General features: G+C 41.7%; 1 long non-coding RNA gene and 1 pseudogene across 4 annotated transcripts; one reads left to right on the top strand and one right to left on the bottom strand.

Moving 5' to 3' along the window:
* Nucleotides 1–32,663: 32,663 nt before the first annotated feature.
* Nucleotides 32,664–101,669, bottom strand: LOC137544557 (uncharacterized). 4 transcript variants are annotated; one of them, XR_011025913.1, is made up of 4 exons: nucleotides 101,604–101,669; nucleotides 87,884–88,119; nucleotides 47,843–48,071; nucleotides 32,664–32,931 (listed from the first exon to the last, which is right to left on the bottom strand). It is a non-coding gene; the product is annotated as an uncharacterized lncRNA (long non-coding RNA). The 4 variants fall into 4 exon arrangements; XR_011025911.1 differs by having other exon boundaries at nucleotides 101,567–101,661; XR_011025910.1 differs by lacking the exon at nucleotides 101,604–101,669 and adding an exon at nucleotides 90,013–90,180.
* A 32,979-nt stretch (nucleotides 101,670–134,648) lies between these two features.
* Nucleotides 134,649–134,761, top strand: LOC137554809 (U2 spliceosomal RNA; annotated as a pseudogene).
* The last annotated feature ends 9,418 nt before the right edge of the window (nucleotides 134,762–144,179 follow it).

The raw sequence follows: 144,179 nt of genomic DNA, 5'->3' as shown, positions 1-144,179 counted from the left end.
AACAATGCCATGGAAAGTTGATAAGGCAGTCACACATTACCTGACATCACTGAGTGAGGAAGAGCAATCTCGCCATGTTGCGCGGTAGTCCAACATGGCCGTCACTACACAAACAGCTGGTTGCGGTGCGTTACACAGTGAGTTTGGTGTGTCAGTGTGAAGCAGTACACTAATTACACTACCTGATTGATCTATACACATGCAAGATGTTTTAAAGCACACTAGGCCTGCAATTTAGCATTCAATGGGATTTTTGCCCATAAAACGCTGCTTTGCGTCAAATCCAGATTTTTCCCTTGGACTTTTGGCATGTATCCCACTCCTCTACCTGGGCGTCAAGGTGTTGGACCCCTTGAAACATCTTTCCCATCACTTTTCTGGTCAGCATAAGTGTTTCTAGTTTTCCAAGTTGGCCTCCCCATTGAAGTCTATCGCGGTTCGCAAAAGTTCGCGCGAACCGAACCTTCCGTGGAAGTTTGTGAACTGGGTTCGCGAACCAAAAAACGGAGGTTCAGCCCATCTCTAATGCAGGGTAGTCAGAACTGCCTGGTTACAGCTTAGCTGTAACCAGGCATAGCTGGTTACAGCTTAGCTGTAACCAATAGGACATGGCACAGGTGAGTTCATGACAGCGTAGTTGTCAAGCCTGTTCATGCATAGTTCAGTTGCCATAAACAACTTATTTAACCTTCTGGGGACTGTCAGCCTAACCCCCTTTAAAGGGAACCTAAAGTGAGTAAAATTATTTAAAATAAACACATGATGTACCTCCTAATTAATATTACATACTTACCTTACTGTCAGTTCCTCTCAGAAGCTCACTATTTTCTTCTTACAGTGATCCATTCCAATTCTGACAATATTTTGTCAGAACTGAAAAATACCAGTTGCTGTCAGTTATATATCAGCTGTTGTCAGTTCAGGGGCGCCTGAGGGCACAGGCACTACAAGCAGTCGCCTGAGGTGGCATGGCCCTCATAAGGCGCCACCTGCGGCTACAATAACATTAGATTTACCCTTCTCTTTGCCAGGAACAGAGCTGACAGCCGCGTTTTCAGGCTCCTGTTTCCTCGCTGCGGGCCAGCTCCACCCCCCAGCTAATAGAAAAGGAGCAAGCATGCTCTGACCCGCCTCCAGCCCTTCCTAAGCAGCCAAAGTACATACATACAATGCACTGCTAGTGGCTGTGTAGCTCCTCCCCCCACCAGACGTTCGAGTCATCACACCAGCATGTGACACAGAGACACTGTATGTGGCCACAAGTCAGTGTAACGATCAGTGTCAGCAAGAACTGATTTTCTGATTATTGGTGATCTGAAGTATCACCAATAATACAGATGTTATACCTGATTATGTGGTGATCTGCAGAATCACCAATAATGCAAGTATTAGCAAGACACAGGACACCCAGGTGTAAGATTAGTGTTTGGTGCAACAGTAAATATAGATAGAGATACCCACTATCCCAGAGGAGCTGGTAAAAGGAGGTATCTCTAAAGAACACTGTAATCAGTACTCCAGCAGGCTGGAGACACAGAAGAGTTAGTGATAGGTTCACCCGAGGAGCAGGTGATGCACAGGAAGACAATGTATACTGATCACTCGTGGAGCGAGTGATTCAGACTTTACTGCAGCAGGTGATCACCTGAGGGGCAGGAGATCCAGACAGTACCGCGTAGCTAGTCACCTGAGGAGCAGGTGATTAAGACTGTATTGCAGCTATCTACTTGAGGAGCAGGTAATTCAGACTGTACTGCAGCTATCAACCTGAGGATCAGGTGATTCAGACTATACTGCAGCTATCAACCTGAGGAGCAGGTGATTCAGACTATACTGCAGCTATGAACCTGAGGAGCAGGTGATTCAGACTATACTGCAGCTATCAACCTGAGGAGCAGGTGATTACTGTACTGAGAATTCCTCACCAGAACTAAGCTCACTGGTGAGGGCAGAAGAGTCAGGCAAGCAGGTTCGGCAACACACGGACAGATACAGTACAAAGGCAGAAGACTGAATCAGAGTGAGGTATAAGCTAAGTCGGCAACTAGATCAGATAGGTAAAGGTACAGAATCAAAAGACGGAAGAGTAGTCAAGGCTAGCAGAGGGTCATAACAAATAATACAATTCAATTAGTACTTTAAGCTATCAACAGAATCTGGCTAAGTGTGGATCCCCATCTCCTGCTGGTTCTAGCACACTTTCGGATCTGACTAAGGGTCTGAGTGCTAACACGTAGCATATGCAACAGCAGACGAGGAACAACTGACAGGCATGTCCTATATATACTGGGAGCGCTCCTTCGCACCATCCCAGTCACTAAGCCAATCAGGATCAGTGTTGGAGTCAGCTGACCGGCTGATCAGTTGACTCCCCTTCTGCTTGCATAAAGGTCCTGTCTGTGCACGCGCGCGCGTAGACCTCAGTCTATGTGCGACTGAGGGACCAGGCAAAGTTCCATCATGTAACAGCGTGGCGGAGGCTGCTGGCTGAGATGCAGGGATAGCCGCTATGTCGCTCAGCGCTGCGGCGGCCTCCCCAGCATTCACCATAGTCCCAGGCACAACTCCATCATGTACCTGTGTGGCGGAAGCTGCCGGCTGAGACACAGAGATAGCCGCCATGCCGCTCCCTGTTGTGGCGGCATCTCCGCTATGTTTTACAGTCAGCCTGCCTTGCCACCAGACTCCTTTAACTTCCCTCTGCCATCCCCACAATTCACACTTCACAGTACAGTCAGATGGGGGAGCCGAGCGGATTCTTGTCTGACCAGCCTGCATCATAAGCCCCGCCTCCGGACATCTTTTGCTCCGCCCCTCTCCCTTTACCACAATTTACTGCACATCGGGCAGCTGGGGAAGAGAGGATCCATGCTGGGCAACTACTTCAAACTAAACTCCACTCCCTGCACTTCATGGAGAAGAGAGCAGTTCAAAAGTGAGTCAGTCACTAGTACCTCTCCATCCCCTCTGCATCAACAGTGTATGTGTGTTTTAAAGGGTGGTCATATATTACTTTGGTTTCCTCTTGTTTGACTGGGGTACTGCTCATCCGTCCTGCATAAAGCGGTAGCCCCCTCATTCCCCACTTTACAGTTGTATGAATACACAGACCTGATGAGCAGCAAAGAGGAATGTATGACCACCTAAGACTATGCGACAAGGACAACCTAAAACTCTGTAAGTGCCCTAGGGGCCCCTGGTGTTCAGCGGCATTCTAGCTCATGTAAATCCTCACTGTAAGTTGAGGAAAAATAGACGACTCACACTAACAACAACAACAACTTCCACACAAGCTGTTTATATCAGAAATATATAAACAAAAGGAGTGGTCATAAATTACTTTCGTTTCCTCCTGCTCCATGGGTGTCCACACAGAGAAGAACAAGCTAGTCTTGACTCCCCTTGCTTTCACTCAGTTTGACCGGGGTACTGCTCATCTGTCCTCCGTAACGCGGTATCCCCCTCATTCCCCACTTTACAGTTGTACGAATGCACAGACGGGACAAGCAGCGAAGAGGACCACATGACCACCTAAGAGTGGAAGACAAAGACAACAGGAACTCTTCTACTTGGCTTAGAGGCCTCAGAGTTCAGCAACAGGTTTTCTTTGTTTTCTCTCTAACAGGCTGGTTCATTTTAATGATCCCCATTGTAAGTTGAGGAAGAATGGGCTGCCTACACTAAGCAAATAATAGTAGTTCCAGCCAAACAAATAAACTGTATCAGAAATGTGTTACTAGAAGGAGAGATGGAGCATAAATGTCAGTCGGAAGCTAGCTATAATTTTTTATCCAACCAACAAAAAACAATCTACTACAATTAACTAACCTAACCATGCAACCAACAAATATAACCTACTATAATAAACTAAGGTAGCCATCCAAAGAAAAAAATATATATACTATAATTAACCAACTGCACTTTTTGTTACCATAGCCGCCTTGCAAGACACCTTGCACACCTAACACAGTCCAGGAGCCCCCAGAGGTCTAACATCATCTACTTCAAGAGACTCCAGAGCATCCTATTTATGCTTTTCTGACTATTGTGATGTCATCAGGGACTATTGTGATGTCATTAGGGGCACAACCAATCATCTTGCCACACTGGCTACTGTGACACTCTGGCATGTGGCTGATGCATGGCTGTACATTTGATGAGAAAGGCATGGTAAATAAACAACAGAGTGTAATGGGGAGAAGTAATAGAAATTAAAACATGACAGAAGCATAATTAGGTAATTAGAATGATGATGTGGCAATATTTTAGTGGCCACTTTTGGGGTTTTTTCCATATTCAGCACATGTTCACAGATTATGGGGGTGGAGCAATATGCTGAATGCAATATAGGAAATGTGTTGGAAGGAATTTATCAGCAAACAGACAGGCAAGGTGCACTGTTTAAAAGGAATTGTATGAGCAAATCGATTTCTCATTCCAAAAAGGTGTGAGTTTCTAAGCAGTTTGTACTCAGAAGAGTATTGTCATTATAACAACAAGGAACACCAAGAGCCCCAATAGTGTAATATGTACTGGTAAAGGGTTACTAGATAGAGTAAATATTAATACTCACAAACCAGGGTTACCATTAGGCAACCACTGTAAAGGCAGGTGGGGAGATTTTCCTGACCCCACTCAGGAATAAGAAGTCACTCTCTGTAGATGAGAAAAAGGGGGCTCAACCCTCCACCCAGGGTGGACTCAATATTATGCAGGAGAACAGAGGAGCCAAGAGATTAAAAAGAAGCTAAATGAGCTTAAAAACCAAATTGTTGGTAGATAGAGGAGGTAGTGGTGGACTTACCTCCTCCAAGTAGACACACAATGACTGTAGTAAAGACAGTCAATATATTTTATTTATGAACTCCAAATATGCAACGCGTTTCACAGGTTTGATCCCGCTTTATCAGGCAATAACAATGGAGCAATAGCTGTAAATAGAGATAATTGGCTCATAATCCATGTGTAGTCATACCGTCAATAATTATATAAAAAATCAAATATATATAAAAACTTATAACTATAAATAAATATCAAACATTAGAGGTGAAATAGGTATTAAAAAGTGGGGGTGATTGGGATAAAGATAGTGGAAAAGGTAATTGTGAGCAGTGATGAGCAAAACTGGTAATATTCTTTTTGCATATATTCTTGCAAAAATAATGTTTCATTCAATTATTGAGTAAACATTTCTGGGATAAAAAATCCCGTTACCTTGCGCAATTTTCGCGTACATTGCAAATTTTCACAAAAAAAATACTGATCTTTCGGGCTTTAGTGTGACATAAGGCGAACACAGTGATTCCAGCACTGGAGACTTGGGCGCAGCCGGCTCCACCATATGCCGTAATAGGAGTTACGGGCAGCTATAGCAGCGCACAGGGAGTAACTTTGGTGCCGTCAGAAGACGGAGCTGAAGTTACTTTTAAAACACAATCAGGGGCAAATCCAGGATTTCCAAGGGGGGGGTTCCTGAAAGTGGTGTGTGGGCGTGGCCAAAATATGGTGTGGGTGGAGCCAAATACTAGCAGTTTCTAGGCTAAATTGCACCCAGGGTGAGGGCGTAAAATGCGCCCCCAACGTGGAGACAGGTATAGGTGCCCGCAGTATAGGTAGCCAGCTATAGGTCCCCCCCAGTATAGGTAGCCCATATAGTTGCCCCCAGTATAGGTTAGATAGGTATATGCCCCCCAGTATAGATTAGATAGGTATATGTCCCCCAGTATAGGTTAGATAGGTATATGCCCCCCCAGTATAGGTTAGATAGGTATATGCCCCCCAGTATAGGTTTGATAGGGATATGCCCCCCAGTATAGGTTAGATAGGGCTATGCCCCCCAGTATAGGTTAGATAGGTATATGCCCCCCAGTATAGATTAGATAGGTATATGCCCCCCAGTATAGGTTAGATAGGTATATGCCCCCCAGTATAGATTAGATAGGTATATGCCCCCCAGTATAGGTTAGATAGGTATATGCCCCCCAGGATAGATTAGATAGGTATATGCCCCCCAGTATAAGATAGGTGAAGGAAGGTGCCCGCCCCCTGTGTGGGGAGAAGATTGCCTGGGGGAGAAGACAGAATAAAATGATGGAGGCGCCAGCCGCGCTAATAAGGGATGCGGGAACCGGCTTTATTCCTCGCTCCCTCCCTCCCTCTGAATGCCCCCACCTGCGGTGAATGTGTGCCGGCTCCCCCATGAGTGTGTGCGCAGCGGAGCGGTAGGTCCTCTTACCGCAGATCAGGCGCACCAGCAACTGGAGTCTCATGCTTCCTGTGACGTCATGGTAAACAGGAAGCATGAGACTCCAGTTGCTGGTGCGCCTGATCTGCGGTAAGAGGACCTACCGCTCCGCTGCGCACACACTCATGGGGGAGCCGGGCACACATTCACTGCAGGTGAGGGGCATTCAGAGGGAGGGAGGGAGGAATAAAGCTCCCGCATCCCTTATTAGCGCGGCTGGCGCCTCCATCATTTTCTTCTGTCTTCTCTCCCCAGCCGGCCGGGCCATGCGGCAGCCCCACTTCCGGTCCCGGTGCAGGGGGTTGTTCTAGACACTCAGAACAACCCCCTCCGTGCGCCACTGACAATAATTCGACTTCCAGCAATTGCTGGAAGCCGAATTATTTCATTCCCCACCATCCATGGCAGCCTGGGAGGGGAATAGTATTTAATACGGCCAGGAACTTGTGCAACAGCAGGATCAGCCATATACAGGCTGTATCCTGCGCCCAAGTCTCCTGCGCCGATATCTCTCGTACGTGACATAAGGTTGTTCTTTGCCAGCCAGGTAACCACACTATACTGTTAAGAAACTAGCTGAGGTGTGTGCTGATCCCTGCTGCCTCCTGTGTGTACAGTATAAGCTGTTACTCTGTCCCTTTACTGATAGTAAACTAGTTGAAGTGTGTGCTGATCTGTGTACAGTATTAGTTGTTACTCTGTGCCTGGACAGTTAATAAACTAGCAGAGGTGTGGGCTGATCTCTGCTACCCCTGTATGTACAGTATAAGCTGCTACTCAAACTATACTAATAGTAAACTTGCTGCAACATGTGCTGATCTCTGCTACCTTCAATATGTACAGAATTATTTTTTACTCTGTGCCTGTACTGATATTAAACTAGCTGCAGCATGTGTCGTTCATTTCTACCCTCTGTATGTAAACAACAAACACAGAACATTTATATTGCCCTTTTCTCCTGGCAGACTCAAAGCGCCAGAGCTGCAGCCACTAGGATGTGCTCTATAGGCAGCAGCAGTGCTGGTTTACTGAACAGGCAGAGCTGAGATTCAAACTCTGGTCTCCTGTGTCAGAGGCAGAGCCCTTAACCAGTACACTATTTAGCCACTCTGTACCTTATATGTACATTATATGCAGTCACTCTCTGCTTTTTTCTGATAGTAAACCAGCAGCATTGTGTGATGATCCAGTACTACCTCCAGTATGTACAGAATTCGCTGTAAAACCTGGTACACACATCAAATATGTATTCACCAATGTAACCACTTTCATGCAGTATAGGAGCTCCTCTGTTCATAGTATACAAAGTCTGTTGGCCCTCATACTACAAGAAGGTGAAAAAATTGGTCAGGGATTGGTCAAAATCGTATGTGTGCATTCTTACTCTATGTCAATACTGATAGGAAACTATCAGTATTACCACATACCACTTTTTTTTTGGGGGGGGGGGGGGGGGCACCACAGGTTTTCTTGCCTGGAGTGACAAAAGGGCTAGAGGCACCCCTGTGCAGGGTCAGACTGGGACACTGGGGGCCCATCAAAGACATTTTAACCTGGGGCCCACACATCCCATGATTGCGGGGAAAAAAGGGCGTGACCATGCACCGGAAGCTGGTCACGATGTATTATGGACAGGGCCAAATGTATATGATCTTAGCAGCGTTGTAATTCAGAGACACTACTGCCCAGCAAAACTTTGCATAGAGTCCCCTCCCTCAATATAAAGTAATGTCCTTCTTTGCAGAGGTTGCGACCGCAGAGGTTGCGACCGCAGGGCCCTCCCTCAATTACAGTATTACCTCTCTATTGGTCCTGTGCTCATAATAATCACTTCTATAGATACTTTGAACAGTGGTAATTATTAACAAGCTATTTCCCATCCCCTTCTTGCACCTCTGACACTGTAGTTGCCATTGACAGGTTTTGGTGCGTCATATCAATTGTTATGTATAGAGTGCTTGGGGGGGCCCCATTGTAAAATTTGCATCGAGGCTTACAGCTCCTTAGCTACGCCACTGCTCTCAGCATGAGGGATTACAGCACTGAGAAGATCATTTTTGTGCTGCAGGCAGAAATTGGAGCTCTGTCAGACAAGGAGGGGGGCCCACCAGAGACCTGGAGGCAGGGCCCACCGAGGAAAAAAACTGTACTACTGTGGCCCAGTCCGACAGTTACAACTGAAAGTGCAAGGTAATGTCCATGTCCATGTTTCCCTGCCCAAGTGATTGATATTGCAGTTTAACAGAGTGCTGACTAGGAAGCGGTTATGGGGTTATGGCTATTTTCAAAATGGAGGACAGGGAATGTGTGCTGATCTCTGCTACCCCAGTATGTACAGTATAAGCTGTTACTCTGTGCCTTCACTGATATCAAACTATCTGTAGCATGTGCTGATTTCTGCTACCTCACAGTGTACAGTATAAGGGGTTACTCTGTGCCTATACTGATAGTAATCTAGCTGCAGTGTGTGCTGATCTCTGCTACCCCCTGTATGTACAGTATTAGGGGTTACTATGTGCCTGTACTGATAGTAAACTAGCTGCAATGTGTGCTGATCTCTGCTATATACAATATAAGCTGTTACTCTGTGCTTATATTGATAGTAAACGATTTGCACTGTGTGCTTACCTCTACTACCTGCTTTGTGTACCTTAAAGGACCACTGCTTTGTGTACCTTAAAGGACCACTGCCATGAAAATCTTAACATTTAAAATATATGTAAACACATACAAATAAGAAGTATGTTTTTTCCAGAGTAAAATGAGCCATAAATTACTTTTCTCCTATGTTTCTGTCACTTACAGTAGGTAGTAGAAATCTGACATTACCAACAGGTTTTTGGGTTAGTCCATCTCTCCATAGGGGATTCTCAGCATAGGGGATTCTCAGCATGGTCTTTATACTTTATAAAAACATCCTCTGACAAAGATTTAAGATTTAAGATGCTGGCCAACTGGCCATACACTATTTTTGGCAGTTGGACAGAGCAACTGCCATTCACTAAGTGCTTTTGAAAATAAAGAAAACCGTGAGAACCCCTATGAGTAGATGGGCTAGTCCAAAACCTGTCGGTAATGTCAGATTTCTACTACTTACTGTAAATGACAGCAACATAGGAGAAAGGTAATTTATGGCTCATTTTACTCTGGAAGAAACATCTTATCTGTATATGTTTACATGCATTTTAAATGTTAAGATTCTGCCGACAGTGGTCCTTTAAAAGCTGTAACTCTATTCCTGTACTGATACTAAACTAGGGAGAGGGCAGAGGCTACCTACTACCTGAAGATACAGTGCTATGCTGGAACAGGTAAATATAAATACACTTCTGTGGTTACTCTGCCCCATAAAGAGGAGGAGCAGACCCCTGGGTCCCTACAGTTATGGGGCTTATGGGGACTATTGTTAAGCCGGGGATATGGGGGGGCGATGTCACCACAAGTTACAGCACTGGGTGACACCAATGCCAGTGACGCCTCTGCTGCTGGCATCCCTTTATGGTTCCAGCACTGCTCACTAGGCTGCAACTGTGATGTGCAGCTGTGATGTAGCCCTGCTCCCAAGTTCCCAACCCCTAACACACCCACACTTCTTGGAGCCACCAAAAGCAAGGAGTCTGGTAAATTAAAACTGTATTATTCAGGATTTAACGAGGAGTGGTGGCAGAGAAACGTAAAGAGAGAAAGAGTGCAGTCTAGTGTGTGTGATTCTGATGTGTGTGTACCATGCTAATACGTGAACCAAAGGGAACATGTGTGGGTTCATTTCTATGGGAGGGGAGAATGTTGTCTAATTACTTTTAGGGACACTTTGTCAAACTAACTGTGTTATAGTAGGAAACTCGGGCCCACGTCCTGTATTACCACATACTAATTTATTTATTTTTTTTGGGGGGGGGGGGGGGCACCACAGGTTTTCTTGCCTGGAGTGACAAAAGGGCTAGAGGCACTCCTGTGTCAGTTACAACTGAATGTGCAAGGTAATGTCCACGTTTCCCTATGGCTCAAGTGAGTGATATTACAGTTTAACAGTGTGCTGACCAGAAAGCGGTTATGGGGTTATGGCCATTTTCAAAATGGAGGACAGGGAATTCCATTAATCACAGTGGACAAACAGGACACATGAGAGGAGAAAAAGACTGGTGAGTAGACTACACTGGAGGTAAGTATGATGTGTTTATGTTTATTTTGACTTTTCATTTTCAGTTCAGGTTCTCTTTAAGGACTAAAGCTTTTTACTTGTGGAGGGTCACGTTTAGATAGCCAGGCAGTGGTATCCCCAGTATAGATAGCTAGGCATGGGTGTCCCCAGTATAGATAGATGTCCCCCATATAGCCAGCAGCCCTTACTCACCTCCCAAGCTCCAGAAATGAGCAGCTCTACCCCCTCCACTCTGTCCAGTATCCCTGATTGCACTGCCGCTAAGTTCTGGGTCCAGGCTTGATGACGTCACTAAAGCCAGAGCGTGCAGGGATGCCGGGCAGAGCGGAAGGGGGGGTGACGATCACTGGGAGGACGTCAGGAAGGTGAGTCGCGGTCCTCTTCTTCCCATCATACCGCCGTTGCTTACGGTGATCACAACGATTGGCTATCAATCGTAGTGATCACGTGATGAGGAGCCAATCGCCAAGGCTCCTGTTCAGTGAAGGGAGATGTTAGCTGTCATAAGACAGCTTAATCACCCCTCTCAGGTGTGCGTGATCGCATTGGGAGCAGTCAAAGTAGGTGGTGTAAATCCTATGCCGCATCAGGCCTAGGCTGCCACAAGTGGTCCCCAGAAGGTTAAAACAACATGCCTGATGTAGGATATATCTGTGGCATAAACACAGATGTGTGTTTTAGTAATCACTTACATATTCTTACTATAGAAGACATATACTGCAACCTAATTTTGTTTATTACATTATATAATAAATTATTCCTATATTATTACTTCTACTTTACTTTGATTGTAAAAGAGCTGTAGTTTGTGGGGGGGGTTTTGTGTAGTGAGTTGCATCTCGAAGGATGTCCATTCCATTGCCGAAGCTTTCTGGCAGAGTTGCAGTTGTTGCTAACAAAGCACTACTTCTAGTAGCTTCAAACTGGCACTGCAAGTGTTGTTTGAACAGCACGATCATTCCCAATCAGCCATAGAAATGAGAGCCAGACAGGCAATGTATCAAAATTAGGTCTCCCACTTGGCAGCGTGCTGTGTAAATGACTAAGCCTTCAGGCTTTTCTAATTTTGCTGATCAGCACACCTTAGAGTAAATTATTTTGTATACTATAGAAAGTATTAAAAACCTGCATATGATACTAAAACAGCTGGAGTGTTTTTGTTTGTTTTTATTTCACATTATTTACAAATGGTAATGAAAAGGAAAAAAAACTGCAATTAAAATCTAATTGAACATACCTTAAATGAGGATAACGTGTTGCCATTCTGCATTTATTTTCTTATAAGTTGTATTTTTCTATTTGGCTAGTTACTTTGTGAAAAGTTCAGTAATCATTGCCATCATTGTTCTCACAAATTGGGCATTTTTAACTCTATAAAAAGCCTGAATTTAAAAGAGTTGGTCATTTTCGATTCGAACAGAGGCACCAGGTGAGAGTAAAATGGTATGGCGGTATGATTATTTCTGGATTACAGGGTCTTTTTAAAATGTTTCAGACCCTAAAATCAGACCCTGCTCTCACCTCTCACTCACCTCCCTGGGCTCCAGCGCTGCAATATTACCTCCATCCTCTGGGTGATGCTGTAACTCTGTAGTGAGATCACTGACGGTGATCTCACCAGACGGATTCAGAGTCTCGGAGGACAGGAAGGAGAACGGCTACCGACAACTGGATCCTCTGGGAGGTGAGTAAAAACGCCCGCTGTGAGCTATACTCTGTATTGAGCTACTGGTGACTAGCTCGGTCGTAGCTCGGAATTACTGCCAGGGAGGTTACAAACAGTTTAACATGAGAGGCAGTGCGGGGGTAGCTGAAGAGTTCAAGTATCTCAGTAGGGTCTGACTATCACTAAAACCCCTGATGATATACTCACCAAAACATAAAACCCCTCCTGGACACTATTAAGGCTAAATTTAAGACATGGTTCAAACTTCCATTATCTGTGGCAGGTCGAATTAGTCTTATTAAAATGATTTATTACCCAAAATACTGTATATCATAGAACACATTGTAGTGACTATTCCTAAGAAGTTCTTTAAAGAGATTAATTCATTGATGTCCCCTTTTGTTTGGGGTAATACTATGCCAAAACTTAAATTGAGCACCTTATAATGACCCAAATTACCTGGCGGGACAGCTCAGGTATATTGCATCATAGTTTGCTGAAAAATTAATCCCTAGATCAGACAGGCATATTGAATAGTCCTTAAATGGGTGTCCCTTTTTAGGGTTTTCGGATGCTAAGTCCTTTCCCTTCCCTGGTAAATTGCCTGTACTCAGATTGTGTTATAATATGTGGTTACAGACAAAAACTACCTCTAAATTTGCAGATGTCATGATTGAGGCAGGGAACACACTTGACTATTTTCGTGCGCGTTTTCTGCACAGAAAAACTGAGAACTCATGTTAATCAATGTGCTAGTGCACACTTACTGTGTTGTTCGCACGCAGAAAAAAAATGACATTCTGCATGATGACTCTGCACATTTTGGCAGTTTCCTCTATCATTTACATCAGCTGCTGTGAAAAAACGCGCACGTTTTCCTGCATGGAAACACACTTGGGGCTTGATTCACAAAGCGGTGCTAACTGTTAGCACGCCTGTGAAAAACCCCTTAGCACGTCTAAACAAGCTTTTCGCGCATAAAACTTTACGCGCGCAAAACTTTATGCGCGTAAAACTTTACGCGCGTACTGCACAGAGCACAGGGCGCACCGCGCGAAGTGCCCATTAAAGCCTATGGGACTTAGCGCGCGTAAAACTTTGCGCGCGTAAAACTTTGCGCGCGTAAAACTTTACGCGCGCAAAGTTAGCGCACGATCTGATTGAGAAATCCGCTGCTAACCTACTTAGCACCCTGGTTAGCGCGTCTAAAGACTTTAGACGTGCTAAGTAGGTTAGCACTGCTTTGTGAATCAAGCCCTTGGTGTGCAGAAAAAGTATGCAGAAAAACGCGCGCGGAAAACTGAACGTCAAGTGTGTTCCCTGCCTCAAACTCTGATGTGGCACAATCCGGCTCTACCTGAGCTGGCATCATCCCAGGACTCTCAATGGTGGGCTACTCTGGGGGTAAATAACATTACAGGATGTTGTAGTTAACAACATCCTTATTACATTTAAGGTTATTTGTTTACAGTTCAATGCTCCAATAACAGGGTTCTATAGATTCATATGGTTAAGGCATGCTCTTCAGGCACAATTTGGTAGAGATAGCTGGTGCATGTCTAAATATACCCTGATTGGGGTACTTAGGACCCAAAGGCACCCAGGTAAATCTCCACATTGTATGCATTCCTATTAGATTACAAAAATAGCACTACTACACCTTACGGGATTGTTAAATGGGCCGTACATATACCAAGCTTAACTGAGGAAGAGTGGTATGAGGTTTGAGAACTCCCCCATCAAGTATCTGTGGTTTTAGTGACCATTCTATATAAATATTCCTGTTGCATTAGGTGTCTCTCTCTCTCTCCTACACCCACTATAAGCACCAACTTATAGCACTACACATGTATATATGATATGAAAAAGGTATCACAATGTTATTGACATAATCAAATAATCACTATCAGTAAAGACTAAAAACACTTAAAATGATCCTTTCCACCAAGACCGCAATGAGTTTATATCATATACTGAATTGAGTCATTCATAGATAATAAGCATATTGTAACAATCGGTGTCAGCAAGAACAGATTTTCTGATTATTGGTGATCTGCAGTATCACCAATAATACAGATGTTATACCTGATTATGTAGTGATCTGCAGAATCACCAATAATGCAAGTATAGCGAGACACAGGATAAGAGATGTAAGAACAGGTGTTTGGTGCAACAGTAATGCAAGGAATACTGATCACCCGAGAAGCGGGTGATTCAGACTGCACTGCAGCTGATGATCACCTGAGGAGCAGGTGATTAACACTATACTGCAGCTCCTAATAACAAGTGGAGCAGAGTGCACTGTAGCAACTGGTCACCTGAGGAGCAGGTGACTCAGACAATACGGCAGCTACTGGTCACCTGAGGAGCGGGTGACAAAAGGTGTAGTGTAGCTACTGCTCACCTGAGGAGCAGGTGATTACAGACTGAACTGCAGTACTGGTCACCTAAGGAGCAGGTGGTTCAGACCGTACTGCAGTTACTGGTCACCTGAGAAGCAGGTGATTCAGACCGTACTGCAGTTGTTAGTCACCTGAGGAGCAGGTGACTATCTGCACAGGAAATCCCTCACCAGAGACTAGGCACTCTAGTGAGTGTGGAAGAGTTAGACAGGCAGGTTCGGTAACACACGGACAGATAAGGTACAAAGACAGAAGGCTAAATCAGAGTAGTAAACAGACTGAGTCGGCAACAAGATCAGATAGGCAAAAGCACAGAATCAGTAAGCAGAAGAGTAGTCAAGGCTAGCAGAAGGTCATAACAAATAACACAATTCAATTAGTACTTTAGCTATCAACAGAACTGACTAAGTGTGGATCCCCAGCTCCTGCTGGTTCTAGGCACACTTTGGGATCTGAACTAAGGTCTGAGTGCTAACACGTAGCATATGCAACAGCAGACAAGGAACAACTGACAGGCATGTCCTACATATACTGGGAGCGCTCCTTAGCGCCACCCCAGTCACTCAGCCAATCAGGATCAGTGTTGGAGTCAGCTGACCGGCTGATCAGCTGACTCCCCTTCTGCTTGCATTAAGGTCCTGTCTGGGCGCGCGCGCGTAGACCTCAGTCTATGTGCGACTGAAGGGCCAGGCAAAGTTCCAACACGTAACAGCGTGGCGGAGGCCGCCGGCTGAGACACGGGGACAGCCGCCATGCCACTCAGCGCTGCGGCGGCCTCTCCCACATTCACCATAGTCCCAGGCAAAACTCCATCATGTACCCGCATGGCGGAAACCGCCGGCTGAGACGCGGAGATAGCCGCCATGCCGCTCCCTGTTGCGGCGGCATCTCCGCTATGCTTTACACATATCAAGGATTGGTATAGCAAAAATATTGCAATCACCTGAGGTGCTCATCTAGAGCTACCATCAGGTGAAGTACCCCGGATCTGTAGTATTGTACCAAAAAAGTGAAGCATATAGGGTGATGAGGGTCCTAGGAGACCAAAAACAATAAGATGAAAATCTGTGCATACAATAAAGTGCATAATATATGCACTTTATTGTATGCACAGATTCAATGGGCAGCATATTGTGAAACCTTTCTATCATATTTTACTAATAGGCAGAATGTTGTTGTTGTTTGAAATGTTATTTGTTCATCACAAATATCACTGATATGATATAGTTCCATGTACCCATGTTAGTATCACTGATATGATAGATTTCCATGTTCCCATGTTACAAGTTTTGAAGAATATGACTGTGGATTGTTTGTACAATTTATTGTTTATTTATCCTTGCTGTAACCTGACATTAAAAAAGTCTGTCATGTATTCAGTGATCTTATATTCAATAAAACGAGTTAGAAAAATGGGAGGTATTGGTGGACTTAATTCTCAATTTTTGGACTATAAGATGCTCCTGACCATAAGACCCACCTAGGTTTAGAGGACAAAAGCCAGGGGGAAAAAAAGATATGCTAAACCTGGTACATCCATGGTGAAAGGGCATCTTGTGGATTATGTACCCTTTGTACTTTATGCCCCCTCATACCTCATTTGTCTCCCTGTGTCCTCCTCTGTCCCCCTTGTGTCCTCCTGTGTCCCCCATGTGTCCGCCTCTGTCCTCCTTGTGTCCTCCTCTATGCCCCTTTGTGTACCCCTGTGTCCTCCGTTTGTCCCCCTGTGTCCTCCTTTGCATGGGCACAGTAGAAGGAGTCCCCGATATTGTGGCGGTTTGGAGGTTTGTATTGGCAGGTATTCACAAGTCAGGAACTCCCTGCATTTGGACTATAAGACACAGTGACTTTTTTCACACTTTTGGGGGACAAAAGTGAGTCTTATAGTCCAAAAAATACAGTATATCTTGATGGAATAATGGATGTCATTGATGTCTAAGGATGATAATGATAAATTAGGATGATTTGTAGATGGATTATACAGGTAATGCCATTTGAGTGCAATGTGCATTTCCGTGGGCTGGAGTAGTGTCTGAATCATACACCCAAAACAAGCATGTAGCTAATCGGGTTAGATTTCACTCAGAGCACCTGATCTGTATTGCTTTTTCAAGGTCTATAGGATCAGCAGGACAGGCAGGAAATTTGTATACAGTATATATATATATATATATATATATATATATATATATATATATATATATATATATATATATATATATTTATCCTATTACACAGCTAATAAACCTTTCTCTGCTGCATCAACCTATGGAATCATCATTTCCACATTTCATTTGAGCCTATCTCTTATCTTTACATTTCTTCATATTTTTTTTTATAATAGTGCCATTAATAGTAGGTTTTTTTAGAGACATTTTATACAAACAAAACTGCAGTGCTTAAGGGGTCTGATTAATAGTCTGCAAGGATGTCAGTGATTGTAAAGACAGAACTGCATTTCCATAAAACATCAAGAACATTCCTTTTTATGACCATTACAATCTGCTACCAGGTTTATAAACACCAGGTGTTTATGACGTCTCTGTTGTTTTCAAGGACAGATATTCTTGTCTGAAGTGGCAGCTCTTTTGTTTTTTGCATTCTGCTATTATACATGTTGTTTTCTTGCATAAATTAAAAAGATTCTCTCTTCAAAATCCATTCTGTATATAAATTACCCAGGGAGGCTCTAAGGATTGTCAAGTGCAGGGCCTTCCTTGGCAACCAGTGCTTCTCAAGAGTAATGACACATTGAGTACTCAAGGCCATTTTCCAGCTTTCCTGCACCATATGGAATATCTGAAGCTGCATTCTTGACTATTTTATAGGGGATGTATACTGATTGTTTCCCTTTTTTGTGGTTTATTACTAAAATTGTTTTCAAGTGTTTTTCTCAGTAAAATATTACCACAAATAAACATTTAAGATATGTGACCATATGTGCAGAAATGCACTGGATGGTTCTGTGGTCTTTGCCTGGACTAGTGTCTATTGAATGGCAGACCTCTGTCTTGGTCTAAAACGCATGTGTTAAAGGGAACCAGAGATGAACGTTTTACACAAAATAAACATATTAGTTGATAGCTTGTAAAAAATAAATGCTATACCTGATAATTTCGCCACTCTGGTGTGCCTTTTTGAGTGTTTTTGAGTGTTTTTTATCCATTATTGCTCCAGGAAAAATCCAATATGGCCACCGGTTCATTCCCATTCTGCTTCCAAGTTATGAGCTGTTCTGGATGTGCTGTCTAGGCTCCATGAGACTATAGACAAGCAGGGCTGCAGCTGTAGCCTTTCATCTGTGTGCTTTCATTATTCTGGTATGCTGTGCAGCTGCCTGTAGGAAGTGTCATAGGAATGAAACTGCATAGATAATAATGATGACTGCACAGTCAGTGCACACAGATCACACAGCCACACTTGACTGTTGTTTCAGAGCTTCTTTCTCAGCAGGAGCAGCTCCTCCCAGTCATCAGAGCTCTGAGTATGAAAAGCAGGAAAGCTGAGCCAGGAGGGGGCGGGCTTGGGCTTGAAAAGACTTCACAGAAGACTGACTCAGCTATAATGATTCCAGGTCAAAAATAGACTGAATGCTCAGTCAGGGATTCTTATCAGAGCTGATAACAGGCAGATTTAGCAGAGAAGAATGAAACTAAAAGCAGGGTAAGTGTTTACTGTCATGTTCCCACTGATAAATGTAATAAAATACATGAGGGTGCTTCGTCTCTGGTTCTCTTTAAGCATGGCTGGTCATTGGCTCAGGACAGCATTTATATTGCAGTATTTGAAAAGGTAGGCAGTTAAAAGCTGACAGAACCGACAAGTTTTGGGCCAGTTTATCTCCTCATGGAGGATTCTCAGGATTTTCTTTGTTTTCAACAGTATTTCCTGAACAGAAGTCTAACTGAAAAAAATAGTGTGCAAGTGAGTGAGAAGGCTGGCTGGTATCTTACTATTTTGGCAGTTAAACTGCTGTTCAGGAAATGCTGTTGAAAACAAAGAAAACCCTGAGAATCCCCCCTGAGGAGATGGACTGGTTGGTTCTGTCAGATTTTAAATAGAAACCCCCGACCAAGAATTGAACTGTATCCCAATCAGTAGCTGATACCCCCTTTTACATGAGAAATCTATTCCTTTTCACAGACAGCCCATCAGGAGGCGCTGTATGGCTGATATTGTGGTGAAACCCCTCCCACAAAGAAATTCTGAGTACGTACTCTTGGCAGTTTCCTGTCTGTGAACCCTGTTGCATTGTGGGAAATAGCTGTTTACAGCTGTTTCCAACTGCCAAACAAGCAAGCAGCAGCTACATCACTTGCCAGCAGTAAAAATGTCACCTTGTGATACATGTCAGAATAAAAATCAGGGATTTAAAATATTTTACAATGGGCAAACATTGACTAAATGATTTATACATAATTATTGTAAAAATGAAGCACTTTTTATTACATTATTTTCACTGGAGTTCCTTTTTAACTGCCTACTTTTATCGTGATAGTGGTCCTTTAATGATACTTTTTTAGCTACTTTTCAATACATATTTAATGCATTTACCGTAGTTATCTAAGAAGATTATAGGACTGCAGTTAAAGGAACGCTGAGGTGAAAATAAACTGACGAGATAAACTTGTGTATGTACAGTGCCAAGCATACAAATAACTAGGCTGTGTCCTTTTTTTTTCTTTCTCTTCCTGAACAAGTTAACATTCAGGTAAGCAAGGGACAGTGTGTAGATTCAATGCCTTGGTTTTCCATGGTCTCAAGCTGATCCCTGCTCGCCGTGGCCGCAGACGTCACTATCGTGTGACAGCCGAGCTTCCTCCTTTGGGTAATGAGCCAGTTTCACCAAGTGATCACTGTGAGCCAATCACAATGATCATGGATGGCAAAATGAAAAAAAAAACATGATATTATTAGCAATAAGGCATTGTCGCTAATCATATCAGGGCTACACAGCTCCTCTTCTTTCAGCATGGCTGCACAGTAGCCGCTAGAGCATGTCCATGCATGCCCAGTTAGCCGGAGCCGTGGGCCCAGTGCTTCTGCACATGTGTGCACTTGCTTGCATGTCTAGTGTGTGCTCATGCTGCAAGACAGGAAGGAGCACAGCCCCGATCTGAAGGGGAGCTGCGCTTAATGATGGGGGACATCAGACCACTGAGGGAAGCCACAATAGGATACTGAGGCTTCTCTATCTTCAGGTAAGTATCTTATATTGATCCCGAGCTTCGGCTCGCGATCACTTTAAAGGGGCCAGAGCCTGCCGTCCCTAATTGGTTAAACATAAAAAAAACTGGGATATCTCAAAAAGTCATTTTTAGCAGCAGGAGAATAGATACAATTATTTATGTCATCAGTTAATTTTCACCTCTGTATTCTTGTAAGGATGTTTTCTAAGCAATGTATTTCTTGGAAAAAAAATCTTCCCTGTTGATGGACATTTTATTATGTATCTAGTATTACACACTTGGGCTCCATGCTATATCTGCAAACATTGATTCAACATTTCTCCAACATATTTGGGTATATTAGCTTATAATCATTGTATACATTATGTATTCCAGACATATTAAAAAGTTAAGCATTTTTTATTTTCTTTTGTTTTTTTTTCTTTTGTTTTTAACTTTGTTGTTAAAGAGACTCTGAAGCGAGAATAAATCTTGCTTCAGAGCTCATAGTTAGCCCCTGCTAAAACGCCGCTATCCCATGGCTAAACGGGGGTCCTTTCACCCCCAAACTCAACCCCGCAAAACTCGGTCGTCAACTTGGTCGTAAATTTTCTGTTCCTGGAGGCAGGGCTAATGGCTGCAGCCCTGCCTCTCAGCAAGTCTATCAGCGGCGCATCGCCGCCTCTCCCCCGCCCCTCTCAGTGAAGGAAGACTGAGAGGGGCGGGGGAGAGGCGGAGGTACGTGCTGACCGACGCGCGTTGGGCAGGGCTGCGGCGGTTAGCCCTGCCCCAATGCGGAAGCGCTCCCCGGCTGTACGGAGGGGATTGGGGGTGAAGGGAACCCCATTAAGCCGCGGGATAGCAGCGTTTTAGCAGGGGCACACATGCCACTGCTATCTATGAGGTCTGAAGCGAGATTTATTCTCGCTTCAGACTCTCTTTAAACATTATTTACCTTTCATTTGATTAATTTTATTTTTTAGCAGTCAGTATTGTTAACTTTTAGTTGGAAGATGTACAGCATATTGGTCAAGTGGAGGTTTATTTACAGGAACTTACACAGCACATGTCTAATGTCTTTCTATCTATGCACCATTCTGACATCATTTTTGCTTTTGGTATACTGTGTTTAGGGAGCAAAGTGTCCTTTTTGTTCAAAGTTTTATTTTTATATTCATGGTTCAAATTTTAACATAAATAAAAAATGTGAGAAGTTTCACTGTAAATGTCAATGTAGATTTGTTTTTATACTTTTAATATATATATATATATATATATATATATATATATATATATATATATATATATATATTTTTTTAATGAACTTGAACTTTTTGTGTTCTTCTTCTTGTAGTTCTCTTTCTGTAGAATTTGGGGGCTGTATCATTGCCCTTTGTATTGCTTATTTGCTTAATTTGCTTAAAATATTGCTTATTTGCTTAATTATTTAGAATATCCCTTTTCTTTATTTATTTTTTCCACTTTTTTCTGCAATATTTTGGAATTGGCTGTAGAGTAATTTGTAGTTTATTTATATTAATATTGATATTTTTAAAAATTCTTTTTGATAATTATAAGCTTATTTTGGATAAAAAGGACAACATCTAAAAACTTAATTTCAGACTCATTGGTTGTGACTCGAAATGATAATCTCCATTTGTTTGAAAATCATATTGTCTCCGCCCTTCTGAATAAAAATTAGGCCATCCATATGTAGCATCTGTAAAAAAAATGGTATTTTTATAAAGGGTTGTTTCAACCCAGCAGGAAGTTCTCCAGGTATCCCAAAGAGAGAATCATGTAACTTGGTGCAGAACTAGAACCCATGGTTATGCCTCTATTCCTGATGAAAACATTGCAATCGTGAAAAAAATAACTATGGGCTAAAACAAATTCAAAAGATAGTAAACACTGTGCATGTATGTGTAGACAGTGTACATACATCTACTGCACTTAGAAGGCTTCTTTCTCCCCTTTGTTTCTATCTTATGCTGGGAATACACGGTACAGTTTTGAGCCATTTAGATGGCTCGATTGATCATTTCCGACATGTCCAATCTCACGCCCAATCGATTCCGCACTCGATTTTGCATAGGGAACAATGGGAAAAGATAAGAAAAATTAATGGAAGATAAGAGAATCGGTCGCGAAATAGAGCAGGGAATCGATCAGGCAAGATACTCGAGCCTCAAAAACGTACCGTGTATTCCCAGCATTATGCCTAGTACACACCATACAAATTTCTGTTAGATTTTTCTGTTCGATTTTCTGTAAGATTTTCTGTAATTAAATTATTTGCTGCAAAGTACTGGTAGAGAATGGTCATTATCTCTGGTGCATTGTCTTCTGGTTATCTCCTGCTGAGTAGAACAATGCCTAATTGCTAGGCAGATAGATGGTTAGATAGATAATTTCCAACAAACATGTTGGAAATTATCTATCTGGCAGCTAAAAATGTAACAGTAAATCTAACACTGTGAAGACACTTTTTTTTATTATCAATCGAGCCGCTAATGGCTCGATTAATAGTATTCGACGTGTCTGATACCCTGCCGGATAGATTCTGCGCTCAACACCGGCGGGCAGGACAAAAGAATAAACAAAGCGGAAGATAAGGAAGCGCCCGCGGGGACGAGCGGGAATCGATCCAGCCACGCGGGGGCAAGCGGGGATGCGCCGTAATCGAGCCAGCGGCTCGATACACGGTACAGAAGTGTACCGTGTATTCACAGCATTACAGAAAATTGTATTGTGTGTACTAGGCATTAGGTTCCTTGAAAGCAGTACAGGGCTTTGAATTTTTCTGGATCACCAGCCATAAGTAGCCATCCATATGATTTATAGGAACATATTTTTAAAGTAAAGAATCTGAATGCTTTGTTTTTGTGTTGTGTTATGATACCACATCAGCACAGCTATACATCTATGTCTATGTGCTGCAAAAGCCTACTGATAGTGGAAACAATCTCCAGAGCCCAGTTATAGAAATTCGGAAGAACAATGACAAGCAGATGAGACGGGATTTTAAATCATAGCAGTTCAACAGTATCATGTTACTTTAAGGAGATAAAGACATTCATCCTGGAGATTTAATGGCAGCAGTTCTATGTATCAAGAAATTACATAACAGGAAACATCACAATATTTAACCTTAACCTAAGTCTCTGATGCACAGCAGATAATAATATTGTTTGTGATGGTGGTTTGCTTTATGCATTATAAACCAGAATAATGATTTATTATAGACATATATGCTATTTATAACAAAAGATTCCTTTTCTTAGAAGTAGAATATATAGTCACAAGCATTACATAGATTACTGTTGCTTTTCAGTATATAGCATTATGAATGTGGCTGATTTCTGCATAGAATAACTTCATACTGCTTCCTTCCTCCTCCTTCTCATTCATTTAGTCAACTCCGACTTTTCGTGACCATATGTACTTGTTCACACTAGATTTGTCTGTCAATCACAGCTCATTTCATCTGTTGAATAGGCATGTTCATAGCTTCACAAATGCTGTCTATCCACCTTAGCCTCTGCCTTTCTCTTCTTCTTTTGCCCTTAATTTTTTTTCAAACATCAGGGATTTCTCCAAAGAATCTGGTCTTCTCATTATGGGCCATATCATATTGCTGAACTCGCCAGCGCTAAGCACTGGCGAGTTCTTAATTTAGGCGATGGGGGGCATTGCCTAATCCTATTCAATTTAAGACCCCCCCCCCCCCCAGGTGGAAAAGAACTCGCTTGGGCAATATAATTGACCAGCGAGTTCTTTACACGGTATCCAATTACCCTTTTCATGCCATCGGGAAGCGATGCAGCGTTAGCCTGAGCGTTAGCTTAGACCTGCAAAGATCAGGTCAAAACTAGCTAACGCACATCGTTGCCGCAGCATCTGAAAGGAGACCCCCAGAGCTCCTCGTCAGGTCGCTGCACATAGTCGCCCCCACATAGCTCTGCTGGTCACTCCTGTAAAGATACTTAACGCTGCTAATCACTAGTGTTGGGCGAACAGTGTTCGCCACTGTTCGGGTTCTGCAGAACATCACCCTGTTCGGGTGATGTTCGAGTTCGGCCGAACACCTGATGGTGTTCGGCCAAACTGTTCGGCCATATGACGTTCGGCTAGCGCTGTGATTGGCCGAACGGGTCACGTGGTTCGGACCCGAACGCGCTCTGATTGGCCGAACGGGTCACGTGGTTCGGGTAAATAAATACCCAATCCACGTCATTTCTCCGCCATTTGTCTGTGGGTTTAGCTTTGGGTAGGCAGGCAGGGTAGTTCTCTCTTCAGCCAGGCTAACCAGGGTCCCCCCAGTCATTGTGTCGCTGCTGGGAACAGTAGTACACCGCTCACCCACACTATATAGCATTGTGCTTACTGCCACTCTGTGTCTCTGCTGGGAACAGTAGTACACCGCTCACCCTGTATAGCATTGTGCTCTGTGTCGCTGCTGGGAATAGTAGTACACTGCTCACCCACCACTGTATAGCATTGTGTTTACTGCCACTCTGTGTCTCTGCTGGGAACAGTAGTACACCGCTCACCCACCACTGTATAGCATTGTGCTCTGTGTCGCTGCTGGGAACAGTAGTACACCACTCACCCACCCACCACTGTATAGCATTGTGCTCTGTGTCGCTGCTGGGAATAGTAGTACACCGCTCACCCACCACTGTATAGCATTGTGCTCTGTGTCGCTGCTGGGAACAGTAGTACACCGCTCACCCACCACTGTATAGCATTGTGCTCTGTGTCGCTGCTGGGAACAGTAGTACACCGCTCCCCCACACTATATAGCATTGTGTTTACTGCCACTCTGTGTCTCTGCTGGGAACAGTAGTACACCGCTCACCCGCCACTGTATAGCATTGGTTGTTGTGTCTCAAAGCGTGGCCTTCTCCTCCTGCGCCGCCCTCCTCCTGTTCCATCACGTGTGCTGCTGCTGGGTTAGCATTACCGGTCCCTTTTCCTGGAACCTCTCATCTGTATTTCATTTATGACTGCATGCCGACAAAAAGCAAATTGCTATCCGCACGCTTCTTGTCCGCATGCAAGGCCTGGGTTGTTGTGTCTCAAAGCGTGGCCTTCTCCTCCTGCGCCGCTCTCCTCCTGTTCCATCACGTGTGCTGCTGCTGGGTTAGCGTTACCGGTCCCTTTTCCTGGAACCTCTCATCTGTATTACATTTATGACTGCATGCCGACAAAAAGCAAATTGCTATCCGCACGCTTCTTGTCTGCATGCAAGGCCTGGGTTGTTGTGTCTCAAAGCGTGGCCTTCTCCTCCTGCGTCGCCCTCCCCCTGTTCCATCACGTGTGCTGCTGCTGGGTTAGCGTTACCGGTCCCTTTTCCTGGAACCTCTCATCTGTATTACATTTATGACTGCATGCCGACAAAAAGCATGTTACCTGTGCAAAGAAAACAGACATTTCCCGCATTTAAAAGACAGTTTTCCCTTTAACTTTAAAATCGATTTTCTCAAAAACTATAAGCTCTTTTTGCAAAAGTTTTTTTCCTCTTGTACCCACTCCCAAGGTGCACATACCCTGTAAATTTGGGGTATGTAGAATGTATGGAGGCTTTAAAAAACACGAAAGTTTGGGTCCCCATTGACTTCCATTATGCTCGGAGTTCGGCTCGAACACCCGAACATCGCGGCCATGTTCGGCCTGTTCGGCCCGAACCCGAACATCTAGATGTTCGCCCAACACTACTAATCACCTGACGCCTCTCGCTGCAAAATCTGTCGCATAATTACAGTGTATATATCACTGTAATTTCTGTGCGCATAGGAGCCCGGGCAAAGCATCTTTGAATCTGAAACTGTGGCTCCCCATTGGTCCGCTGTCTGAGCCAATAAAATGGCTCAGACAGCGCACCAATAGGGAGCCCCGGCTGCAGATTCAAAGATGCTTTGCCTGGGCTCCTATGCCCACAGAAATTACAGTGATAGATACACTGTAATTATGCAACGGATTTTGCAGCGGGAAGCGTCGGGTGATTAGCGTCGGTATGTATCTTTACAGGAGTGACCAGCAGAGCTATGTGGGGGGCTTCTAACATGTGAGGCGACCCGACGGGGAGCTCTGGGGGTCTCCTTTCAGATGCTGCGGCGACGAAGTGCGTTAGCTAGTTTTGAACTGATCTTTGCAGGTCTAAGCTAACGCTCAGGCTAACGCTGCATCGCTTCCCGGAGGCATGAAAAGGGTAATTGGATACCGTGTAAAGAACTCGCTGGGCAATTATATTGCCCAAGCGAGTTCTTTTCCGCCTGGGGGGGGTCTTAAATTGAATAGGATTAGGCAATGCCCCCATCGCCTAAATTAAGAACTCGCCAGTGCTTAGCGCTGGCGAGTTCAGCAATATGATATGGCCCATAATGAGAAGACCAGATTCTTTGGAGAAATCCCTGATGTTTGAAAAAATTTGAGGGCAAAAGAAGAAGAGAAAGGCAGAGGCTAAGGTGGATAGACAGCATTTGTGAAGCTATGACCATGCCTATTCAACAGATGAAATGAACTGTGATTGACAGACAAATCTAGTGTGAACAAGTACATATGGTCACGAAAAGTCGGAGTTGACTAAATTAATGAGAAGGAGGAGGAAGGAAGCAGTATGAAGTTATTCTATGCAGAAATCAGCCACATTCATAATGCTATATACTGAAAAGCAACAGTAATCTATGTAATGCTTGTGACTATGTATACTACTAGGAGGAGAGAGGAAAAATCCCTGGAAGACAAGACAAGGGAGGAGGGAGGAGGGTGGAGGCCACCAATAGGTCCTATGGCTTAAGTGACACCTCCTGCTGGAAAAAAAAATGACCAGGGGAACAGCCAGTAGGTTCCATGGGCTACCATTTAGCATAAACAAGGTTTCATTTTCGATGACTTTAATTTTTCTGCCGGAATGCGGAATTCCATGAAAATTCCGTGGAAATGTCACAGCAACAGTATTTAGCGCTGGCGGAATCCGCCACTTAGCTCTTCACGATCATCCCTACCCGACAGGGAGCTCAGACGTCTCCTTATTAAAAGAGACCCCCAGATGCTGTGGCGGAAGATGGCGGCGATGTTCAGCGTGAGAGTGTGCATGTGTGGGGAGTGAGGCCGTGGTGCTGAAGGACAGCGCCACAGCATAAACCTCGCTCCCCACCACCCGGTAAAAGGGAGCGTCGCTCAGTCTTTCTTCTGAGTAATGCTCCCTAACGATTGGTAGCAAGGTGATAAGTAGCTCGTATCTGCAAGCTACTTATCACCTGGAATAAGATATGGCCCTATGTGTCCAAAGAATGTAAGTTTTAATAGTAGAATCAACCCTTCTAGTGAACACTCTGGCCCTGAGTATTGGCTGGTTAGATCCTCTGTCAGTCCAGGAGACTCTCAGTAGTTTTCTCCACACCCACGATTCAAAAGCATTAATTTTTTTACACATGACCTTATTTATAGTCCAAAATTTCCACTCATGTGTTACTACTCGGAAGACTATAGCTTTAGCTATCCTGATCTTTGTTTGTAAAATGACATTTATATCATTTAGTATCTTGTCCAAATATGCCTTTCTCTCAAGAAACAAGCTTCTCTTTATCTCAAGGCTACAGTCACCATTTGCAGATATCTTCAATCCCAGGAAGATAAAATCTGTTACAGCTTTAACTTCACCTATTTATAGATTGGATTAGATGACACGGCTTTTGTTTTCTGGATGTTAAGTAGTAGACCAGCTTTGGCACTTTCTTGTTTGACATTCATGATAATGCTCTTCAATTCTTCCTCAGTTTTAGTCATCAGTATAGCATCATCGCATATCTCAGATTGTTAATATTCCTGCCAGCATTTCCATGCCCATTTCCACGAGAATCTGCCACAGTCTATCATGATCGACACAGGTAAAAGCTTTTGAATAGTCAATAATGAAAACATAGAATTTCCTTGATTCCTCTTACACATCTGGTAGTTCTTGTTCCATATGTTGATGCAGTCTGGCTTGTAGAATCGTGAGCATTACCTTGCTACAATGCAAGATACGTGTAATTGTTTGATAACTTGAGCACTCTTTTTTATTTACTTTTTTGGAATTGTAATGCAATCCCAGCACTCCAACAGCATCCTTCTGCAAGCTTTTCAGATGTTCCTCTGAAATTCCATCACTTCCTGGAGCCATGTGATTAGCAAGAACTTCTAATGCCCATTGACTTCACTCATCAAGATGCTTGGTATTTGTTCAGTGTGCATATTCCAAAAATAAGTACTGACTATGTCCTTCTTTTATAGCTGCTCGCCACCTTTTCGTGACATCTTCTGCTTCTATCAGATCCCTTCCATTTTTGTCTTCCACCATTCCCATTTTTGTATTCTTATCTCTGTAAGCTATTCTTTGGAACTCTGCATTCAGCTGGACAAATGTTTTTTTGACTCCAATAGCTTTTGTTTTTTTCCTTTCCTCTGCAATTTTTAAAGCCATAGTTGACAACAATTTTGCCATCTTAATCTTTCTTTGTTTTGGGATCTTCTTTGTTGCAACCTCTTGGACATTATCATGTACTTCTGTCCATAGTTTCTCAGGCATTCTGTCTACCATATCTAATCATTTGAACCTATTCTTCACCTCCACTGTGAAGTCATTTGAATTATTGTTCAGATCATCTATGTTGTTGGTCTACAGGTTTTACTACTGTCTTTAGTTTAATTCTATACTTTTCAAATAAAAGTTAATGATCTGCGGCACAGTTGGATCCCGGACTTGTTTTAGCTGTTTGTATAGAGCTCTTCCATCTTCTCCTGCAAAGTATTTGGTCAATTTGGTTTTGATAATGACCATCTGATGATGTCCATGTGTAAAGTATTCTCTTGTGCTGTTGAAATAAGGTGTGTGGTAAACACTTGTCCCATAATTCCCGGCGTGACCTTTAAACTAAGATCAGCTGAATTGGAATGACAAATAGGGATGGAGTTCAAACATGAACATGAGCTATCATGCACAATCGCCAGTAAAGATGGCCCGAACCTCTGATTTTCGGTTTGCGAAACGGGTTCGTGAACTTCCGCAAAAGTTTGGTTCGCACGAACTTTCGCGAACCGCAATAGACTTCAATGGGGAGGCGAATTTTGAAAACTAGAAAAAATTATGCTGGCCACAAAAGTGATGGAAAAGGTGTTTCAAGGGATCTAACACCTGGAGAGGGGCATGGCGGAGTGGGATAGATGCCTAAAGTCCCGGGGAAAAATCTAGATTGGACGCAAAGCAGTGTTTTAAGGGCAGAAATCACTTTGAATGCTAAATTGCAGGCCTAATATGCTTTTTAAACATCTTGCATATGTATACATCAATCAGGGAGTGTAATTAGAGTACTGCTTCACACTGACACACCAAACTCAGTGTGTAACGCACCGCAAACAGCTGTGTGTGTAGTGACGGCCGTGCTGGACTGGTGCGCACCATGGCCTGAGTGCAGGCTGTGGCGGTTTTCAAGCCCATATGGTCGCTGGGCTGTGGTAGCTCAATGATAGAACAACAGTGACTGTCCAGCTGATCAAATTTGGTCTGTCCACAATGAAGCAACGACCTTATTAACTTGGGTGTGCCCCCTCCCCCCCCAGACACTCCTATAGTGGTCATTGCTTCATTGTGATACGCAAGCCCCTTCACCGCGGCAAGGTAATGATCACAAAGGGGAATTGGCACATGTATGTGCCTTTTATTTTGTTGTTGCAGCTGCAGCCAGAAAAATTAGGCAGGCATGTACACACACCAGAAAAATTAATATAGCGGCCGCTGCTAGCACCTGCCTTAAAATTTCAGGAATCCACCTGGAGTCCTGGACCCTGTTGGTGCTGGCGGAGAAGGCAGTCAAGCGGCCTGCAGGCAGAGGTCCTGTGTGGGGAGCGACTTAGTCTTGGGGAAGGCATTCACACAGGTGCAGTTAACAGGTATGCATGGAGTGGTGTATCACACTGCGTGTACTCACGTAGGTAGGTGGGTGCACTGAACACAACAGGTAGGTATATGCAGTGATGAGGTGGGTGCACTGAACACAACAGGTAGGTATATGCAGTGATGATGTGGGTGCACTGAACACAACAGGTAGGTATATGCAGTGATATAGGTATTACAATGTGCACCTGTCACACACAGACAGGTACCAGACAGGCACAGTGAAACTGCGTGCGCTCACGTAGGTAGGTGGGTGCACAGTGAACAACAGGTAGGTAGGTACATGCAGTGATGGGTATTACAATGTGCACCTGTCACACACAGACAGGTACCGGACAGGCACAGTAACACTGCGTGCACTCACGTTGGTAGGTGGGTGCACAGTAAACAACAGGTAGGTAGGTACATGCAGTGATGGGTATTGCAATGTGCACCTGTCACACACAGACAGGTAGCGGACAGGCACAGTGACACTGCGTGCGCTCATGTAGTTAGGTGGGTGCACAGTGAACAACAGGTAGGTTTATGCAGTGATGGGTATTACAATGTGCACCTGTCACACACACACAGGTAGCGGACAGGCACGGTGACACTGCGTGCGCTCATGTAGGTAGGTGGGTGCACTGACTGAAGTGAACAACAGGTAGGTATATGCAGTGATGGGTATTACAATGTGCACCTGTCACACACAGACAGGTACTGGACAGGCACAGTGACACTGCGTGCACTCACGTAGGTATGTGGGTGCACAGTGAACAACAGGTAGGTAGGTACATGCAGTGATGGGAATTGCAATGTGCACCTGTCACACACAGACAGGTTCCGGACAGGAACAGTGACACTGCATGCACTCACGTAGGTAGGTGGGTGCACAGTGTACAACAGGTAGGTATATGCAGTGATGGGTATTGCAATGTGCACCTGTCACACACAGACAGGTACCGGACAGGCACAGTAATCTGTGTGCACTCACGTCAGTAGGTGGGTGCACTGTGAACAACAGGTAAGTAGGTATATGCAGTGATGGGTATTACAATGTGCACCTGTTACACACAGACAGGTACTGGACAGGCACAGTGACACTGCGTGCGCTCACGTAGGTAGTTGGGTGCACAGTGAACAACGGGTAGGTAGGTATATGCAGTGATGGGTATTACAATGTGCACCTGTCACACACACACACAGGTAGCGGACAGGCAAAGTGACACTGCGTGCGCCCATGTAGGTAGGTGGGTGCACTAACTGAAGTGAACAACAGGCAGGTATATGCAATGATGAGTATTACAATGTGCACCTGTCACACACAGACAGGTACCGGACAGGCACAGTGACACTGTGTGCGCTCACGTAGGTAGGTGGGTGCACAGTGAACAACAGGTAGGTATATGCAGTGATGGGTATTGCAATGTGCACCTGTCACACATACACACAGGTAGCGGACAGGCACAGTGACACTGCGTGCGCTCACGTACGTAGGTGGGTGCACTGACTGAAGTGAACAACAGGTAGGTATATGCAGAGATGGGTATTGCAATGTGCACCTGTCACACACACACAGGTAGCGAACAGGCACAGTGACACTGCGTGCACTCACGTCGGTAGGTGGGTGCACTGTGAACAACAGATGGGTAGGTATATGCAGTGATGGGTATTACAATGTGCACCTGTCGCACACACAGGTAGTCACTGAATGTGCTGGGCCTGGCTGGGCCTCATGATGTGCTATGTGCTGGGCCTCATGATGCACTATGGGGGCAAACCGAACTTCCGGAAAAGTTTGCTGTTCTCTGCAATCACGATCCCCGGAAGTTTGCCGGGAACCGTTCGCCGGCGAACCGTTCGGGCTATCTCTACTCCCTAGCAGTAAACTGTTGAGTTAGAGAACTTTTCAAAAAAGTTTACTGTTCATCTGGTGAACTGCCCATGGATGCCTTTCTGCAGGATTAGAAAGGAAACTCGAGGTGGATCCTAATTAAAAAAAAAAGTCATCCAGACTGGGGACCCCAGCCACGCTCCTCTTCATGCACAAGTGCAAACAAGCTTCTCTGGCTTACTGCAGAGGTGCAGCCATTCTTACACAGGCACAGTACAGCCTCATTTGTACAGGACAGAGCGTGCGGCCAAGATATTCAACAAGCTCTTGTCGGAAACATTTCAGGGATCCAGGCATGGCAACTGTACGGGAAAGGAGGACATATCGAACCTCTGAAAGATCCAGAGGTTTCTCTCTTCCTAGGTAAGTATATAACTTTTTGTTAGGATCCATCTCAGGTACACTTTAATGCTGTTAGTGAAAGAGGTACCTGCAGGCCAGTTTAAAAATTCTGATGGAAATATACTTGGTTATTCTGATCCAGTTCATTCTCTCTTCTTACAGTAACTGGAGCATCTTTACTTCGGTGAAGGATTGTACATCACAATCCCATATCTTAGTGCTGCTACCCAAATGCTAAATGAGTGGAGAGCCAAAATTGCAAGCTTGCTTTCCTGTGTATTCAAAGGTATGTGTGAAGCAGTGGTATAACTAAGGAGCTATGGGCCCCAGTGTAAGTTTTACATTGCCCCCCCCCCCAGCTCTCTATACGTAACAATTGATACAGCGCACAAAACCTGACAGTGTCAGAAGTGCGAGGAGGGAATGCTGTTTTTTTAATGGTTACCATTATTAAAATCATCTATAGAAGTGAATATTACCAGCACAGGACCAATAAGGAGCTAATACTGTGGTTGAGGAAGGACCCCTCGGGGGCCCCTCTGGCCCAAGGGCCCAGGTGCATTGGCAGCCTCTGCATCCCCTATTGCTATGCCACTGGTGTGAAGTGTTGCTCTCTGAATCTTTTAAAGTTAACCAGTAAATGGTATGATCTTAATTGTAAACGTTCTCCCTTATCTTGTTCTCTACTAAAACAACATTGAAAAACTTTAATTCCTCTTTGAAATAATAAATTACATGAAAAAAAAAGCATACAGCCACCCAAGGTTTATGCAGACGATGCAAATCATCTTCTGCTGTGGTATTTTTCTTTCTTTAATACGCCTTCATGCCTAGAGTAATAAGCAGTGGAAGGCCAATGTCTAGGAGAGAGGTTAATTGATGACTTTTTGACAAACAGAAATAAACAAGAAAAACACTGCAGTGCAGAGGGAATCCAGATGATAATTTCATCTTGATGTGATTAGACACCACAACATCTTATACTGTGCTTTATGAAGATTTTTCTGAAGGGTTCAGTGATCTTGATATGAAACCAGACATTAGCATTTTCTTCATCTTTTTCTCTGTTTGATTTCAAGTTTAAAAGGGTGACTTGAGCTCAGCAGGTGCGCATTTTTGGCTTAGGGTACAAAGCTGTCAAAATAAAAAGAGCATATTTGTTTAAAAACTAATATGTGACTAGAAATTCAGTTCATTAACTATGTCAGTGTTCAGGAGAACTGCTGAAGTCAAAATCATGACAAGCAGACACCTGTTATGTTCAGTTCTGGTTTCTTTAAGCACTGCGTGGCTCTGAAGGAAGAGAATAAGCTAAAATGGTGAATAGCTAGGAAGGTAAAACTCAAGCTAAAGGTGGCCATACACTCGTTAGATTAGCAGCAGATAGATCATCAGATAGATTTTCTGATCTATCTTATGTGTTTAGGAACATTTTTTACTAGGAACAAATTTCCAATAGAATTCAGTATGAAATCTATTGAAAATCATTGATCGGCCAAAAATCGGCTGAGTGTATGGGCCCCTTAAGAGTTCGGTGGCTGTGCAAAGACAAAATAAAATAGTCGTTGTTGGCCATACATGCAGATAGTGGGTTATGGTTGGGTGATTGTGTAAGCAGATAAAATGATAATATTTGGGTGTTTTTTCAGACAGAGAGATGGGGATGCATATAGCTACACTCCAGTAGGCAGTGTGCAGTGTCATAAGTCTTCCAAGCCCGGTGCGGAATTTGAACCTGCCACCAACCCCTACCCTCCCCCCCGCCCCCTCCACCTGTGCTCTCCGCATCTCCTCAATCAAACACACCACTCGTATAAGACTACTTTTTAACCCTTGAAAATCTTCTGAAAAGTTGGGGGTCGTCTTATACGCCGGGTGTCATTGATGCCGGGTGATACCGCCTCTCAGATCTCCCTGCTGAGAGAGTGCAATCTATTCTTTCATACCACTCTGATAAACAGGTAGACAAGGAGAGCTGACCAGTCTACTTAAGGAGAGTTGACCAATGCAACAAGTCAATTGACTGTATACTGTTATATACTAGGTAACACATACAGTGCAGCACCAGTATCTGTTCATACACAGCACCCGTACATGATTTTTTAAATGTTTATTTAAATTTGGTGTGCGTTGGAAGAGGGGTAGTCTTATACGGCGAGTATATCCCAAACTCTATATTTTAACTGGAAAAGTTGGGGGATCGTCTTATACACCCAGTCGTCTTATACGCCGGAATATACGGTAAGCTTAATACAAAAAAATCACAAAATTAGTATCACAAATCTGTAAGGTCAATTTACCAATAATGAAATATCCAGGTGCTCCAGATACAATAGCAACGTATTGATGTACCCCCAGGTAAAAGAAAAAAAAAAGTAGCCTTGTGACACAAAATAAAAATTGAAGTAGCCCTGTGACCCCAGATAAAAAAAAATAAAAGCCATGTGCTCCCACTTAAAATAATTAAGTAGCCAGGTGCCCCCAGAAAATAAAGTAGAACAGTGTCTCCAGATAGATAAATAAAGGAGTCATGCGCTATCCAGATATAGGTAGCTATGTGAGTACCCCAGATAGTAGTATTGGATAGATATGTGTGGATTCAAGATTAAGTAGCCATGTGTGTTCCTCACCCATCCACAGATAGTAGTAATAGTTCACAAGCATACGGTGCATCTTCAAAAGATTAGGAGCACATATCCTAACATCCTCTCATGGGACCGATAGCTCACCATACACTCAAGAGCATGATACAGTGATGCACTGTATGCTTACATGCTTGCATGTTTTAGGGTCAGAATTAGGACACATACAAACTCTGCCGGCCTCTGCATGGCATATGTGACAATAGTCATGCTATTTGTTAGTTTAGGTCATAAATGAAATGAAGGCATAACTTACAGTTGCCAGTACTCCCCCCCCCCCCCCCCCACACACACACACACACACACACACACACAAAGTTCAGTAAACCGTTGCATGCAATCTTTCCAAAAAACAATTGCATGCAACAACATTTTGTACTGGGTGCTTTCACCAGTATTGAGGTTCCAGTACAGAACGTTATTGCATGCAATCTGTTTTGAAACCGAATACAAATATGCAACCTGGTTGTTTTTGTCACTTCTTGAGTACAGCTTGCTGTGTGAGTGTTTTTAGTGCAGAGGTTCAATGATTGGTTGTATGTAAAGTGACCACTTCTATCAGCACCAACATTCCACTTGAAAATCTAGGTCCCAGCTTGTATGTTTTAGCATACACTGTGGCCTGGCTGCAATCTGCAGCTCCCTTGTTCCTATGCAAGTACAGACCATGCATTTGATGGTTTAAGTAGTGAAGTTTGTCGTTCCCTAGAAATTTGAGACTGATGTAGGTGCATGCATATATTCCCTATAATGGTAAAACCTGACAGTTACATAGTTACATAGTTATTTTGGTTGAAAAAAGACATACGTCCATCGAGTTCAACCAGTACAAAGTACAACTCGAGCCTGCTCCCTCACATATCCCTGTTGATCCAGAGGAAGGTGAAAATACCCCTACAAGGCATGGTCCAATTAGCCCCAAAAGGGAAAAATTCCTTCCCGACTCCAAATGGCAATCAGATAAAATCCCTGGATCAACATCATTAGGCATTACCTAGTAATTGTAGCCATGGATGTCTTTCAATGCAAGGAAAGCATCTAAGCCCCCTTTAAATGCAGGTATAGAGTTTGCCATAACGACTTCCTGTGGCAATGCATTCCACATCTTAATCACTCTAAAGGTGCCCATACACTCGTCAGATTGGCAGCAGATAGATCAGAAATGCATCTGATGATCTATCTGATGTGTTTTTAGAACATTTTTTACCAGGATAGAATTCCAATAGATTTCAGTTTGAAATCTATTGAAATTCGATCTGATGGCATTTTTTTGCCATCAGATTTCCATTAAGGCCAATGCAAACTGATAAGCAATCTCATCAGATCGACCTACATTTTCCACCCTGCCAGTTCGATGGTAATCCATCGAAATCGATCGAAATCGGCCATCGATCGGTCGATTGGCCAACCGATTTGCAATCGATCTATCGATCGATCGATCGTGATCGATCGGTCGGCCAGAAAATCGGCTGAGTGTATGGGCCCCTTTACTGTAAAGAACCCTTTCCTAAATAAATGGCTAAAACGTTTTTCCTCCATGCGCAGATCATGTCCTCTAGTCCTTTGAGAAGGCCTAGGGACAAAAAGCTCATCCGCCAATCTATTATATTGCCCTCTGATGTATTTATACATGTTAATTAGATCTCCTGTAAGGCGTCTTTTCTCTAGACTAAATAAACCCAGTTTATCTAACCTTTCTTGGTAAGCGAGACCTTCCATCCCACGTATCAATTTTGTTTCTCGTCTCTGCACCCGCTCTAAAACTGCAATATCTTTTTTGTAATGTGGTGCCCAGAACTGAATTCCATATTCCAGATGTGGCCTTACTAGAGAGTTAAACAGGGGCAATATTATGCTAGCATCTTGAGTTTTTATTTCCCTTTTAATGCATCCCAAAATTTTGTTAGCTTTAGCTGTAGCGGCTTGGCATTGAGTACGATTATTTAACTTGTTGTCGATGAGTACTCCTAAGTCCTTCTCCAAGTTTGATGTCCCCAACTGTATCCCATTAATTTTGTATGGTGCTAGACCATTGGTACGACCAAAATGCATGACTTTACATTTTTCAACATTGAATTTCATCTGCCATTTATGTGCCCATATAGCCATCCTATCCAGATCCTGTTGCAATATGACACTATCTTCTTGAGAGTTGATGATTCTGCACAATTTTGTATCATCTGCAGTGCCTCAGCATTATTTCCAGACAGTGCCTCAGCATTAATCCCAGATTCAAGAGCTTGAATTGTTTGCTTGCTTGCCGACTAACTGATATAGGTAGAGTAGGGGCCATTTCTATGGAGGGAACCTCAATGCTGGTGAAAGGGTCCAGTACAGAATGTTGTTGCAGGAAATCGATTTTGGATGCTAATATCTGCCATTTTTGCAACTAGATACTATGTTGCAGCCTAGTTGCTGTCATTGGTACTAGAGTACCAGTTTTTGTGAGTGTTTGAAGTGCAGAGGATTAATTATTGTTTGCACCTTGGTATTTGATTGATCCAATTGTCTTGCTTCACAAATTAGTGATAAATCTGTGTGAGGGTAAGCCATGGCAGATTACCATGGAAAAAAATATATTAAAATAGCTAGGTGCTCCTTTTACATATAAGAATTTGAAATTGTGCTGTCCAAAAAAACAAAACTGTATGATCTAAGCAGTGTACATTAACCTATCACCTCCTCCAAACTGACTGATCCTTTTCTGGTTTCTGTTATGTCTGAGGATTTATCACATGCACATGATGAGACATTTATAGAGAGACATTTGGCCATGAGATATCCCTCAGAGTTGAAGCCAGTAGTGCATTGCTCTGGCATTACTATATCTAAATGAACAAAGCTAGTACAGATAGTCCCCTGTTAACAAACGAGATAGGGACTGTAGGTTCATTCTTAACCTGAATCTGTTCTTAAGTCGGAACACTGTGCCATCTCTGTCCCCTGTACCTCCTCTGTGCCCCCCTGTGCCTCCAGTGCCCCCCTCTGTGTCACTTCTGCCCCCTGTACCTGCTTATACGAGTTTAAAAGCCCTTTTTTCTTTGACATTTTTTAAAATCGATTTTCTCAAAAGCTACAAGTCCAATTTGAATTTTTTTTATACTTGTTCCTATGGAAACACAGAATCCATGCCGTTCATATCGTCTGGTCGTTCGTAAGTCGGGCGTTCGTAAGTCGGGGACTACCTGTATAGTGTAAGGCACAATCAGGCAGGATGTTTATATAGCAAATTGAGGACCTGGATATAAGGACAACTACTTTTAGAAATAATTGAGCTATTTGATTTCAGCCAGTCCACATGGAAAGCAATCCTATTCCTATGACCAGAGATGATTTCAGTTAGCTTCCATTAATTGTGTGTTTGTGGTTAATCAAATTGCACAGCAGGCATCATTTTGTATGACAGTATCCCTTAGCATCAAGCTTGCCATTTCAAGGCCTGTCAGCAGAGAGCTGGTTGCTTGAGGACCAGATACAATTTAGAGGGTGTATTCACTTGCTGAGCAGTCTTGTCTTTTTTAGTTAGTATACACACTAGATGCACTTCACTTATTTGAAATCTATGTTTTATTACTGTAAGTAAAGTAAGTAAAAAATGGCCATTTAAGTGAAGAACCTCTTTATCTTAAACCTATCAAAATGCTCGACAATAGAAACTGAACATAAGATGGATGCAATAAAGCAATAAAAACAATTCCAGTTTTAAAAAAGTGAATGCTGAAATAATAAGCTATTCCACCTTTTGGCTTCTGCGGTGAAACTGAAATTAAATTGAGTTTCTGAACCTTACATCACATTAAGATACCAACAGGGGAGCTTGAGAGATGGAAAGGGTGAGACAACTTCCACTTTTACAGGAAAGGTTGAAATCTGCTTGCTGCTACAGCTGGACTTTTTCTACAGCCAGCAATGGTTTTGAAAAGAAGTTATAATTTTAGGAGGCTCTGATCTGTGAACTAAAATTGCCCTAGAGAACGTGGCGTGGAGCAACGTGGCGTGGAGCAGTCGGCAATAGTTTAAAGCACACCTGAAGTAAAATAGATATGAAGACTGACATACTTATTTCCTTTTAAACAATGCAAATTGCCTGGCTGTCCTGCTCATCATCTGCCTCCAATACCTTTAGCCACAGACCCTGAACAAGCATGTCAACCAGGTGTTTCTGGCTGAAATCTGACTGGATTAGCTACATGCTTGTTTCAGGTATGTGATTCAAACATTACTACAACCAAAGACATCAGCAGAAAGCCAGGCAAAAGGTATTGTTTGAAAAGAAATAAATATGGCAGCCATCATAAACCTCTCAGTTCAGGTGGGCTTTAACCACCCTGGCGTTCTGATTAAATCGCCAGGGTGGCTGCGGGAGGGTTTTTTTTAAATAAAAAAAAAACTATTTCATGCAGCCAACTGAAAGTTGGCTGCATGAAAGCCCACTAGAGGGCGCTCCGGAGGCGATCTTCCGATCGCCTCCGGCGCCCAGAATAAACAAGGAAGGCCGCAATGAGCGGCCTTCCTTGTTTTGCTTATATCGTCGCCATAGCGACGAGCGGAGTGACGTCATCGACGTCAGCCGACGTCCTGACGTCAGCCGCCTCCGATCCAGCCCTTAGCGCTGGCCGGAACTTTTTGTTCCGGCTACGCTGGGCTCAGGCGGCTGGGGGGACCCTCTTTCGCCGCTGCTCGCGGCGAATCGCCGCAGAGCGGCGGCGATCAGGCAGCACACGCGGCTGGCAAAGTGCCGGCTGCGTGTGCTGCTTTTTATTTCATTAAAATCGGCCCAGCAGGGCCTGAGCGGCAGCCGCTGGCGGTGTTGGACGAGCTGAGCTCGTCCAGACCGCTCAGCTGGTTAAAGGGGAACTTCAGCCTAAACAAACATACTGTCATTAATTTACATTAGTTATATTAATTAAATAGATAGGTAATATAATCTCTTACCCACCCTGTTTTAAAAGAACAGTCAAATGTGTGTGAGTTCATCTTTTTAGTTGAAAGGAGGTGACAGGGAGCATGAGACACAGTTCCAACTGTCCTGTGTCCTGATCACCCACACCGACCCAGCTGCACGTGTTAGGCTTCAAATCTCAAATTAAAAAGAAAAAGAAAAACAAATGTATGCAAAAACAGCAGAATGAGAACAACAACGTCAGAAATCCCATCATGCTTTGCACAGCATTAGGGAAAAAATGCTCAGGCAGATTTATTTTTAGGGTGGAGCTTAGCTTTTCTGCAGCTAAAAATGAGACTTGGGTAATAAAAACAAAGTTCTGATGCTGTGAAACTGTTAAAGAAACACCAAGCCTTGTCAGTGCTGCTGAGTAGATTTTTAGTCTGGAGGTTCACCTTAAAGTGGATCCGAGATGAAAAACTAACTATTACAAGTAACTTGTCTATATATCTTATGTACAGTTTAGATGGTTTAAACAGCAAATCTGTCTGCATACTGCTTTAATAGAATATGATTATTTTTTCCTGTGGTACAATGACAGCAGCCATGTTGTTTGTAAACATAACACAGAGGCAGGCTTATCTTTAGTTTATAGGGAATTAGGGTATTAAAACAAAAACAAAAAAAGTATTTGGCTTGAGGAATGCCCTATAAACTATAGGAAAGGAACACAATTATGCAATGAGTAAAAGTTCATCTTGGATCCACTTTAAGCTTGCATTGCCAAGTAAAACCTTGTAAGGTTTCTGAAGATTTTCCAGGAAGCAGATGTTTATCTTATACCATAGATAACTACTATTTATGTAAACTAAAAAAAAAACTCCCACAAAAGTACTCAATGGGGGAAAAGAGGCACCCACAAGTATGAATTAATTAAAATGTATTAAATAAGAAATTAAGAGGTGGCTTACCTCAAGGATGACACTTGGAGTAATAGTATCAGAAAGAGCTTGTTTGCGTAATGACTTTAGTCATTGGTGACACATTTTTGGCCTGTAACCCACTACCTCAGGCAAGAAATTTGTGCACACTTGAGGTGATCAATCTTAGCCCCCAGCACTGTTACCTTCAGTGGCCATCACACACAATTTTTTGAAAGGAGGCGACCAACAGAAGCATCATCAGGACACTCAAGTGGAGATGCGACTTCTCCACATGCCTTAACAGTTGATTGCTCTTACTAGCAATCTTTACTTGTGAGTAGATAAATGCAAACTCCTACAGCCTACCTTCAAGTTATACTGCATCATTCGGCCTTTTTTATGTGTTTTTTATAAGGTATAATATCATCTTATTCTCCCTGTCCCACAAAAGTAAGGTTTAAAAATATAACAAAACCAAAAAACACACCAAAAAAATACAACTCATGTAAAGACGTTTCAAAAGTAGTTGTAGGTCACTAAACAAGATCATAGATTGTGTACAGGCAAACAGAGGCGCAAAATGGATAAAAATAGATAAAAAGTTTAAAAATCGGGGGAGGTCGAGGTGGATTATTTCCTTCCTCCAGGTAGACACACCTAACTGTTGATAGAGGTCAACCAAGTAGTTATTTACATACTCCAGAAAGTAAAATGCATTTTGCAGGCATATCCCGCTTCCTCAGGCTACGAACAGACCATAAAACTAATGCAGGTCTAGTACAAAGCAAAGCACATCTGTGATCATGGGTTGCATTTAAATAACTATTAGCTCTTTCAATAAAGGAAACTATATAAAAGATAATCTGCCAACATAACATGGTTACCATTGAGTCTTGCTGTTCTCTCAAAGTTTTATCTGTGATAGAACTTTGTTATGCAAAAACAGAGTTGATTGTTTATAAGACTTATGTAGAAGTTGAGCGGCAATAGGATTGATATTATTTTATGGACAACTAAAGGCCAATAATTCAGATTACTGAGATAGTGAGTGCATTGCTATGGTAATATGGAGTATGCACATTACCACAGCAACGTTGGTCCTGGTAAGGTGCACTGTGCTAACAGCATCATGCATGCTGCCATACCAGTAAAATTGCCATGTGCTACCTGTACATGGCAAATTTATAGTCCTTCATGCAGCAGGCCCATAGTGTGGGGAGAGAGAGCATCAGCCATATGATTCATCTGGCCTGAAATATAATGACAAACAAATGTCAACAGCATCCACAAATAATGGAGTGTGCCTGGTGCACCCTATGTGATTGATGCATGACCCCACTGTACAGTTGAGAGAGAGAGAGAGAGAGAGAGATAAAAGGCACAAGCAAGGTGGCAGAGAAAGAGCAAGTGGCAAACAGAAAGAGACAGAGCACAAATAAAGAAGTACAGTAGTCAACTTTGTTGAGGGTGCTTCTGTTATTAAACTGTATATGAGGGGATGAATATATTTAACTATTAAGTGATGCTTTATATTCTCTCTATATATGATTTAGGCTTTGTAGTGGTGTACATCATATACATGCAGATATTCTGGTATTTTTTTCTGTTACTGTTGCCCTTTAGTAAATAAATGTGTTTGCCTATATTTTGCTGTCATGGTATTTTTCAAATTACTTCCCCGAAGTCTGACCTTTTATTGTGGTTTGTGTTTCCCATATTTTTTATGGAGCTATCAGTTTATACTGTTGCTACATTGTTTTCTAGGTATGTAATGTTTATGTTATATTTAAATGTCTATGGCAGATGTTAGAAAATGTGTTACATTCTATCATATTTATTGACTTACTTTATTTTAATATGTAATTTCTTAAGAAATAACAGCAAAAGGGTATGACTTAAAGTAGCTAAGTCCCCAACAGAAAGAAACAATGCAACCAGGCACTCAGCAAAGTCATAGATATAACAAATAATGCTGGTGTTCAAATTCAGCATATTGAGTTCAGAACACCTGAATACTGCTGAACAGCACCCTTCAACATCGTATCAGTACCAAACAAGTGGACAGGGCTTTGGGAGGAAGAATCATCAGTCATGTAAGGGCACTGTAAAGTGCAAATAAGTAAACTGACCCTGACCGCTTGTTCAGTACTGATGTGGTGCCAAAGTGTGCTGTTCAGCAGTATTTGGGTGTTCCATATTGAATTTGAACACAGACATTTGCAAATGTTCAGGCCTTCCTTTTAAAATAACTTTTTTAGGTAGATATTGCTGACAAATATACCTATTAAACTGCTCCCTTAGCTAGACCTCTCCATTCTTTGGGTTCTTAACTCAATAGCTTGGAACTGCAGTCCAGTATAGTAAAAAATTATATCTCTAGACAGTTATTGCTTCCCACAGAAATATTTGGAGACCTATTGTTTATACTGTGCATTGTCCTCAATCACACCTAGTGATTTCCATGACATGTCTAATTTCAGTCTCCTACACACTCTAGTCTAAACTAGTCCAACTGATGCATCAACAAAAAATGAAGCTGCTCCGTCATTGACCACACTGTCGTCCCTCCTTATTCCTTCATAGCAACAGAACATTTAGCTAGGCAATAACCTAGTAATGCCTCTGCACAGCACTGGGCTCTGAACTGTCAAGTCTTCACTCCTACTGACAACCATCATTGAACATGCATATGCATCCTCAAATTTTCCCAAAGGATTTGGGAGTCTTGTCCTATTGGCGTTTTTTTTGTTTGTTTTACTTTGGCAAACACAACAACAATGGATAAAAGCAATAGTTTTATTAACACTCCTTCTTTAACACATTGGCCTCAATTCACTAAGATCATGCTGGAGATAATAAGGCAAGAGAAAACTTACCACCACACAGTGAGATAGTTATCTTATCTCTTCATTCCTTAAGTTACCTCCTCTGTAGTTAATTTACATCATCTGTAGTTAAGTTACCTCCTCTGTAGTTATTTTCACACGCAGCTAATTAACAGCCTGTCTTTAACTTTAGAATTCTGGAGTTATTTTAAGGATTGAAGAGTTAACTTGAAGACAGAAGCGTTAACTTTAGGTTTGCCTGAGGTAAAATGTTTCCTGAATACGACATGCCTCATCACCATGGTGATAACTCTAGAAACGTTATTAAGATTAGTAAATAGAGGCCATTATTACTACATACAGCATAGCCATGAGATAATAAGTTATAGGGATCAAAAGATAAAGCTTTATACACACTTACAAGAGCTGTCACCCAAAGCCGAGTGTTTAACTAGCCTGAAGAAGGGGATTGGAGGGAAGATAATGTGGTGCATGACAGAGTAAGAGGGTTGAGCAGGTGAGCAATAGCCTCGGCCAGGACTCCGATGAAATGATTGAGTAGGCCAAATCACTTGTTTAATGTATCACTGCTGCCATATACACGTTATTTTCTCGGCACAGACAGACTGCCTCGACCGAGAACCCTCTTTCATGTTTACAAAGCCACACCATTCAATACAGAAAATAACAATATTGCACAATAAATAAAGCCATAATCAGTATTAACCTTGGGAGGATTGAGTACTTGAGGAACCATTTGATTTTGAAAGTTTAGTTCTACATTTAGAAGGATTAGCATGTGATAGAGCATCCCTTCTTCAGGGTCTGAAGAAGGCCAAGAAAAAGAGTACTTCCAATTCTCATTTATATAAAGCAGTCATTTAGGACATTCCTTTTTCTCTCTCTTTTTTTAATATCGTGATTTTGAATCTTGTTTGTCAATGCACTCAAATGCCTTTTAAGCATCTTAATAAATCATTACAAGATGCGGATACATTAACCACATCAGCCAGTTGTATCAAGATATAATGTAATTTAATTACCCTGCCAAAGAAAAATTGCCTAATTAATGTGCAGTCTGTTCAATGATGAAATACAGACTTAAGCAGAGGAAGAATTATGTTAGTAGAAAATATATGTTCCCTTTTTTTTCTAATAACTAGTTACTGTTTACTGTGTTTTAATCTTTTTAGTATCTAGTCATATACAACCTCACTAAGGCTATCTATACAGCCTCAATTTCTGTTACTCTGAGCAACATCATGGAGCAGCGGTATAAATGATAGATTCTAGACTGAGATGAACCAAAATCTCAGCAGAGGATTATCCAGCATGTGAATGAGGTTTTAGTCAACAATGGCTACAATTCACTAGCATATTTCCAGTCTTTAATAACGATTCTGAGCTGTTTTTACTGTTATTACCATGGTGCTAAATCATTTAGTATTTATTAAGCAATTTACCTCATGCAATACTTAAAATGAGGATTCTGCCCTTAAAGTGAACCAGAGACGAAGCATCCTCATGTATTTTACCATATATATCAGTGGGAACATTACAGAAAACTCCTACCTTGCTTTCTGTTTTATTATTTACTGTTCAGATTGCTTCTTATAAGCCCAGATAAAATTCCCAACTGAGCATTCAGTCTGGCTTTGCTATGACTCAGCTATAATGATTCCTGAGCAGAGCCACAAGGGGGCAGGCTTGGGCTTGAAAAGACAGCACAGAAGACAGACTTAGCTATAAAGATTCCTGAACAAAGCCAGACTGAATGCTCAGTCAGGGATTTTATCAGGGCTGCTAAGAAGCAATCTGATCAGTAAACAATGAAACAGAGAGCAGGGTAGGTGTTTGCTCTAATGTTCACACTGATATATATGGTAAATACATGAGGGTGCTTCGTCTCTGGTTCCCTTTAAGGAGTGATTCCTGAAGTTAAGGTTTCAATCCTTAAATTAATGACTAAATCCTACATTTAAAGAGAGGATGCTAATACACAGAGAGGAATGTAGTAACACCATTTTATGACAGCTGAGGCCAGGTGATAATTCCTCCCACACTTTAGAGTTGTTGACCCATATGCAATTAAGTTTTTCTCCTGAGCTATCCCCTAGGTGATATTTACAAACGTGTCAATAAAAGGCATTTTAAACCACCAGAAAGCAAGAAAATAATTACAATAATTTTAATAGTACATTTTCATCTACTTTTTGGTACTTTTTCCATTGAAAAGTGCTGAAAGGTTAGTCTAAATAAATGATGAAAAACTATCTTCTAGGAAACAAAACTCAGGAGAACAAGTCAGTTGCATATGGGCCAACAACTCTAAAGTATGTGAGGAATTGTTACCCGGCCTCAGCTGTCGTAAAGTGGTATTACTAGAGACTACAATAAAAAACGAATTATTCTGAGCTGACTGAGAGTAAGAGAGGAAGAAATAGATAGACATCAAGTGTATGTATACACACATTCGCAACCTCCTACAGAGATACTGCAATACAGAGATGCAGATACACTATCTCTCCTTCCCTGGCTGCCATACACAGGATCCTGCTGCAGGCTGGCTGTGATCTCATGGGCAGAGGAGGAAACAGAAGGGGCAGAGCTATATTCTGCCTGTGTGGCTCCTCTCCTCCTTATCTACTGCATGCAAGAATAAGTACAGAGGTGATAACTTAAAGAAAACCTGTACTGAAAATAAAAGTAAAAATAAGCATACACAAGTCATACTTACCTTCCATGTAGTCTACTCCTCAGTGTCTTTCTCCTGTCCCGCGTCCTATTTGTTCACTATGATCAAGGGAATTTTCCGTCCTCCATTTTGAAAATAGCCATTACCCCATAACAGCTTTCTGGTCAGCACATAGTTAAACTGTAACATCGCCCACTTGAGCCATAGGGAAACATGAACATTACCTGGTACATCCGTTTTCCTCTCAGCTATAACTGACAGCAACTGATATTTTACTGACAGCAACTGATATATTTCAGATCTGACAAAATATTGTCAGAACTGGATGGGATTATTGTCAGAAGAAAATGGTGAGCTTCTGAGAGGAACTGATGGCAAGATAACTCTGTAATGTTCATTTGAAGTTACCTCATGTGTTTATTTTAAATATTTTTACTCAGTACAGGTTCTCTTTAAGGACTGGAGTGATAAGATAACACTCACTGTGAAACTGTATCACTACGTGTTAATTAGGCAAGATTCTTTAGTGAATTAACACTTAAAATATGGAATGATGTGTGGTGATAAGTTTTCACTTGCCCTATTATCACTAGCATGATCTTAGTGAATTGTGGCCATTATCAGTATTTGGTATACAGTCTACTCAAAGGCGTATAGAATTTGGATGTGCTACAAAAGCAAAAATACAACACCAAGATAATCAAAATACATTCAACAACGTTTTAAATGTAATGTATCAAGTTCCTGATGATAAAAAATAATATAGATTTTTTAGATTATTCAAGAAATGTTTTTCTTTGCCTTTGCTATCATTAAATATTTTAACTGATACTTTTTTAAGCCAAAGTTATCAAGTTGTGAATAATACAATAGCCTTGTAATGTTCGTAGACAGCTTAACTGTCTAGTATGAATTAATTTAACTAATTTCCTCAATTTTCTCACAGGAGATGTTTTCACACAGTTTATAATATAAGTCATTTTCTGCCCCAGTAAAAAAAAGCAGCTCCTAAAATAAGTTAGCGAAATTAACTTCCATTTGATATTATTTTTCATACATATTTCTTAGTACTGTTTCACATGCTGAGTGCTGAAAAGGTGTTTTGTAGATAAGAAAAAAACTTTACCTGGGAGAAAACACAAACCAGATGGTTATTTCCTCAAGTCCTAGGACTCAGGAATTTAGGATGATTTTAGATTGATGTGCTTATTGATTAACAGCTCCACAGACAATAGATAAGCTGTAACAAGCATTTACACAGCTAAGACAAGTTAGTGTTAGCAATATTTCAAAGCGCACTAAACCCAAGGGGAAACTTTTTTTTTTAATGGAATTGCAATAACTGTCATAACATGAAGGGTATTTTTTTGTAGCAGGTCATGTTACAGTATTTTACTGGATATTTTTGTTTAATTTATTTTGTCCAACTCACCATAGAATAGTTATTTTCTTCTGTCTTGATGCCCACTGTATGCTTTAAACTGATAACTATTACCAGCCTTGAAACTGCTGTATGCATCTTAAATGGTTCTGTAGCAATACACATCATAATAATTGTAGCAATATATGTAGAAATGATGGGCAAACAATTCTTCTAATATGCACATTTCTACTGTTCCATGGGGGGGAATAAACCAGGCAATTAAAACCTCTAAGGCTGGGTCCACAGAGAGTGCTGTGTCCTGTTCCCTGTGACAGCAGGAATTTAATGCAATGGGAAAGTTGCGCTAAATGTTATCTACACATTGCATTACATACAGTAAAGCATACAGTCATTAAAATGTGTGCTTCACTGTACTGTTAATGTGGTTGTTATGCATGCAGTGCAAATGCAGAATGCACCACAATGGCCGCACTGTGAATGTCACATTGCTTTTGTATTGTGGACATTACGATGAAGTCTCCATTGTGACACTGATCTGAATGATGATTAATTAATCAGTATTGTGATAGATAGAAGATGGAGGTTTTTTTTAAGCCATTTTGTAGTATTACCGCTTTCTCAGAGACCAAAAAAGGTATCAAATGTTATGTCACAATGTAGTTCTTTATATACATTACATCCAACTACTTACCATTCCCCACTGTCTATTTGCACATACCAGGGGCATGCTGCCATCACCACGGCAGCGTTCGCTTCCAGGAGTTGTCCCGCCCACTTCCCGGGTCACGTGTTTCAGCAGGAACATCCGCGTTTAGGACGGAAGTCCAATCCGGCGACCAGCATGTCTCTAGGTCTGCAGGCAAGGATGAGTGTGTGGTTTCCATGGTAATCCATGTTGAGTAGACAGCTGGGATGTGGTGCTGCATAAAGAAAGAGGTACAAAGCATTAAAGTGACTCTGTAACAAAAATTACAACGTTTTTTCTACCTTCCTACAAGTTCCTAAACCTATTCTAATGTGATCTGGCTTGCTGCAGCTCTTTCTACTATAACCATCTCTGTAATAAATCAATGTATCTTTCCCCTGTCAGACTTGTCGGCCTGTGTCTGGAAGGCTGCCAAGTTCTTCAGTGTTGAACTGTTCCTCTATGCACACTCCAGTGTGTGTTTTATTTACATAAGCCAGCAGCTTCTCTGCTATCTTATCAGTGATAGAAGAGAGCTGGATAAAAATCCTCCTCTGGAGGCTGTGAAAGGAGCTGGTCTGTCACATACTAAGGAATTAACGACATAGGCAGAGCTGTCTGCAGGAAGCCTGTAATGTTCAGTGGATGAGAGAAGCTGGGGACAGAAGGTAAACACACACAAGTGATCTCTTGAGATTCAGAAGTAAGGCTGTATACAGCCTGCTTGTGTATGGATGTATTTTCTATGTGTGGACATGCTGTACATCAACCTACTTCCTGTTTTGGTGGCCATTTTGTTTGTTTATAAACAAACTTTTTAAAACAGTTTTTGACTACTTTTAATGCGGCGGGGAGCGGTGAAATTGTGACAGAGGGTAATAGGAGATGTCCCCTAACGCACTGGTATGTTTACTTTTGTGCGATTTTAACAATACAGATTCTCTTTAAAAGGTATCCTTTAATGGTGAATTAATAAAAAAACCATATAAGTGAATCTATACATCAAACCATACTGTGAATTTCTACATGAGAGCATATCCATGGGGAAGTGGAATACAGCCACATCTAGAAGCCAAGCCTTTAGTGCCGACCATCTAGCTCTGACTACTGATTAATTAATCAGCTGCCAGATATTTGCTCAGCTGCTCTGGGTGTGATTGGCTCAAATCCAAATCAGTGAAAATTTGCATGTTAGGAGGAATTGTTGACCATCACCATTCTGTATTGTAAACCAGTGATTTTGGATGCACAGTAATTAGCAAGGACATAATTGATTGATTTTAATTTTTCTGCTCATTATCCTGTTATTTGTTTTTTTGTTGAAAGTAATAGTGTGTAAATATCTTCTATATTTCAGTTAGTAAACATTTTTATTTGTAATACTTTTATTAGATTTGTTTTAGGGCATATTTATGTTTTGCCTGTAGTTTACAAAAATGCTACACCATTTAGTTACAGCCAAGCAAGCTACTCAGTGTAAAGCCATAAACAAAGTCCTTATTCATCTATCATCTTAATTATAGTTTAATGAAGAAATTGCCTCTGGCTGTACACTGCCATTATTCTAACATTACTGTTATGCAGCATTTACGAGAGAACAGGTTCATCATAGATGGTTCAGGTTACGCATTTTGCAATTGCAAGTAAGCAAGAAAAAAAGAGAGAGGAAATCTTATATCCTCTGCCAGCCTGCTCTATGTAAAAATTAGAGCATTTTCAGGTGATGTTTTTACCCACCACTGGAATTTAATAAAAACTCACGTGTATTAGTTAGAAAGTTAATTTATATAAAAAAAACAATAAAAATAAAGCAGGTTTGTAAATTTCTGTATTGTTTTATTGGTGGGATGAGAGATAATATATTATTGTTATATTATTATAGTGTTATACATTTGTAAAGTTTTTGGGGAATGAGGAAAGGATTTGCAAGTAATTGTATTCATTTGTCTGGACTAGGGATGGTCCGTGAAATGCTAATTTTCTGAGTTGGTGCAAATGTAATGCCAATTTTATGCACATTTGTGCAACTTGGACAAGACCTAATCAAATGCAAAAGTTTGCATAACATTTGTATCAACTTAAAAGTATTAGTATCTCATTAACCATCCATATTCTGGGCATTAAGGCTGTTGCATAGACAAAAGAGTAAATCAGAGAAAAATGACTCTTGATATGTAAAGATTTGTAAGACTGGTAGCAGTGAACATGAAAAAAAGCTCCAGAACTTAGGGATTATCAAAGAACATACTGTATTTTCTACTGGAGTGTTTTCTATTGATGATTCAATAAGGAATCTAAGTATTATAAAATAGCTTTAATTAGACTGCAATATGAAGAAACATCAAGGAATTGCACATGAAAAATGCTTATTACTAGGATGGCTCTTCCATAAAACCAAGGATTTTATGATATATATATATATATATATAAAACTATTTTTTTCTGTGTGTGTTCCTAGACACAGAGCTTGCTTTTAAAGACACTGATCACTTCACCTGAGGAAGTGGGCACATACCCGAGAAATGCATTGTCGATTTAAAGAGTTCAATAAAATAACCTTTTTATCCTTTTACAGCTAAATATTTTTTTATATGGGTAGCCCCTACCCTACCTTCAAACAACATTTTTTAAGCAAAGATTGTTTTTGATTTTACCCCATATATACTCATATACTCCCCAACCCCACATCTTTTTTTTTTTTTGGAAGGGGGGGATATGTTCTGAATCCCTTCGAAAGCTTCAGAAGACCAAAAGACCCGCTTGGAGCTACAGGACATCGCTGGAGGCTCGGTGAGTATTTTATGGCCAGCAAACACCCCAAAAGCAGTCCTCGTTATCCCCTCAGGCAGGTGGTTGGTTGAGACTTCTGGTGGCCTAAGTTCCAGGTAATGGGGACTTTGTTGTATTAGCAGTTGTTGGTGGTTGTCAGTTTTAGAATTCAATATCCCCTGGTATTGCTGGTGCAATGCTAAATTCCATTACCATTACATTTCCGCTGAATTTTGCGACGGAAAAATTAAAGTAATCGCAAATGAAACTTCGTTTTTGCTAAATGGTAGCCCATGGGGCTTAGTGTTAGTGGCTGTTCCACCGGTCATTTTTTTTTTTCTGATTTTTTGGGTGGTCCCATGGCGGTTGTTTTGGCACCGCAGGAGGTGTCGCGTAAGCTTTGGGACCTGGGGGTGGTCCCATGGTGGTCGATTTGGCGCCGCAGGAGGTGTCGCATAAGCTTTGGGACCTGGCGGTGGTCCCATGGCAGTGGTTTTGGCGCCGCAGGAGGTGTCGCTTACACCATGGGACCTTGCGGTGGTCCCATAGCGGTCATTTTGGGGCCGCAGGAGGTGTCGCTTACGCCATTGAACCTAGCGGTGGTCCCATGGTGGTCGTTTTGGCGCCGCAGGAGGTGTCGTGTAAGCTTTGGGACCTGGCGGTGGTTTCATGGTGGTCATTTTGTCGCCGCAGGAGGTGTCGCTTACGCCATGGGACCTAGCGGTGGTCCCATGGTGGTGGTTTTGGCGCCACAGGAGGTGTTGCGTAAGCTTTGGGACCTGGCGGTGGTTCCATGGCGGTGGGTTTTTCACCGCATGAGGTGTCGCGTAGGCTATGGGACCTATACAAAATGGTTGGGATAGGTGAGATAGCTAGGGAGCTGGTTGCTAACATAGGATTAATTGGTTTTTGTTAAGACTGTAATTGGTGCTGAAATAATTTCAGATTTTCATGCAGAAATCCGTTTGGGTGGTTTTTGTAAGCCTCTGATTGTTGCAGAAATTCCTATTTTTATTAAGAAATCCTGTTGTTTTCACTTTAAGCTTCTTCTAGGGGCTTCCTTGTGATTGGCGTACAAAAATCGGCATTCCGCCGGAATTACGCATTGTTCCGCGGAATTTCCGCTATAGCGCTATAGCAATTCCTTTCCGATGCGACGGAACGGAACCACCAAACTCTGTCCGGAATTGCGGAAAACTGAATTCCGCGGAATGTGGTGAGCTTCCCTACTAGGGATGGTCAAAAATGCCTATTTTCACTTTCCAAAAAATTTCAGCTTTCTAAACAGTGACTTTCCTATTTTGTAGATTTCCACAGAATTCCAACAGAATTTCCACCATTCTGTTCATGACAACACCGCCAACTTCTGGGGTTAATTGCAAAGCCCCCAAAAATTAAATCTTCACCAAATTTACCAGGTATCTTCAGGAGAATAGTGGGAACACGTAAAAAATCCAATTGAGAAAATCGATTATGAATACTTCAAAAATGTTTTTTAACTGCCTAACGACCATTCCACGGCAATGAGCATGGACGCGACGGCAACCCCCTAGACCGCTCCACGCCAATTGGTGTGAAGTCCTGGGGCGAGGTTTTGCAGGAGATCCCGCGTGCTGATGTGCACACATCTCCGCTTAAATGACAGAGATCTGCTCCCTCATCAGTCTCCTAGAAGACTGATAGACGGCGATTCCGCCATCTATTTACAATGTGTGGTGCTGCAATCTAAGGCAATGCTGTAGTAGGGACAGCTATGTGACACGGCTGTCCCCCTGGGAGGCACAGAGAGCGATCGGCTCTTGTAGGCTGATGTCTATGATAGGCAATCTCTGGGATTGGCTGCCAGGGGGAGGGAGGGGGAGAAATAAAATATAAAAATTGCACATATTTATTTAAAAAAAAATAAACAAACACCACAGCAGTGATCAGAGCCCACCAACAGAAAGCTCTGGTAGTGGGTAGAAAAGGGGGTGAACGAATCACTTGTGTGCTGAGTTATACGGCCCTGCAGCAAGGCCTTAGAGCTGCGCGGCCTAAATTGCAAAAAATAGCCTGGTCAGTGGGGGGGGGGGGGGGGGGGGTGGTAAGCCTAACGGACCCCAAGTCGTTAAAGTCGTCAAAATTACATTCTGCAGTGGAATTCCGCAATTTACATTAGTGTAAATACCGCCACTTTCTGTGGTTAAAGGACACCTGAAGCGAAAATAAACTAATGAAGTAAAAGTGACTTTTTAAGATACTCCACAGTTTTATTTTATGTTTAAATCTACTTTTTAAGTTTTAACTGTTTTATTGTTTTTGCTCAATGACACATTCATTGAAGTATGGCAGAGCTAATATCTTTGAACTATTGACCCTTTTTATCTCTTTCCGGCTCTCAGAAGGCATTTTCTGCTAGGAAAGAGTTTTATAGTTGGAATTTCTTATCAGTTAGGGTCACACTGTAGTCACTTCCTGTCTGAGTCAGGACTTAGTTAGCCACTTACATACCTGATATTTAACTCTTTCAGGCAGAGAAAGAAAAAAAGAAGCACAGTATAGGTATGTATGTGCTTGGCACTGTACATACACATGTCTATCTCATCATGTCACACGTCACTTTGGGTATCCTTTAAATGAAAAGCCCCTTTATATACAATCTTCACCAAATTTTCCAGATATCTTCAGGAGAATAGTGGAAAAAAAGTGAAAAAAATAATTCAAAAATACCTTTTATTAAAAAAAAAATGACATTTTGTTGCATACACTTTAATATATACTAGTTTTAAGCACTGTATACACATTTGATACATTTAAGAAAAGGTGTGGGGTGCCCCCTCCCAAGCCTATTTAACCCTTTGTCACCTATGCAGGCTGGGATAGTCAAATTTCAGTGCCTGGACTGTGTGGGGCTCTGCAGCCTGAGTTATACCAGCACCACATGATCCATCCTCTGGAAGTGAGGGAGGGCCGAGCCTCTCCTCCCAATGGTGGGAATTCTGTGGAATAACGGAACACTGCATTCTGATTTTTGAGTCGGTATGTTGATTTCCGTGTCAGAAAATGCGATTCCCTGAAATTTGGAAGCTCATCTCTAATGAAGGCACTCAAAAATAATACAATCATTGAAAACAGTTTAAAAAGTAGAGGCAGTTGTTGGCTTACCTCTCCAATAGGACCTAATAGCCAAAAGTGACTTAATTGAAAAATGAATCTGTATTGCACAAAATGAACAGCATCAGTCAATGTGTTTCGTGGGCATTCCCTGCTTCACCAAGGTCAAATACTATACCTATTTCAAATACTATTCATATTTGAATGTTTCTTGTCTGGATTGAACTGCAGTCTATGTTCTGTGCAAAATCTTCCCCCATGCCAATACCATCCACATGATGTAATCAGGCTGACAAGAATCAACTCAAAAGAAAGCACACTTTTAGATCTTTTTCTTACTAGTGCTACTACTGAAGCCCATGGGGTTTGTAAGAGAACATATACCTCAATTTACATAAAAATAGGGTCATTGGCTGTGCATTCCCAAGCAGCCCACCCTCTTCTGTATCTTCCCATTGTAATTCCAATTTCCTGCTTAGATCATGTGAACGCCAGCTGTCAATCACATTTTTTCAGTTGCTGGCCATGATTGGAAGGTTACTTTCAGTTATAACTGGCAATTGTGCTGCAACACGGAAGAGAATTTAGATACAATCTCTAATTATAGGTAATTATATGTTGCACAGATTAAAAATAAATGTAATATTTTGTAATGAGCTTTTGCATGAACTAAATGAAAGCTATTACTTTTCCCAACAGCGCTTTATTACTTCTTGTAAAAAGTGTTAGCATATACTATCATTTCAAAGATTTGATTATGTACAGTGTGCCCAGTTAACTGTCTGTGCAAAAAAGTAGATATTTTTCCGTTAGATTAAAAAAAAAAAACTCTTTGATTGTAGCATTAAACTACTGGTAGTTAATGAACAGACAAAACTGCTCCTTGCACTACAATCAATGTGAACCATTCTAATTAACATTATTCTACTTTTTTTTTCTTACCAACCACAGATCAATTTAAGTAATGAATATTGATAGCAGATATTGGCTAATGTGTTAGCAAATCAATTGGTTAATATAAAGCAATTTCTAAAATGTCCAAACCGAGATGGCTTTATTAAAAATAAATGGAACTGCAGAAAAATCAGGTAACTTATTGATCTAATGATTCTGCCAAGGAAAATGCCAGGGACTGCTTATTTTTTGTGCTCATAAATTTTGTTTGTCTGTGGATGCTTTTATTGGATGATAAAGACCAAATGGTAATGTCATAAAAATGGACTTGGCAAGAAGGCTGGTCTGAATTACCATCATACCTAAAGAATATATTAAAGGCATAAACACGTTATGTTTGGTTATGTAGCCGATATCTATTCTACATAATATTAAAGTTTCAGTTCTCCACAAATTGATATTTCCGCTTTCTGTAAATCCTATTGAGCTGAATCATAGACCAGTTTCTTAAATTTCGTGGCTCAGATCAATTTGCTCAAAGACTGAAAGCAGGAAAAGTAAATAGACTCTCTCTTCCCAGATGCAGTAAGTGTGTCTGATTAGCTGAATGGAAGTTCACCAACTATTGTTACCCACCCTTGGTGGTAATAATTGGTTCTTTAGTTTACTTTGAGCAGAGTCTGTGCTAAGTGGATGGGGACAGTACATCTACGGAAACAGGATGTAAGGGCGAGCTTTAGGTACATTTATTTATAGGTATGTCCATTGGAGTATGTTCCAGTTTCTGTATTGAGCTCAAAACCTGTGTTTTTTTATTTATTAATTTTAATTCCAGAATACACAGAGTTAAAGCGAACCGGTGGATATTGGTTCGCGTACCGCGAACGCGGACTTGCGAAAAAGTTTGTGAACCAGCAAATCAACGCGAACCGCAATAGACTTCAATGGGCAGGCCACATTTCAAAACTACAAACACTAATTCTGGCCACAAAAGTGATGGAAAAGATGCTTCAAGGGGTCTAACACCTGAAGGCGGGCATGGCGGAGTGGGATACACGCCAAAAGTCCCGGGGAAAAATACGGATTTAACGCACAGCAGGTTTATAATCCCTAAAGGACAGAAATCACATTACATTGCTAAATTGGAGGCCTAAAGTGCTTGAAAACATCTTGCATGTGTATACATCAATCAGGTAGTGTAAAAAGTGTACTGCTTCACATTGACAGACCAAACTTACTGTGTAACGCACCTGAAACAGATGGCCATGCTGGTGTGCACGTTGGCGAGAGTGCAGGTGATTTTGGAATCAATAAAATGACAACAGTGCCCAAATGTATGCACCTGCTTAATTTTATTTAAACAATTATTGCCCACTTTCTGTAAATCCAATAAACCTGAGCGGTCTGGACGAGCTCAGCTCGTCCAACACCGCCGGAGGCTGCCGCTCAGGCCCTGCTGGGCCGATTTTCATCAAATAAAAAGCAGCACACGCAGCCGGCACTTTGCCAGCCGCGTGTGCTGCCTGATCGCCGCCACTCTGCGGCGATCCGCCGCGAGCAGCGGCGAAAGAGGGTCCCCCCAGCCGCCTGAGCCCAGCGTAGCCGGAACAAAAAGTTCCAGCCAGCGCTAAGGGCTGGATCGGAGGCGGCTGACGTCAGGACGTCGGCTGACGTCGATGACGTCACTCTGCTCGTCGCTATGGCCCGCAGCCACCCTGGCGATTTAATCAGAACGCCAGGGTGGTTAATTTCACTTCTCAAATATCACTCTGGCCCTGTCAGGTTTAATAAGTGGAATTTCTTGCCTTATAAATGGGGTTGGGACCATCAGTTGTGTTGTGGAAAAGTCAGGTGGATACACAGCTGATAGTCCTACTGAATAGACTGTTAGAATTTGTATTATGACATGAAAAAATCAGCTAAGTAAAGAAACACGAGTGTCCATCATTACTTTAAGAAATGAAGGTCAGTCAGTCCGTGTTCCCGAGTGCAGTCTCAAAAACCATCAAACGCTACAAAGAAACTGGCTCACATGCGGACCGCCCCAGGAAAGGAAGACCAAGAGTCATCTCTGCTGCGGAGGATAAGTTCATCCGAGTCACCAGCCTCAGAAATCGCAGGTTAACAGCAGTTCAGATTAGAGACCAGGTCAATGCCACACAGAGTTCTAGCAGCAGACACATCTCTAGAACAAATGTTAAGAGGATACTGTGTGAATCAGGCCTTCATGGTAGAATATCTGCTAGGAAACCACTGCTAAGGACAGGCAACAAGCAGAAGAGACTTGTTTGGGCTAAAGAACACAAGGAATGGACATTAGACCAGTGGAAATCTGTGCTTTGGTCTGATGAGTCCAAATTTGAGATTTTTGGTTCCAACCACTGTGTCTTTGTGTGACGCAGAAAAGGTGAACGGATGGTCTCTACATGCCTGGTTCCCATTGTGAAGCATGGAGGAGGAGGTGTGATGGTGTGGGGGTGCTATGCTGGTGACACTGTTGGGTATTTGTTCAAAATTGAAGGCATACTGAACCAGCATGGCTACCACAGCATCTTGCAGCAACATGCTATTCCATCTGGTTTGCGTTTAATTGGACCATCATTTATTTTTTGACAGGACAAAGACCTCAAACACACCTCCAGGCTGTGTAAGGGCTATTTTTACCAGGAAGGTGAGTGATGGGGTGCTGCGCCAGGTGACCTGGCCTCCACAGTCACCAGACCTGAACCCAATCGAGATGGTTTGGGGTGAGCTGGACCGCAGAGTAAGGCAAAAGGGCCAACAAGTGCTAAGCATCGTTGGGAACTCCTGCAGTGATCAAAGCAAAAGGTGGCTACTTTGAATAACCTAGAATATGACATATTTTCAGTTGTTTCACAATTTTTGGTTATGTACTATACTTCCACATGTGTTCATTCATAGTTTGGATGCCTTCAGTGTGAATCTACAATGTTCATAGTCATGAAAATAAAGAAAACTCTTTGAATGAGAAGGTGTGTCCAAACGTTTGGTTTGTACTGTATATATATATATATATACGTATATATATATATATATATATATATATATATATATATATATATATATATATACTGTATATATATATATATATATATATACAGTGTGATGTGAAAGTGTGGGCAACTTTGTTAATAGTCATGATTTTCCTGTATAAATCGTTGGTTGTTATGATAAAAAATGTCAGTTAAAAAATTCCATATAGGAGACACACACACACACACAGTGATATTTGAGAAGTGAAATTAAATTTATTGGATTTACAGAAAGTGGGCAATAATGGTTTAAATAAAATTAGGCAGGTGCATACATTTGGGCACTGTTGTCATTTTATTGATTCCAAAATCTTTAGAACTAAGTATTGGAACTCAAATTGGCTTGGTAAGCTCAGTGACCCCTGACTTACATACACAGGTGAATGCAAATATCCAATTAAGAGAAAGAGTATTTAAGGGGGGCAATTGTAAGTTTCCCTCCACTTTTAATTTTCTATGAAGAGTAGCAACATGGGGGTCTCAAAACAACTCTCAAATGACCTGAAGGCAAAGATTGTTCACCACCATGGTTTAGGCGAAGGTGTAACGATTGGTGTCAGCACGCAGAGAGAATCTGATTATTGGTGATCTGCAGTATCACCAAGAATGCAGATATATACCCGATTATTGATGATCTGCAGAATCACCGATAATACAGATATATTGCTAACCTCTGGACACCTAAGGTATGTGAGTGTTTGGTGTAACAGTAATACTCAAGCAGGTGATCATAAGCAGTAAGGAAATACTGCTCTGAAGAACACGGAGCCTTCCAGCAGCCTGGAGCTCCCCAAGGGGTGGAGTCAGGCTGATGGTCGGAAGGATCAGAAGGTGAGTGACACCTGAAGGTGGATGTCACTATCTGATCTAGAGACTATCTCTTAATGGGAGAGATAACTCTCGAGGTCGGGCAAGCCAGGTCGGCAACACACGGTCAGATAAAGTACATAGACAGAAGGCTGATTCGGTATCCAAGGCTAGCAGGGTTTGGCAACAGAGTATCAGATATGCGAGGTACCGAATCAGATGACAGAGGAGTAGTCAGGAAAGCAATAAGTCATAACAGATATCAATCAATGCCTAGTCTGGGTGTGAGGTCCTTGGTCTCTACACCCCGGAACTAGTCTGAAGAATAACAGAATGATTTGCACAAGTTCCCTAGACTTAGGTGCGAGGTCCGTGGTCTCAGCACCCTGGAACTAGTCTGGAGTATAACAGAGATGACAATACAGTTCCCTAATCTTGGGTGCGAGGTCCGTGGTCTCAGCACCCTGGAACTAGTCTGGAGAATAAAACAGATGACAATATAGTTCCCTAATCTTGGGTGCGAGGTCCGTGGTATCAGCACCCTGGAACTAGTCTGGAGATTAACACAGATGATAATATAGTTCCCTAATCTTGGGTGCGAGGTCCGTGGTCTCAGCACCCTGGAACTAGTCTGGAGAATAACACAGATTACAATACAGTTCCCTAATCTGGGTGTGAGGTCCATGGTCTCTACACCCTGGAACTAGTCTAAGCATAAACAGAATAATAATACAATGTTTCTGGCTCAGTGTGAATTCCCAGGTCCTCCTGGTTCAAACACACTGTGGGATCTGACTAAGGTCTGAGTGCTTCCACGTAGTGATCGCAACGGCAGACAACTAGAGACTGGCTAGCAGCAAGTATATATGGATCAGTGCTCTCCAGCACCACCCCTAATTGATCAACCAATAGAATCTTGCCCTGGCGTCAGCTGATCAGCGTGATCAGCTAACCTTCCTCTGTTTAGCATAAGAGTTCTGCCTCTCAGCGCGCTCGCGTTCCTAAGCCTGTGTGCACTAACAGATCCAGCCACACCAGACCCACGCTGCTCCGCACAAACCGCCGCACTGGACGCGGAATCAGCCGCCCCACTGCTGTCACAAGCGGCGGCTCTTCCGTGTTCTGCTCTGCCACCAAACCGCCGCATTGGACGCGGAAACAGCCGCCTCCTCACCCACAGACGCGGTGGCTTTTCCGCATTCTCTCACAGAAGGATACAGAAAGCTGTCTCAGAGATTTTAGCTTTTTGTTTCCACAGTTAGGAACATATTGAGGAAATGGAAGACCACAGGCTCAGTTCAAGTTAAGGCTCGAAGTGTCAGACCAAGAAAAATCTCGGATAGACAGAAGCAACGAATGGTGAGAACAGTCAGAGTCAACCCACAGACCAGCACCAAAGACCTACAACATCTTCTTGCTGCAGATGGAGTCACTGTGCATCGTTCAACCATTCGGTGTACTTTACACAAGGAGATGCTGTATGCGAGAGTGATGCAGAGGAAGCCTTTTCTCTGCCCACAGCACAGACAGAGCTGCTTGAGGTATGCTAAAGTACATTTGGACAAGCCGGCTTCATTTTGGAATAAGGTGCTGTGCACTGATGAAACTAAAATTGAGTTATTTGGGCATAACAAGGGGCGTTATGCATAGAGGAAAAAGAACACAGCATTCCAAGAAAAACACCTGCTACCTACAGTGAAATATGGTGGTGGTTCCATCATGCTGTGGGGCTGTGTGGACAGTACAGGGACTGGGAATCTTGTCAAAGTTGAGGGATGCATGGATTCCACTGAGTATATCAGCCGATTCTGGAGACCAATGCCCAGGAATCAGTGACAAAGCTGAAGCAGCATCGGGGCTGGATCTTTCAACAAGACAACGACATTCCTCTAAGGCATTCATGCAGAGGAACAATGTAACGATTGGTGTCAGCACGCAGAGAGAATCTGATTATTGGTGATCTGCAGTATCACCAAGAATGCAGATATATACCTGATTATTGATGATCTGCAGAATCACCGATAATACAGATATATTGCTAACCACTGGACACCTAAGGTATGTGAGTGTTTGGTGTAACAGTAATACTTTGAGATATGCACCTGCTGAGCAGGTGATAAGAAGCAGCCTGGAATACTGCTCTTGAGGACAAAGGAACCTTCCGGCAGCCTGAGACTCCCCAAGGGGTGGAGTCAGGCTGGAGATGGGAAGGACCAGAGAGTGAGTGACACCTGAAGGTGGATGTCACTATCAGATCTGGAGACTATCTCTTAAGGGGAGAGATAGCTCTCGAGGTCGAGCACGCCTGGTCGGCAACACACTGACAGATAAAGTACAAAGACAGAAGGCTGATTTGGTATCCAAGGCAAGCAGGGTCTGGCAACGGAAAATCAGATATGCGAGGTACCGAATCAGAGATCAGAGGGATAGTCAAGACAGAAGTTAAGTCATAACAGATATCAACAATGCCTATTCTGGGTGTGAGGTCCTTGGTCTCTACATCCTGGAACTAGTCTGAAGTATAACAGATTGATAATGCAAGTTCCCTAGTCTGGGTGTGAGGTCCGTGGTCTCTACATCCTGGAACTAGTCTGAAGTATAACAGATTGATAATGCAAGTTCCCTAGTCTGGGTGTGAGGTCCATGGTCTCTACACCCTGGAACTAGTCTAAGCATAAACAGAATAACAATACAAGTAATCTGGCTCAGTGTGAATTCCCAGGTCCACCTGGTTCAAACACACTGTTGGATCTGACTAAGGTCTGAGTGCTTCCACGTAGTGTTCGCAACGGCAGACAACTTGAAACTGGCCAGCAGTAACTATATATGGAGTAGTGCTCTCCGGCACCACCCCTAATTGATCAACCAATAGTATCCTGCTCTGGAGTCAGCTGATCGGCATGATCAGCTGACCTCTCCTTGCCCAGTATAAGAGTTCTGCCTCTCAGCGCGCGCATGTATTCCTAAGCCTGTGTGCACTAACAGACTCAGCCACACCAGACACGACTGCCGCATGCAAACCGCCGCGCTGGACGCGGAACCAGCCGCCTTACTGTTGTTATATGCGGCGGCTTTTCCGCGTTATGCCCTGTTACCAGACGCACGCCTCCGCGTGCAAACCGCCGCATTGGACGCGGAATCAGCTGCCTCCTCAGCAGCACATGCGGCGGCTTTTCCACGTTCTCTCACAAACAAGTACAATGTTCTGGAATGGCCATCTCAGTCCCCAGACCTGAATATAATTGAAAATCTGTGGTGTGAGTTAAAGAGAGCTGTCCATGCTCGGAAGCCATCAAACCTGAATGACCTAGACATGTTTTGTAAAGACAGTATTTTCAAGGTGAAGCAGGCAGACCATCCGACATCAGATCCCGGGGTGCTTGGTGAAGTGGTATAGGCAGTACCACACTTCAAATAAGTCCAAAAGATCTCACCAGCACACCTCAGATTAAAGCACACCTTTTATTGTGCCAGTCTCCACAGTATTCCTTTCCAACAATTGTTTCGGGGGCCACGCAGAGTCCCCCTTTATCAAGGCATGTGGTTACATTACACATATAAAACAATTACTCTATATAAGCTTCTAATCCCTAATACCCCACCCGGAAAAAGTGACCTCACAATGACATCATGGTAATTGGCATAAATAAACACAAACTAACTTTGCACAATACAAATCATCATAGAACTGTTTGCAACAGATGTACATTACTAAGTGCATACTTTGCGACTCTGCCTCTGGACCTACCGTCATCGGATGCGCCCAAATCGCCCTAGGTGTACTTCTATGCCAATTGAAAATATTTGAAATCCAATGCCTTCCCCTCCGTCCGTTACTCACAACCGCTGCCTCCCTCGGATGGAATTTTCAAAGTCCAGACCCATGCGTTCGCAAGTTTGTGGGCGTGGCTTCCGCTCTGCTCCACAACCCAGGTGGTGGGCGTCATAACGAGGCGTAGAGATGCAGATGCGGTGTCTACATCGCATACATCACATTGCCAACAACGCTGTCATCACACGCAGCGTGTGGTTTGGGGTATGATTGGGGGGAATCAATACCTAGATTCAATGTAATGGTTTTCAACATCATTTTATGTATTTTCCAGCTCCCCAGCAGTCGGATGTCTCTATCTAGATCAGTGGCCCCCAAACTTTTTTGGTCAAGGGCCGGGTCAACATACTTCAATCACTTTTTTTTACACTTTTTTAGCTGCTGCACCTTTAAAAAATCAACCTCTTCAGAGTGTTTAGACTGAAATCCATTATACAAAATAATGCAGACTAATTTGATCTTGTCTACAAACAACTCTCCTTCAGGCTATGCCAGTTGCGCACTCCTAATGAAGCAAGGGAACTCAGAGACCCTTTACATGAATGAACATGACCTTTCAACTTCTTTCCTGATGCCTTGCCAAAAGTGATTTAATGGGTCACATTGTTTACAAGGGAGTCTGGGAATGTCTCCAGATAGGTATAAAAGTAACCTATTCCCTAGCCTATTCATTTTAATCCACAGTGACAATAAATGTAATTGTCATGAGATAAAGAAAGTACAGACTTTTTCCATTTTAAAATTTAGCATAACAGGTTAAAATAATAATACAAAAATGGTTCTTGAAATTACTGTATATCACAGCAGATAAACCAACTTTTTTTTACACCTAAACTTTGGATGCATAGTAGAGGGGTTGGCTTATCTGTAGGAGATATAAATGTGTGGTGCCCCCCTATGCAGAGTATGCATTGGAAGCATGCCGTAATGCATTGCTACCTTTTCTCTCTCCAGCTTGCTCCTTCATGAGTCTCCAGCAGCTTCTGAACTGAACACTAGAGCTCGATGCTCACTGCAGTCGCATGACAATGAGCCTGGAGCTCTAGTGGCCAATGCAGAAGTCTCTGGGAGGTCAGTTAGATGAATTTCAGGTTTTGAAACCCAGGTACTGGTAAGAAAAGGAGACAAAAAGGGCACAAAGAGTGCTCAAAGATTGAGAAGTGGAAAATCTAAAGAAACAAATACTCAAAAACGTGGGTTGCTATAGGCAACCACTATTTCGGGCATATGGAGAAAGACCGTCTCCACACGGCTATGATGACTTGGTTGGGTCAACGTGGGTCATGCTCCAGAAAAAAACAAAGGACCACTGGATGTAGTTGCAGAGGTAACACCTGGGACAAGGGAGGATACTATGCAAGATGGCAGGAGGCACCCAAATTGTGATATAATATGTAGTGAGTGAAGGTAATGTAAGTAATAGGATCAGTCTTACCTCGTGATAAGAGGTTAAAATTTTGTTTGTTAAACAAGAATAAAAAAACACTGCTTTTCACAGGGCCTGCCCACTTCCTCTGGTCAATACGAGTCTATAATAAAAAACATGAACATGGGCTCACAATCACAAAAAGGTATATGCACATGAAATGCATTGTATTTTTATTGGTACATGTTTTTATTTCAAACACTGTCTCATATTGACCTGAGGAAGTGGGCATTGTCTTTATATTATCACAATGTAAGACTGTTCCTATTACTTACCTCTACTTACTGAATATTGTGTCACATTTGGGGCACCTCCTCCCATCTTGTAGTGCAGACGTCTGTCAGCCTGGGGAAAGGCAGTGAATCAGCAGGACAGCCAGGCAATGTGCATTGTTTAAAATGAAATAATTATGTCAGCCTCCATGTTTCTCACCTTGGGTTCCATTTAAAATGATCCTTGACAAGGGCTATTTGGTAAATACGTGAATATCATAAAGCTGAAATAAAACCCATTGATCGTACTAGAATGGCAGAGAACATCTATAAGGGTGCATACATACAAGGATGATACGTTTCTTTCACTTATTATGAATCCACTAATATTAAGGTGAACGATAAACAAGTGTAATTTTGTTGCCTTCAAGACAGAAAAAGAAAGAGAATTGTTCTCTGGTGGATACAACTAACAGTTTTTGAGACAGAAATTGGAAAAGAAATTAGCCTTGACAGCTCTGTATGCATAGGAACATAACTCATCCTGTTTGGAGTTATCCACCTGCAACAGCATCCAGGCTTGACTTTCTAGTGTCTGACATTTTGCAATTACTCAAACACAAACACACTTGCCAAGCTGACTTCATGCTGACTGAAAATTGGCTAAGGTGTCTGTTTGTTGGATTTTGCACTGAGTATGCCAGTAAATATGTAATTAGGAAAGAACAAGAAGCAAGGGGTTATCTGACAAATTTCAGAGTAATAATGCACTTATGTGACTCTCCTAAATAAACTATGCTTTAAACGGAACAATGATTGACTTTACATTTTATAGTATCAGTGCTGACAGAACACAACACAATGCAATTTTATATAAAAATCTAGAAAATAGAATTATCCCTGCCTAATTAGCTCCACAATTCAAGGCAAAGCAGAACACACTTTGGTTGAAAAATAAAGGGTATATCACTTAAAGGGGAACTGAAGTAAGAGGTATTCGGAGGCTGCCATATTTATTTCCTTTTAATCAATACCAGTTGCCTGGCAGCCCTGCTGGTCTATTTCTCTGCAGTAGTATCTGAATAACACCAGAAACAAGCATGCAGCTAGTCTTGTCAGATCTAAATTTAAAGTCTGAAACACCTGATCTGATGCATGCTTGTTCAGGGGCTATGGCTAATAGTATTAGAGACAGAGGATCAGCAGGGCTGCCAGGCAACTGGTATTGCTTAAAAGGAAATAAACATGGCAGCCTCCATATACCACTCTCTTTAGTTCCCCTTTAAAGTGAAATCGAATATATTTTTAGACTACAGAAAAGTGGTGAAGACATAGAAGCTCTGTCTGATTTTCATTGTTTCATTTTCATTGATTTCATATTTCATTTATATGACCTCACTGCGATACTTTATAATCCTGTGTCTGTAACAGTGGAATCGAGGAGAGGATTTAAGGTTAGTTCCACAATATTATTTGGAGAGAGTCATACTATTAGGTGCGGGATCTCATCGTGACTGCCATTAAAGAGACACTTGGCACATAGTAAAATGTAGTAAATTAATCAGAATACCCACTTTTATATTAATTATTCAGAATCAGAAACAAACCGTATAGCTATATTTTGCTGTACATTAGTATGTAGGTCTGCTCTCCCAGTGATGTCACAGCTTAATCTGTTTAGCAGTATTCTTCTCCTAGAAAACATCTTGGGCACCGGGTATTATTTCTACTGACTTCAGAACTACTGTAAGCAAACAGTGCTCTGGGATTGGTGCTCTTAGTTTTTCTATTCTCTCTCCTTTCCTTCCTCTATTGTTGGTATTTGTTTTTGCCTCTTGGCTAGTCTTGAAGGACCAACAGGTGAGGAGGTAGAGTGATGAAAGGGGAATGAAAGGGGAAGAAATCAATGGAAAGCTTGAAACAAAATACCATATTTTTCAGAATAAAAGGTGCTCCAGCAAATAAGACGCCCCTAGGTTTAAAGGGCAAACACCAGGGGAAAAAAACAAAAGACTAAACCTAGGTGCATCCATACTGCAGGGGTGTCTTCTGGACCTTAAAGCGGAATATAACCCTGCATTTCAACTTTGCTCTAAAACATTATTTACCGTATATTATATGCAACCAGCATTTTTTTTTTTACTAGACCAGCATTGGAAGGGTTACACAGGGCTTTAAAGTCCCTAGAGATTTCTGCAACCGAATCCGAACTTGAGTTAGATACTTTTTGTTTACAAATATGTGTTTATTATGACTCATCTCTCTCACTGAGAAGGAGCTTGGAGGACAGCCAAAGAGATGTATCTATTGATAAACAGTTACACACTAACTAAATAGAATGTAACCATCTGAATGTCTGCACGGAACTTAAAACCTCTGTGTTTAACCCTTCCAATGCTGGTCTAGTAAAAAAAAAATGCTTTTTGCATATAATATGCTGTAAATAATGTTTTAGAGCAAAGTTGAAATGCAGGGTTATATTCCGCTTTAATACCTAACGACCGCATCACGCCAATGGGCGTGACCGTGGTGGCAGCCCTAGGACCTCTTAACGCCAATTGGCGTCAAGTCCTGGGGCCTGCTACTGCAGGAGATCGCATGCGCGGATATGTGAGCATCTCTGCTTTGGAGGCGGAGCTCTGCACCGCCTTCAGTCTTCCAGCGGTGATCGCCACTCGGAGACTGTTAGACGGTGAAACTGCCATCTAATAACTGTGTACAGTGCTGCGATCAGCTCTCATAGGCAGAAGCCTATGACAGCTGATCACCAGGATTGGCTGGCTGGGGTAAGGGAGAGGTTTGAAAAAAATATATAAATAAATAGTAAAAAATAATTTCCGACACGTCCAATCTCCCGCCCGATCGTTTCGCCGCTTGATTTTGCATTGAGGACAATGCAAAAAGATAAGAAAAACAAGCGGAAGATAGGAGAATCGCCTGCAGAATCGAGTGTGGAATCGATCGAGCGGGAGAATCGAGAGGCAAAATTGAGCCGTGTATGTCCAGCATAACACCTCCCAGTCTATGTATAACACTAACACTAGTTTATGCCTAAAAGCTAACCTCTCCCTCCATGCCTAAAACTAACCTCCCTGTCCATGCCTAACACTTACTTCCCTCTACATTCCTAACACAATCCTCCCACTACATTCCTTACACTAACCTCCCTCTACATGCTTTTAACCTCCCTCTACAGTCTACATGCTTCTAACCTCCTTCATTCCTAACAACAAAAACATCCCACTATAATCCTAACACTAGCCTCCCATTACATACCTAAAACTCTCACTACATGCCTAGCCTTTAACTCTTACTACATGCCTAACACTAACCGTCTTGTCCATGCCTAACTCCCTCACACTAATCTCCCTCTCCACATCTAACACTAACCCCTCTACACTTCCTTACTGCCTAACATCAGCCTTCAGAGCTTGACTATATCATAGCCGAACCCCATTCCTACTCCAAACACAAAAATCCTGTCCCTTGCACTCTCTGAGTTTGGTTACACTGTAGCCAAACCCAGTACATTTCTGTTCCCTACAGTGTAACGATTGGTGTCAGTGAGAACAGATTTCTCTGATTATTTGTGATCTGCAGTATCACCAATAATACAGATGCTATACCTGATTATGTGTGATCTGCAGAATCACCAATAATACTGGTATAGCCAGAAACAGGACAACCAATGTAATGATAGGTGTTTGGTGCAACAGTAATGTAAGAGATACTTGTTCTCCCAGAGGAGCTGGGAGAGGGGAATATCTCAATATAACAGATGAGAACCAACTCCAGCAAGCTGGAGATGTAGACAGTAGTGAAATAGATCTCCCGAGGAGCGGGTAGAAATATACTGAACAAGTGTTCTGATCACCCGAGGAGCGAGTGATTCAGACTATACTGCAGCCACTACTACCTGAGGAGCAGGCAGAGGAGATAATATTGTAGTGACTATTCACCTGAGGAGCAGGTGATTAAGACTGTACTGCAGCTACTGACCACCTGAGGAGCAGGTGATACAGACTATACTGCAGCTACTGATCACCTCAGGAGCAGCTGATTCAGACTGTACTGCAGCTACTGACCACCTGAGGAGCAGGTGATTCAGACTGTACTGAAGCTACTGATCACTTGAGGAGCAGGTGATACTAGCAAAGGATCCCTCACCAGTGACTAAATCACTGGCGAGGACAGGAAGGTCAGACAAGCAGGTTTGGCAACAGGCGGACAGAGACAGTACAGAGACAGGAAGCTAAATCAGAGTAGTAATTCAGGCAGAGTCGGCAACTATATCAGATAGGCAAAGGTACAGAATCAGAGAGCAGAAGAATAGTCAAGCTAGCAGAAGGTCATAACAAATAATACAATTCAATTAGTACTTTAAGCTATCAACAGAATCTGGCTAAGTGTGGATCCCCAGCTCCAGCTGGTTCTAGCACACTTTGGGATCTGACTAGGTCTGAGTGCTAACACGTAGCATATGCAACAGCAAACGCAGAGCAACTGACATGCAGGTCCTATATATACTAAACACGCTCCATCGCGCCGCCCCAATCACTCAGTCAATCCTGAGCATAGCTGGAGTCAGCTGACCGAGTGATCAGCTGACTCCAGTTCTATATGCATAAAGGTCCTTTTGCTCGGCGCGCGCACGTGTAGCCCTTAGTCTATGAGCGATAGAAGGACCAGGCAAAGCACCAGCACGTAACTGTGTAACGGAAACCGCCGGCTGCGACGCGGAGATAGCCGCCATGCCGCTTGCTGTTGCGGCAGTATCTCCGCTATTCATTACATACAGCTACTTGATTTCTGCCACACTGTAGCTAAACTCAGAACTGAACCATATGCTCAATTATGATATAGCTCAAGCTGAGCTCTTCAACCAAGCACCCCCATAGGCCAAAATTGACATTGCAGTCTGTGGTACTGCCATGCCGGCAACCATCATGATGCAATTAAATGCTTCTGAAAATTATTAATGTGACATCATTCTAAAAAAATTATATCCAGGTTCTTAAAAAACAACAAGAGGAATATGGTTGTACTATTACATTTCTTCTTAAGCTTTGTAAAGTGCACAGAAATGTATATAATTTGTTTAAATGTACGCTGATTAGGAACATACAATTAAATGCTATTGCTGAACCCAATATTATTGTGTGATACACAAATGAACACATTTTCCACACCATCTATTTTTTACTGTGAGAAGTGAGGACTTTATTCCTTTTCCACATTCATTTTTCAGCAGTACATTTTGTTAATGGCTACAATCTAAGGAAAGGAACTGCAGGGATCTCCAGGCATCACATACTGTAAGCTTATTGACAGGCGTTTTTGAATTACTTTTGAATACTTGCTCACTCACTGTCAGCTTTGCTGGCAGCTAGAACAGCTTTCTCATATCCTGTTAGCTTGAGCTGACAAACATTATTGTGAATGAAAATTTTTAAGCCATAAAATACATTTAAACTCAAATTCATAGCTTACATCCAGATGACTATCAGCAAAATATGCATGGGAACACAAAATAGAAAGGTTATTTTAAAAGGAACTGCACCGTGTTCTTCCTTTCTTGAGAAGTTGAGATTTTAGGAAATAGGAAAACATGAAATATTGCACATAAATATTTCATATTTACCATTCCAAGCCAAGTGGATTGTTCCAAATAAGATTAGCAGCTTTGGCAGGCTTGTGTTTGCAGTATGGTGATAAGATCACCATACTACAGTGTGGCTCATATGGAGAGTACATGTTTCTCTCTCTCCCATAGCAAGGGAAAGAAGATATGATCATATCTTATTTTCTGATTCCCATTTGCATATCCTGAGTAACCATATGCAGGGCTGGATTTACCATAATGAGCCTACCATAATGAGCCTACCAATATGCAGGGCTGGATTTACCATAATGAGCTTACCATAATGAGCCTACCAATATGCAGGGCTGGATTTACCATAATGAGCCTACCATAATGAGCCTACCAATATGCAGGGCTGCATTTACCATAATGAGCCTACCATAATGAGCCTACCAATATGCAGGGCTGGATTTACCATAATGAGCCACCTTTCCACGATGGAAAGTTGGCTCACTATCTTTCCCAAGTTCCACCCAAGTACCTTGCCTATGCAGAGTCCCAAGCAGAGTGTAAATGTGAGGTCACTCAACCGGGTCTTGGCATTCCAGTGACCAGATCTCCCTTCACCTCTAGCTACCTAATACTTGGGGGCACCTCCAGCTACTTAATACTAAAGGTACCTCTGGCTACTTAATGCTAAGGGACACCTGTAGCTACCTATGATGGGCAAGGGAAGTAAGGAAGAAGTGAAAGCTGGGACAGCCAGCACACCTGTGGTGTGCATCGGCAGGTGTTTGTAGAATTATGGAGGACAAAGTCTAGGGTGCCAGGACATCTGTGCCTATAGGCTCCTGATGTAAATCAATGCCTCACCATATGTAGAATGTACTAGTAGAAGATGTGTTCACATCCAATACAGATGAAGTTCGAAAAATTAGAATATGGTGCAAAAGTTTATTTATTTACGTAATTCAGCTTAAAATGGGAAACTAATATATGAAATAGACTCATTACATGCAAAATGAGATATTTCAAATCTTTATTTGTTATAATTTTGATGATTATGGCTTACAGCTTATAAAAACCCCAAAATCAAAATCTCAGAAGATTAGAATATTACATGAAATCAATAAAACAAAAATTTCACATTGAAAAATGTGGGACCTTTGAAAAATATAATCATGCATATGTTCTCAGTACTTGGATTGGGTGCCTTTTGCTTCAATTACTGCCTCAATGCGGTGTGGCATGGACACTATCAGCCTGTGGCACTGTTGAAGTGTTATAGAATATCAGGATTAGGGATGGTCGAAAATGTAAATTTCCGATTCCGCAGAATTTCCGATTTCCTCCAATGTCGATTACCGAATTCATGGATTTCCGATCGTTTTCTGATTTCCGAGTTTGGATTTCCGAGTAGTGGTTTTTTTAGGTCATTTTTGCATTATCTGATTGGCCAAATACTTCCAAGTTGACTGCATTCTCTGATTGGTCCAATGCTTCTGAGTTCTGTGATTGGGCTAAAATTACCAAGTTGTGGTAATGCAGTATTTCTACAGAAATCCGATTTCCGAGTTCGGATTTCTGAGTAGTGTTTTTTTGTAATTTTTTGCAAAGTGACCAAATACTTCCAAGTTGTTTCTGCATTCTCTGATTGGTCCATTGATTTTAAGCTCTGTATCTGGGCTAACATTACCAAATTTCAGTAATGCAGTATTTCTGCAGAAATCCGTTTTCCGATTGGAAATTCGGAAATTTCAATTCCGTGAAATCCGAATAAGCATCCCTAACCAGGATGCTTCAATAGCGGCCTTCAGCTCTTCTACATTATTCAGTCTCATGTCTTTCATTTTTCTCTTGGCAGTGCCCCCGTAATGTGTACCGTATGGTTTCCGTGATTTCATTTAAATATAGATATTGAGCCCTTATGTTTAATAAAAAGCTACTGCACTGCCAAATAAGATATAAAAGTAATTTGGCAGTACAACTCAGCCTTCCCTCAGAAGGGCTTACGATCTAATGTCAATAGCAGATTGTATAAACAATTGTGGGAAGGTATTTGACCTACCCTAAGGTCTCAATATACTGTGTGTTTTATATATTTCCATGGGAACTGGAGAACCCAGAGCAAACCTAAATAAAGGTGGCGAGTATGGACAAACTTCTTGCAGATAGTGTCCTGGGTGAGATGAAAATATGAGAGTGAAGTGCTGCAGGTTGAAAATGCAAAGCACTCAACCATTATGCCCCCCCTAATAACTGCTGCTCTGCAGGCCAATCTGCCTAAATTGATATTCACAGTGGATAACAGAATCAGCTTGATATCACAACAATTGCAAAACACTCCATGACATTTTGTGTCCTAATGTGCTCTCTTGTCTTTTTGTTTGGGAATCTTCCAAGACTTTTTTTTTGCATGTGTTCCAAGCCTCAAGGTGATCTTCATGATGACTGCCCTTTAAGCCATCTAGCAAATGTGTAGACATACTCTACAGCATGTAATAGCAAAGACATGCGGCAGAAAGTACTTACAGTGTGCTTGATGGAAAAATTGAAGAGTGAAACACAGCCTGTCAAAGAAATCCTGTGTATGTGTTCAGAGCTGCACAATCATGATTTGCTTTCTGTTCCTAACATTGAAGCTAGTAATAATTAACCGACCTAAAACTAAAAAAAAATAAAAATAGTTTTAACATACTTTTTCATTGTGGTGTTGCAATTTGGAGTGGATTTCCCTGTACTAAGGTTTGAAAAGACTAGAATATGCAGTTATTTCTGTTTTATATGAGGAAGTGTGCCATTCCATTACTTCAATGTGGTTTTCCAGTGATTATGACGTTGAAATAAAGATGTGTTCATTTTTCAGATCAGGAAAACAAGGAAAAATCTGCACACCATCCGTTGCTCACTCAGAGATTTACTTCAAATCAATCAAAGTGCAAATCACAAGAAGCCCTAATGCGTTTCACTCCCACAGAAGGTACTTACTCATAGAGTAAAAATTCAAAACACATTGGCTCTCTCTTCCATCACCAATATTTCTTTAAGCTAAGTACATATATTCGATAATTGTCAGCCATTGGGGAATGGGAAATGATCCCTCTGGCGAACATTTGGGGTCTAATTCTGTACTGATGCATAGTTAGTCTGCAGGGTAGCCATGCTTTCTCTTGCTTTGGAGAGTGGTGGAGGGATGACCATTGGTACACTACAGGTGGGGGGAACAAAAATAACATTTAGATCGCTCCTGCTCGGGTGCTGGCTGGGGGTCATTACGGATACAACAGATCCTTAATGACTCCTGACACCCAAGCAGGGCTGATCCATGGTCACTGTACATACGATTGTTGGAAACAGTTGTTATCGGCCGCTTCAGCTGAAAATCATCATATGTGTGGATGTTAGGGATGGTTGGACATTGCGATTTCCGATTCCATGAAAATTCCAATTTCCACCAGTGTTGATTGCTGATTTTCCAATTACCAAGAAGTATTTTGTTTTTGTCATTTTTTGCATTCTCTGATTGGCTAAATACTTCTGAGTTGACCAGTCAGAGAATGCAGAACCACCGTAATGGGAATATCACGGAAAGGCCATGGCCAATACACGGATTGGATATGTTGGAAAATTCAGACCAATGTTTATCAAGAATTGTATGGTGTGTGATGGATTGTGAAATTGTATTTGTTACTGGTGCATGCAATCAGCAAGTAACCACTATTTGCAGCAATACTGAAGACTGGACACAGGAATATGGTGAAATATAATGATTTAATAGAATAGTGCACTATATACAAGTGAAAATAACACATAGGCAAATGACCAACACCACAATGATCAAATCCCTGAACACACAGAAACCTAACTATCTAGCTAATAGCAAACAAGAAGTATTTACAAATATACAAGGCGAGGCACAAAATCAGCAGGGGCAGAGGATTAGTCAAAATACAGATCGGGTACAGATTGGGTCAAACCAAGAGTAACTAGAGCAGGCAGGTACAGAGGCAAGCAACAGATAAAGGGAGAGACCAGGAGTTCAGCAACACCAGATAGTACTGCAATATTCTGGCAACTGGAAAGAGGAAAGGGCAGTCCTTAAATAGGCAATACATTTAGCTTTAACAAGATGCAGCTGATGAGTGATCCTGCTTAGCTTGCTCTTTTGCAACACCTGCAGGTCTGCCAGAGAATTGCAAGTCTTTGACGCAGTCAGTTGAAGTCAGGGCAGTGCTTTTCAGCGCAGGTAGATTTGGGCACAGCCGGCGCCACCATAGACTGTAATAGGTATTACAGCTATAGCGGCGCTCAGTGAGTAACGTCGGCGCCGTCAGAAGACAGAGCTGAAGTTACTTTTAAAACACAATAATTCAGCCTCCAGCAATAGCTGGAAGCTGAATTATATCATTCCCCACCATCCATGGCGGCCTGGAGGGGAAATAGTAATTAACGCGGCCCGGACTTGTGCAAAAGCAGGATCAGCCATATACCGGCCGTATCCTGCGCCCAAGTCTACCGGTGCCGATTTCAAATGTATGCAGTTGAAGGCCACTTGCTGGTGAACCACAGAAGGTTACATAGTCCTGGCAAACACTGCCACCAGCAGGCAGAACTGGGAAATGCAGAATTCATAACAGTATTCAACCAGAAAAAAAGTGTATATAACTTATTCAGTACATACAAAACAATATTTATTCACTTTATTTCTCATGATTTTTCCAACCATCCAATTTTTGGGAGTTAACAATCTTTTATCCCAAAATTGCGGCACTATTGAAAATAGGTTTGTGTTACCTCAAAGATTCTGATTGAAACTTCTGATCAACCAAAGAAGTTGGATCGGAATGCTTGAATCAAATCAATATATATATATATATATATATATATATATATATATATATATATATATATATATATATATATATATATATATATATATATATATATATATATATATACACATGGTGTGTGGTCACCTTAAGGCCTTTTTTACACTATACGCTGAAAAACTGATGCATTTTAACTTTCCATAACAGTACATTGTGAATAAGCTTTTGGTTAAAGCACGTATAGTGGGAACTGAGCCATAGGAAAACATGGGCATTGCTTTGAAAATCAGTTGTCTTTTCAGTTATAACTGAGAGCAACTGATTGATAAAAGGACCCTAAAGGTGACCATGCACCATACATTTAAAAGATCCAATTTTACACCAATTTGATAAATACAATCAGTTGACCCAAAAAATTGAAAGCTTTTTTTTTTTTTGAATAAGAAATCCGATCTAATTTCTTGGGGTTTTTTTTAATTATTTTTTTGAGATTGAACATTTTCAGACCAATTTTACCTAGAATTGTATGGTGTATGATGGATTGTGCAATTGTTTTTAACCAGAAAAAAATGTATGTAACTATTCAGTACATAATCCTCTTGATATTTCTAACCAACAAATTTTTTCAGAGTTTACGATTTAACCCAAAATTGTGGCAATCTCGAAAATATGTGTTTGCTACCTCAAAGATGCTGATCGAAACTCCCAATCAATTGGAAAATTAGATCGGAATGCTCGAATTGAATCAAAACAAAAACATTATATGGTGTGTGGCCACCTTTAGGGTCCTTTTACTCTTAAAGAGACTCTGTAACAAAATTTTCAGACGTATTTATTCTATCCTAGAAGTTCCTATAAATGTTCTAATGTGGTCTGGATTACTGCAGCCTTTTCTAGTTGCACTGTCTCTATAATATATCTAATCTTCTTTTCTTTGTCATGCTTTGTCGACTCAAGGAGGAATGTGCTGCCTCTGCTGTGATAGGGAGAAGTTATGTACGCCCCCAATGAATAAAACTGTGATTTTATCACCAAGAAAGCAGCGGGGAGCAGCAAAAATGTCACAGAGGGGGCTAGAAGAAGACAACAAATAGGCTGGTACGTTTATTTATGTAAGATTTTCACAGTACAGATTCTCTTTAATCAGTTGCTCTCATTTATAACTCAGTTGCCACAATGCACTGCTATGGAAATGTAAACGCATCAGTTTTTCAGAGTATAGTGTAAAGGAGGTTTAAGGGCCAGTTCACACTGGCATAAAAAGGGTCCATTTAGGGGAGCTAAACCTCTGTAATTATGCCACTGAATTGGCCCAAGCTTTCTAAGGTTTTTTTTTTTTTGCCTTCCTCTGGATCAAGTGAGGGTGCAGGGCAGTATAGTATTATTTTTTCTGGTTGAACTTGATGGATGTCTTTTTTTATCCTAACTATGGAAATGTATATTGCTCTTAGTTCAAACCAAACCAAATCCAGTAATCAAGCAAGGCAATGGAAAATCTTTAAATTACTCATGTTCCATGTGCGAGTTCTAAGGCAGTGGAACTACATCAATAGACAACATTAGCTTAAAATGAGTATCCTTTTGTTATTGAAAAGCAGCTTCTATGAAAAGAAACTCTAATCAAACAAGAATTTAGCTTCTTGAGATCCTTTAAGGCATTTGATATTTGAGTCAATGGCCCTTATTCATATTACTGTTTCTCTTAAGTTTTCCCCTAGGAGATAATTTGTATCTTCTGTTCAAAATACCTTTTCAGCACTCTGCAAGTACCAAAAAGTAGAAGGAAAAAATACTCTCAAAACGAATTTTCTTGCTTGCTGGTGACTTAGAATGCATTTCATTGATAAGGTGTGAAAATATACCTAGGAGAAAACATAGGAGAAAAAGTGAATTGAATAAGGGCCTATGGCCATTATCCAACTGAAAATTCCTCCTTAGTGATACATTATCATCTTCTATTTTAAATAACTTTTCAGCATTTTAGAGCTGAAAAAGTATTCAAAAGTAAGTGAAAAGGTACTAGAAAAAAATGTTTAAGTATTTTCTTGCTTGCTGGTGGTTGAAAATGCATTAAATTGACAAGGTGTGAAAATGACACCTAGGAGAAAACTTAGGAGATAAAGTTAATTGCATATGGGCCTATATGTTTTAAAAACAGGTTTATGCAGTTAAAAAAAATTAAGTGAGCATTATACAGTAAGTGGCAAAATAAATGCCGCATTATATTATCTTGACTGCCAAAAGTGCAACAGTATAGCCATAATCTGCTCTAAATATCCTTTCAAGTGGAAGATAGTTTCTAATGTTAGTCTCTGAAAGCATTAGTTAACTAGTGGATCTTGTCGCATTCTTGTTCTGCTTTACGCAAATAACTAATGAGTTGTAAAGCAGGCACTAAAATGTTCATGAAAGTAAGCATCATTATTTTCACATATTCTGACATAACACATTTTAAGATATTTCAGCTATATTTTGTATAGGAAAAGTTGCAATTATGGGCCTTTAAAGGGGATCACTCTCTTACTGTCTCATATTTAATGCTTTTATATGTAAATTTTAAAAATTTCTGTGGTCATTCTTAACTGAGATTCAATAGGAACCACAGTTTCATATTATAGCAATAATCAGCTTTCTTTCTTTTTTGTTTTCTTTTTTCATTTCAAAATTGATTTTCCACAAGAATTAGTGGTATTATTACAACAACCAAATCCAAATTTGTCTGTATTCATTGAATGCTCTGCATTATTACTTGCCTTGAAGTTGGATCTTTGTTCTTACTGTTCCAAAGTCTGCAAAAGGAGATTATTGTTTACAATTCGTGAAATTCAAATTATTGTTTAATCCCTTTGCAATGACCAAACACAGTTAAATGGCTACCTCCCGGCCATTACTATCTACTTGCCAGCCACTACAAAATATCCACCACTACCTCCCAGCCATTACAATCTACCTGCCGGCCACCAGTGATGGCCCGAACCTCCAATTTTCACTTCCGCAAAAGTTCGGTTCGCACGAACTTTCGCAAACCGCAAAAGACTTCAATAGGGAGGCGAACTTTGAAAACTAAAAACACTTATGCTGGTCACAAAAATGATGGAAAAGATGTTTCAAGGGGTCTAACATCTGAGGTTTGCATGGAGGAGTGGGATGGATGCCAAAAGTCCCGGGGAAAAATCTGGATTTGACGCAAAGCAGCGTTTTAAGGGCAGAAATCACATTGAATGCTAAATTGCAAGCCTAAAGTGCTTTAAAACATCTTGCATGTGTATACATCAATCAGGGAGTGTAATTAGAGTACTGCTTCACACTGACACGCCAAACTCACTGTGTAACGCACCGCAAACAGCTGTTTGTGTTGTGACGGCCGTGCTGGACTTGTGCGCACCATGGCAAGATTGCTCTTCCTCAGTGATATCAGGTAATGTCTGACTGCCTTATGAACTTTCAATGGTTCTTTCTCTACCATTGTTAAAACTTACATCTATTTTTTTAAATTACATTTTCTGCTGGCTGTTCAGTACCTGTAACGAGAATCTGTTATAGAGGGCAAGTCTGCCATTGTGACAACGGGTAATGGCCAGGGAATCAGGGTTCGATTCCGGTCCGGAGTGGGAGCCTGAGAACCGGCTACCACTACCACACATCCAAGTAAGGACCCATTTGCTGTATAAGTAATGTACCTGCCCTAACCGTGCTTTGCAGACCAGGCATCTGGGGTCAGATGGACCCTTGACCCGTCTCTGTATGCCAGAGATGACACCACTTGCCTTTAACAAGAATCTGTTATGGAGGGCAAGTCTGCCATTCATTTAACTGTATGAAACTTTCGATGGTACTTTCTCTATAGCATGGTGACCATGGGTAATGCCCGGGGAATCCTGGTTCGATTCCGGTCCGGAGTGGGAGCCTAAGAAATGGCTACCACCACCACACACCCAAGGAAGGCAGCAGGCATGGCATGTAAGTCCCAAGTGTGACAAAAAATAACAATACAGGAGGACTTTCGAGGCCCTGCTGTATAAGAGACTAATCAACTTTAATATCTTTAACGAGAATCTGTTATGGAGGGCAAGTCTGCCATCCATTCAAGTGAAAGGTATGCACTGACTGCCAGGTATAATGCAATGTGCAGTCACATATGCAGTGAAAGGTATGCAGTGACTACAAACAGCTGTTTGTGTAGTGCTGAACTGGAGTGCACCATGACGAGAGTGCAGGTGATGGCGGTTTTACAGCCCATATGGTCGCCGGGCTGAGGTAGCTGAATGACAGAACAGTGAATGTCCAACTGATCAAATTTGGTCTGTCCACAATGAAGCAATGACCTTATTATCGTGGGTGTGCCCCCCCTCCGGCGGTCTTGCGTATCACAATGAAGCAATGACCGCCGGCTACCACTCACCCACCACTGTATAGCATTGTGCTCTGTGTCGCTGCTGGGAACAGTAGTACACCGCTCACCCACCACTGTATAGCATTGTGCTCTGTGTCGCTGCTGGGAATAGTAGTACACCGCTCACCCACCACTGTATAGCATTGTGCTCTGTGTCGCTGCTGGGAACAGTAGTACACCGCTCACCCACCACTGTATAGCATTGTGCTCTGTGTCGCTGCTGGGAATAGTAGTACACCGCTCACCCACCACTGTATAGCATTGTGCTCTGTGTCGCTGCTGGGAACAGTAGTACACCACTCACCCACCACTGTATAGCATTGTGCTCTGTGTCGCTGCTGGGAATAGTAGTACACCGCTCACCCACCACTGTATAGAATTGTGCTCTGTGTCGCTGCTGGGAACAGTAGTACACCGCTCACCCACCACTGTATAGCATTGTGCTCTGTGTCGCTGCTGGGAATAGTAGTACACTGCTCACCCACCACTGTATAGCATTGTGCTCTGTGTCGCTGCTGGGAATAGTAGTACACTGCTCACCCACCACTGTATAGCATTGTGCTCTGTGTCGCTGCTGGGAATAGTAGTACACCGCTCACCCACCACTGTATAGCATTGTGCTCTGTGTCGCTGCTGGGAATAGTAGTACACCGCTCACCCACCACTAAATAGCATTTCTGTACTGCCACTGTACTGCTGCCAGTCAGTGTGTACTTTAAGGATAAGTGAAATGAAGAAGAAATCCTGTGAAAGAGGGAGGGGCAAGGGAAGAGGTGTTTCCCCTGACGGTTCATGTACAGGCCACAGTGGAGCACCGAAGAAAACCCACTCAATACCGCCCATGTTGTCCAGGAAATCAACCCTCACAAATCCAAAAGAACAGGACCAGATAATTAATTGGATGACCTCTCAAGCATCCAGCAGTGGGTTAAGCAGCACCAGCACATCACGCACGAGGTCCGAGTCCTCAGCCAGTTACAAGGAGCCAGTGGGCACAAAGCTGACACAACCGGCAGCGACACCACGCACACAACTGCCAAATAACCAGTCCGAAGAATTTCCTCAGGACACAATGGGGTATTCGCAGGAGCTATTCCCAGCCCAACAAACTTCCACCTTTCAAAGGTCAATGGAACAGCCAGAAATGTTGTGCCCGGATTCACAACCATTCACTGTGGGAAATGCACCGCGCACTGAAATGCAAGGCGAGTCCGAGGACTTTGAAACCCAGATCCCAGAGCAAGTTGGGCAGGAGGGGTTTCAATTGCAGGAGGTCAGCCGAGAAGATCTGGAAGACGACGTTGGAGTGAGCTGCGCAGAGGTTGTTCTGGGGAGCTCTACTCCAAGGCGGCGGCCCACAATCACATATGAAGAGTTTGAGGAGATGGAAGAGGAGGGTTTTGACAATGTTGACAGAGACCCAGATTTTGTATGTGAAGGAGAACATCGCCGTCGTAGCAGCACAGATGAGTCTGTTGAAGAACCCACTGCTGCACGAGTTTGCCTTGTGCCACAAGGCAGGCGGCGCGAAATTTCAGGCACCACAAGCGTGGAAGTTCAAGTGAGATGCAAAAGAGGCGCAAACAGAAATCACCAGCAAGGCAGGCGCTCCAAAGTCTGGCCTTTCTTTGAAGACTGCAGTGAGGATGGTACCATGGTGATTTGCAAGGTGTGCAAGACCCGCCTGAGCAGGGGGAAAAATATTAACAACCTCTCCACCACCAGCATGACCTGCCACATGGTATCCAAACATCCCACTCTGTGGGCAAACGCGGCAGGCCAGGGTACCAGCAACACTGCCTCCCTTGGGGTCACCAGACTCACCACCAGACCCTCCTCAGCAGCAGCAGTAGCCCAGCCATTGCGTGGTTCACAACAACATTCACAAACATCAGACGACGCTGACACTGTCACTTTCCGGAATAGTGCTCTTGAGGTCTCCCAGTCTTCATCAAACAGAACAACCAACAGCCCTTCAGTGTGCAGCCCTACGGTTCAGTTGTCTGTCTCGGAGATGTTTGAGCGCAAGAGGAAATTCCCAGCAAATGACCCCCGGGCCGTGGCACTAACAGCCAGCATAGCCAAGCTTCTGGCCTGCGAAATGTTGCCATATCGAGTGGTGGAGACAAACAGCTTCAAGGGCATGATGTCAGTGGCCATCCCACGTTACGTGGTTCCCAGCCGCTACCACTTTGCGCGCTCTGCAGTGCCTGAGTTGCATGAGCACGTGGTCAGCAAAATAACCCGAAGCTTGAAGAATGCCGTTGCCTGCAAGGTTTACCTCACCACTGACACCTGGACGAGTGCGTTCGGCCAGGGTCGATACATCTCCCTTACCGCGCACTGGGTGAACCTTGTGGAGCCTGGCAGCGATTCCTCACCTGCTACGGCGCGGGTGTTGCCCACGCCGCAAACAGCTGCACCGCCGTCCCTCCCACTGGATAACAACAGCAGCACCTACCTCTCTGACTCCTTCTCCTCCAACGCATCTCAAAGCTGTACTCAGCAGTAGGATCGTGGAAGCAGTGCAGCACAGCTGTTGGCATGCGTCAGCAAGCGTTGCTGAAGCTGATCTGCCTTGGGGATAAGCAGCACACAGGGGAGGAAATTTGGAGGGGAATAAAGGAACAGACAGATTTGTGGCTGGCACCGCTGGACCTGAAACCGGGCATGGTTGTGTGTGATAATGGGAGTAATCTCATTTGCGCTTTAAGGTTGGCTAAGCTGACACACATCCCTTGCCTGGCGCACGTGATGAACCTAGTAGTTCAGCGGTTCCTGAGGACATACCCAGGCGTGGCCGATCTTCTGTTGAAGGTGCGACGAGTGGCCAAACATTGTAGAAATTCCAGTACTGCTTCGGGGGCACTCGCCAAGATGCAGGAGCGCTTCAATCTCCCCCACCATCGCTTGCTGTGTGATGTCCCTACGCGCTGGAATTCTACGCTGCACATGCTAGCCCGCTTTTGCGAGCAGAAGAGTGCAGTGGTCCAATACATGACGGCGCAGTACCGAGGCGCATCCGGACAGCTGCCAAGCTTCTGTGGATCTGATTGGGCCAACATGTTGGACCTCTGCCAAGTCCTCCAAAATTTTGAGCAATCCACGTTGCTTGTGAGCAGTGACAACTCTTCAGTCAGCATTACCATACCACTGCTGTGTTTACTGGAGAAGTCAATGTTGAAAATCAAGGAAACAGCTGTCATGATGCAACTGGGGGAATCTGAAGGAGAAAACGATCAGCGTGATGATACCAACATCAGGCCATCTGCCTCAGGAAACGCTGGCCCCAGCAGTTATGACGAAGAAGAGGAGGAGGAACAGCTGGAGTTGGAGCAGGAATTTCATGCCACCACTGACGAGGGCCAGAGTGGTGCACGTTGGACTTCCACAATTCAGCGCGAATGGTCAGCAGAAGCAGACCAGGAAGAAGGTGACGACTATGATGCATCACAACTATCACAACGCTCACAAGAGGATGATGAGGATTCTGGCAGGACTCTGGCACACATGGCTCAATTCATGCTAGACTGCACTGAACGCGACCCACGCATTGTGCGCATTCTGGACAACACCAATTACTGGGTTTATACCCTTCTGGATCCACGGTACAAACACAATGTTCCAAAACTGCTTGAAGAAAGAGTCAGACATCCTCCCCCTCCTCTAGCCAGTTGTACGCCGACAGACTGACTTCCGCAAACCCAGGACGACCAGGAGGGCAGCAAACAACACAAGCCGCAGCTAGTGCCCAAAAGGGTATGGTATCGGCAGTGTCCTTGGAGTGGGAACATTTTCTGACACCCATGCAGCAGCCCACAGAACAGCAAGCGTGCACATCCACCTCCAACACCGATCGCCTGGAGAAGATGGTCAAGGACTACATGTCAGATGGCGTAGCTGTGTTGAACAATCCATCTGCACCCTTCAACTATTGGGTATCGAAGCTAGACACCTGGCACGAACTGGCAATGTACACAATAGAGGTGCTGGCTTGCCCGGCAGCCAGCGTTATGTCGGAACGCTGTTTCAGTGCTGCCGGAGGCATCGTCACAGATCGGCATATCCGCCTCTCCACAGAAAATGCAGACCGTCTGACTCAAATTAAAATGAATCAATCCTGGATTGGAAACGACTACGCAACACTCCCGGACCCCAACCAAGTAACATGAACAATGAACATCTGTGATGGGTTAGCATTTCCGGTCCCTGTTTATTGAACCTCTCATCTGTATTACATTTATGACTGCATGGCGACAAAATGCATTGCTATCCGCACGCTTCTTGTCTTCATGCAAGGCCTGGGTTGCGCCTGAAAGCGTGGCCTTCTCCTCCTGCACCTCCTCCTGTTCCATCACGTGTGCTGCTGCTGGGTTAGCGTTGCCGGTCCCTTTTTACGGAACCTCTTATCTGTATTACATTTATGACTGCATGGCGACAAAATGCATTGCTATCTGCATGCTTCTTGTCCTCATGCAAGGCCTGGGTTGTTGTGTCTCAAAGCGTGGCCTTCTCCTCCTGAGCCGCCCTCCTCCTGTTCCATCACGTGTGCTGCTGCTCGGTTAGCGTTACCGGTCCCTTTTCCTGGAACCTCTTATCTGTATTACATTTATGACTGCATGGCGACAAAAAGCATGTTACCTGTGCAAAGAAAAATGACATTTTCCGTATTTAAAAGACATTTATTCCTTTGAAACTTTACAATCAATTTTCTCAAAAACTATAAGCTCTTTTTCAAATATTTTTTTTCCTCTTGTACCCACTCCCAAGGTGCACATACCCTGCAAATTTGGGGTATGTAGAATGTAAGGAAGCTTTACAAAGCACGAAAGTTCGGGTCCCCATTGACTTCCATTATGTTCGGAGTTCGGCGTGAACACCCGAACATCGCGGTCATGTTCGGCGAACGCTCGCCAACCCGAACATCCAGGTGTTTGCCCAACACTAACACTGGAGCAGTAAAAAAATCAGCTGTACTATATACAATTGTGGTGGGAAATGCAAACACAAAATGCGAATGAATATGAACGTGAACAATGTGCAATGCCCATGGCATTACACAACGAAATGTGCACCGTTCATGCAAGTGTGTTCCCTGCCTCAAGGTTCTGTAAACATTACAAAAATAACAATTACAAAAATTAGCTGTTTTACATGATGATTTCACCTGTCAAGTTAAATCATCTATTAATAAAGCAAGAAGAGGAAAGACTTCCACTCCTGTTTTATTTAAAAAATTGCTCCTGTCATTTTTCATTACTTTCAGTATTATCATTATTACATTTTCTTCCTCATAAAACATACTTAATTTCTTCTGTAAAATGTAGCTCTGGAAATGACCAAGACCTGCCGCTGCCAGCCAATAGGAGGTTTAGAAAACAAGCTAAGATGGAAAAAGAAGTCCCTACATAGCTTGCATTCTCAAGAAGCACTCAGAGGACCAAAGCTCTAGAAATAATGCCAATGCAAATAATGAGAACATATTGGGCCTGATGCTGTTGTCAGACTCACCAGCGTTGAATGTCGCCTGATCCAATTGCATTTAACCCTAGGCAGGGTGTTAAAAAATTTTTGGGGGGGCGATATTATCACCCAGCGAGTTCTTTACACCCTGTCTTTTTACACTTTGCATGCCACGGAGAAGCAATGCTTCCCGGCAGACATGAGCATTAGCTTAGAACTGCAAAAAGCAGGTATAAACATGCTAACACACATCGTCCCCACTGCATCTAGGGGTCTCCTTTAATAAGGATACCTCCTGAGAGCCACAGATAAATGAATCCCCCCCCCCACGCAGCTTCACTGTCACCTGCTGAACACCCGCCGCCTCTTGCCGCAAGTCCCATTGGTAATTACTGTATATGTGTAACTGTCATTACTCTCTCTCTCTCGCAAAGCCCCGGCAAAGCATCTTTAAAAAAATGGGGGATGCGCCGCGCCGAAAATGGGTGTGGCCATGACATTGTATGGGCGGAGCTAACATAATGATGTAACAGTGAGGCATAAGAAAGCAGTGTTTACTCCATGATGTGGTCAGACGAGGTTTCGCATCATGAGTGTGCAGAAACTGTGTGATGCTATTTAATAGTATACCGTAACCCCAAAGCAGCAAGCATAGCCAACTATGACCATTAAATAATAAATGCAGCAAAAGTTATGTGGGCAATGTGGGCAAAATTTCAGCACAAAATAAATGCAATGGGCAACATGTCAGCACAAAATAAACGCATTGTGGGCAACATGTCAGCACAAAATAAACGCATTGTGGGCAACATGTCAGCACAAAATAAACGCATTGTGGGCACACGTCACCAGAAAATAAACACATTGTGGGCAAACATGTCACCAGAAAATAAATGCACTGCGGGCACACGTCACCAGAAAATAAACGCACTGCGGGCAAACGTCACCAGAAAATAAACGCACTGCGGGCAAACGTCACCAGAAAATAAACGCACTGCGAGCAAACATGTCGCCAGAAAATAAACGCACTGCGAGCACACGTCACCAGAGAATAAATGCACTGCGGGCAAACATGTCACCATAAAATAAATGCACTGCGGGCAAACGTCACCAGAAAATAAACGCACTGCGGGCACACATGTCACCAGAAAATAAATGCACTGCGGGCACACATATCACCAGAAAATTAACGCACTGCGGGCACACATGTCACCAGAAAATAAACACACTGCTGGCACACGTCACCAGAAAATGAATGCACTGTGGGCAAACGTCACCAGAAAATAAACGCACTGCGGGCAAACGTCACCAGAAAATAAACGCACTGCGGGGAAACATGTCGCCAGAAAATAAACGCACTGCGGGCAAACGTCACCAGAAAGTAAACGCACTGCGGGCAAACGTCACCAGAAAATAAACGCACTGCGGGGAAACATGTCACCAGAAAATAAACTCACTGCGGGCAAAGTTCACCTGGAAAAAAAGCATTTACTCACCTGGCAGAAGACTCCTATGGCGCGCATCTCCCCTGGACGATCCTCCTGAAGTCTCCCACGCTGACAGGCAAAGCAGGGCTACGGCAAGATAGCGCCCCGAAGCCCTGTACTGGAGACACAAATAGTCTCCAGTACAGGGCTACGGCTACCATCTTGCCGTAGCCCTGCTCTGCCTGCCGATGTTGGAACACCGGAAGACAATAAGGCGGCTGGAGCGGGGCTGCGGGCAATGAACTGGCACGGCGTCTATAGACGCCGCTGCCAGTTCATGAAGATAGAGTGGCCAGAGTCCCGAGGCCAGGACGTCCCGCTGCTAAAAGCGGGACGTTTCCCTGGACCTCATGCAGCCTGGGACAGCTGACCCCGAATCCGGGACGCGTCCCGGGCAATCCGGGATGTCTGGTTACTCTACCCAGTATAGGTTAGCCAGACATAGGTACCCCCCACCCCGCAGGCTGTGGCAATGCAGAGAAGGAGGGGGAGCAGTGGCACAATGGGACTCAGTCCCTGGGAGGGGGACTGACTCCTCCCTCCCTCCCTCTCCCCTCTGTACTCCTTCCTACATTCAAGAACTATCCGGTAGCGATGGGGGGTGTCAGCAGTCACTCACCTTCAGGTGATGTCCATGTGCCGCTGGGCTGCTCTGTGTACACCGCTGCTCACAAGAAGTAGTAGTTTACACTGCCACCCCACCGCTGCGGGACACTTCTTGAATGGAGGTGGGAGCATGGAGGGGTACCCAAGGAAGGGGAAGGAGGAGTCGTCCCCCCCACGGCCAAGTCCCATTGTGCTGCTGCTCTCCCCTCCTTTATTGTGCCCTTTGCCTCACTGCGTCCAGGGCAGTCACACGGCCCGTCTGTCCCTAAAAACACAGCTGATCATGTCAACATGAGCATTAAACCATCACACACAGTCAAGCATTTCCTGGTTGTGTGTACAGAAGCCCACACCCTCAGAGTAATGTGTGGTATCACAAGCATAATGTCTGCCAGCATTATGGGGGAACATCTGTCACAGCTAACACCTTCACTGCTGGCTCTGTTCTTGGAGCATGTGTTTTTTCATTGTTTAGTGACTAAATCCTTTTTTTTCAAATTACACATTATAGATTTATTTTATGTGCATAGCTAAGCTACAGTATATTTTACTATTCCAATTTAATCTTCACATTTGCTTCTGTTAAAGTCAAAATGACTTACCTGTGTGTAGCCAAAAAGAGTAAAAATCTGTTGTCCAGACTAGGGTCCCCCAGCATATCGAAACCCTGAGAGGGCCACCCAGGCAGGGGTGGAGCCTTCTAGAGTACATGTGGGTGTCTATAGATTGCGACTCAGGGCACAGGGCCCAGTCCCATTCAAGCGGAGGAACATGACCAGTACACTTAACTTAATGGCAAGAAAAAAAATCAAACAACATACTATATAATCTAATATAATTCCTGAGTGGAACAGTTAAGAGAATGTGATCTGTCTATTATCACCAAAGCCCTGCCTGGTGGGATCTGATAAAAATTCTGGAGGCAGGGTCCAGATCTGCGTAGGGCGTGATGTTCCATAAAAAGAAGGGGAGAAATTTGTTGAGATCCCCAAATAAAGTGTAAACCATATCAAAGGGATAGAACTGTAACACAAACGTAGAATGATCTGTCAGTGGTGTAATGCAGCATATTCTTAAAAGTTAGTAGGGTCAACTTAGGAGTGCTGTACATGTCCCCTTTCAGTCCACAACATGTTGTTTTGTTGGATTGCTAGAGGGGATGGTGGACAACAGGACCATTGACATAGGATTCCACCTGAAGAAGACCTTGTCTTTATTGAATAAACACTATACTGTAGATGTACAAGCACCACATTTAAGTCTATGGACCCTAAGGGCATGATAAAGTTCCATAGATCAACATGTGCTTGTACATCATGGTGTCCATGCAATAAAGTCAAGAAGATTCACCTATTTAAAGTGCTATTGGAGTCTGGGGTATTTTGTATTGTTGTACTTTGCTACCAAAAGTGGATCCAAGGGTTTCCAGAATGACTTCATGCTGAAACACATTATCTTCTGAAATCAATTTTAGTTGAGTGATTGGTTGGTTTTGATCTTGGGATACCCTTTTTTTCCAAAGGATCCCCAATCTTAATTTATATTGTTCACAGGTTTGAAATCAAAAATGCACATTAAACAGAGAGCCAACTTAACGTATACCTTCTCTGATGACAATCTTGGAGAGATGTAGCATTTCCAAGTGAACTGAAATTCCCATGCATGCCCTACGCAGGAGATGTGGTTTTTTTTTCAAGGCCTTCATAATCCCGTACATATTGCTCTCAAATGACTGTTAGTACTGCTTCTGGAACATTGCAATAAAACTGACCTGTTTCCCCCATGTGTCATATTCAGTCATCTGGAGAACCATGAAGCAACACGAGAGTATAAATATTCTGTAAACAAGCAAAAAAGTAAAAGGACTAAACTAAAGAACTCTATAGTTTAATACTGGGAAATACTGGGAAACACAGAATATATACAGTATATTGTATATGTAAACATTTATATGGTGCACTTGTTATTGCACTTAACCTTACATTCGCTAATTAAACTACCATTACAAAATGCTGCATTAACTTTATTAAGTTCCAATCCACTTTGGTCACCCCTGATTTGTTTAGCTTTTTATAGTTGTAATAAAATCCATATCTGATATTAGCTGCAATGCATAAAACTGTGTACTTCAATATCATTTTCTTCTCAATAAAATCTAGGTTTTACTATGGTAATCTCCCTAGTACACGAACAATTCACTTAACAGGCAGGCCTTTTCCTTAAAAAGTGCTATGTGTTGTCCAGTCAGTATATAGCACAATCATTTTTTAAGGAGAGTGCCATGCATGAGGCTATTTGAAGAAAAAAAAAACAACCTTCAGTATTGAAATTTGCATATTTATTACAGTGAAGTAATACAGTATAGTACCATCATGTGAATTATTTAAGCATCTTCCTAGATTATAACCAACTAAAGAATCCTCCATTTCCCTGCACTGAGTCAAGAACAAATTTTAACAGCAACTTGCCCTTTTCAAATGTCTCAGTGGAATAGTTTTCTATACTGCTAATTGCATGAAGAATGTAGTGGAGTAACACTAAAAGCTAGTTATTATAACTTCTTTCTGCTTGTGTTGGTCCCTTATCTAACCTTTCACTGTCGTCATTTAAGCAAGTAAAAATCACAGTATCACGCACGCACGCACACACACGTGTTTAGTTCTGTTGAACTAAAAGAAAATTAAAATAGAAAAGTAACATAGAGTTTTAATACTTGACACTAGACACTAGCCATTGACAGTAGACTTTCTTTTTCCTTAAAGGACAACCGAGGTGACATGTGACATGGTGAGACAGACATGTGTATGTATAGTGCCAAGCACACAAATAACTAGGCGGTGTTCCTTTTTTTTATTTCTCTGCCGGAAAGAGTTAAACATCAGGTATGCAAGTGACAGATTCTGTCTGGGTTGGGACTGGGTTGGACTGGGTCCCACTATAGTATAACCCTCACTGATAAGTAATTAGAGCCATAAAACACTTTCCTGTCACTAAATGGCTACTGAGAGCGGAAAAGAGGATCAATAATTCATAGATTTGACCTCTGGCATACTTCAATGAAGTATATAATATAAAACTGTGGGATATCTAAAAAAAAAGTCATTTTTATGAGAAGGAGGATAGATACAATTGCTTTTCTTATCCGTTTATTTTCACCTCAGCCCTTTAAGGCAAATCTGAACTGGAAATTAACCTCATTGCCGGTTATCCCGAGCTCAGCTCGGGGTAACCTGCGTAGGAGGATTTCTCAGGCCCCGCTGGGCCAATTTTCAACATTTTTTTTTCCTACACGCAGCTAGCACTTTGCTAGCTGTGTGTGGTACGCGATCGCTGCCGCTACCCGCCGTGCCGAGCTGCCCCCCCCCCCCAGACCCCTGCGCAGCCAGGCCAATCAGTGCAAGGCAGTGCTGAGGAGCGGATCGGGATTCCCTCTGACATCCCGACGTCCATGACGTCGGTGACGTCATCCCGCCCCGTCACCATGGCGACCGGGGAAGCCCAGCAGGAAATCCCGTTCTGAATGGGATTTCCTGCTTACTCTGAACGCCTGAGGCGATCGGAGTGGGTGGGGAGATGCCGCTGCTCAGCGGCTATCATGTAGCGAGCCCTGGGCTCGCTACATGATTTAAAAAATTAAAATAAAAAAAAAGTGCTGCGCTGCCCCCTTGCCGCAGGAATTGGACCGGCAAGGTGGTTAAAAGTCAAAATAAACATGCACACTTCGTACTTACCCCCCGTGTAGTCTACTCATCAATCTCTTTCTCCTCTCCTGGATCCTGCTTGTCCATTGAGATCAATGGAATTCTCCATCTTATATACTGAAAATGGGCATTACCCCATAACAGCTTCCTGGTCAGCACACTTTTAAACTTTAATATTGCCCACTTGAGCCATAGAGAAACATGGACATTGCCAGTTGTCCTTTCAGTTATAACGGACAGCAACTTATATATAACTGAAAGCAACTGATATTGAGAAGCGCCTTATTTGTGGCTACACGCAATATTAGACACTGCTGTTTGACCTGTGGGGGAGGGTATGCACCCACAAGGCACATTGCCAGTGCAATAGAATTCTATTAATTCGTGAGTTTGTCTTCATTGGGGTATACCACCTCGCTTTTTTTAATTTTATTTGTTTCTAATGCATTTTATCATCTCTGGGTGCCTTATTCCCCTTTATCCAGCAACTGATATTGATCAGTTCTGACAAAATCTTGTCAGAACTGGAAGGAATTGTTGTAAGAAGAAAATTGTGAGTTTCTGAGAGGAACTGGCAGCAAGGTAAGTATGTTTATTTCAAATAATTTTACTAAGTTTAGGTTAACTTTAATGAATTTGGATTTTCTGCAGAAATATGCTTTTGGAATTCCTGGAATTGCTTCTTTTGTATTAGGCAAACTCAAAAATCACACTGTGTATATGATAACCCCCACAACGGACACGAACACTAAACACCAAAATAAAAAAACATAATGGCATAAAGTAAAATGCAATACATAATCCAGGACACCCAATTTAATGTGAATTCTCCTGCCTTCACCATCAGAAACACTTTCTTTATCTATATATTGCTGTATATCGATATAATCCATTAGATTGTAAGCTCGCAAGGGCAGAGCTCTCTCACACTTTTGTGTTTTGGAATTTGTCACACATTTATTCATATTAATTTTGACACTGTAATTACCAATTTTGTATTTTGTACAAACTATGTATTTCGTATATTGGTTTATACCATTGCCTGTATTTTGTACCGCAAATTTGTTTCTTACTTTGTACTGCATCATGGAATATGTTGGTGTTGTATAAAAAATAATTATAATAATAATAATATAACCCTCCCCCCTTCCTGTTATAGTTAGCCCAGGCTATGATGTCACACATCCTTCTCCTCCCAGTGCATTCTGGGAAACCATGTGTTGCTTCTGCTTCTGCTTATTTCAAAAGCTACAAAAAACTATACTGTTTATTTGTCTAAAGGACCATTGCTATTGTATTCTGTGACACAAAAGCTGTTTCTATGCAGACTTAAAATGTTGGCTTCTAAGACACACAATCTTATTATATGTGACATGATAATTGTCACCTGGTCTGATCAATTCTGGTCAGACCAGAAAACAACCACATGTCTGTAATGGTAGCTCATGATACTTAAAGCTTATCTGGCTGGGAGGAATTAAACCAGGCCTATTTTTTTATTCAGCCACATGGTATTGTACCTCAACAGCTGAATGTCTCCTTCTCTACACTTACCGCTTCTTAGAAATTAGAACACATGTTTGACTGGCATGAACATTTAAAGAGAACCCGAGGTGAGTATTCAGAGCCGTCTCACCCACCAGGCAGCTATAAATTCCTGCCTTGAGTGGCAGGAGGAGCCAGAAGTGCCGCTGAGAGTTGAGAAAATAAATGCCTCTCAGCCCACTTAGGTTCCATGCAGGGAACACACTTGACAGTTTTCGTACGCGTTTTCTGCACAGAAAAACTGAGAACTCATGTTAATCAATGGGCTAGTACACACTTACTGTGTTGTTCGCACGCAGAAAAAAAACTGACATTCTGCATGATGACTCTGCTCATTTTGGCAGTTGTCTCTATCAATTACATTAGCTGCTTTGAAAAAACGCGTGCGTTTTCCTGCATGGAAACACACTTGGTGTGCAGAAAAAGTATGCAGAAAAACGCGCGCGGAAAACTGAAAGTCAAGTGTGTTCCCTGCCTCAGTTTACACAGCAGCAGCTAACAGCAGCGCCTGACTGGACTCATAACTGGATTCACTGACTGATTAATTCAGTTCCTTCAGCTCAATGATTCAAAGAACCACAGTACTGAGTCAGTGAGAGAAGGCTCGGAGTACAGCACCAGCTTCTGAGTCCTGACTCTTCACTCTGATTCACTGATTCATTCAGTTCCTCTCTCTCTGCTACTGGTAACTGAGTGGATGTAGAGACTGAGCATAGCAGGATTAGCAGCCAGGCATGGACTGCCCCCCAGGCTTTTATTCAGTGATTTAGGGATGGTCTGGTGTATTCAGGCTTGTTATTGTACAGCAATGTGAAACACTAGGCTAGCTGATAAAAGTGCAATTAGAGGACAGGCAAGCTGGTAAATATACACAACATGATGCAGAACTTGCCTGGAGGGTCCCTGGGAAAACATCTGTCTTGTCTCTCCCCATTGTTATAATGACTGCATGTGCAGATAAGGTGTTAAACAGGTTGAAAAGTTTTGACAGTCCCTAGACTCCAGGAGGACTCCTTTCTGACTTGTGTGGGAGACTGACAGGGACAGCAGTCCTATTACCAGCAACTAGTCTCTGTGTAAATTGGGACTGCAATACAGATTAGCTCTCTGCTCCATCTCCTGCTATTCTCCTTTAGACTGTAAGCTCGCAAGGGCAGGGCTCTATCCCCCTTTTGTGTCTTGGAAATCATTATACATTTTATTCATCATGTTATTTTTATCACTGTCATTACTACTTCTGTATTTTGTATTCTGTATGCTGTATCATTTTTTTGTATTTTGTCACTAATTATGTATCTTGTATATTAGTGTACACCATTGTCTGTATTATGTACCCCATGTTTGTTTCTCACTTTGTACAGCACCACGGAATATGTTGGCGCTTTATAAATCAATAATAATAATAATAATAATTCTCAGTCTCACTACACTCCTCTTCTCTCTGGGCTAGTGCATGACAAAATCGCAATAGCAATCGCTAGCAATTTGCAAATGCTACTTGATAATTTGGGCTGAGGCTGCCATGATAATGGGCCTCAAGTCTTTTTCCCCACAGGCCAAAAGGTCCCAGTCCTCCCCTGGTAGCAGCATAGTGTGTGTGTATAGTGTATATGTACTGTGTGCTGTGTGTGTACAGTGTGTGTGTGTGTGTGTGTGTGTGTGTGTGTATGTATAGTGTGTGTGTGTGTGTGTGTACTGTGTGTGTGTGTACTGTGTATAGTGTGTGTGTGTACTGTGTGTGTGTACTGTGTATAGTGTGTGTGTTGTGTGTACTGCGTGCATGTGTATATTGTGTGTGTGTGTGTGTGTGTGTGTGTGTGTCTGTGTGTGTGTGTGTGTGTGTGTGTGTGTGTGTGTGTGTGTGTGTGTGTGTGTGTGCGCAAGTATTATGATTTTCGGGGGTCTTGTTGGGTGGGGTTCACCACAGGGGTGGGGGATATAGGGCTGGGGGGCAATCACGGGGGGGGGCGTCACAGGATTTCTCACCTGGAGTGACAAAATCTTAAGAGACCACAGAAACAATATTATGCTAGGATCTCAAGTTTTTATTTCCCTTTTAATGCATCCCAAAATTTTATTAGCTTTAGCTGCAGCGGCTTAGCATTGAATATGATTATTTAACTTGTTGTCAATCAGTACTCCTAAGTCCTTCTCCAAGTTTGATGTTCCCATCTGTATCCCGTTTATTTTGTATGGTTCTAAACCATTGGTATGACCAAAATGCATGACTTTACATTTTTCAACATTTAATTTCATCTGCCATTTATGTGCCCATATAGCCATCCTATCCAGATCATGTTGCAATATGTCACTATCTTCCTGAGAGTTGATGATGCTGCACAATTTTGTATCATCTGAAAAAAATAGCAGCATTGCTTTCTACTGCATCTACTAGATCATTAATAAATAAATTAAAGAGCACTGGACCCAGTACTGACCCCTGTGGGACTCCACTGCTAACAGTCACCCATTTTGAATAAGATCCATTGACCACAAGTCTTTGGTTTCTGTCCATTAACTAGTTCCCTATCCATGCACACAGACTCTTCCCCAGTCCTTGATTCCTCAACTTTTGCATCAGGCTTTTGTGGGGAACGGTGTTGAAGGCCTTTGCAGCGGGGCTCGTTTTGAAGCGGGGACGCGGCTGATTACTTGGCTTGAGAGCACTGAAGCGAATTATAAGGTAAAAAGGGGAAAATTAGTTTGCTTCAGTGTCTCTTTAAGCGTTGTAGGCAAAAAATTAGGAATGCTGTCTTTTTGTCTACAGTCTTGTTTTTGTTTTTTGTTTTTAACTATAAAGCTTAGGCAGAGTTTACATTTGTGGCTATAATACCTGAACGTCTGCTTCATCAGTGCATTGGGAAAATAGAAAAATAAGCTTGGCCATCTGAGGATCAAAATGGGAACTGACCTCTGATAATAATAGGGTGAAACGAAACTAGATTTAGGTGACATGCCTTTAATGTTGATTTACTATAGCGCCACAATGTCTTCATTGGTATTTATTCATTCTGATACCTAGGAGTGATGGTAAAGCTTCTTAAATAGCTGCTGAGGTGTAAAAACTACTAGCATTTATGAACAATTTTACAAAGGATTACCTTTATATTGTTACAACCTCTGATGCCTGGTCCTGAGAGAAAATAGTGATTTAATTATTCAGGTGTAAGTTGTTAAATTTAATTGCCCTTAAGGCAGCTTCTTTCATAGTGTGATCACACCTGCTTCAGGGAACAGAGACGCAGAAAGAGGATTTCAGGATGTATTTAGCATCTCAACTATATCAAGTTAACATTAACATTTTGTAAGATGATTTAAGAAGACAAGTTAAAGCGTGATTAAAATTGTATTAAGTTCATTATTTGTATTTACAGCTCTACATTATTTATTTACAACAGCTAAAAGTTGTTGACCTTTGTAAACCTTTGCTTTAATGGCTTTGAGTTAATGATAATTTGCTTATGTAATGTCCAAGAGTTTAGCATGATTTAAAAAAGCAAGTGCAGTGCACATTGGGCAGTAATGCACGTTTGGTTTTCAGTCATTTGAAATAATTTTGAATGCTGTTTAACATGACAGGACAGAGGTAGCACTTGTAGTGGTGCATGAAGAAAATGTAGAAAGTGTATAGAGGTAGAAGGAAGATAAGATTTTTCTGTGATAAGGTTTGAAGACTAAACTGAACTTGGACAAGTTTGTTTGTATGGTCCTAATGCAGTTCTGTATAATGACTAAATAAGAAAAGTAGGTTTTGAAAGCTTGCAAAACTCCCCCAAAATATTTGCAGTTAGTCATTAACCACTTTAGGATCCTTGGTACGCATATCCACGACCCTTTAAACTACACGTGCGGATCAGGGGGGTAGATATGCATGCTGCTGCCTTACCATCGCGTTCACGATCCCCGCTCTGTTTACCGTCGATCCACTGTCGCAGCCCCCTCCATCTGTGATCAGGATGTGACAATCTTTTGATTCCGTGTTCGGCTGTGTTCTATTAATAGAAACACAGTCTCAGTAGCACCATCTTGTGGCCAAAAAAGTAAAATACACCTATTTATGCCACTATACTGTTTTACATAGAAAGTTTATTATTATTTTTTTTATTTCATTACTTTTAACCCCTTCCAACCCTGCTCCACAGTTATAGAAATAAAACACTTGTTAAAAAAAAATAAAAAAAATTACATCATTTAATTTTTTTTACATAAATAGTTACCTTAGGGACTTTTCTAATATGTATATCATGAGAGTATATCATAAGTGAAAAAGTATTAAAAATCCCTAAATGGAAAAATGCTCCTTTATTTCCAGATAAAATATTATCACCATACATTGTACTAGGGACACATTTTAGACGTTGCAATAAACCAGACAAATGGGCAAATAAAATGTGTGGGTTTTATGTACCAAAGCACATTTTATTTTAAAACTATAATGGCTGAAAACTGAAAAATAATCTTTTTTCTTTCTTTTTTTCCTTATTATTCCTTCTACAATGGATATAAAATAATATAATTCATAGCAAAAACTACCACCCAAAGAAAGCATAATTTGTGGCAAAAAAAACTATATATAGATCATTTCAGTGTGATAAGTAACAATAAAGTTATCGCTGAATGAATGGGAGGAGCGATGAAATGTGAAAGTTGTTTTGGTTTTAAAGGGAAAAAACCTATGATCCTGAAGTGGTTAAAAGGAATGGGAAGTGAAAATAAACTTATGATATAATGATGTGTATGTGTAGTACAGCTAAGAAAAAAAACAGTACAGGAAGAGTTAAGAAACTCCAGTTGTTATCTATGCAAAAGAGCAATTGAGCTCCACGACTTTCAAAGTCGCAGAGAGCTCTGTCTTCTGAAGCTTATTATTGCAAGTGTCTGTTTTTTGTTTTTTTCTGCACAGGAAAGTTCAAAAGTTCACTAGCCTGCTCTGTGAAATCATTTAGAATACTGAGTGTAATGTGAAAATTGCAAATATTAAAGAATAATGCAATGTTATAAAAAAAAGATATAACTGAAAATACAAATATGAGAATATTTTCCTTGCTACTAATGTTCTAGTAATAATCTGTACTACACAACCAGTTCATTATATCATCATTTTTTTCACTTCAGTGTCACTTTAAGCAAGGAGTTTTGCCCCTTTTACATTTGCATTGGAAACCTGCGTTGCGTTACCCTGTTTTATCGTAGGGTAACGCAGTGGCAATGCAAGGCAATGGGGCCTAGCAAACTTAAGGCATATCATTGCACCGGAAGTGCCAGCTGACGCAGGGGCAACAGCACATTACTGCCGATTTTCTGCAGTGGCAGAAACAGAAGTCGATGGGTGATGCATACCTTTTAAAAAAGTTGGCGTGGCATTGTGGGATGCATGCATAGAACAATGGAATACAGCTGGGATTCACAGGAATTCCAATGATGTACTTCTTGTCCAGCAGGGAGTACGTCACTGGATGAGGGGTGTGCAGGGGCGGAGCTATGTATATGACCCTGTTGGTGCACTTTGCTGCAATTGTGGAAGGATTAGAGAACAAATGGAAGAAGAAGCTGGAGCTGCAAGTGCCTGCAACTGTATTGAAGAGAAGTAAATGGCAAAACAGGAATCTTCATGCGTTTACACTTTTTGAGTATACTGGTAATATTAATGCAAGCATTGTGCACTGTTTGAATTGTTTGTTTATATGTTGACAATGAATGTTTGTATATTGTAGTCTACCTGCCCCACATCAATAATTATATAGATGCCACCACCCACCTATGTGTATGTGTTTTATGGTTTTTTTTTTATGCAATTATGGGGCACAGCCCTTGATTCAACTTTCTTGATGCTTGATTTGATTTACAATTGTGCTCATATATAAGTGCATCTCAATAAATTATAATATCATTTAAATGTAAATTTAGAGCAGTAACTCAATTTAAGAAGCAAAACTCATATACAATATAAATTCAGTATACACACAGTGATATATTTCAAGCTCTTTTATTTCTATTCATCTTTTGGTTATGGCCTACAGGTAATGAAAACCCAAAATTCAGTATCTCAGAAAATGAGTTTTTTGTAAAAAGTTCAATACTACAGACTTGTGGTGTTTCATTCCACTCAGCTAATTAGATTAAAATATCTGCAAAGGTGCCGTGAGCTTTTAAATGAAGTCTAATTCGGTAGACCACACAATGACTCAATTAACTAAGCAGTTTAGACTAGTCAATAGGTGGTTTTTAGTCTACAGATGGTTTGGTCAGTTGCATCAAAGGGGAATTCACTATTACCAAATGTTTTATACCTGGTCTAAACCATTTGGTAATTAGGTTGGTAAAGCAGGGGACATGATCGAAAGATGCAATTCACAAACAAGTAGCTATGACTGACATCCTTGTCCTTTGATGAGCTCTCCTCTGCATACAATTAAACTCCTGCATAATTAATTCAAAAGGTTCCATCCTTACATCTAAACTACCTCACAGAATTACTTTACCTACAGAAATCAGCTGGTCTAATCTCTGTGAGAAAAAGTGGGCGTGGTTACTCCTTGTTTGCCTTTGTGAATTGTGTAATTACTGAATGTTAGACCAGGTCTAAAGACATTACACCAAACCATCAGTAAACTTAAAACCATCTGTAGACTAGTCTCTAAACTGCTTAGTGAATTGAGGCCAATCATGGGGAAGACTGCTGACTAGACAATCATTCACATCCTCCCTCCACAAGGAGGGTAAGATACAAAATTCATTGCTAAAGAAGCTAGCTGTATCCAAGCATATGAATGAAAGGCTGAAGGTAAGAAAGTGCACAAAAAATGCTTGAGCAAAAAGATTAACTGCAGCCATGAAAGGATTGTGAAGCACAGCTCATTCATGAATCTGGGGGAGATTTACAAGGAGTGGACTCCAGCTGGAGTAAGTGATCTAAGAGCCACCACATACAGACATTACCTGGGACATGGGGTACAACTATTGCATTCCTTGTATAAAGCTACCATTAAACCAGAGACAACATGAGAAGTGTCTAAACTCGGCAAAGTAGAAAACACACTAGACTGTTCCTCAGTCATCCAATGCCCTCTTTCAGTGCAGCGGTCTACCATGACATTTTAGAGCACTTCATGTTTTCCTCTGCTGACAAGCTTTGGCACCTGCCCACACTGCTGGAAAAAACACCAATACCTGTTTTAATGATCATGGTATTACTGTGCTTAATTGGCCAACCAATCAACCAGACCTAAATCCCATAGAAAATCTGGGGGTTATTGTTGAGGAGAAGATAAGAGACACCATACCCAAAAATGCAGATGAGCTGAAGGTTGCTTTCAAAGCATCCTGAGTTTCCATAACACGTCAGCAATACTTTGATCACCTCCACGCCGCAACTCATTAAAGCAGAAATTCAAGAAAAAAGAAACATGGCCAAATATTGAGTGTGTAAATGTACATACTTTTCAGTCAGCTAACATTTATTAAAAATCATGTTTTTTTTATTGATATTATGAATATTCTTATTTTCTGAAATACTAAATTTGGGGCTTCCATTGCCTGCTGTAAACCACTATCAGTAAAATGAAAAGTGATACACATTTTAAACATATCACTCTGCATGTAATCAATTTTCATTGAATATGGTAGACAAGATGAACACTGTTCATTACCCCACCGACTTAGCCAGGAGTAGAACCATGGGCAGCCAAGCCCCATCAGACACAGTAGAAAGGAAGGAAGATCCGCTCCACTGGCATAGTAAAAGTCCAAACTTTATTAGAAAATGAACATGTTGGACATGCCGATTAGCTCACGCGTATAAGTGCTTCAGAATCACTCCTTAGTCATTGCTGTGAGAGCTTTTTTAGCTATGACTAAGGAGTGATTGGGAAGCTCTGATACGTGTGAGCTAATCCGCATGTCCAGCATGTTCATTTTCTAATAAAGATTGAACTTTTACTATGCCAGTGGAGAGGATCTTCCTTACTTTCTACAGTGTGTTGAATATAAGTTTACTGTATATCATTTTTTAATTGAATTTCTAAAATAAATTAACTTTTACAGGTTACATTGGGGGATGGGAAGGGGATGGGCTGGAGTTTAGCCTCTACTGCAAAAAATATTGACTGAAGTTCCACTTTTGGTAAATCACAGGTCACTAGTGGGAATGAGTTAAATATTTGTATTTGTTGCTAGTGTGATGATGTTTGCATTCCTGAAATGAAATGACTCCACTAGTACTATTAATTGATCTTGGTCAGCATAAAATCTTTACACGGTATGATTTTTATTGGCATTTTAGTGGCTAATTCATCAAAACAAAATACAGAGGTGGGTTCTCTCCATTAGCAAGTGATTTGGATCAATACATATAATCTTTCCCAAAGGCTTTCTGCCTTTATATGGCAATATACTGCACTGCACACAATACACTTTACTATTTCAGAATCTCATTAAACTGTGCTCTTAATTTTATTTGGCTCTAAACATAAACTTTTTATCCACACCTCAGGGCAAACATAAAACAAATCGCCCTTTTTTTCTTAGTAAAGTATTTATAGCATGCACAACACAAATCTCTGAGCAACTGAATAATATAATTAAGAATTTAAGAATCCCATCTAGTCTTTACCCAATTCATGAATAAATATCTTTAATTGCTGTCTACTAAACTAGACATAGAAGTAATACTAGCAACATAAAGATACAACGCCAACAGTATAAAATACACTACACTAATGATACTGTTGCTATTACATTCAGTATTTATGGTTTGTTTATTTAGTGCAATGAAAGCCAAAAGCTGCTTCAGAAGGATATTCTCATCCCACTACTTGGTTAGTTTGATGAGAATGATGACCTTTTTTGGTCTGGGTAGGAGAAGCTGAACAGCTTTGTGAGAATCTTTTGTCTTCTCCTATTGTACTTAAAAGCCCTCTTCAGGGTTGGAGTTTTGGCTCTTGTAGATCATAGGAAATCTTCTTGAGATGCTCTCTATTTGCTCAGGCTTTCATCATAAATGTTATTACTGTGCCCATAAGGTTGTTACATTTTACTATCCGTACTCTTTGAGTGACCTCTGCTTTAAGACTTTTGAGTAATTTAAGCATCCATCAGTGAGTTACATGACATATTATTCACCTTCCAGCAAGTCCAAAACAGGCTGTCTGCATATTGGGTTGATGTATCTCTGTAAAATGTATTAGCTATAGGCTTGCTTTACACCATTGGTTTTGGGTGTAAGCCTGGCATCAGGGGCATAAAGAGATAATTTGCATATTCAGCAGAGGTGTATTGTGGGTAACCACAGTTACACATTTAAAGTTGAATTATCGTAAATACCTTCTGTTTAAAGAAGGCAAACCACACTAAGCATTGGTTTTTCGTAGGAGGGCGTTTCAGTCTATTTTAGTCCCCTATACTTTCCTAGTGATTTTGGGTCACCCTGAGCTACTTAGGTATTACATAGTTACATAGTTATTTGGGTTGAAACAAGACATATGTCCATCAAGTTCACCTTTCAGTAGAAGTTCTCCTATGGAAACTTAATATAGATGTCCCTGTGTACATTGGACATGCATACTTTGTTATGCTTTCTGCCTTTGGTAGAATACCTTTCATCATGAGATGAAGACATTTCTGTTTACATGTCTGCTTGTGCATAATGGTAAGTAAGTCAACCCCTGGGGTATTTTTGGTTAAACTTATACCATTTTGTTACTAAGAGAGAGGACATGGTGGTATCCAGACCAGTAGAGAATACTGAAGAAGTCTAAATAGCTGCTTCTTGCCACCAATGTGAGTTTCAGTGCTCTTTACTGATTTTTGAATCCATGTGACATGGCATAAGAGCAAGTGCTTGTATAGATACTTATCACTTAATTTGCCCCTTGGATATACTTACTTTTTCATGTCCATTGCTTTAATTACCTTTCCATTTCAGTCTTTATATAACCAGGATACAATATGTAAACACTAGTCCCACACCCTAATGAAATGTACAAAATAAAAAATAAAAGCAACCATGAAAAAAATAAAAAATAAAAATTAAATCACTTACATTTATTGGGTAGCAACAAAAAAAATCAAGGGCTTACATCAGTGGTGACTCCTTATAGCTTTATGGTAGACAGCACTCCTCAAATACGGCACGGATCGTTGCTGAAGATAAAACAGAAACCACGCTCCTTAATACAGTGGACGACAAACTCATTAAAAGACAACTTGAAAAGATCTCCAAGACACGGATATCATTGGAGTTACATGCTTCCACCTTGGCTGAATACTTAAAGACCGGCAGAATACCACAAGGCATTAGATCACATGTCAGTCCACCCCAGGCCCAGAACAAAAGTCCTGTAGGTGACCTTAAGTAGGTTCACTCTGCACGTTTTGTCCATCTAGATATGTGTCCCATTAAAGATATACTTATTGGTTTTGTAGGATTGTGCTAGCATAGGGGCCCCAAGATGAGACTGGCATCACCAAAGCTTCAGGGCTTGTTCACATTTTTGTGAATACAACTACCCAACTAAGAAATAACTGCTTTTTAGAGGTGTTTTGCCTATCTGCTGGCTTCAAAACACTTTGAAACAATGGCCTCGATTCATAAAGCATTTCCGCATGAGGAAATGCAGAAAGCCGCTCGCTTTACCGACCACACAGCAAAATATGTATTCATAAAGGCTTTTTCCGCATGAAAAGCCGACATCCACGAGCAGAGTGATAAATCACCGCCTTGCGCGGTGATTATCATCACAAAAGTAACAAGTAGTCAATTCATAAAGATTAGAGGTAGCGGTATGCGGACGGGTATTACCGCTACCTCTGATGTGGCGAGAAGCGTGCGGAATCCGTTGCAGTGAATGGGACAGACCTCCCAAGCAGCTGCAGAGAGAACACCGCACGGAGGGATTCCGCCTGCTTCTCCGGCTTCCGCATGTCTCCCGACAGCCTAACGCCTGCCTACAGCGGAGTATCTCCGCACGCCTGTCACAACAGGCAACATTTTTATGAATTACCACCCTGAAGGCGGAAATACCGACAGCGGTGTTTCCCCGCTCCACTTTCCCCGCTCGCAGGCACTTTTATGAATCGAGGCCAATGTGTCTTTTAATTTTGATGAGAGCAGCATTACCTGGGAGATTGCCAACAACTCATGCACTGCACGGACAGACACCATCAGAGATTGACTGCCACTCACATATAGATTCTGCTAAGATAAATCCTCACTGCATATTTAGTATACATCCTCATATTGAAAATGTATAACTTTGAATTCAGAAGAAGCAAGAACATTCCTATGAAAATGCTTGCTAGGTACTTTACCCATAAAAATTATTAAACAGGTGGAAAATATATACACAACTTTAGTCATTCACACACATTAATCACTCTGATGAGTAAGTAAAAGCTGCTCCACAGTCCACCACCCAATGTATTTTGCTCATCAATCAAAAAGAAATTGTTAATCTGCACAGGTCAAGCTTATTACCTAGTGGAAGGTGCATAGAGGTTGCATATACTAAGCATACATAACTAAGCACACATGAGCAAAAAGAAAATGTGATTTTTGGTATATCGAATCAACAAAAGTTCTGGGCCCATATATAATTAACTTTTTCTCCTCAGTTTTCTCCTAGGAGATAATTTTTCATCTTATATTTTAAATAACTTTTCAGCACTGTGCTGTTGAAAAAAAGTACCAAAAGGTAGATGAAAGAGCACTATCAAAATATCACCTAGGAGAAAACTTGGGAGAAAAAGTTAATTGCATATGGGCCCTGGGGCCATATGCAATTCACATTTTCTCCTAAGTTTTCTCGTAGGAGATCATTTATCATCTTCTGTTTAAAATAACTTTGCAGAATTTTGCAATTGAAAAAGTACCAAAAAGTAGGTGAAAAAGTACTGTCAAAATTATTCTTCCACACCTCTGATGCCCCAGAGGGAGTTGAGGGCCAACGACACCCTGGGGGGAGTTTATGGTGGTATCTGAGAGTTCTCTTTAAGAAGGGGACCGCCAGGTGCCAGCCCCCTCCCCAGGAGAAATGAGTATAGGGGTACAAAATACCCCTTACCTATTTTTACCATGCTAATGTATAGGTTCTGGTATACTTTTTACACCTTTGTTTAAAGAAATTATGGCTGCAGAGGCGCCCTGAAAGGTTCGCCTGCCTGTTAAAGTTTATGGAGCCCACTGTAAACGTCCGTTTCTCATACATTTGCGGTAAATTTGCGTTTGTGTTCGCAATCGTAAAAATTGATGTTCGGTTCTTCACTACAACATATTACTGTACAAGTCCTTATGGGCCTCATACGCTAATCTCCAGTAAAGTTGGCAGACACAGAAAGCACATGGCAATTTTACCATTCCCTACTCTGACAAGGTAACACATGTTGTGCAATAGTGTGACCTGCATTATCTTGGTGACATGTGCATTGTTAGGGTAATGCGAACGTGAGTATCTATGCAAGTAGTGTTACCCTACTAGTGCTCATTGCTCACATTACCTAGGTAATGTGGGTTGCGCTACTGGTGCAACATATGCAACTTTGTCAGTGTAAGTAATGATAAAACTGCCAAGTTGTTTCCTGGCACGGCACTTTTACCAAAGTTTTGAGTATATGCCCCATAATGATTTGTAAAGTAATGTGTTATATGTTATACAGATGTAAGGCCCAGTGGATCTTCCACCTTCCTATAGTCTAAATCGCCCTATCTCCTCCACAGTCTTCACTCTATGTGGTGCGTACCAGGTAAGTAAGTAGCCCTAGGCACATTGGCACTGTATTTTTATAGTGCTGATCTCTTCTGAAGCTCTTAACAAAGTAAACAGTCTTGTCACTAATTGTCCCTTTAGATGAATGAGAAACATGAGGAAAAGACATAGGCAAGGAAGAGAGATTGTAAGTTCATATAATCAGGACTCTTTCTCTACAGTTATTTTTAGCCAGTGCTGTATGTGTTTTCCCACAAATGTATGCCTGTGCTATACTTGCTTTTACATCTGTACAGCCTGCAGAAGGCTTCATACCTGCATTTTACTATCTCTATGATAGGAGAAGACTATACTATATAAGGTAATAACACTAATCATAATCACTGAAAACATATCAATACGGGAGATACAGAAACGTATAAGCCCTGTCAAGGTTGCTACAGTGTGAAAAAAAAAATCACAGAAAACTCTGGAATGAGTAAGTGTGCTAATTTTGGTGACAGTGCTTCACACTTGAAGGCTGACTAAGCATACACTTTGTCGTTCATATTCCCATACGGTGGTGGCTAAGTGGAAAGCACTTAACAGCACTATGGTAAGACTCCTACCATACCAAGGACACGCTGTGTAGTGTGAAAACTTTTTTTAAATGACCATAACATTCTTCGGCTTTACGTGAATAATTAGAAAACATAGGGCCTCATCTGATTCACTTTTACTCTTAAGTTTTCTCCTAAGTGATATTTTCATATCTTATCAGTAAAATGCCTTTTAAGCCACCAGCGAGCAAAGAAAATAATTTTGAATGTACTTTTCACCTACTTTTTGGTACTTGCAGAGTGCTGAAAAAAGATGTACATTTATCTCCTAAGAGAGAAAAAGTGAATTGGATGGGACCCACAGTGGTGTTCTAATCTACTTTTTATTTTAGGTTCTGGTAACTGTTTTAAGGGCAAGTGTACACCAAAAACCGCTAGCGTATCCGCAAAGCGTTTTTTCACAGCGATACTAGGCATATTTGGAGCAATTTTCTAAACATGCCTAGCGCTTTTTGGAGCATTTTGGTGTAGCATTTTTTATATTTCGTTACAGTAAAGCTGAAACTGAACAGCTTCTGTCACAAAAACGCTTGGAAAATCGCTCTGATCTAGCGCTTTTCAGAGCAATTTTCCACTTTCTTATACTTTACACTGAGGCAGCAACACCTCAGAAATCCACAAAAATGCTGCCAAGTTTGTGTTTGGGGAAAAAAAAACGAATCGCTCTGGTGTGCACCATGCTATTGAAATACATTAGCCAAGCGATTTTCAAACCATAAGCGTTTTGAAAAACGCTCATAACCTCTCTTGGTGTGCACCAGCCCTTAAAGGGAACCTAAACTGAGAGAGATATGGATGTTTCCTTTTAAACAATACCAGTTGCCTGGTAGTCCTGCTGATCTCTTTGGCTGCAATAGTGGCTGAATCACACACCTGGAACAAGCATGCAGCTAATCCAGTCTGACTTCAGTCAGAGCACCTGATCTGCATGCTTGTTCAGGGGCTGTGGCTAAATGTATTAGAGACACAGGATCAGCAGGAGAGTCAGGCAACTGGTATTATTTTAAAAGGAAAAATACATGGCCTTCTCAGTTTAGGTTCCCTTTAATATGATTGTTGGTTCCATTGACAGAGTTGCTTATGTAATCGCTACAAGCTGAAATCCATCAAAATATAACGAACACCTACGCTGGCTTTTCACAGTTAACTTGGATGAAAGACAAAAAAACAACAACAAACAAATTCCTAAACCTTTAAAAAAAACTATTTTATCCAGAAGAGAAGAAAATCATCAAAAAGCATGAGACAACTAATTATCTTTAGGAGTTTAAAATAATTCTTGGATCCAATCGTCATTCAAATACATTCATATGTACCAACATTACTCTATTTATTTATGGAAAAGTAAATAGTCCTCTCTAGTTCTCAACAATTCCTATAAGAAAACATTTAATCCCTTATTAAAAATGTATCTTCCATTTCTTTTTTTTTTCTTTTTTTTTTCAAACTCAGCGTACAATTGATGTTGTACTGTACCCAACGCTATCACTCTGCTTCACTGAAGCTCTCTTGTGTTGGGTTCGTTTTGCATCATCGTTTGTTTGATTTTTAATTGCTTAATATAGTCATATCCAAAAAAGAAAAAAAAGATAAGATAAAGTACATCAGGGTTCAGTCTTAATACAGAAACTAAACAAAAACAGAGAAAAGAAAGAACCCTAATCTAAAATATACAATGTGTACGCCAAGTTCAATCATCCTACTTGTCTCTCATGCACTCCCCATTCATTCCCACCCATCCTCCTCTCCTCAAACTTACCACCCATACCCTCCATACATTTCCTTGCACCCGTCTTCTCCTCAAAAAGAAAATTTCACCACCAACTCGTCACCCCCCTTTGTTTGGTTTCACACCCCGTCCTCTATCTTTACACCCAGCCGCAACCCTGCATTTATCACTTTCCCTGTCCTATACAATTATTGCTGCTCTTCCCAATCAAATAACTTACTTTAGTTTCTCTTTGTATTTCTCTATTGCTGATTCCCATATCTCACCGGGTATCTGGAACTTATTTTCCAGGCCCCACTCTGCTGTTCCCTCCTCCCTCGACTCCATCCGCAATAAGTATGATGTTTGCCTTAACCACTCTTTTATAGAGGGTTTGTTTGAGGTTTTCCAATCTCTCACTATAATTATTTTTGCCGCCAGAGAGAGCATATAGAGTAGAAGTGCAGTATTTTTATTTCCACCTGTTTGACAATACCCGAAAATTGCCACCATGGTATCTATACGGGCACCTGGGGCTATGTAATCTTGAATGAATTGTTCAATTTCTTTCCAAAAAAGTTGTAATATTGGACACAGCCATAACATATGTACTAAGTTTCTTCCATTTCTGATGGAAGGCTATTCCACATATTTTCACACCTCACAATAAACTCTTTCCACCCCTGAAAATTACACTCCTATTCCCGACCTGAAGAGGCACACTGAAATCTCTTGTAGTGGCCAAGTGAACAACAACTTTTCACTTATATTTCTGTGTTGACTGTTGATATATTTGTACTTATAGCCATCATTCTCTGAATCTTCTTTTCTAGTGGGAACATACATTTATTTCTTCTTAATAAACATGTTTTCCCTTCTTGCATTTTTCTATTTCCAGAATATATTTTTTATGAATAAGTTCTAAAACTAGAACTGCATATACATGACTTTGAGTTAGTAGTACAATTCTATATTTTACATTGCATCTGCGTCTCTTTTATTCAAAGCAAATATCTGTACTAACTACTTGAACAACCAGATCCTGTTCCATTATGGAATGCACATTGCCTGGAAGTCCTGCTGATCCACTGCCTCTAATATTTTTAGCCATACACCCTAAAGATTATAATTGTACAGCCAATTGTCTCGATTACCTTGCAAATAAATAAATAGTACTTTTAATCAATATCATTTATAAGTAAATTAAATACTATAGGAACCAAAAAGTAACCTTACAGTAGTGTACTTTCTGTGTTTGTGCAATCAGAATATGGACCCAGTTTTCAAGCTAAAAATATATCTGCATCAATTATTTTTCAAACCAAACGTCCTTAACTAATACACACGCCATTTCAAAAAAATGCATTTTACTTGAACTCAGAAAATAACTTACAAGCAGAAGCTATATCCGTGTTTCACTTTCAAATATCATTCCACACATGATTTTGTTTATACAGAGGAAACTCTCTTCATTAGAAGGTGGTCAGTTTCACAGTTGAATCTTTAGATACATAAAAGGAAACCTTATGGTGGCCATACATGGTACAATTTTTTTCATCCAATCTTACCATTTCTATGTAATATAAGGGAACTGCCTAAATTATCCTTTCAATATATTCACTTAATTTACCCTTATACTACATAGAAATGGTAAGATTGGATGAAAAAATTGTACCATGTATGGCCACCTTGAGACGGATAAAAGGAAAAAAACTAAATATACATATCTGGGGCTTCTCAAGCCATCTTCAAACTGATCGGTCCCTTACCGTCTTCCCACGTAGAGGAAGATCCAGGAGGGATTTTCCTCTATGTGACCTTATAATGCTGACAGTCACAACTTACTGCGCAGCCCAGCTGCAAGTGCCCCATTGTGTTCCTGGCTGTAGGGGCAGAGCGTTCCAGGCTAGGGAAGTGCGACGAAGGAGTGTTCAGCTGGACTGCATCTGCACGCACCCGGGCTGAATGGCAGAATTACCAGGCCACCAAGCGGAGGATCCAGGCAGCGTCAGAGGATGGTGAGTGACCAATAAGCCTGAAGGGGGCTGGAAGAAGCTCCAGGTATGTTTACTTTTTTATTTCTTTTAGTAGTCTCTTGTACACTTTAAGTTCCCCTGGAAAGGATAGAGCAAACCAGGAGTTTACAACTCATATTGGATTTGACTTCAATGTTGAGTCTCCCTATGAGTGTCTGTAAAGTCAGCAATAATGCCTGAGCATTTGATCCAGCTGGGTCTCTTTGAAGTAAACTAACATCCATTACAAATTCTATAATGAACACTACTATATTTATCTATTATATACTGTGTTATAATATAAATTAATTTAAATTATAAACTTTACTATAAACTCTTTATTTTATGGTAATTTTAAGGTTGTACATAATTTCTCACACATTGCTGCATTTTGACTTAAGCTAATTATACTCATGCGATAATTGTCACCCGTTGGGGATCGGGAAACAATCCTTCAGGTGACAATTTGGGGAACAATGCTGTACAGATACATCCTAGCCTTAAAGTGGAACTGTAGAGTGTTTCACTTACCTGGGACTTCCCCAAGCCCCAAGCAGCTGTCCTGTCCCACGCCGGTTCTGCCCGAGCCTCCGTTCTCCTGCGCCGCTCCGTCCCGTTCCTCGACTTGTAAGTCGATGCCAGCGCAGCCCTGCCAAGCGTATCCTTTCTTTGCGTTCTCCTCTGCAATAGCGGGGAGCGCAAAGAAAGGATACGTGTGGCCATAGCCGCGCAGGCGCAGTGGCCCGGCGGCTTAACCAAAAGTAGTTGGCGGTGGGAGAACGGAGGCTCATCGAGAAGCAGCGCAGGACAGGATGGCTGCTGGTGGCTTGGGGAAGCCCCAAGTAAGTGAAACAATGTGTTTATTTTCACTCTACAGTTCCGCTTAAAGGCTAGCAATGTGTTCTGTTGCTATGGAAGGGGGAGACGGATGGAAGACAATCAGTGAATGACAGAGTGGCTTCTATTTGTCGAGAGTAGGTTGAAAATAACATTGTGATTGGTCGTGCTCAGCATCAGGGCCGCGGGTCATTAAGTATCTGACTGGATGGATCCTTAACCACTACCGATGCCCAAGCAGAATTGATCAATTACTCCATCAGATTCGCACCATCTAAAATGCTTTTATTAGGCAATCTTCTTAAAAGTTACAGCATATTAAAAGTCCACATGTGGGTGTGCACCATAGGATGACGCACAGGCGTTTCGGGCCGTCCTTGGTCCTTTATCAAATCCTGACAGACCCACACTAACACAAGATTGCTGGTCTCAGTTGTATAAAGTCCAAAAGCGGACCACATAGCGAACTGCTGCTTAGCATAAATGCATATTCATAAGAAGTAAACCCACCAATCAGAGACCAAGTCCCATATACTGATGTTAAATAACCCTTATAGCGACCATGATACCATCCACAGTGTATATGTGACAGCCTATATGTTATGGACACTCACCAATAACATCCCACTTGTATAAAATACCAGGGAAAATAGTTAATATAAGGCTCACCGTGTCCACGTCCTGTTAATACAATATAAGCAAAAATGACCAATCCAAATTCAGCCTACAAGGTCCGTGCAGGGACTGATCCAAGCTGTGGCCAATCAGGAGCGCCCACCCGCGTCCCCCGCATCCCCATTGGACATATCTTTGCATAAAAAGCCGCTTAAGGGCCAATAAGCTATGGCCTCTGTTAGTTATGATAGGCACTAATAGGAATAACGCCGACGGCGTCCGCCGAATCAGCAGTCTTGCAGCAGGGAACATGTGAGCACATCACGCGCTTCTATCCTCCAATGAGCGAAGTCCCGACAGCGTCCGCTCAGAGCATCTACGCAGCACAGCACGTCATCCAAACGACGTGCTATCCGGCCAATCAGAAGCCCGCTGCCAGCGTCCGCTCTAGCACATCAAGGGGGGGGGGGGTACAGGCTTCAAGCAAATCTTTTGCATATTCCCATGAGCAAGCAGCCAGTATCGTGGCATGGGTCCCCAACAGTGGGGGATTCCTGAAAAAACCTGACCTCAAAGTGACGAAACGGGAATTAGAAGACCTTAAAAGGAAATATGTCGAATTGGAACTCCACGCCAAGACACTAGTGGAGTATTATAAAGATGGCAAAATTCCTAGGAATATTCGAGCACAGGTGGCACCCATATTATTCCCTAAGCATGTGGACTACTGTGCCAGATGGGAGTTGATCTGGAACCGTGCAGCATTTGATGCAATACTCTGTACGGTAGAGGAGATCATGAAGAAGCTACCTTTAATTGATAAAAAGATCTCTGCTTTAACGATTTCCTTGGCGGAAATGAAGGAGAAAGAGGAATTTGAAAAATACAGAGAACATCTCACATTAATAACAAAGGAGCATGAGGTTACTTTAGAAGAAATTAAGAGGGGTAAATTTCATAGAGACACACAGGACTACACTGTGGGCTACGTATATAGGTGGCAAAGGGGACCAGGAGAAGGCTATAACAGGCACCCTAGACCTATGAAACCAAAAAACCCTAAGAAAAATCCGAAACCTTATGTACCTAAGAATGGGGATGATCAATCATCAGATTTTTTACCCACGGACGAACCATCTGGCCAGTCAGACAGCACAAGCGGCGGGGAGGAAAGAGATATCAAAGAAAAAAACAAAGGGAAGCAGAAAGGAGATTACAGGATGCGATTGAGGAGAGGAAGATAATTCCTGTTGACCTTGTGGTGAACATTTCATCATACACGTTAAGTGAAGCAGAACACTCGATCTTTAACCGAGGACTCTCATTTTGTCCCACTAATTTTCCGGACTTTTTCCAACTGGATTTAGAACTTACCAAGTTTTTCAGAACTCTGAAGCTTAAACAGTTTTTCAGTAGTGGATTTTTCAATAATCCCCACTATGGTCAGGAACCCAACAATGAGTGTATTAGGTTGAAAGAGTGGGGATTAAGAAATATGAGTACCTTTACTCCCTCCTCCCATGGGGTGATTAGTTCCTATATAGAAAAAGTTAATACTGATGTGAAAATATTGAGATCAGAATTTGAATGTAAAAAGGTTAAGAACATCACTAACAATCTTTCCCCACAGGAACGCAGAGCCATTCTTTCTTTATCATCTAATAAATTGATCACTATAAGAGAAGCAGATAAGGGTGGAGCTGTAGTTATTATGGACACAATACAGTATAAAAATGAAATCTTGAGACAGTTGAGTGATGGAGAGGTTTATGAAAAAATTACATACGACCCTACTGCCACAATGAAGACCCAAATTGGGAAAATTTTGGAAGAAGCTGAGGCTAGTTGTTTAATAGATAGAGAACTTAGAAAATATCTCAATAGGGATTCCCCTAGGATTCCGATTCTATACACCCTCCCCAAAATTCACAAAAATTACAGGAATCCACCTGGTCGCCTGATTGTATCGGGGATAGACAGTATTTTTTCTAATATTGCCATTTTTCTTGATAGGGTTTTAAGACCAATGGTTAATAATCTTGCTTCTTACCTTAAAGATACACAGGATTTTTTGAATACCATCTCGAAGGTTGAAGATATTGGGGAGGATCCTCTGCTGGTCACCATGGACGTAAGTAGCCTATACACAGCAATACCCCATGATGGGGGGTTGGAGGCGGTCAAATTCTTTTTGATGCTCTGTTCTGACTTTTGTAGCAGACAGAAACGATTTTTGCTACGTTTGCTTGAATTTATTTTAAGGAACAACTATTTTCTTTTTGAATCCACGTTCTACGTGCAACGCAGAGGCACTGCTATGGGCTCGAACGTGGCCCCCTCCTATGCTAACCTCTTTATGGGGTTATATGAGGAGGCATTTGTATACTCCAATCAGTCTTTTTGTAGACATGTGGTTCTGTGGAAACGCTACATTGATGACATATTTTTGATTTGGAGGGGGCCGCATTCGAGCCTTGATGCCTTTGTGGCAACGTTGCATGAGAACTGTCCCACCATTGAGCTGACCGTCCATGTTGACCAGCAGAGGATCAATTTTTTGGACACATGGGTTATGAAAAGAGAGGGGAGATTAGTGACAGATTTATTTGTGAAAGAAACAGATAGAAACTCCATTCTACATATTACTAGCTTCCATCCACCACATACCAAATATAACATACCCATGGGACAATTTAAACGAATAGAGAGAATTGTAGGGGACCCCGATATGAGAGCAATCAGATTGGAGGAAATGAGATATAAATTTTTGGCGAGGGGTTATCCATTGACATGCCTACAGGAAGGCTTTAAATTTAAACCCAAAGGCAAAAATATGGCCCATCGAGGAGGGATAAGGTTAGAAATATCAGAGAGAATACCATGTGTTATGACATATAACGTGTTGTCAGAGAAGGTCGGCCAAATTATTAACAAGCATTGGCCTCTATTAAGACAGGGATTACCAACTGTAAAAGAATTCCATGATTTTCCATTGTTATCATATAAAAGGGCTCCATCACTTCGTGATAAAGTGGTAAAAAATGATCTGGGTCCTGAAAAAGCCATTAATAACAAAAAGAATGGATTGTTTCCATGTTTAAATTGCTACCTGTGCAGTTATGTGGTCAAAGGGGATGTCTTTACCCATCCCAGTCGGGGGACTAAGTATGTGATTAAAGGTCAGTACAGTTGCGACTCTAGATTTGTCGTGTACTTATTAAAGTGTTCCTGCGGACTGGGATATGTGGGTAAGACAACCCAACCCTTGAGAGACCGCGTAGCTTCACACAAATCGAATATCAGAAATAAGAATCGAGAATTATCTGTGTCTGAACACTTTTGTATAAAACAACACTCCCTGTCACAATTGAGGGTCCAGGTAATTGAGGGGGTACCAATCCCACGAAGAGGGGGGGACAGACACAAACTTTTAGCTTTGAGGGAAACCTATTGGATTAATAAGCTTGATACTCTTGTACCAAAGGGTCTTAATAGGGATTATGACTTAGCTGCATTAATTTGAATAATGATTATTTCCTTGTGAGTGACTGTGATTTCTTTTTATCCACAGGTAACGTGTGTGAGAGGTGGAGAGGATCCGGGACCGGTGGGGTGAGATAATGTTATGTTTGACCATGTATTGTGGTAGTTTTGATAAGTTGTTTGGTTGCCGCCCACCCGATCCTGCACCCTCTGTCATCTATGAGTGTGGCCACTTGGGGTTGCCTATCTGGGTTGCTCCGCATTCGCATGGCTAATTTGCATACATAAACTTAGTGCGGACACTGCGCATCTACGGATGTGTTGTCTCCGCTACACCTCCTGATGCGTTAGAGCGGACGCTGTCGGTGGGCTTTTGATTGGCCGGAAAGCTCCACCGCATCCCTTGATCTGCTAGAGCGGACGCTGGCGGCGGGCTTCTGATTGGCTGGATAGCACATCGTTTGGATGACGTGCTGTGCTGCGTAGATGCTCTGAGTGGACGCTGTCGGGACTTCGCTCATTGGAGGATAGAAGCGCGTGATGTGCTCACGTGTTCCCTGCCGCAAGACTGCTGATTTGGCGGACGCCGTCGGCGTTATTCCTATTAGTGCCTATCATAACTAACAGAGGCCATAGCTTATTGGCCCTTAAGCGGCTTTTTATGCAAAGATATGTCCAATGGGGATGCGGGGGACGCGGGTGGGCGCTCCTGATTGGCCACAGCTTGGATCAGTCCCTGCACGGACATTGTAGGCTGAATTTGGATTGGTCATTTTTGCTTATATTGTATTAACAGGACGTGGACACGGTGAGCCTTATATTAACTATTTTCCCTGGTATTTTATACAAGTGGGATGTTATTGGTGAGTGTCCATAACATATAGGCTGTCACATATACACTGTGGATGGTATCATGGTCGCTATAAGGGTTATTTAACATCAGTATATGGGACTTGGTCTCTGATTGGTGGGTTTACTTCTTATGAATATGCATTTATGCTAAGCAGCAGTTCGCTATGTGGTCCGCTTTTGGACTTTATACAACTGAGACCAGCAATCTTGTGTTAGTGTGGGTCTGTCAGGATTTGAGAAAGGACCAAGGACAGCCCAAAACGCCTGTGCGTCATCCTATGGTGCACACCCACATGTGGACTTTTAATATGCTGTAACTTTTAAGAAGATTGCCTAATAAAAGCATTTTAGATGGTGCGAATCTGATGGAGTAATTGACAGAACACTTGTGACTCCAGAGGTGATTGCAGCACATCGACTTACTATCGGTGCAGTTACAATTACGCTATAAACAAGCAGGATTGATTGGCAGCCAGCCACTGTACACACAGAATGATCATATTTAGAAATGATTTCTATCAGATGTTTTGGCCAACGGTTATCCTATGTGTGTGAGCACCTTTAGCCTTTAAATAATGAGCCAATTTTAAGACCTGCTAAAGAGCAGATGATTTTTTAAATTGTGTTCTAGTATACAAAATCTTGGAGTTGAAAGAGGGAGTTCTTTAAGTGTGTTTGGAATGCATGTGTGTATTTGTGTTCATGTCTCCCTGAAATATATAAATAATGGAAAGAGGGTTACATGGCATATGTGGCTATTTTTATGCCCATGATCCATGGATTCAAGAAGTAATATATAGTAACACCTATATGTGTTGCTATGGTGTGTATTTACACAAAGAACTGTGATGTTATCGCAATCTATCACAAGGCTAATCTAATTCAGACTACATGATAAATCTTACCTGGTGACACATGCTCAGTCAGCATTTTCTGCTGAGATTTTGACACAGTATTAATGGCACTAGAAACACGAAGGGGAAGCCATTCTTCTTCAATACCTGGAAGTGTAATTTGCAATGCTCCGTCTTGCACAGGGTCACAATTATTCTAGTACCCATAGTGCTGATTTTACTGATTGCTAAATATGACATGTTTTCATAAGATTTTGCCAGTTTTTGGTGCAGAATTCATGGCTTTCAAAAACTGGATTAAATTAAAGGAATTACAAATCTTTTGTGGGTAAGACACTGTATGTCATCCATTGTGTGTAAACACTTCCATTGCGTTTTTACCTATTTGTCCAGAGACTTATTTTAATACTAACACATTCATTCCTAACTAAAGTTTTAGTCCTGTACCACAGGGAGAAGTGAAAAGATGTCTGTGTCAGCCTAAAGCTACACACCAAGGTCATGATTTGATTTTTCAAATGCTTTCTCCCATGACGGCTGATGTTTTGTGGTGTGCTGAAAATATGACCACAATATAAAGCAATGGAGTAGAGTGGCACTCACTGAAGAGGAGGCAGGTGTGTCCAAACCCCAAAAGACCCCCGCACTCTGGAGTCCAAAATCAAAAAACTGATGGAGGCTGGCACCACCAAATAGTAAATATGCTCTTTTATTGTGCCACCAAGATGTAAAAAAGCTTTGCTTGGCTAGTGGCGACAGACTGCTGTTCCTGGCTCACACCCGTTCTCAAGCCCTTTAGGGGCAGGAGTCAGAAACAGCAGTCTGTCGCCACTAGCCATGCAAAGCATTTTTACATTTTGCTGATGCAATAAATGAAATATTTACTATTTGGTGGTGCCAGCCTCCATCTCTTTATAACTGTCATATTGGATGGATCTTTAAGAGCCCAGACACCTCCCGTACAAAATGCCATGATTGTTTGATCTGTCATTGGTGCCAGTCGCAATCTGTCACATGGAGTAGGAAGTAAGAAGTAGGAAGATAGATCAGGGAATGCTCATTTGTCAGGTGGCGTCGTTGTACGTTCTCCAATCCATCTCCAGGTGAGTATGGGCCTTTTCAAAAAGAACAAACTGTTTCCAGCCAGTTTTAAACTTTAGAGCAAGAAAGGACTCCACATATTACACCAACAACATTGCCAGCAACATCGCCAGCATTACACCAACAACATCAATTGACCACTGGACGTTGCATATGCCTACTACCGTACCACCATGGCAAGTCTTTGACACTCTGAGTGTAGAAGATTTTGGAATTCTCATTCAAAGTCTCCGCCCCACTACCTGCGACCTGGATCCTGGCCCAGCTGGATCCTTAATGCAGTGCCCAGCGCTGTTCAGGCCAGCACTTCACAAAATCACTCAGTGCTCCTTGCAAAGTGGACTTTTCCCAGAAGAACTAAAGAAAGCAATCATAAAACCCCTCCTGAAGAAACCATCACTAGATCCTGATTCTGTAACCAACTACAGACCTGTGGCGAACTTACCATTCCTATCAAAAGTTATCGAGAAAGCAGTCGCCAACCAGCTAGAAGCCAGGCTTACAGATAACAACATTTTTGATACTTTTCAGTCAGGATTCAGGAAAAGGCACAGCACGGAAACAGCATTAGTCCGAGTAATGAATGATCTACTTACTGCAAGGGACAAGGGTGATTGCTCAATTCTGATTCTTCTTGACTTGTCAGCAGCATTTGATACTGTGAACCATGAAATACTAATCCAGCGACTGAAGAATTACTGTGGCCTAAGGGGTACTGTTCTTAGCTGGTTTCAGACCTTCCTATCTGGCAGGACACAGCAAGTATGTCTGGGCACACACTACTCTAATCCAGTGCCACTTGCCTATGGAGTTCCACAGGGTTCTGTACTGTCACCATTACTCTTTGCAGTCTACATGCTCCCACTGGGCAAAATAATCCAGAACTATGGTTTAGGATACCATTGTTATGCAGATGACACACAACTGTATCTGTCCTTCAAGCCTGGCACCCAAGACCCATCAGCATCCATAAATGCGTGTCTAGTGGATTTACAAAATTGGATGAACACCAGCTGGCTGAGGCTGAACTCTGACAAAACAGAGGTGTTGGTGGTAGGTGGTCCACACATGATGGATAAAGTTCAAACCGCTCACCACCTCAAACTAGCAATTGGGGGGGATACTGTGCAGTATAAAGACTCTGTGCGAAACCTTGGGGTGATCCTGGATGGAAATCTAAAACTCAGGTATCAGCTGTCGTCAAGTCTTCCTTCTTCCATCTAAGAAATATAGCGAAAATAAAACACCTTATCCCAGCTGAAGACCTACCTGCCCTGGTTCACGCATTTGTATCCTCCCGCCTAGACTACTGCAACGCCCTGTTCATCGGATCTACAGAAAAGGTTCTGCGCCCCTTACAGCTAGTACAGAATGCTGCAGCCAGACTCCTAGCCAATGCCCCCCGCAGCTCACACATCACCCCAGTACTGCAAACTCTTCACTGGTTGCCAGTAAAATGGAGAATCAATTTTAAGATCTGCCTGCTGACATTCAAGGCTCTACACCACATGGGACCCAAATACATAGCGGATCTATTGGAACTTTATGCCCCTCCACGCACCCTCCGCTCTGCCAACAAGATGAAGCTGGTTATTCCCAGGATACACTTAACATTTGGTGCTCGGGCCTTTTCCTATGCAGCCCCTACTCTATGGAACTCACTTCCACAATCAGTACGAGAGGCTCCTTCTCTGGACAGCTTTAAAAAAAGGCTAAAAACTCACCTCTTTTCCCTAGCCTTTGAGACTGCATAATGCAGGGTCACAGCGCTTTGAGTCCCCAGGGAGAAAAGCGCTATATAAATATTATTGTTATTGTATTGTTATATAAAAATAATAGCTTTCAGAAAAGTTTTCAGATGCAGTTGATTACAAATCAGGTAGGTAATGCAGCAAAAAATAAATAAATAAATACTTCTGGCAAAGTTAAAATGTAATGGAAATTGGGCACCCAGTGAGCAAAGGAGCAAGAGAAATCCATAATGTTTAAATGCATTTGAAAACTGTAATCCTCCAAAAAATCAGCCGACTGCTGTAAGGTAAAGCACACAAAATTTTCAATAGCGTTTTTCTGCATACACATATAATTTTATTTTGCCCTATGGGGTTCTCTGCTTCGTGATGACCCTTTCAAAGCAGATTTATGTTTTTATGGTGGCAGTTTAACCTTTTCTGTTTACCACAATAAATATGTATGAGCCTCTTGGGTAGCATAAAAAACACATTTTCTACAAATGCTATTTTGAATGTCACTTTATGGTAACTGAGATCTAGGAGTGGGTGCATGAAGATGTCTTTTAACATGAAACAGCAGAACGTGATAAAGAAGATGTTTTGTATCTGGGAGCCCGGAAAAAAGAAAGCTCTGAAGTTTGTATTCTTAATTGTCCTTTGCCTATTTTCTGAAAGAAAAAAATGTTTCCCTTTCTAATGTATAGTTATTCATAGTGTGCAATGCTGAATGGCAACAACAAATAATCCATGGTTTGCGGAAAGCTCTTAGCTGTATTTGTGTTTAGGGACAACTTTGCTTCAAGGATAAGTGCATTTTAGGACACAAAGAAAGTTTGAAGCTTTAGGTTATCTCATTCTTACTATATCAGAATTGCAATACAGTGCAACTATATTAAAAAGAAACTGCAATGACATAAAGTAGAATATAATCCATAATTCAGAAAAAAATATTTTACGTTAATTATACTGGTTTCAACATCAAACACTTCCTATAGCTTTACAATGCTGTATAGCAAAGTTTCTGTTATCCGGAACTCAGGCAACCAGAAGTCGCAACTACCCAACATGCTTGAGGGGATAACAAGAACTTTGGTTTTGCAAGTTTGGGGGTGTTTGAAATCTGTAAAATACTTACCGAGCCTCCGGTGACATCTTGCAGCCTCCCAGCAGCGCCTAGTGGGCACCTAGAGGCTTTTGGCAGCATCTGCACAATCGAGTCAGCTTCTCAAGTGACATAATGTAGGTCAGGTAACATGGAGGCTTCTATGCATGGAGGAGCCCTCTAGCCACTGCAGGGAGGCTGCAAGGCATTGCTGGAGGCTCATGAGTATTTATCGGGGGAGGTTTGTGCTTTTTAGGCCGGTTGCTTAAGCAAACGGCAAGCACATGTATCCGGCATCAGGCGATCCCCACTGGTGCTGAATAATGAGGACTTTGCTATATATTGGTATGTAGCCCCACCCTCCCAACAATGTTTAGCCTAGGCTATGATGTCACCTATCCTTCACCTCTGTTCCTCTCTGATTGGTCAATATTTCTTAAAGGGAAGGTTCAAGCAAAAAAAAAAAATGAGATTCACTTACCTGGGGCTTCTACCAGCCCCATGTAGCCATCCTGTGCCCTTGTAGTCACTCACTGCTGCTCCAGTCTCCCGCTGGCAGCTTTCTGACCTCGGAGGTCAGGGCCACATTGCATACATTTTTACGCATTCCAGCTAGTGCAGGAACAAAAATTTACGCGTTTCACCACTAACGCGTAAAAATGTATGTGTTAATGTTCCTGCACTAGCGGGAATGTGTAAAAATGTACGCAATTTGGCCCTGACCTCCGAGGTCAGAAAGCTGCCAGCGGAGGACTGGAGCAGCAGTGAGTGACTACGAGGGCACAGAATGGCTGCATGGGGCTGGTAGAAGCCCCAGGTAAGTGAATCTCATTTTTTTTTTTGCTTGGACCTTCCCTTTAACGCACTTTCTACTGCAGACCTGTGTGGGAGTGTCTGAAGACTAAGAGGGGGTGGGCAATGATACACAAACAGAGTAAGGGAGGAAATTATATCAGGATTGGCTTCAAGATAGACACAGACAAAATGAAAAATCCTAAGAAGGATATTCTTTTTTTATACTATAGAAAAATCACTAAAACCAAAATGTGGACAGTGCAATACAAATGCTATGTAAATAGAGCAAGTATTTATCTACTTATATGTGTTTTTTTCTGAGATACTATGGCTGACAGCTCCACTTTAAGGTGCAATGCCACTTTTTGTGACTGTTGCGGTGCAATTGAAAGCAAGCAGAGTGAAAGGACCCTTAAAGAGACCCAGAGATGAAGAAAGGGGCAGAAGTCCCCGGCTGATATCACTCAGTCAGACTGAGCCTGACTGAGCTGAGTACCGGGGGTTGACTGCGGCTGAATGGTGGACTGCGTGAGGACTGCGGTAGGACAGCGAGGGACGCATCCATGCTTATGGGCTGGGGAAGCCCCGCGTAAGTAAAAAAACAGCCCCTTTCTTCATCTCCGGGTCTCTTTAAAGAAACACTAAAGCCAGTTTAAAAACGGCTTCTTACCTTTTATTTATGTGAGACAATTTTGCCTGCTAAAATGACACTATCCCACGGCAGAATGAGGGGTCTTTACCCCCTAAATCCCTCCTGCAAAATCCATGACTTTCTTGGTTGTGGATTTTGCTGCTGGAGGAGGCATAGCTTTTGGCTGCAGCTCTCCCTCCATGCGCGTCAATCAGCAACAGATCTCCGCCTCTCCCCCGCCCCTCTCAGTGAAGGAAGACTGAGAGGGGCGGGGAGAGGTGGCGATCAGCGCTGATAGATACGTGTAGAGGCAGAGCTACAGCCAACAGCTCTGCCTCTCACAGAAGCGCTCCCCTCATTCTGCCGCAAGATAGCGGCATTTTAGCAGGGGCAAACTTGCCTCACATAAATAAAAGGTAAAAAGACGTTTTTAAACTGACTTCAGTGTCTTTTTAAACATTACAAACTTCTAATAGAATAGAAAATTCAAAACATAAATATACAATACATTGTGACCAAGGTATAAAGTAAAGAAATAGATTAGTTTTGCTGATTTAGACAAAGCAGTTAAACTCCACTTTTTAGGAATAAGGTTTCAAAGATTTAATTCTCAGTATGAAATGGAATTACACAAATTTAAAAGGTGTGAAAAAAGAAGTATTTTTCTTCCAAAGTAAAATGAACCATAAATTACTTCTCTCCTATGTTGCTGTCACTTACAGTAGGTAGTAGAAATCTGACAGAACCGACAGGTTTTGAACTAGTCCATCTCTTCATAGGGGATTCTCAATGAGGCTTATATTCTTTATTAAGACATTCCCTGAAAATTATTTATACAATGATGCTGGCCAGACTCCCTGCTCGCTGCACACTTTTTTTTGGCAGTTGAAGAGAGCAACTGCCATTCACTAAGTGCTTTTGAAACTAAACAAAACCCTGAGAATCCCCTATGAGGAAATGGGATAGTCCAAAACACATCAGTTCTGTCAGATTTCTACTACCTACTGTAAAGCCCCATTTACACTTAATCAGTTGCTCTCAGTTACAACTCAAAGGGCAACTGATTTTAAAAGTAATGCCCATGTTTTCCTATGGCGCAGTTCACACTGCTATGGAGAAGAAAGAAAAGCGCGTACCAACTGATTAAGTGTAAACAGGGCCTAAGTGACAGCAACATAGGAGAAAAGTAATTTATGAATCATTTTACTCTGAGAGAAATGTACTTCTTATTTGTGTGTGTTTACATGTATTTTAAATTTTACAATTTTCGCGATAGTGGTCCTTTACGATCTCTTTTTAAAAGCACTCCCGGGAAGGAGCTATACAAAGATGTTGTATGTGTGGCCTATTCACTTGCACACTATCCTGGCAGTTGAACAGAGCAACTGCCATTCAGTAAGTGCTTTTAAAAATAAATAAATCCCTAAGACTCCTCCATGAGGAGATGAGTCAAAAACCTGTCAGCAAGAGATCAGAGCCATCCCATTAATAACCCTTTCTATATTTGATAGCTATATAGGAAGAAATGAATTTACAGTGCAGTTTTCTGCGGGACAAATGTACATCTTATACATATGTATGCTTATGTGTTTCAAACGTAAAAAGAACCTGTACTGAATAAAAATATTTAAAATAAACACATAAGGTAACTTCAAATGAAAATTGCATCGTTACCTTGCCATCAGTTCCTCTCAGAAGCTCACCATTTTCTTCTGACAATAATCCCTTCCAGTTCTGACAATATTTTGTCAGATCTGAAATATATCAGTTGCTGTCAGTAAAATATCAGTTGCTGTCAGTTATAGCTGAGAGGAAAACTGATGTACCAGGTAATATCCATGTTTCCTATGGCTCAAGTGGGCAATGTTACAGTTTAACTGTGTGCTGACCAGAAAGCTGTTAGGGGATAATGGCCATTTTCAAAATGGAGGACGGAAAATTCCCTTGATCACAGTGAACAAACAGGACGCGGGACAGGAGAAAGACACCGAGGAGTAGACTACATGGAAGGTAAGTATGACTTGTGTATGCTTATTTTGACTTTTAATTTTCAGTTCAGGTTTTCTTTAACAATTTTTCATCATAGTGCCCCATATATGGCAAATATCTATTTTGAGCCCAATCTACAAGATACGATTCTTTGTGCAAATCAATTACGATTCTATTTACGATCCGATTAAATCCGACATGTCCGATCGGGATTTGAATCAATTCAACTCGGTTTGCCATTACAAAACAATGGCAAATCGAATTGAAATGAATCAAATCCTGATCGGACATGGCGTATTTAATCGGATCGTAAATAGAATCGAATTGCACAAAGAATCGTATCGTGTGGAGAGGGCTTTACTTTAGCTATACATTATTATGCAGGGTTTTTTTCCTTTACATACATCATCCAGTAATGCAGATTTTAATTTTCCCTCATTTACATTTCTCCAGAGAATTATTGTTAAGATTACACATACAACCTCCTTTATCTCAAACTAAGGTCTTAATGATTAGGCTGACTGAAAGCAGTTACTTGTTCATATCAGATAGTTTTAGGCCTAGTGGATCCACTGTCTTTTGCTCAGTCCCTATGCCCCAATCTCCACCTTGGTCTTCATCCTATGTGGCACGTCCCCACTCAGCCTTGGGAGACTTGATGCATCTATCCAACACACAGTTACACCCATGCCTTGATTCACAAGATAAAAAGACTAATGAGGTTAAGACAATGATACCTCCAGGATTCACTAAACAGAGGTACTGGCACTTCAGAATAGTCAGACAGTCCAAGGTCAGTATACAGGAATCAGATGGCTGCCAAACAGAGGGTAATCCAATAACAAACAAACAAGGTCAAACAAGCCGAAGGTTATACACAATAAATCTATACCAGAATATACAGGGATGAAGCAGAAAACTAGCAAAAGGTTGATCCAGGAAGCAATCAAAGAGTGGTCAGGTAAACAGGCAATTGGTCATAACAGAAGACAATAGGTTTCTCACCCAGCAGCTAGCTCCAGCAACTCATGCTATAACAAGCAACTAGCAAACCTAAGAGCAAGGTATTTACACTAGCATCAGCCAATGAGGGAAGGCCACCCACACTGTTGTGCAATGGAAAGCACTCCCACCTCTAGTGTTTGGTTCTCGCATATAGAGCCAATCTGGCTAGCGATGGCCCCCGAAAAGCAAACGCCGAGCGTCTCACATGCCTCTGTCATCTTGCAACACTGGAGAAAGCATGCTTGCATGCACCCCAGAGATGTCATCCCCATTCTGCAAGGAGCCTGGCCATTTACGCAGACTCGCGAAAGTGTCTGACTCACCTTTGGAATGAGAAGGAGGTAAGATTGTCACATATAGTACTTGCTTGCCTTGGGATATCTGAAGATTCATACTGGCACCTTTAGTATCTACAAGGTAAGATAATTTAAAGTGAACACTAATCACTTTATCTTTATTCAGAGGAAAGTGAAATGATTGGAAAACATGCACACTTTAGATTTTGCACAATGTGAAGGTGAAAACCACAGAACGCTATCCAAAGAACTGAAACATTTTCAGTAGCTACCTGCTGATCTTCCTTATGGTTAATGCACTTTTACTAATGCTTAAAGGACAAGCGAGGTGAATGAATAAAACTATCTTAACTTACCCGTGGCTTCTTCAAGCCCCTCCAAGTGTGTCACTCACAGCAGCTCTGTACTTTTCCTGTCTCTGCTGGCAGCCTCTGAAGATCAGCGACCCCCAACAGGTTGGCGTCTTCTACTCATGTGTGGGCATGCACCTGCGCAGTCTTTTAGGGGCTGGAAGAAGCCCCAGGTAAGTAAATAAATAAACTGAATATAAATGTGTGAGACAATCAATTGTATGTGTAGTACTAATGGTAAATAGAATACTAGAAACATAGAAGAGTCTCATATTTCTAATATCAATTTAAGGGCTATATTTCTAAGATGGAAGCTGCAATGACTGTCTGGTGTGCCATCTGCTTCATTCAGCTGCAAAACAAACAAAAAAAATACCAGCAGTTTGAACTTATCAAATCTGGCTTGTTATCAACAGTATTTTCCCAGTCAGGCATAAGTGTTTTTGCTTCTATTTACTTCACAACTTAAAGTCAACTGTAGAAATACTTGAACAGAGGCGCCAATGAAGAATAAAAATGATTAAAAACCATTTAAAAAAGAGAAGTTGTGGTGGACTTACCTCCCTTGTGGACAGACAGACACAAATCCGTTATTTTTGGTTCAAAAAATAACATTTAATGTGTGCTCCACTTTGCAATGCGTTTTGCAGGTACAGTCCTGCTTCATCAGGCAAATTACAGCAAAAAAAATTGTGTAGGTCTGGATTATGGCCAAGCACCTCTGTGATTGAAATCAACTGTGTTCATCCGACTCATTTGAATAGATAACAGCACTAGTCATAGTGGACAACAGTTAGAACCCACAATAAAATTTCTCCTCTCACCATTCTAAAATGAAATTAAAGCTTTCCACAAAAGACTATTTACAAAAAATATGTTCCCTTAAAGCAATATAAAATAGGACCTAGAAAGCAAAATAATCATAATGTGTCCTGTTAAAACAAAAGCAGTGTATTTAAATGGGAAACCTCAAATTTCACATAACTTTACAATGTGCATGAGGTTTCATCTTGATATATTTCACTTACATCAGATAGTACTTGTATGTAGTCTTAGCTGTTTTGTAAAAAATGTTCACAATTTTATTGGAATCCTAGCTTAAAATGTTTGTGCCCACAGACATCAGTAGCCATTGTCTCCAAAAGTGCACCTTATGAGTCACAGGATAATTAAGAGTCAATCAAGCTTTAAAAGATAATTGCTTCTGCTTTCCATTTGTGCCCATGAGCTTTTGCCAAGCATCAACATGCTGCTTATAACTGAACATTAACTTGAGGGTTAAAAATACAATGAATATTAGAAAGACGGTATGGGTACTTAGTTAAGTTTAGATCTATAAATGTAATTTCAGCTGCAAATACAATTTTATGCGCATTGGTAAAGACTACCCTAATAGGATATTGTTGATTATTCAGTAGACATATTTTAAAACGTTAATGCTACTTCAAGGGCAGGCGATGAGTCAATCTGTGTAATTGTTTTAGTGTTTTTGTTGTAGAGTATATACTGCTTTTTACTTTTTTGGTGCCAAACACATCTGCTTAATTTACTGAGACTTTTTTAAATAGGTAAATATGAGTATGCAAAATGTCAGCTTGGAATAATATAAAATAAAAGCCAGTTTTCCTAATTTTTATTGATCACATAGTTATCCTATCTCCCTTTGTCTCAAAGTAATGTCATCTGTATAAAAATCACAACTTCCATTCCAGTCACAGTGCAGCAGATGCTGTGAGCAGCTAATGTTTGGGTAAGTATCTAAAAAGCTCCTAAGTGAGAACAATATATTCTCTGATTGTAAGCAGAAGTGTATTGTCACATCAACGTTCTCTGCTGTGTTTTCTTAGGCCTATCCATCCCACTTACAGATCAAATACATTTTCCTAACTCCAAAATAACCAATACAGCTCCAGAGAAATATAAAAGAAAGTCTTTAAAACCATTTTGTTTTTATGGTTTGGCAAATCTGCTATAGCAGATTTGCTGCTATAGCTGCAATTCTGTAATTACTATCTAAACCAAAAAGGCGGACCTGCAAGCAGTCTTCAAAGCAAAAAAAACAAGTTGCTTGATAAATGGTACAACATGAGTCATACAGAATGGACCCACCCACACCATCTAGATAGCATTTTGTTTATTTGCTCTAGTGTTAAAAATGTTAATACATGAAACTACCAGTGGATTTTGTCACTGAATAGGCAGAAAAATTTTGACTTAAAGGGACACTTAAGTCAAACAAAAAAAATGAGTTTGTTTTCTCCTGGCCTCGCCGGCAGCCACTTCCTGTTTCGGTGACAGGAGCTGACAGGCTGGGGACGCGAGTGATTCTTCGCGTTCCTGGCCACAATAGTGCCATCTATGCTGCTATAGCATATATCATATACCATATAGCAGCATAGAGGATGCTAATGTGTCTGGGAACGCGAAGAATCACTCGCGTCCCCAGCCTGTCAGCTCCTGTCACCGAAACAGGAAGTGGCTGCCGGCGAGGCCAGGAGGATCGGAGGGAGATGGCGAGGGCACCGGACAGCTGCAGGGGGCTATTGGAAGCCCTAGGTGAGTCAAACTCATTTTTTTTGTTTGACTTAAGTGTCCCTTTAAGTCATGTTTGTACTATACTGTATGATAAACATTTATTTGTGCTCTATTACCGCCTAAAATAATAGAAAGTATACAAATCAACTTTGTAACGTATTTATTTATTGTATTTATAAAGCGCCAACATATTACACAGCGCTGGACATTAGTTAAGGTTACAGGCAATATTTAGAGGTGACATACAGCAATAAGACAATACAGGAATATACGCAAACCAGATCACACAGTACAGTATGAGTACAAGATACTGCTTAGTTAGTCACTGGATGGAAACACGGGGATTAGGCAAGTTGAGCTCACTCAGATCCATAGGATAGGCGTACGGTAATGATCGGAAATGTAGGTTGGGCAGGTTTTGCGGACAGATTTTGTAGTCACAGTATCTTGTATCTGATTCTGGATTGGATAGGAAGCCAGTGGAGGGATTCACAGAGGGGAGCCCCTGTGGTGGAGCAATGGGAGGAGTGGATAAATCTGGCTGCCGTATTCATGACAGACTGCAGTGGGTCAATTTGCGTCATAGGGAGACCAGACAGAAGGGCATTACAGTAGTCAAGGCAGGAAATTATGAGGGCATGGATGAGGAGTTGGGTGGTGACAAAGGTCAGGAAAGAACAAAATACATATATCCAGACACATCGCATCTAGTTAGGACATTAAATAAGTTAAGGAAAGGGAGGTGCTGAAGGGGGTGTGGCTAGAAAACAGCAAAAATCTATTAACCCTTCGCACTCTCACATGCAAATGTTCAAACAAATGCATTCACAGATTCACTCATCCAGGCACAACTGTTATCCCTACAGCTAAGTTAAAAGCCGGGGTTTTAGTTCACAGAAGAATGCATTCTTATGCTTAGTCACCTATACTGCACAGAAGTACCCAGGTAAACATAGGTGTCCTAACTCTGGCCCTGTAACATGCATAGTGCAGACATGCAAACACATTCATTGCATCAAACCTATCAATGGATTAGGAGCACACACCGTCCTCTCCTGGGACAGATAGTGCATCTTACCAATCGCACAAGGGAGCTAACGTAATGTATCCATGTGCACCATGCACATACACCAGCATAAGCTGTGTGCATGCTGACAAACACATACAGGAGAAGGAGGGAGTGCACTGAATTAGACCCTAGCCACAGGGGTCAGTAACAAGAACAAAATACATATATCCAGGCACATTGCATCTAGTTAGGACATTAAATAAGTTAAGGGAAGGGAGGTGCTGAAGGAGGTGTGGCTAGAAAACAGCAAAAATCTATTAACCCTTCGCACTCTCACATGCAAATGTTCAAACAAATGCATTCACAGATTCACTCATCCAGGCACAACTGTTATCCCTACAGCTAAGTTAAAATCCGGGGTTTTCGATCTTCTGTGAACTAAAACCCCGGCTTTTAACTTAGCTGTAGGGATAACAGTTGTGCCTGGATGAGTGAATCTGTGAATGCATTTGTTTGAACATTTGCATGTGAGAGTGCGAAGGGTTAATAGATTTTAGAGGTCAGGAAAGGGCGGATCTTGCAGATGTTGCTGTAGTAGAAGTTGCAGGACTTTGTGAGGTTTTGGATGTGGGGGATGAAGGAGAGTGCGGAGTCCAAATTGACACCCAGACAGCGGGCTTGAGAGGTAGGGTGAATGGTAGTGTGGTTAACAGTGACATGCACATCTGGAAAGCTCAGGGATGACTGGGGTGGGAAGATCATAAATTCCATTTTGTCCAGGTTTAGTTTCAGGAGCCTAGCAGACATCCAGGAGGAGAAGGCTGATAGGCAGGAGGAGACCTTGTCCATGGTAGTGGTGGATAGGTTAAGGGTGTGGAGGTAGATCTGGGTGTCATTCGCATACAGATGACAGTTAAAACCCATGGAGGAAATAACCTTGCCAATGAAGGATGTGTGTAGGGAAGAAAAGTAGGGGGCCAAGGACCGAGTGGGACTCCCACCAAGAGGTGGTTGCGGGTGGATGAGGATGGATAAGTTGTGAACTATCACTGCCTAAAACAATAAAAAGTAATATAAATCAACTTTGTAAACTTTGCACACAGAAAAATATAGTAACCGTATAAAAACGATATAGTTTCCACATGAAAGTTTACATTCATAGAGCAAGTGTTCCCCTTAATTTCAGACACCTTTTGTTATGCCGTTGTTACCCCTGTCAGTTCCGTGGATATAATTCCTGACCAAGTTAATTAGTAGGGATTATATCTTCACTATGTGTTCTGCTAAATTTGAACATCAGCAAATGCAGGTTGTCACATTTTCGTAATAATTACTTCTTTTCTTTTGTTCCCAGTAATATGTGTTTCAAGGTTTTCTTTTCATGGTGAATACATTTACAGTGCAGCTGAAATTGTAGAGTCTTTGGCATATATACAAGTAGTAATCCTACTTGCAATGCAAGTTTTCTTAACTGGCAAAAAAGTAATATATATATATATATATATATATATATATATATATATATATATATATATATATATATATATATATCAAAGCAGATATCTGGCCCCTACTAAACCCTGGCCTCATTAACACTAGTCCAGCGTGGGATTGTTTACAGAGATAACAGCAAGTAAAACCTGATCAGAAAAAAGGCGCAGGAACCTTTACCTTACCTTTACCTTACCTTTGCCGCCCTAGGCACCTACTAATAAAAGCCACGATTTGCGTAAAAAAAATGAAATTTGGGTGTACGGTGATGCCTGCTATAGGGTGCCAGGCAGAAATTGACCTTCTTTGCCACAAAATTCAGCTTTTATAAAGGCCACGATATGCGGTAAAGAAGGTAAGTTTTGCGTACAGAGGTGGAGCGCCTGCTATGTAATGCTGCAGCTTGCATACCCACAAGCCCCTGCCACCCACAATTCTATTGGGCACCCCAGGTACCAAAATGTAGCTTGTTTGTCGCTGCAGCTTTGCGGTGGTGCCTCCAGGCACCAAAATTGACATTTTTGCCATAAATTGTGGGCCTGCGGCTGGGTGGCTTAGGGTTAGAGGCCACAGGGAGTTAGGGTTTGGCACACCAGGGCATCTGAGAGTTAGGCACAACCATGGGGGGTCTTGGGGTTAGGCACCACCATGGCGTCTTAGACTTAGGGACCACTATGGGGGGTCTTGGGGTTGGGCACATCCAGGACATCTTAGGGTTAGGCACCACCATGGGGGGTCTTGGGGTTTGGCATCACCAGCGGAAGTTAAGATTAGCCATCAGTAGGGAAGGGAGGGAAGGCTCTGTGTGAGAGTAGGTTTAGGTTTAGCCTTAGTAAAATATTAGTAAACAATAAACATTACCAATATTTTACTATTGTAATACAGCAGTAGAATATCGCTATTGAAAGCATTATTCTACTAGTGGCAATCCTCTGTGCCCTTTTTTCCAGGTGCTTTTTTATGTATGCATTAAAAAACCAAGTTTGTAGGCTTCAGGCTGTTTAGCACACTGCTGATGATGGGGTGAATGGCTCCCACGCTGGATGACAAGCAGGCTGCATAGCACCTTACATAGTGTCTCTGAGGAGCGATACTATAAGAAAACAGAGCGGGACACTGTGTGTTGAAGCTGGTTTAGACTGTCCCATGTTGGTATTGCATACATACTTGCTGACTTACCAGTCACTTAACCGCCAGCATCCCGATGAGGCTTATAAATATTCATCTTTGTTGACCTCACTGGACAAAGACTTTACAACTATTTACAGTCAAAATAAGGGGGCCCACAGCTCCAATATTAGCACAGCACAGTGCATTTTAGTGTGTCAATGCGTGGACGGATGTTATAAGGTTGCATGATCTCTGGCCAGAAAAACATTGCCCTAATTTCATGTGCATGATCATTATTTTTTAACCAAACCAAGTACCTGCATAGACTGGTTTATGGAGGTAACTGAAATTATCTGTTTTTAAATGTTTTGGTTTATAATTGGGTATGAGTATATGTAATTTTTATATGGGATTTGATCTATTGCTGAAGGCATTACTAAAGGCATGTATTCTTTGTTAACACTATAGCCTATTGCTTGACGCACTTTGTATATGTTATGGCCAAAACCAGAAATCAGCCAAAGTGGGAATTGGCCGGCCATTTCTAGAACTGGACGATTGGACATTGGCCAAAGTCCACAATGCTGGGAATTTCTGACATTGGCCAGCCAGTTTGCAAAATGGCCAAAGTCCAAAATGCACAAATCCCAGAACATCCTGTCCAGCACCATGAATGGCATTCAGAACTTCCTCTCTGCTCTGAAAGATACTCAAAAGCATAATAATGTTTACAGAAAAAACTTTCTTTGTTACAGCTGATACAAATCCTACAATCTGCAGTTTGTCTACTTCCTGCTTTCATGGAAGTAAACCTATTGTTAACAATCCCGTGTTTACTAGTTTGCTGATCTGCTGCCATGCCTGAGAGATCAAATTACAACTTGTGCTTAGTCACAGATTAGAGTGAATTAGACAGGCTAAACTCTCTAAATACAAACAGGGTGCCTTTCAGGGTGAAATGCACCTGTATTCAGAGGCACAGCCACGTGGATCGGATTGTATAATGATGTTTGAGGTATAATTCCAGCCCTTGCTATCTGTTATAGATCCCCCTCACACACACATTGGGGGGATCACAATCCGCCTTTGACAGTCAGCAGCTCCACCAGGCAATGATGTGCGGGCATCACGTGTGACATAATCTGTGAAAGTTTTGGAGAAAATTGTGTGGTCAGTGAGTGGAAACAAAGAGACACTCGGGATATTGCTCATCAGAGAGGATACCGACTGAAGAGGTGCGGGATAATTCAAAGCACCGGGTGACGACGGGAGGGGCGCTGCCAGGCGGCTATTAATACGCACTATCGGCACTGCAGCTCCAGCCGCCGATAGCTTTGCACGGTTTCTTTGTGGGAATGAGCCAGCAGGGACCGGTGAAGTACCGAAGACGGAAGGCAGATGAGTCGGAAGCAAATGGTGGCAGAACCAGAAGGTGGCAGAGATGCAGCCGGCAGCATTAAAGGCAGCTCCGGGTCCTGTGACAAAGACGGTGCTTTAGGATGGGAATATCTGGGCGGTGGTGGCAGCTGTTCGACCTCTTTGGCATGTAACAGAGGCCAAGAGAAGGCAGCAGAGAGCCGGGACTTCGGGACTTGGCCGACCACATCTAGTCATTATTCGTTCTGGCCGGCCAAAGTCCTATATGAACCCTCATTATGCACACTGGCCGGATCAGCCGGCCACTTCTAGTTTTGACCGGCCAGAACCCGAAGTGGCCAGACTTTGGGTTCTGGCCGTACATATATACTGTTTAGCACACAAACAAGAACCCTCATAAACTGCATGCCAGTGTACCAGTGTATGAAAATGTATGCTATTTTAGAGGCAGTATGGTCACACCAAATATAACTATTGATTTAATTTATCTTTTTTGTCTGTTCACTGAACTTACTATTTATTTTTGATTTATTAATTAAAACAAATAATGCCATTATTTAAAAAAAAAAAAAACATTGCAGTTAGTATTTCATTTGTTCATCATACAAAATTCATTTATTGACATCCTGTTTCATTACATTTTGATGCTGTAATCCCAGAATAACATTAAAAATATTTAATTTAGGATTCTACCTGAATCGCTATCCTATTTTTATGTTGGATGTACTTGTCCTGCAATTACATCCCATAAAAAGCAACAGATTATATTATTACATTTAGGACGGTGATCATGTATTTTCACTAACAGATACAAAAGAGAAGTCATTAATTACAATTCCGAACATTGCTTTTCTGTATTCTTAAATGGATGGTGGTTCACTGATTATTGATTTTACCATTTTCAAGATGTGCATCATTTTTAAGGATGGTCCATTTTCAGAGATGTCAACATTGATGAATATATCACAAAAGCAAGGTCACTCTTGGTCCATCCCATTTACTTTAAAACCTTGTCCACAGATTTAAAAAAAAAAATCTTTGTGTATTTGAATGTATTTATAGATACATCCGTATAATATTGTTATTTCATCAGAAAAATACATTACAAACCCTCCATCCTTCTCTTTGTCAAATCCCAGAGGCTAGGTCCACATGTGACATATAAGTAATACATCATAATATTGTAATTATCAGCAGAACTGCCTTTTATTCTCTGCACCACCATCTTGCCTTACAACATACTGCTCTCTGGATATTTCTGTATTTACAGCCATTGAGGTCACTGGGGTCACAAGCTAGATTCCTGGCCCTTGTATCTCTCTTGAACACTTTGCAATCTACATAGGGGAAATAATAAGGTGCAGCAACATATGTTTCAAGCAATTGCAAACCCTTCAGAGACCCACTTGGCTCTGCAAAATTAGCACAACAAAATAGTAGCGATATTGGCAAGAAAAAAGCTGAAGCAAAATGAAATATCTCATCCAGTTATACACTTTCAGTCTATGCAGGACATTATATAGGGATTTAATGCAATGTAATAAAGACATTAAACATGCAATGGTTTCAAATCGTATCAGGTTAATTTATCTAACTGAATACCTTAAGAGAATGTATTATTCTTACAAGAACACATATGATATGAACTGTTGGCTGTTGTGTCCATTCAAAGGTATAGTAGACCTTATTTAATGAAGAATCTTAAACTGCTTACATATGCAAGCTGGACGTGTTAGGCATTAACAATTTAAAGAGAAACTCCAACCTAGAATTGAACTTTATCCCAATCAGTAGCTGATACCCCCCTTTACATGAGAAATAGAAGGCTTTTCACAAACAGACCATCAGGGGGCGCTGTATGACTGATTTTGTGCTGAACCCCCTCCCACAAGAAGCTCTGAGTACCGCGGTACTTTTGGCAGTTTGTTACAATGTAACATGGTTCACAGACAGGAATTAGCTGTCTCTGACAGCCAAAACAGCTAGGAGCAGCTACATAACCTGCCCACAGTAAAAATGTCACCATGTAATAAATGTCAGAATGTAAATCGGGGAAAGGAAAGATTTTACAATGAGCAAACACTGACTAAATCATTTATACATAATTATGGTAAAAAATGAAGCACTTTTTTTACTACATTATTTTCGCTGGAGTTCCTCTTTAAACAACCGCAATGTAGTACAAAGGTTATCTATACTGAAAATTATTTGAATTATCCCCTATAGGCCTCTTTTCCATGAGAAGCTGTTTCCTTGCACCAACTGGACGCTTGCTAGTGCTCTACATAGATGGTAGACAACCCCCCCCCCCCCCCATCTTGGCATTGCATCTGAGCATGGTGGTTGCCATATGATTTTTTTTTTTTTTTTGCTGCTGGGCAATGCTGCCGCATGTCAAATGTGTGGTGTTGCTAATTTCTTTACATGCAGCTAAATGGAGCTTGTGTGGCCAGTACTAGACAGGAGGCTCAACTGCTCAACATCTAGCAGCTCAGCTGCCCATGGAAAACAAAAGCCTTACTTCACTGAGTTTGGTTTATGACTGAGCAATTAGATTGCCATAGATTGCTCTGTAATATTAACAAGCTGACATATCATTGCATGCCAGCGCATCTGGAGGTGTGATTAGCTTACAGGGACAACAAAGAGATGATTTGCATATTCAGCAGTGATGCATTGTGGGAGACATTATATGCTCACTCCAAAGTGAATATTCACAAATATCTTCTGTTAAGAAGGCAAACTTCTGTTTTGCGTATAATTTTAGTAAGGAGGCTTTTTGGTCTTTTTCAACCCCTTACACACTCCTTACATACTCCTAGAAGTTCACCATGAGCTTGCTGGGCAATCTGTAATGTCCATACATGTGGCCAGCATTAAATGAAAGCATCTGTATGGCAAGAACATATGTGGTCACGTTGTACAATGGAGGATTTGCTTCTCGGCCTTTTGGCTAAGATCAAGTGTAGTATCTGTTCTTGAGGTTTTTGGGGGGACCTGGAGGGATGGCACTGTGGCAGGGTGTCCCTTCTTGTCGTAACTCCCCAGAGGCTGATTGAATGGATCTATACCATGGTCGAAGCTAAATGGCTGAGGGCTTTGCTTAGGCGTACTGCCCCTGGAAGTGGCGCTCCAGGTGCACCTGAAAAAACCTGGGATGTGGCAGATCCCAGGCGGAAGTAGGGTGCTATGGTCTGTACTGCCCATATGCATAGCCGACTAACGCAGCTCCCCGGCCTTTTGGCTAGGGAGGGTGTGGAATTTTTATAACTCCAGCCGCAAGGTCAGGGCCAGCTTGCTGGCACCGGGGACTTCGGTTCCCACCCGGCTCCCTCTCGGGGGAGCCACCCGGACCATGTGGACATGGTTGCCACATGGCCAGGCCCTTTGGGTAACCACTGGGCAACGTCGGGGTCCTCCAATCCTTCGGGTGTCGGAGGACTCCAGGATCCTCCAACCCCTCGGGTGTTGGAGGATGCCACCCCCTGAGCCAATGGCAAAGGGGGAAGGTTCCCTTCGGGGAACAACCGGAAGGGCCCTGCTGTATTGTGGGGCCCGTGGCTACTCATGCACGTTTCGTGGGGGTGCTTTAGGGCACTCACGCTTTTTCCGTGCATGGGGCTAATAGCCTTGCTTACTAGGGACTCCTGTTGCATGCAACCGGAGCCAAGAAAGCTTTAAAAAAAATGGAGGATTTGCTTATCATCAGTATGACTCATTTGTATCTCCTACCTCACTAGGTTGTTAATATATTGCATGTAGTTGAGAGTAGTTCCAAAATCTTTACAGAAAGGAGACAATATAGGCTTGCTTAAACAGATATTTCATTGTGCTTGCAATTGCTCTTACATACTTTATAAACAGAAGTAATGAATGAATGGCAGGCATAGTTTTACGGGTGGATCACTACTATCCAGGCCCAAGCCGAGACAGAGGCTGGGGAGGCACCAGCCTCTGGGTGCATAGCCCCACGGGGGAGCCCATGACACCTCCCCCCCTTGTCAGCCCATTGCAGAACAACGAGCAGTGCTATAGAAGTGCTTTTCCCTTCTCTACACTGGGTTACCTCTTCAACATGTTGAAAGCTCGCAGCATCTCCTCTCTATGTCACCTTCTAGTGGTGTCTCTCATTATGTGCATCACCAGAGGAAGACATAGAGAGGAGATTCTGCGACTGCAAGCCTGTGACAGACTGATGAGGGATTCCAGTGCAGAGAGGTGAGGTGAGTAGGACGTCTACAGCACTCTGCTCACATCTCTGCATGGGGGTGGGGGCTTCCTAATGCTGGGGGTAGATGAAGCTAACTAAACTGGGAAGGGGCTGCCTAATACTGGGGTAACATCTAGCTTATCCTGAGGAGGGGTGGGTGTCTGCCTTATACTGGGGGTGCATATGGCTATCAATCCTGGGGAGAGGGCTGCATGCCTAATACTGAGGGAACAGCTGGCACATTGGGGTAAAATTTTTCCTATTTATATGTACACTTCTGGGTGGCCTTGCTGATGCAGTCCACCCAGGCCAAGCTGCCGGCTAGCAATGCGGTCCACACTCCATCTTAAATCCATCTCCTCCTCATGCTGCTTCTGCCTTTCGGTACTCAATTTGCACAACTTGTATGTACAGATCTGGGTGGCCTTGCTGATGCAGTTCCCCCAGGTCAAGCTGCCCGCTAACAATGTGATCCACACTCCATCTCAGGCCCACCTCCTTCTCATGCTGCTGCCTTTCAGCACTCTATTAACACTACGTGTATGTACACTTCTGGGTGAAATATCATTTCTGAAATGGCCTTAAGTATGCTCTTTCTGAAATGGACTAAGCATTTTAGTAGTATTGCTCCTGTGTTTCATGCTGAAAAGATTATTTGAACCTCTGAGCTGCCATTTTGTTCTGAGATGCCCTTTTGTGCTGAGCCGCCATTTTGTGCTGAGATGCCATTATGTGCTGAGATGCTATTTTGTGCTGGGATGCCATTTTGTTTCTTTAGATGCCATTTTCTTTATATTATAACTTTTTATATTACTTCCAGTAAATAAAAAATATGCACAATATTTTATATTTTAAAAAAGCCATTGCCGTTTTTATGTGAAGTCACTGTAGAGATATATGAAATGGTAAGTTCCCTTGAAACTGCTATTTGTGTTTTCCACAAACAATATTTCTCTGTCTAGTTGACCAAGGCTGAATAACACCATCTGGCTCAGGAATGATAATATTTTCTTAAGTTGTCTGAACATTTGTCTGAATAGCCCAAAACAGAAAAACTTTGCCGTAATATTTACTGTATGCAAGGATGATGGACAATTCATTGTTATGAGAAGTTTCAGTGCGCATTAATTAATCTCTGCCTATTATATTAATAGCGTTCATTGGCTGTTTTTCCTCTATGATGTTTTTTAATGCAAAATACGTCATTTTCTCCTTTATAACTACTATTAAGGTAAATAAACACTTGAGTAAGCTTTGGACACACATACTGTTCTTTTCTTATTCCCAGTGCCACCGATTGACCGACCACTGAGGTCGACTTTGGTGTATGCGCATATTGTGTGATTGGAGTCTCAAGAAGAACCCACCATTGTTTTTATGACCTTACACATACCTCATGGAGATGAATGTGAACACTTTGGTTGAGTTATAGATTTGTATGGGTCTGGTTTGCTTGTCATGATCATGTGCTAAAGCAATAGGGGATCACAGCAATTCAGAACCTAAAAAAAAAAATCTAACCATACAACTGATTGCTTGCTTTTCCATGAGTCCTGGTACTCATAATCACCAATCACATCTGTATAAAACATTCCTGAAGTGCGCCTCTTGTGATTCTTCTATGTATGTACCATAACGCTTAGTAAGTCTCAGAGCAGGAGAACTTAAGTATATTATGATAGTTACTCTTAAAGGGAACCCAAGGTGATAGGGATATGGAAGATGCCATATTTGTTTTCTTTTAAACAATGCCAGTTGTCTGGACGTCCTGCTGATTTCTTTTGGCTGCAGTACTGTCTGAGTCACACGCCTGGAACAAGTATGTGGCCAATCTAGTCAGAGCATCTGATCTGCAGGCTTGTTCAGGGTCTATGGCTAAATGTATTAGAGACTTAGGATCAAATGGACAGGACAACAAGGTAACTGGTAAAGGAAATCAATATGGCAGCCTCTATATCACTCTCACCTCGGGTTCCCCTTAATGAGCAGTCCAGCTCTCATCTATCATTAGTGGACTCTACTAGACATAAGGAGGAGGATATTCAGCAATCAAACTGAGTTTATTACTCAACTCCACAGATAAATGAGAATCCGATAATTGCAGACTCGTCCTTTAGTGCCCACCAGAGATATTTCTAAATGAACAAACGTTGATCTGTATTACGTAAGCAAAATATTTTTTGATGTCTTTATTACTCTTTTTGTGTTTAATGAGCCTATGTGCCTTAAAATAAACAAAAAAACATAAAATGTGCTTAATGAATCATCAACTTCGTAGCCAGATACCATAGAGAATTCTCTTATAGAAAAGCATTAATGTTTCCAAAAGGTCAAACTAATGCTTTGCTGCTGCATTTCAGATTGACTGCTGGGGATGCATAAACATCTGCTCAGTCCTATCCTCTGCTAATCAGATAAGCAGCTGAGAATTCTGGAGCTTCGAGCTGTGCACTGTTTTCCTGTGAGTTCAATGCTGTAGTGCAATCAGCCAGAACCGAGTTCACTGGTCTCTGTGTAGCCTTAGGTGTCAATCTAACATAATAAGGTCCTACGCCAAAAGAAAGCTTCCTATTGAAGATTTATTTATACGCTTTATATATGGTTTACAATATCAGAACGAAGTGGCTTGTGATGAGAAGATCAATTGCCACAAAATCCTCAGACTGACATACACTATTCAGTACCTGCTGACCAAAATCTCCCATAACAACAGCAGATCCATATTTATTCTCCACTGTTAGGAGATGACAACTGGGATTTGGAATCTGCCAACGTTTTTCATGCTATTTTTGATAGATTACTTTAAACTAATGAATTTCATGATGCTTGAGTAAAATCTCAGAATAACAGAAGGTATCCGCTAACTGCTAACCCAATAATACTGGGTGCTGTTTAGAATCTATTATCAGATTTATAGTGTTATCAATTAAAACATAAAATATTCACAGATGTAACTGCCAAAAGTGCAAGAAGCCATTTAACCTGTAACAGATCGGTGGTTATTCTGATCTTCCCTTGTCTGGCAGTTTTAATACCCATGCTGCATGAGTAAATCCTACAGTGTGGCATGGGTCCATGCAGAAACATCTAGGATTGGCAGAAAAAAAACTGTAAGTCTGGCGTATAGTATTTGCAAACAGGCAAGTTGCCATAAAAACAGATGGTTATGAAAATAAACAGACTTAAACTGTGAGTAGTAGCGTAGAACACTGACTTTCATGAAATGCAGGGTTTTATCCTCAATACGTGTATAAAAAAAATATTCTTATTCACTTTAAGTGTGCAATAAAATGTTTGCTGTAAACAAACAAGCAGTTAGGTTTTTTTGTTAGTTTGGGGTTTTTTTTTTTTTTTTTTTCATCAACAGTGTTGAGATTATTTCTAGATTTTGAAGGTCTAAGAAAAAAATGTTTGAAATAAGTAAAAAAAGCAACTAAATAAGTAAAGAATCAACAAGAGACAAACCAACAAACCAACAACAAAGAAAAAGCATTCAGCAGGGGTAGTTCTCACTAGTTCTGCCATATTACGAGCCCCAGTTCAATTTTTTGGTAGATGTGAGACCTCCTCCCCTCCCAGACACTTGTCTCCATCCGCTAGGACTGTTTTTCAGGCTATCTATTTTGACCAGTTGCAGTTACTATTTTCTAAAGCTGGTATGCAAGTAATGCAACTGCCTGAATACCTAATACTTTGTATTTCTTACATATTTTTTTCACTGTTTTACATGGGTATTAATAACATTAATAACATTCCATGGGTTATAGTTGTTTCATTACTTTTGTGATAATATATTCCTTGTTTAACTTTTTGTTTCTTTGTTCTTTGTTTCCTTTTTGTTTATTTGCAATTACTGCATTATATATACAGTATATGGTGTATGCTTGACAATTCATTGCCTAGAGCAGTTGTCGAACTCCAGGCCTGGAGGGCCAGATCCATGCCAGTGTTTAGGATAGACTGAGAAAGAGAGGAATGTGTTCTGCATGATGGACCACACCTTTCCTAATTCAGACCCATCAATTAATTTGAGCTGTGTCAAAAATGTGTGAGGACCTCGGCCCTCGAAGGATCGGTTTGACATTCCTGGCCTAGAGGCTGTTATCTGATACAACTGCTGATTGGTACATGCTTCTTACTGATCATATTGCCATACCTTTATTTTGCATATGCATTGTTCTAGACCTCTTGCGTTCATCCTTGAGTCACCTATATAAATCATGTATGTACTGTAGCATTATTATCTTGCAATACACAACTTGCAACAAACATGTTTTAAAAAATATGTATTTTATTAGCCTTTAATACGTTATGTCAATATGACCTCAAAATCTTTTGGGATTTTATTTTACCTAGTAGCATGCACTTTTAGTAATATTTATTAAAATATGAAACATAAAAATATATTTTTTTATCCAAGCATTTTTTCCCAGACAAAAATGTATTCATATGTTGAGACTCCACATTCCACTTTATCTACAACAAATATTATCATTATGATTGTATTACCGACGAAGGACATCTGAAGGGTTTGAATACACAGGAATTGTTTTATCACCTTGGATTCCCAGTGGTTAAATGCATATGCAATCAGTGGATTGTTTTCACCTTTCCACTCTTCCTTCAGGGATCTATTTATGCTTTATAAAATGACCTTGATGGGTTGTTTTTTTCACTTGTACGTTTGTTGACTGCACTTAAGTGACAGACATGGACTTACTTTTGAAACCTGCCACTGTAATGTTCAACGCTGAAATGTGATGGATTTTTGGTAACAACAATTTCCAGCAATATACTAGACAACATCCACGTTCTAGTGCTATATCATACCATTGGTTTTGATAAGGAAGTCCAAGAGTAATAAATGATAGAATATGGCAATAAAAATGAATGGTGTGTGTTCCCATGCATGTTTATTTTATTGCTTTTGTCTCCCACTCTTTTAATGCACCCATAAACATGATCAGAATTTCGCCAAGCATGACTGGGTCAAGCCCGGAATTGGGTTTGGCACAATGGAGCGGTACATAGAAGAAAGGCAGGAAAAACGTTAGAATGACAGTAATACCACATACTCAAATATAGACATACACAAATATACAATCAGTATTCATCTTTCAAAAAAACACACTGCAGAAGCCTACCGCTCCTATGCAGGTGGTAGGGCGCTGATAGAGGATGGTAGAATGTTAAGGGAGTTCAGGAGGCTAACGGCCATCGGGAAGAAAGAGTTCTTGTGTCTGGTGGTCATGGTGGTGATGTTCCGGAGTCTCCGACCCAGTGGAAGTGGGGTGAAAAAACAGTAGCCTGGGTGAGAGACTTCACTTGCAATCCTCAGTGCCCTGGCTCGCAGTCTTGTGTTATACAGGTGGTCAAGTGGGGGCAGAGGTCTCCCAATGATCCTCTCCGCCGACCTAATGATCCCCTGTAATTTGTGCCTGTCACTGGCGGTGGCTCCCCCATACCAGACCAAGATGTCGGAGCAGAGAATCGATTCAATGGTGGCAGTGTAAAAGCAATGATACATTGTACTTTAAATGTTTGGCATCCACATTCTTGCAAACAGCAGACAAATGACCTTCTAAATGAATGTACATACATCAAATGTTTGACAGCTGACCTAATGGCAAAAATGTATTTTCTTTCAATCTATTCAATTCTATGGGAAGACATTTTATATGTCTGCCTCTCTTTTTCTATGTTTCCTAGCTTATTAATAAAAAAAAGCATATATATATATATATATATATACACACATTTCTGTTAAAATGTCTTATATTAAAATGTCATCATTTAATGTATTTTATCTAAAGGATGTGGGGAAACAAGCTGGACTGCGAGTTCCCTTAGGACCATTACATCAGGTATTAAAATGTTACAAGAGAGGCATCTTAATAATCAAGAAAACAAGACACTAGTTACACTTGGCTGGGTGGGGAATTTTTATTTTTGTACTCCACCTTCCTTAGCAAATATTTGGGATCTGTATACAGTGAGTCCTTGACTTATGAACAACCAAAATATGAATGACCAGCCAATATGATCCCCCCCACCCCCAATTCTGTTGCATCATTAGAGGAATAAGTAGCAGCTTCAGCTCCCCCATGTTCTGGTGTGTGCACCCCTCCTGCGATCCTCCAGCCCAGCATGTAATGCAGAGTATAGTGCAGCAGAAGCCATGCTTCTCTCACCATCTTACCGGAATCCAGCACTGTGCGTTCATTCTCTCTACTCATTTCTCTAGTTCCTGGCATCTCATTCTCCTCCTGTTGTGTGTACCGTAATTACATGGCATGCAGGCAATGCTGGGCACTAGAGGTAGAGATGAGTGAAGAGGATAGATGCATAGAGCTGGACTCCGGTAGGGAGTTGACAGAAGTAGAGCTTCTGCTGTACTACACTATGCATTACACACTGGGCTAGGGGATTGCAGGAGGGGGTTAGGGAGAGAAGGTGGCACAAGGGGATGGAAGGAGGCACAAATGGGGAAAGAAGGAAGCCTAAAGAGTGACAGAAGGATGCATAGGGGACAGTGGGGCATAGTCGAGGCACAGCGGGCACTGAGAGCACAGAGGGGGCACTGAGGGCACAGGGGAACAGAGGTGGCAGAGAGGGGGACACTGGAGGTACAGAAAAGGTACAGGGGACAGAGATGTCTTAGTGTTTAAACTTATGGACAGATTCAGGTTAAAGCGGTATTAAACTCTGACATAATATTCAATAAAAATGTGTTTTCCTACTTGTTATATCCCACACAGTTATCATATTTGCTTTTGTGTATAAGTATTATTATCCATTTTGAAGTTACACGCTCCCAAAGTACAGTTTTATTTGCTCTGAAAGCTGCCATTGCATTTTATTCATACTTATAATGTACCCAGTAATGATTTCTGAGCAGTGTTTCAGTTCAGGACACATTAGAAGAAGTTTCTGCACAGTCAGGGAATGTTTACATTCCTCTCTGCTACAATTAAGTAAACACAAAATAATGTTATCACCAGTTTGGATGCAGATCTCCCTGCAGGGAGAATTCTATTGAAAAAGTAAGTCCTGTGTTTTAACGCTTTGAATGCTGTTCTGCTAAAAAAAAAAATTGTGATAGTATATTATACGCTGTAAATAATATTTTAGAGCAAAGCTGACATGCTGGGTTTTTACCACTTAAGATCAAAACTACAGTACCTATCTCGTTTGTTTACCAGGGTCTACTAGTACTTGTTAATTAAAATTTACTCTTTTTAAATTTATAGATGAGGGATGGGTAAGAGAGATTTTTTTTGACAGTTAGATTATACTGTTCAATTTACACTCAGCAACTATTTATGCCACAAATTTTATCAGGAAGGCCTTTTTTAATTCATACAGCTAAAACTATATTTTATGTCTAGCATAGATTTCATTGATGGATGATAAAAACTATGGAACATAAAACTTGAAAGTTCTTACAACAGCAAACTAAAGGAACGCTTAACTCTTGTATAACAAAACAAAACAAAAAAAATGTCCTTGGTTCTCACAATTTTCAAAAATTATTATTTATTGGTGGTTTCTTCATACATAATAACAAACATACTTAATGTTGACATTCTTAATAACATTTGGACCATGCTGAAGTCACAGTCTAGTTATCAAATTAATTCTACACTTTATCACCTGGCTAAGGACCTCCACGTTTGCCTGTACCCCTCTCCCAACTTATGGATGCGTTGCCTGCTTTTATATTGGATTTGTGAATAAAGAGTTCCAAGTGGATGTGCGCCTCCGCTCTTCCTCTCTTCTCTACATCATAACAAACATACTTAAAATTGATATTCTTAATATCACTTGGACCATGCTGAAATCACTTTATTACTTGGCTAAGGAAAACCTAGAGTAGACCAGTTATATTCAGGATAACAAAAGACCAGTATTATTCTCAGGGACTAAAGGAGGGATAATATAATGTCAACGTGTCATTAGCAGTGACCGCTAGTGATGATCGTAATCTGCAATTCACGATTACACAAAATTTCACATACATTTTTGCAATTATTTTGCATAAAATTCTGCGTAATTTTCATGTAATTTCATGCCAACTTTGGCAGTGAATATCTAAGCCCCCATTCATGCTATTGACACCAAAATTGCTACATATGTTAAGGAGAATAGTGGGTACAAGTCTTTTTTAAAAGACCTTGAGGTTCTTGACAAAATCGATTTTAAAAATGCAAAGAAAAAATGTTTTTTAAACTTAGAAAAAATCGATTTTACATGT

Source organism: Hyperolius riggenbachi, chromosome 2 (genome assembly GCF_040937935.1).
Source record: "Hyperolius riggenbachi isolate aHypRig1 chromosome 2, aHypRig1.pri, whole genome shotgun sequence".
Classification (NCBI taxonomy): domain Eukaryota; kingdom Metazoa; phylum Chordata; class Amphibia; order Anura; family Hyperoliidae; genus Hyperolius; species Hyperolius riggenbachi.
Note: the sequence above shows the minus strand (reverse complement) of the source record. Positions and strands in the feature narration are given on the sequence as shown.